Source organism: Thalassophryne amazonica, chromosome 1 (genome assembly GCF_902500255.1).
Source record: "Thalassophryne amazonica chromosome 1, fThaAma1.1, whole genome shotgun sequence".
Classification (NCBI taxonomy): domain Eukaryota; kingdom Metazoa; phylum Chordata; class Actinopteri; order Batrachoidiformes; family Batrachoididae; genus Thalassophryne; species Thalassophryne amazonica.
The window spans coordinates 109,436,411-109,580,589 of NC_047103.1; the positions used below are offsets into that span (position 1 = coordinate 109,436,411).

At 40.9% G+C, this 144,179-nt stretch overlaps 1 protein-coding gene across 1 annotated transcript; it reads right to left on the reverse strand.

Moving 5' to 3' along the window:
• Positions 1-765: 765 nt before the first annotated feature.
• atp1b1b (ATPase Na+/K+ transporting subunit beta 1b) lies at positions 766-119,676 on the reverse strand. Its single transcript, XM_034173339.1, has 6 exons — positions 119,499-119,676; positions 108,441-108,569; positions 64,644-64,799; positions 61,830-62,014; positions 19,258-19,341; positions 766-2,138 (listed from the first exon to the last, which is right to left on the reverse strand). The coding sequence occupies exons 1-6, from the start codon at positions 119,587-119,589 to the stop codon at positions 1,878-1,880; spliced, it is 906 nt and encodes a 301-aa protein (XP_034029230.1). The 5' UTR covers positions 119,590-119,676; the 3' UTR covers positions 766-1,877.
• Positions 119,677-144,179: the final 24,503 nt, after the last annotated feature.

Below are 144,179 nucleotides of genomic sequence, written 5' to 3' on the forward strand. Positions count from 1 at the left end.
CAACCCAACTCCGGATAAAGCAGAAGAAAATGGATGATGGATAATTATACACACACACACACACACACACACACACACACACACACACACACACACACACACACACACACACACACACACACACACACACACACACACACTTTGCAGTGGGATACCAATTAAACAACTGCAGATTATAAAGAAGACAATGCTCATATGGCTGAAGGTATTTAAATGGTAAATGGACTGCATTAATAAAGCGCTTTTCCATCTGCATCAGACGCTCAAAGCACTTTACAATTATGCCTCACATTCACCCTGATGTCAGGGTGCTGCCATACAAGGCGCTCACAACACACCAGGAGCAATAGGGTATTAAAGGCCTTGCCCAAGGGCCCTTAGTGATTTTCCAGTCAGGCGGGGATTGTTTAAGCACTGTTATATTTTTTAAAAAAAATCCCCAGCATTGTGTGCTGATCAAACAATTGCTGTTCGCTCCACCTTGCAAATGAAGTGAAAGGAAGTGGACACATTTTTAGTGAATCATGTCTTATCGGATTTGTTCAGTTTTTGAAGTGACCAACCGCGCACATAGCAGATATATCAACGACTTTTGAGGAAATCAATGTGGAAACGCTGCACTCTACAGCATCACACGAGGCTGTTTGTCACACGCTGCACTCAAGACTCACTGTAATTTAGACTGGAAAGAGGGCAGACAAGCACACATTGAAATGACAGCACAAGTGTGAACAATTCACAGCATGGAAAACAACCACAAAAAAATTAAGGTCAAACAGAATTTTATTTGTTTCTACCCATCATTAAGTGATAATTGAACTGATGTTAAGCTGACTGATGTTTGAGTTCACCTTGAACGTTCTATATCACAAATTACAACATGAGCTTCTATAAAGTCCTCCTCTGAAAACACTTAAGGACAGACATTAAAACGTAGCGCTAAATGGTCATCAGAAACCCAACAAGTAAGTATTGCACTGCTTCTGATAAGACTTTAAACCAGAACTTGGTGTTACATTTATACATTACATATTCCGCAAAGACAAATGTAAAACTGCATGAAGATAAAAAAAAAAAAAAAAAAAAAACTCATTCCATGATATTTAAATGCATTCACAGAATTATTAACAATGCTGTATCCAGGAAAAAGTCTTTAAATCCAAATTAGCACCATTACCCTAAAGCTGGAGTGTCTAACAACAAATACACAACTCTAAACTCAAGGCAAAAATAGTAAGTAAAGCTCAGGAAGCCAAGTAATAAAACCCAGTCATAAACCAAGTGTTTAAACAAGGACCAAGAATAAAATAAAAATAAGTCAAATTAATATCTTTTGGAAAAAATTATATATCTCTGGAGTGCAGCCTTTTCCTAATTAGATAAAAAATTTAGAAAATTTATTTCAGCAACTATAAATGTATGATTAACATGCTTATAACTGCTAAAGCTTATTCACAAGCCCATTGGGTACAATGTTGTTTGTGTAGGGCATAACTGTGCAACTACTTCACTTTCTAGAAACACTAAAGAAACAAAGGTGCCAATACATCTTACTAGAAAATTGATGTGTTCATTTTATTGCTGCCAATGACGTCCACAGCTCGTAGACAGGTGTCATTTACTATAGAATATGTTTTTAATTTGGACATTTCTGCTCGTGTGAATGATCTAATGATTGACAAAAGTGTAGACGCTACACACAAAAGAGTAATTACATATCTACTGGGATTGTTTTTTTTCTTCATTACATATTCACTCAAAACTAGTTGATTGACTTGACAGCTACAGCCTCACACCAACCCACTTCACTATGTATACTGTGCCAAGAATACAACAGGGAGGGGAAGACAAGAGAAGAGCTATGGTCCTGAGGATAGTCATACATTGTTAACCTGTATCTTAATGTCGAAGCGCCCTTGGTAGCGGTCCTTGTCACTGTAATAAATGTTCTCACCAAAGACTTTGCACTCTATACGCACTTCAGTGTTCCAGGTAAGGTTGGTGAACTGAACTGCCACTAGTGGTTGCAAGTATTGAGAGTGGAGCAGCTTGCCATAGTAAGGATAATACTGCAAGGGGAATCCACCACCAATGCCGTAGTATTTAATTTCTCCAATTTTCCCAGCATCATCTTCTTTCTGATGGAAGACAGGCAAATTTGTTGACCAATGAAACATGTTTGAAAAAGCACAAAATTCATATTCAGATGATTACCAAAAGGAAAAAATAAATAAATAAATAAAAATGTGGGAAACAAATTTTTGACAAAATGATGAGCATTATATTTACATTTTTTTGCTGTCTTCACAGATTCAGTTTGTGTCTCACACAAACACTATAGTGTAGGATCATGTGTAATTTCCTGATTTTTTTTTTTTTTGGTAAAAGGAAAAACTCACTTGATTTTGAAAGAAGATAAGCGTAACAAAAAAATTAGGGTGACATTTTATCTTCACATCCTTAAGGGTCAGAAATCTAAGATGGTGCCCAAAATTGCCTCCATTAAGGAATAATGCAATATTTTTGCTAATACACAACACAAAATTACAAACTAAGTATCGAAATATAGGTTTCTAACAAGGAAACCAATGGAATTATCAAAGTACGTAATTAACAGGATGTAAGAGGGTTGAGTTCTTCTAAAACCTTTTGAGGACTAAGGTTCTAAAAACATTCTGGACTAATACACCATTCCAACTCATTATAGAAGCTGCATAATTTATTACCACCCTTGAAAAAATGACAGTGTTAGTAGTTTAATCTGTTTCTTTGCTGCTCAGCTGACAAATACAACCCCAATTTCAATGAAGTTGGGACATTGCGTAAAATGTAAATAAAAACAGAATACAATGATTTGCAAATTCTCTTCAACCTATATTCAATTGAATACACCACAAAGACAATATATTTAATGATCAAACTGATAAACTTTGTTTTTGTGCAAATATTTGCTCATTTTGAAATGGATGCCTGCAACACGTTTCAAAAAAGCTGGGACAGTGATATGTTTACCACTTTGTTAAATCACCTTTCCTTCTAACAACATTCAATAAGCATTTGGGAACTGAGGACACTAATTGTTGAAGCTTTGTAGACGGAATCTTTCCCATTCTTGCTTGATGTATGACTTCAGTTGTTCAACAGTTCAACAGTCTCCATTGTCGTATTTTGTGCTTCACAATGCGCCACACAATTTCAATGGGCGACATGTCTGGACTGCAGACAGGCCAGTCTAGTACCCACAGTCTTTTACTACGAAGCCACGCTATTGTAACACATGCAGAATATGGCTTGGCATTGTTGCTGAAATAAGCAGGGATGTCCCTGAAGAAGACCTTGCTTGGATGGCAGCATGTGTTGCTCCAAAACATGGATGTACCTTTCACTATTGATGGTGCCACCACAGATGTGTAAGTTGTCCATGCCATGGGCACTAACACACCCCCACACCATCACAGATGCTGGCTTTTGAACTTTGCACTGGTAACAATCTGGATGGCCTTTTTCCTCTTTTGTCCAAAGGACATGGCGTCCATGATTTCCAAAAACAATATGAAATGTGGACTCATCAGACCACAGCACACTTTTCCACTTTGCGTCTGTCCATTTCAAATGAGCTCTTTTTTTCCCCACTTCTGGATGTTATTGGTGTATGGCTTTTGCTTTGCATGGTAGAGTTTTAACTTTTTACTTGTAGATGTAGCGATGAACTGTGATAACTGACAATGGTTTTCTGAAGTGTTCCTGAGCCCACGTAGTAAGATCTTTTACACAATGATGTTGATTTTCAATGCAGTGCCGCCTGAGACATCGAAGGTCACAGACCTTCAATGTTGGTTTTCAGCCTTGCTGCTTACGTGTAGAAAGTTCTTCAGATTCTCTGAATCTTCTGATTATATTTGGACTGTAGATATGGAATCCCTAAATTCCTTGCAACTGAACGTTGAGAAAAACTGTTCTTAAACTGCTGGACTATTTTTACATGCAGTTGTTCACAAAGTGGTGATCCTCGCCCCATCTTTGCTTGTGATCAGCTGAGCCTTTTGGGGATCCTCCTTTTACGAGGTCTGTTAGAAAAGTATCGTACCTTTTTTTTTTTCAAAAACCTGATGGATTTGAATCACTTGTGCTTGCATGAGCCAACCTTGAACCTTCCTGTGCATGTGTGAATTTTTTCACGCCTGTCAACTGAGTCATTTGCTGGTAAGCAGCCTTTGTGTGAGGTCGTGTGTAGTGCTCTCGGCGGATTTTCATTGCAAGGAAAATGGCGGAACGACTGGAGCAGCACTGCATCAAATTTTGCCAGAAACTGGGCGACAGCCAGGTGGAAACCATTCGGAAGATTCAGACAGCTTTCGGTGGCTTTTCAGTCGTGTGACTATCTGAGAAATTGTGGAAGAGGTGGGCATGTCACAGCTTGTCCTGTGAGACTTCAACACGAAGGTGCTTTTGCTCTGCCGTTAGCAGCTTCGGCATGAATTTCACCACCACTCTTTTCATGGCTAAATCTTCTGTCACAATGGAATGTGCCGAAAAAGTGCTGATGTCCACCTCTTCCGCAATTTCTCGGATAGTCACATGAGGGTCCCGCATCACCACAGTGTTCACTTTGGAATGATCTGGTCATTTCTGCATGTTGATGGCCGACCGGAGCGTGGCTCGCTCTCCACTGTTGTGCGGCCGTCTTTAAACCGGTTGTACCGCTCCTTAATCTGTGTGATGCCCATAGGATCGTCACTGAAAGCCGTCTGAATCTTCCGAATGGTTTCCACCTGGCTGTCGCCCAGTTTCTGGCAAAATTTGTCGTTCCGTCTTTTTCCTTGCAATGAAAATCCACAGAGAGCACATCCTCACACAAATGCTGCTTGTCAGCAAATGACGCAATCAACAGGCATAAAAAAATTCACGCATGCGCACGAAGGTTCAAGGTTTGCTCATGCAAGCACACATGATTCAAATCCATCAGGTTTTTGCAAAAAAAAAAAAAAAAAAAAAGGTCCAATACTTTTCTAACAGACCTCGTATACCCAATCATGACACTCACCTGTTCACCTGTGGAATGTTCCAAACAGATGTTCTTTGAGCATTCATCAACTTTCCCAGTCTTTTGTTGCCCTTTCCTAGCTGTTTTGAAACACGTTGCAGGCATCCATTTTAAAATGAACAAATATTTGCACAAAAACAAAAAAACGTTTATCAGTTTGAACATTTAATATGTTGTCTTTTTGGTGTATTCAATTGAATATAGGTTGAAGAGGATTTGGAAACCATTGCGTTCTGTTTTTATTTACATTTTTCACAACGTCTTATATTCAGAAATTTGCAGTAAATTTTTCAGTTGAAAGGCTTCGTGTTTCCAAAAGCTCTGCATTTCAAAAACAGCAGACGTGTGAGTGATCAGAAAGAGGGGGAGAAGGGGAGAGAGAGAACAGAGGAGGGGCACAGTGAAAGAGGTGAAAAACTGATTCAAAGAGTTTTTCATTTAAAGAGCAGGTCTGACAAATCAGTCTAGATTCAGCTCTTGTTCAAACAAGGCCATTAGGTGTTATATTGTTTAAAAAGAAATGTCATACAATCCCACTCAAAAATGTTGAAAACAAAGCAGTCAGGATGACAGAAAAACTGCCTGCTTCACTGGATTAAAAAACTGTGTCATTTTTGAAGAAGAGAGTGAATGCTATGTCCATTAAATACAGGGTGGTGCAAAAAGATGTAACCCTTTAATTATCGCTATCATTTCTAAGAAAATTAACCCAGGTTTCTATTTTTCAGGTAAATCATAGGTAAAGCTCCAAAGTTTTACTTCCCAAGCTTCAATGGATCAAGCAACAAGATATTCCATGCAGGAGAGGACCAAGATTCTAGAGATCTATTTTGCAACGAAATCGCTTGTCCAAACTCAACAATTTCGGAGGGAGTTTCCTGGGAGAAATGCTCCAACAAAACTCACAATAAAGTGCCCCCAGGACAAATTCTTGGAGACTGGAAGTGTGCAGGATAATATTAAAGGTTGCAGTGGCTGGCCACGGTCAGTGAGGACAGAAAATCACATTGTGACTGTGAGACAACACTTGCAGCAGTCTCCAAGGAAATCCACGTGACATTAGTCCCAGGAAACAAATCTTTCACGGAGTTCCGTTATGCGCATAATGCACCAGGATCTTCACCTGTTTCCATATAAGATACAGATTTTACAATTTTAGACTAAATCAAATAAGGCTGAGAGACTTGCCTTTGGGCAAACCATCAGTCAGTGAATCGAAGATCATCCTGATTTCTTGGACCACCTTAATGGTAAAGTGAGCAAACAGAATATGCACTTTTGGGCTCAGACTCAGCCTCGTGAACATCAATATCATCCACTTAGTGTTGAGAAAGTGACTGTTTGGTGTGCATTGGGTCGTAATGGCATTATTGGGCCATACTGGTTTGAGGATGCTGATGGACATACAGTAACTGTGAACACAGAGCGATACACTGAACTAATGAGAAGAAAATTCATCCCATCACTGAGGCAGAAGCAGGGAGTGGACATGAACACTGTAATTTATCAGCAGGATGGAGCAACACCACATTGCGCCAACGCTTTAATCAAATACCTCCATCGTTACTTCCCTGGAGACAGACTAATCTTCCATCGTACGGACCACCCTTGGCCTGCACATTCTCCAGACCTGTCCCCCTTGGATTATTTTCTATGGGGATACCTAAAAGACATGGTCTATGCTAACAATCCCCAAACTATTGATGCACTCAAGAATATCATTCGAACTGAGATCAGGAAAATTCCCCCAAATTCCCCATTTTCCATTAGACAGAGTCATTACAAACTTCAATGTGCGAGAAGCCACAATGATTCAGCACCAAGGAGCTTGGATCGAGCACATTATTAACTATTGAGCTGTATTTGCAAAAGGAAAAAACTTACACAACACAAAACTTACATATCAGTAAGACAGGTCTGTGAAAAAAAATTGTAAAGTTTTCTTTTCAATAAAAAATGCTAGTTTATCAAAAAGGGATACTTTTTTTGGACCACCCTGTATTGTGTTTTTAGTATTTTCAACGTTATTTACAGAAACATGCAAAAAAGAACTTTGATCTTACAAATATTATAACAAATATTTTTTCTTTATAATTCTTGCTTTCAATGCATCTAAAACCATCCTAAATGAGTTAAAATAAGGTTTGCCAATAATGTTTTAGTGGTATAAAACCCTATAAGCTTCGAGGGGCCCCGAAGCTATGAGCCACAATCACATAATTTACCTGGCACTAAAATGGTCCTCGCTAGAACCCTGCCCTACACTACTGCTTGAGGTCACAGTAAAGCATTTAATTTAATTTGGAAAACTGTAATCCTCGGGTTCTGAATAATAAGACTAACCTGAAACAGAAAAAATTAGTCCACTCAAATTCAAATTCTCACAATCTTTTTCGGCTGCTCCCATCAGGGGTCGCCACAGCAGATCAATTGATTCCATCTCACTATGTCTTCTGCATCTTCCTCTGTCACACCAACCACCTGCATGTCCTCTCTCAGCACATACAGCGAGGAAAATAAGTATTTGAACACCCTGCGATTTTGCAAGTTCTCCCACTTAGAAATCATGGAGGGGTCTGAAATTTTCATCTTAGGTGCATGTCTACTCTGAGATACATAATCCAAAAAACAAACAAACAAACAAAAAATCCAGAAATCACAATGTATGATTTTTTTTTAGTAATTTATTTGCATGTTACTGTTGCAAATAAGTATTTCAACACAAAATTCAACAAAATTCTGGCCCTCAAAGACCTGTTAGTCCGCCTCTAAAAAGTCCAACTCCACTCCACTTATTGTTCCAAATTAGAAGCACCTATTTGAGGTCTTTAGCTGCATAAAGACACCTGTCCACCACACACAATCAGTAAGACTCCAACTACTAACATGGCTATCAATCAATCAATCAATTTTATTTATATAGCGCCAAATCACAACAAACAGTTGCCCCAAGGCGCTTTATATTGTAAGGCAAGGCCATACAATAATTACGTAAAAACCCCAATGGTCAAAATGACCCCCTGTGAGCAAGCACTTGGCGACAGTGGGAAGGAAAAACTCCCTTTTAACAGGACGAAACCTCCAGAAGAACCAGGCTCAGGGAGGGGCAGTCCTCTGCTGGGACTGGTTGGGGCTGAGGGAGAGAACCAGGAAAAAGACATGCTGTGGAGGGGAGCAGAGATCAATCACTAATGATTAAATGCAGAGTGGTGCATACAGAGCAAAAAGAGAAAGAAACACTCAGTGCATCATAGCAGCATAACTAAGGGATGGTTCAGGGTCACCTGATCCAGCCCTAACTATAAGCTTTAGCAAAAAGGAAAGTTTTAAGCCTAATCTTAAAAGTAGAGAGGGTGTCTGTCTCCCTGATCTGAATTGGGAGCTGGTTGCATAGGAGAGGAGCCTGAAGGCTGAAGGCTCTGCCTCCCATTCTACTCTTACAAACCCTAGGAACTACAAGTAAGCCTGCAGTCTGAGAGCGAAGCACTCTATTGGGGTGATATGGTACTATGAGGTCCCTAAGATAAGATGGGACCTGATTATTCAAAACCTTATAAGTAAGAAGAAGAATTTTAAATTCTATTCTAGAATTAACAGGAAGCCAATGAAGAGAGGCCAATATGGGTGAGATATGCTCTCTCCTTCTAGTCCCTGTCAGTAGTCTAGCTGCAGCATTTTGAATTAACTGAAGGCTTTTCAGGGAACTTTTAGGACAACCTGATAATAATGAATTACAATAGTCCAGCCTAGAGGAAATAAATGCATGAATTAGTTTTGCAGCATCACTCTGAGACAAGACCTTTCTAATTTTAGAGATATTGCGTAAATGCAAAAAAGCAGTCCTACATATTTGTTTAATATGCGCTTTGAATGACATATCATGATCAAAAATGACTCCAAGATTTCTCACAGTATTACTAGAGGTCAGGGTAATGCCATCCAGAGTAAGGATCTGGTTAGACACCATGTTTCTAAGATTTGTGGGGCCAAGTACAATAACTTCAGTTTTATCTGAGTTTAAAAGCAGGAAATTAGAGGTCATCCATGTCTTTATGTCTGTAAGACAATCCTGCAGTTTAGCTAATTGATGTGTGTCCTCTGGCTTCATGGATAGATAAAGCTGGGTATCATCTGCGTAACAATGAAAATTTAAGTAATGCCGTCTAATAATACTGCCTAAGGGAAGCATGTATAAAGTGAATAAAATTGGTCCTAGCACAGAACCTTGTGGAACTCCATAATTAACCTTAGTCTGTGAAGAAGATTCCCCATTTACATGAACAAATTGTAATCTATTAGATAAATATTCAAACCACCGCAGCGCAGTGCCTTTAATACCTATGGCATGCTCTAATCTCTGTAATAAAAATTTATGGTCAACAGTATCAAAAGCAGCACTGACGTCTAACAGAACAAGCACAGAGATGAGTCCACTGTCTGAGGCCATAAGATCATTTGTAACCTTCACTAATGCTGTTTCTGTACTATGATGAATTCTAAAACCTGACTGAAACTCTTCAAATAGACCATTCCTCTGCAGATGATCAGTTAGCTGTTTTACAACTACCCTTTCAAGAATTTTTGAGAGAAAAGGAAGGTTGGAGATTGGCCTATAATTAGCTAAGATAGCTGGGTCAAGTGATGGCTTTTTAAGTAATGGTTTAATTACTGCCACCTTAAAAGCCTGTGGTACATAGCCAACTAATAAAGATAGATTGATCATATTTAAGATCGAAGCATTAAATAATGGTAGGGCTTCCTTGAGAAGCCTGGTAGGAATGGGGTCTAATAGACCTGTTGATGGTTTGGATGAAGTAACTAATGAAAATAACTCAGACAGAACAATCTGAGAGAAAGAGTCTAACCAATTACCGGCATCACTGAAAGCAGCCAAAGATAACGATACATCTTTGGGATGGTTATGAGTAATTTTTTCTCTAATAGTTAAAATTTTATTAAGAAAGAAAGTCATGAAGTCATTACTAGCTAAAGTTAAAGGAATACTCGGCTCAATAGAGCTCTGACTGTTTGTCAGCCTGGCTACAGTGCTGAAAAGAAACCTGGTGTTGTTCTTATTTCTTCAATTAGTGATGAGTAGTAAGATGTCCTAGCTTTACGGAGGGCTTTTTTATAGAGCAACAGACTCTTTTTCCAGGCTAAGTGAAGATCTTCTAAATTAGTGAGACGCCATTTCCTCTCCAACTTACGGGTTATCTGCTTTAAGCTGCGAGTTTGTGAGTTATACCACGGAGTCAGGCACTTCTGATTTAAAGCCCTCTTTTTCAGAGGAGCTACAGCATCCAAAGTTGTCTTCAATGAGGATGTAAAACTATTGACGAGATACTCTATCTCACTTACAGAGTTTAGGTAGCTACTCTGCACTGTGTTGGTATATGGCATTAGAGAACATAAAGAAGGAATCATATCCTTAAACCTAGTTACAGCGCTTTCTGAAAGACTTCTAGTGTAATGAAACTTATTCCCCACTGCTGGGTAGTCCATCAGAGTAAATGTAAATGTTATTAAGAAATGATCAGACAGAAGGGAGTTTTCAGGGAATACTGTTAAGTCTTCAATTTCCATACCATAAGTCAGAACAAGATCTAAGATATGATTAAAGTGGTGGGTGGACTCATTTACATTTTGAGCAAAGCCAACTGAGTCTAATAATAGATTAAATGCAGTGTTGAGGCTGTCATTCTCAGCATCTGTGTGGATGTTAAAATCGCCCACTATAATTATCTTATCTGAGCTAAGCACTAAGTCAGACAAAAGGTCTGAAAATTCACAGAGAAACTCACAGTAACGACCAGGTGGACGATAGATAATAACAAATAAAACTGTTTTTTGGGACTTCCAATTTGGATGGACAAGACTAAGAGTCAAGCTTTCAAATGAATTAAAGCTCTGTCTGGGTTTTTGATTAATTAATAAGCTGGAATGGAAGATTGCTGCTAATCCTCCGCCTCGGCCCGTGCTACGAGCATTCTGGCAGTTAGTGTGACTCGGGGGTGTTGAATCATTTAAACTAACATATTCATCCTGCTGTAACCAGGTTTCTGTAAGGCAGAATAAATCAATATGTTGATCAATTATTATATCATTTACTAAGAGGGACTTAGAAGAGAGAGACCTAATGTTTAATACACCACATTTAACTGTTTTAGTCAGTGGTGCAGTTGAAGGTGCTATATTATTTTTTCTTTTTGAATTTTTATGCTTAAATAGATTTTTGCTGGTTATTGGTGGTCTGGGAGCAGGCACCGTCTCTATGGGGATGGGGTAATGAGGGGATGGGGTAATGAGGGTATGGCAGGGGGAGAGAAGCTGCAGAGATGTGTGTAAGACTACAACTCTGCTTCCTGGTCCCAACCCTGGATAGTCACGGTTTGGAGGATTTAAGAAAATTGGCCAGATTTCTAGAAATGAGAGCTGCTCCATCCAAAGTGGGATGGATGCCGTCTCTCCTAACAAGACCAGGTTTTCCCCAGAAGCTTTGCCAATTATCTATGAAGCTCACCTCATTTTTTGGACACCACTCAGACAGCCAGCAATTCAAGGAGAACATGCGGCTAAACATGTCACTCCCGGTCCGATTGGGGAGGGGCCCAGAGAAAACTACAGAGTCCGACATTGTTTTTGCAAAGTTACACACCGATTCAATGTTAATTTTAGTGACCTCCGATTGGCGTAACCGAGTGTCATTACTGCCGACGTGAATTACAATCTTACCAAATTTACGCTTAGCCTTAGCCAGCAGTTTCAAATTTCCTTCAATGTCGCCTGCTCTGGCCCCCGGAAGACAATTGACTATGGTTGCTGGTGTCGCTAACTTCACATTTCTCAAAACAGAGTCGCCAATAACCAGAGTTTGATCCTCGGCGGGTGTGTCGTCGAGTGGGGAAAAATGGTTAGAAATGTGAACGGGTTGGCGGTGTACACGGGGCTTCTGTTTAGGGCTACGCTTCCTCCTCACAGTCACCCAGTCGGCCTGCTTTCCCAGCTGCTCGGGATCTGCCAGAGGGAAACTAACGGCGGCTAAGCTACCTTGGTCAGCACCGACTACAGGGGCCTGGCTAGCTGTAGAATTTTCCACGGTGCGGAGCCGAGTCTCCAATTCGCCCAGCCTGGCCTCCAAAGCTACGAATAAGCTACACTTATTACAAGTACCATTACTGCTAAAGGAGGCCGAGGAATAACTAAACATTTCACACCCAGAGCAGAAAAGTGCAGGAGAGACAGGAGAAGCCGCCATGCTAAACCGGCTAAGAGCTAGTAGCTGCGCTAAGCTAGCGGATTCCTAAAAACATACAAAGTGAATAATGTGTAAATAATTTAGAGGTGATTCAGCAGAGGGAGTGCTTTAGTTAAGGCACGTGAAGATTACACTGTGAAACAAATCGTTATCTAGGTAACTAGATCAATCTAACTGCGCAGATTAAACAGCTAACAGATACAGAAAAACACCGCTGTGCCCCGGAACAGGAAGTGATACAATACCGCAGTGAGAGCCAACCACCAGTAGAGGCAAGCAAAAGCCGAGATCAAAGATCTAAGATCAAAGAGCTGTCCAGAGACACCAGATACAAAATTGTAGACCTCCACAAGGCTGGAAAGGGCTACAGGGCAATTGCCAAGCAGCTTGGTGAAAAAAGATCAACTGTTGGAGCAATTATTAGAAAATGGAAGAAGCTAAACATGACTGTCAATCTCCCTCAGACTGGGGTCCCATGCAAGATCCCACCTCGTGGCGTATCAATGATCCTAAGAAAGGTGAGGAATCAGCCCAGACCTGCACGGGAGGAGCTAGTCAATGACCTGAAGAGAGCTGGCACCACTGTTTCCAAGGTTACTGTGGGTAATACACTAAGACGTCATGGGTTAAAATCATGCATGGCACGGAAGGTTCCCTGCTTAAATCAGCACACATCCAGGCCCGTCTTAAGTTTGCCCATGACCATTTGGATGATCCAGAGGAGTCATGGGAGAAAGTTATGTGGTCAAAGACCAAAATAGAACTTTTTGGTCTTAATTCCACTCACCGTGTTTGGAGGAAGAAGAATGCTAAGTACCAAAAACACCGTCCCTACTGTGAAGCATGGGGGTGGATGCATCATGCTTTGGGGGTGTTTTTCTGCACTTGGGACAGGATGACTGCACTGTATTAAGGAGAGGATGGCTGGGGCCATGTATTGCGAGATTTTAGGGAACAAACTCCTTCCCTCAGTTAGAGCATTGAAGATGGGTTGTGGATGGGTCTTCCAACATGACAATGACCCGAAGCACACAGCCAGGATAACCAAGGAGTGGCTCCGTAAGAAGCATATCAAGGTTCTGGAGTGGCTTAGCTAGTCTCCAAACCTAAACCCAACAGAAAATCTTTGGAGGGAGCTCAAACTCCGTGTTTCTCAGCGACAGCCCAGTAACCTGGCTGATCTTGAGAAGATCTGTGTGGAGGAATGGGCCAAAATCAATGCTGCAGTGTGTGCAAACCTGGTGAAAAACTACAGGAAACGTTTGACCTCTGTAATTGCAAACAAAGGCTACTGTACCAAATATTAACATCGATTTGCACAGGTGTTGAAATACTTATTTGCAGCAGTAACATACAAATAAATGATAAAAAAAAAAAAAAAAAAAAAAAATCATACATTGTGATTTCCGGATTTTTTTATTTTTTTTTATTTTTTTTAGATTATGTCTCTCAATGTCCTAAGATGAAAATTTCAAACCCCTCCATGATTTCTAAGTGGGAGAACTTGCAAAATCGCAGGGTGTTCAAATACTTATTTTCCTCACTGTACATAAGGGCCCCGTCACATTTAGCATGAATAAGGCCAAATGGGCAAAAAAGCCAAAATTCAGAACGCAGTCGGGAGGGACAATATTCAGCCAGCTGTGTACAAATTCCATCCAAATACCCAGAATGTGTTTCGAAGCCGCCTCAAATGAATCGTGCACATTTGGAGTGCAGCAGCTCCCGACGTCAGGTCTACTGCGGCCACAACACAGCACGAAACCCCACAACGGCAGCAGAATGCTGCAGGAATATGCAGAATGCACCAGTGTGTGTGCGGTCTGATCGCCACCCGGCATTTGGGTGGAAGGCAAGCAAGGGGAGGGATGTGGCAGAATGAGCACTGTTGTCCACTCTTTTGAAGACCAGATGTGTCCCACTGCTGGGTTTCGCATGACATCCAACCCATGGACATGTAAACCAGGGTCCCCTGACTATCGCATCACTGTAGTGCATGTGATGAGTGGGATCACAATGTTACGGACATCTAATCGCTGATGTGCACACCAACAGTCATTATTACTGGTAATAGCCACTAGTCTGCGGTGCAGTGCAGCCATGATCAGGGGACTTTGTATGACACACATCAGTCCATATATTAGATTAAAATACAGAAACCAGAGGTTAAGCAGGTCCTGACATTATAGCATCAGCAACCAAACCGTGCAACCCCCCACCAATGCACACGCACTTTTACTCCCTCTCTCTCCCTTAAGATGGGTAGACACTGTACAATATTTTCAATCGGTGTACTCGGCTCCAGCTCAAACTGTACGACAAAACCACAGGGTGTAAAAGTTCAGAGCGCATGATTTATGTTCTCACACTATACGGCCCGATGCTCTGATGTGATCTGAAGGCTCACATTGTACGTTCAAAAACCACACGTCAGACTAGTGTTTCTGGAAGCAAAACGTAAACAGAAGCTTTTTTTTTTTCAAACTTTAATTTACATTTCTTATTTTAAAAAAAAAACTTGATGGGAGACGTCAAATTTAAAAACAACAGAAAAACAAAAAACAATACAAGACTTTAAGAGAGTTGAAGAATAAGGGGGAAAGAAACAGACACTGCTCTCTCAAAGAGCATCAGTGTTTGTACATGCACAGTGCGAGAGGCTGGGGTAAATCAGCTTGTAGACGAGCTGCTTCATCAATGTGATACCCTCACGAGGGCCGACCAAAATATTAAACAGGTTTGATTTTCATCCGACCATATGATTGCCGATCAGGAGGTGGTAGTGAGAGTTTAAACGCAGCTCGTTACTCCATGTATACTACATGATGCAAGACGCACGATTAAGCTGAAACTAAGCGGGATCCAAAAAATTCTCGCACGGGTGAAAAATCGGCTCAAAAAGGGCCAAAACTCGCACAGTGTAAACCCAGCTTTACCCACCAGGGAATCAGCTGTCTGGCGGACAGCAGGATGCGCTGTCAAGACAGACTCACGCACAGGTAGCAAAGTGGTCGGCTGTTTATGAGCACACACACGAGCAGTTCAGCCACCATTTGATCCAGCCTCACGGCGTGCAGCAGTTCAATCAGTTGAGGGAGCCTCACACAGGTCCCACGGTGCAGTCAGATGATCGGAGCTCATGAATGCACAGCGGTTTGAGCAGATGACAGAGCCCCATGCAGGACCTGTGGTGTGGTCAGGTGATGGGGCTCACACATGCACAGTGGTTGGAGCAGATGAGAGAACCCCACTCCTTTACTCTCCCCAGAATTTTATGTCCATGAGCTGATCACATTGTGGTCCAGGTGTCTGCCCTTGGCAATCGGTCGATGCTTCGGACTGTGTGGAGCTTGCCATTGCGCATTACATGCTGTGACACAGCAGGGCGTCGCCCCAACAGGGAATTATATTTCGTGGTGGACTAGTCATTTGAAAGCTGATGTTGGCAGCTCACGGCCCTGGCAGGATGAGAGGGTGGTCACCACAGGGTGCAGCTCCTGCTGGTGTCCGCCCTGCGCCTGCACCTGTAGCTGTTCCGAAACTGAGCTTTTATTCCTATTTATGTTGTGAAAGGCTGGTGAACCAGTTGCCCTGTTTGCATAGGTTTTCTCCAGACGCTCCGGTTTCCTCCCACATTTTAAAGACATGCAGGTTAGGTGAATTGGAAACTTTCTAATTGTCCAGGTCTCCTTTGCAAAAGAGATCTTGATCTCAATGGGACTCACCTGATTAAATAAAGGTTAAATTAAATTCCTCCTACAGAGGTACAAGGTGTTCATGACATGATAGATGTATTACAGCTATTAAATCCTGTTCAGCTGCATTGTGGTTGGTGCACCTACACGTTGTGTTACAGCCATGATGATCATATGTTTCATATACATTATCTAACCCATGGGAGGGAATGACAATGTATCTGTAAGGTTTATTATGGGTATAACAGCCTGTCAGATGTGCTGCACCGTGGCTCTGAGATGCAGTGACCTGCAGTGACACAGTGCTTTCGGTTTAGTTGCACAATGTTCACATCTGGTTCACAAGATGAATGCGACTGATATTTCGTTTGTGCTCCCTGAATGGGATCCTGTGGAGGTGCAAATATGGCTCATCCATGCCGGCAGGATTTGCTGTGCCTAACCATGGCAATGTACCCTTGTACACAATCAGACTGTTTTGACGCCATCAGAACACAGTCAGACTGCACTTCGACTGCCGTACAAGCTTTCACCAATTTGAACACACCTTGACAGTGGTGTATACAGTAATGTTCAGAATAATAGTAGTGCTATGTGACTAAAAAGGTTAATCCAGGTTTTGAGTATATTTCTTATTGTTACATGGGAAACAAGGTACCAGTAGATTCAGTAGATTCTCACAAATCCAACAAGACCAAGCATTCATGATATGCACACTCTTAAGGCTATGAAATTGGGCTATTAGTAAAAAAAAACAAAAAAAAAAAACAAGTAGAAAAGGGGGTGTTCACACTAACAGTGTGGCATTCAGTCAGTGAATTTGTCAATTTTGTGGAACAAACAGGTGTGAATCAGGTGTCCCCTATTTAAGGATGAAGCCAGCACCTGTTGAACATGCTTTTCTCTTTGAAAGCCTGAAGAAAATGGGACATTCAAGACATTGTACAGAAGAACAGCGTAGTTTGATTAAAAAGTTGATTGGAGAGGGGAAAACTTATAACGCAGGTGCAAAAAGTATAGGCTGTTCATCTACAATGATCTCCAATGCTTTAAAATGGACAAAATAACCAGAGACGCATGGAAGAAAATGGAAAACCATCAAAATGGACAGAAGAATAACCAGAATGGCAAAGGCTCACCCATTGATCAGCTCCAGGATGATCAAAGACAGTCTGGAGTTACCTGTAAGTGCCGTGACAGTTAGAAGACGCCTGTGTGAAGCTAATTTATTTGCAAGAATCCCCCGCAAAATCCCTCTGTTAAATAAAAGACGTGCAGAAGAGGTTATAATTTGCCAAAGAACACATCAACTGGCCTAAAGAGAAATGGAGGAATATTTTGTGGACTGATGAGAGTAAAATTGTTCTTTTTGGGTCCAAGGGCCGCAGACAGTTTGTGAGATGACCCCCAAACTCTGAATTCAAGCCACAGTTCACAGTGAAGACGGTGAAGCACGGTGGTGCAAGCATCATGATTTGGGCATGTTTCTCCTACTATGGTGTTGGGCCTATATATCGCATACCAGGTACCATGGATCAGTTTGGATGTGTCAAAATACTTTTGAAGAGGTCATGTTGCCTTATGCTGAAGAGGACATGCCCTTGAAATGGGTGTTTCAACAAGACAATGACCCCAAGCACACTAGTAAACGAGCAAAATCTTGGTTCCAAACCAACAAAATTAATGCCTCGCAGATATGAAGAAATCATGAAAAACTGTGGTTATACAACTAAATACTAGTTTAGTGATTCACAGGATTGCTAAAAAAGCAGTTTGAACATAATAGTTTTGAGTTTGTAGCGTCAACAGCAGATGCTACTATTATTGTGAACACCCCCTTTTCTACTTTTTTTTTTTTTTTTACTAATAGCCCAATTTAATAGCCTTAAGAGTGTGCATATCATGAATGCTTGGTCTTGTTGGATTTGTGAGAATCTACTGAATCTATTGGTACCTTGTTTCCCATGTAACAATAAGAAATATACTCAAAACCTGGATTAATCTTTTTAGTCACATAGCACTAGTATTATTACTTATTATGTTATTATTACTATTATTCTGAACACTACTGTATGTGCTCTATATTCGGGCTGCCCGTGCAAATGTGCCAAACTGTGTGGGATTCACTCCAGAATACTATACGAGGATTTTGAGTGCGCCTCGAATTGGCCTGAATGTAGGTCAGATGTCCAATCGTGTGGCACTCTGCCTCATGTGTGACGAGGAGGTGCATTCAGGCATAATCAAGGCATTCGGCCAGGATTAAATCAGCATTAAATCAAACCTCAGATCTTCACCTGTTTTCTAAGCCTAGCTTCTACTACTCTTTCCCATAACTTCAAATGGAGCAATTACATGAATAAACTATTTACACAGCAAGCAGCCACCCATCGCGCGCTGTGCCAACCCAACTCAATATATTTCCGCATCACGTGATTTGATCATTGATGGAATAAATATGTTTCCTATTACCAAAAAAAAAAAATCTTCATATGTGCAATACATGTGCAGTCAATAGCTCCAATTACATTAGGGAAACCAGCTCTCACTTCAAAATGCTGTTTAATGTGATGTGACGAGATTTGGATGCATCCCACACAGTTGGCATGGCTCTGTGCAAGATTGACTGGCACACTCCTGACCAACTGCCTAGCTCCCGCTGGAATGCACCTGTTGCCAGGAAGCCCAGTGTGGTCAGCATCTGTGTGGACACAGACAACCACCTGGAAAATGTGATTTAAAAACTATTACATGATGCAGGCAGCATGGTGGGCAAGTTCCAACACAGACTAACTCAGTTCAAGACAATCCATGCGAAGTCTACATGTAATGTGCAGTTTCACCTGGAAGGGCATCTGGCATAAAACAAATCAATCAACATGTAGATCCATCTGATCTGCTGTGGTGACCATGCTTGCATGTTCATGTTAGGAATACACCTCTTACGTATTTGTGGTTTGTAATGACAGTAAGCCTCATCTATATGACCTGTACAAGTCTGCTCAAAACTGTTTTTTGACTGATTTATTGTGATAAACTCAAAAAATAATTCCCATTGCTGTTGCTGTGTTTGCAATATTCACCAAAACGTGCAAAGATGCAGAACCCTCACAAAACTGCATTGGGCACTGATTGAGATCCATTTATTATCACTTTTTATTTATTGAGTACTTAATGCACCCTTTTCAAAAAATGTATGCAAACATGCCAGGTTCTCAGACACCTAAATGTACAACTACTTAAACATTTTAAATTTCATGTACCTTGTTGGTGCAGTACAGAGGGACGACATTGGGCTGCACCTTGTATTGAGCGTCCTCAGGAATGCTCTCATTCGAGGAAGGAGGCTTCAAAAAGACAGAATGAATTCCATAAGATGACAAAATCTGCAGAAGGAGCCATAAATATGTGCACATCATGTTTGTCAAAAGCGCATAATGAATATCAAGAAAAATATTACAGAAAAAAAAGAAATTTAATAGTTTTACAGTATATTAAAACTTCAAAAAGCATACCATTGAAAATTACTGTGAAAAGTCTCTACATAATATAAATAAAAAAAAGATGTCAAAATGGTTAAATGCAGAAGTATGTAACTATATCATCACTTTTACAGCTAATTTGAGACAAGTCAAGGAATTACAGTGTGTACAGAAAGCATTCACAGCACTGCACCTTTTACACATTTTTTATGTTACACCCTTATTCACCACCTGGTGATCACCACCTTCGTGTGATAATCAGTGGCACGAAGGAGGTCAAAGAAGGCAGAAGACAGTCTTCATGGATGTTTTGAGGTGCCTGTTTGGGGTGTGCACTTTGATGAACAGGGGGAGGACATCGAAAGCATTACAGACTGCATAACTGATGATATCAACTTATGTACAGACAATATAATCTCAACCAAGACTGTGTGCCATTGCCCCAATAATAAACCATGGGCGACAAAGGACATCAAGGCAACACTGAACAGGAGGAAGGCTGCATTCAGGAGTGGAGACAGAGAGGAGCTGAAGAGAGTCCAGCTTGAACTGAGGAAGAAGAGTTACAGGAGGAAGCTGGAGTGCAAGCTCCAGCAGACCAATAAGAGGGAGGTGTGGAAGGGGATGAGAACCATCACTGGTCATGATAAGGAAGCAGACCAGATGAGCTAATCCTGTTCTTCAACAGGTTTGACAGCACGGTCTCTGCCCACCCTCCCTCCACTGTATACTCATTACACACCCCAGTTATTACCACCCCCCTCCTCCCACCAACATGCCTTCACTCCCCTCCTTCATCCCCCCAAACACCTCCCATTACCATTATTGCAGAGGTGGTGAGAAGAGAATTTAGTTGCCTGTGTTCAGGACAGGTTGCAGGTCCTGATGGCCTCAGCCCCAGAGTACTGAAGGGATGTGTCTTCCAGCTGTGTGGAATTTTCCAACACATCTTCAGCTTGAGCCTGAGCCAGATGGTTGTTCCTGAGCGGTGGAAAACCTCATGTGTGGTCGCTGTGCCCAAGAAGAAGGACCTCAACACACTTAATGACTACAGACCTGTGGTTCTAACATCACACATTATGAAGTCACTTGAAAGGCTCATCCTGAGGCAACCCCTTGAAGTTTGCATACCATCCCAACATGGGAGTGGAGGATGCCATCATCTTCATGCTGAACAGGGCTTACTCTCACCTGGAGGAGGCAGGCAGCACTGCGAGAGTCATGTTCCTTGACTTCTCCAGTGCATTCAACACCATCCAGCCTGACTTGCTTAGCAATAAGCTATGGGACATGAAGATGGAGGCTCCATTGGTGGCCTGGATTACCAACTACCTCACAGGCCGCCCACAGTATGTGAGGCTTTGAGACATTACATCTGACACCATCAGGAGCAACACGGGGGCACCACAGGGGACAGTCCTGTCGCCCTTTCTGTTCACAAGCTACACCTCAGATTTCAGGTTCTGGTCACAGTCTTGCCACCTGCAGAAGTTTTCGGATGCCACTGTGGGCTGCATCAGCAGTGACCAGGAGACTGTGTACAGGAATGTGGTGGACAGGTTTGTAGAGTGGTGCGGACTCAACCACCTGCAGCTCAATGTATCTAAGACAAAGGAGCTGGTGGTGGACTTCAGAAGATTAAAGGCCTGTCCAAACCCAGTTGCCATTAATGCAACTGAGGTGAACATTGTGGACTACTACAAGTACCTGGGTCTCCACATCGACAACAAACTGGACTGGACTGTAAACACAGATGCTGTGTATAAGAAAAGATCAGAGCTGAAAGCACCTTCATACTGAGGCCACCGAGGTGCTCCACATAATGCCACAGGAGGTCCTTCCTACCTGTGGCATCAGTCTGTATAACCAGGCATGCACATAACTGGTACGCATGGTGCTTGTGCATGCTAAAAATAAATGTGAAGCAGAAAACACAAGGAAAGTGTTTCATAACAGGAAAGCATTGACAGATTGTAGGAAAAGTGTTTCCCTCTGCTGTGCATCAATGATGCTTAGTACACACAAGCACGATGAGTACCAGTTATGTGCACCCCTGTGTATAACTTCTCCTTCTGCATGAATATTAAATATCTTGTCTTTGTGGTGTATTCAATTGAATATAGGTTGAAGAGGATTTGCAAATCATTGTATTCTGTTTTTATTTACATTTCACACAATGTCCCAACTTCATTGAAATTGGGGTTGTATAACAGAGTTTTTCCAAATACTCAGAGCTACTGTCTGAGTAACTGAAAAACTGTCACACTGTCAGCATCTTGTGCAAGTGCCTTTAATCATTTCGCATAAACATGTTGTACTCACTGTTCTCACTGTAAAGAAAAAAGCAAAGTTTACTGTTTTGGCACTCTGGCAAAACAATTTCCTTCAGGATAAATAAGGTTCTTCTTATTCCAAAATGGATGAAATTCATTTTTTTCCTCAGAATTCTCCACACTGGACTTCCAGGTTAAGCCATGTCACACAAATAATTGAATGCACCATTTCAGACAGTATTAAAAATAACTTTCCAACTCAAAAATGTCAACACCAAGATTCTGAGATGTGAGGAATGAGTTGGGACAAATCACAGAAGCCACACAAAGGACCTACAACCCGGAAAGTGCACATATCTGAACAAACAATTTTGCGAGAAGACCCAGGACACGCTGGAGGGACTACATCTCTTGGCTGGCTTGGGAACGCCTCGGGGTTCCCCCGGAGGAGCTGGGGGAGGTGTGTGTGGATGGGGAGGTCTGGGCGGCTTTGCTTGAGCTGCTGCCTCCGTGACCCGACTCCGGATAAAGCGGAAGAAAATGGATGGATGGATGGATAAAAGCATGGAACCAATTGAGGAGGCTAATGACCAACAGCTAGCTAGCAGAGAAGTGGATGAATCTTGAGACAAACCGCTTCAGGAAATTTTGACTATCTAAAATTATCTGCAACTTTAGAAATGATACACACTGAAAAAATATAAACTTGACAATTCTGTTTTGGCTCCCATTTTTTCATGGGGTGAATTTAAAGAAAGATCTACAAAGTTTTCTATATACACAAAAGACCTATTTCTCTCAAGTGTTATTCACAAATCTGTGTTCGTGAGCATTTCTCCTTTGCCGAGATGCTGATTACTGCACAGGTGTGCCTTAGGCTGTCCACAATAAAAGGCCACTGTAAAATGTGCTTTCAGATGGCACTTTCAGTTACTCAGTCTCCTGATTTGTAGGAAGAAAAAAATGCTACTCAAACAGAACTTGATCTCCTCTGAACAAAGTAGGCTGAGTGTTTTCTTCTTTCACAGGGAATTGTGTATGAACATGAAGGGTGGCTACCCTTTAGCTCACCAGTGAAAAGCCAGGAAAGCCCAAACTGCACAGATACGTACAAGATGAGACAGGTGCTCTTACTGCACATCAAACCCAGAGAAGATAAGAGATTTCACTCCAAACTGTATACGTCAGAATGCTCCAGAGATTAAACAATTCAACAAATTATTAAAAAAATTGGCTACACCCAAAATTTCTACAGATGATTGGGATATGGTCAATGCCACCCTGCAGCTTTCTGATTCTGTCAATACAGTCAATGAGCAGTAGCACATCACTGGGACCAGATGGGTACCTGGTTGACTTCTGTAAGAAATTCTCCCACCAACTAGACCCACTGCTACTAGAAATGTTTAATTATTCATGCCACCAGAAATACCTTATGCAACCTTCCATTTCCCTGATCTTTAAACAATGTAAAGATCCTGTGTACTTTGCATCATATTATCCAAACTTACTACCTGTTGATGTTAAAATTCTCGGTAAATTTCTGGCCCACAGATTACAGCTTGTTATGCCTTTCATTATATCATAGGATCAGATGGGATTCATTAAAGGGAGAAATGAATTTGCTACTATCTGAACACTTCTTAATGTCATTCACAACCCAAGTTTCTCTACAGAACCAAAGGTATTCACAGCTTTGGACGCTGAGAAAGAGTTTGACAAGCATAGACTGCCCATGCCCGTAGTAGGGGGGCACTTTTGCTGCGATTTTTGTTCCGATGCCTGTCCCACAAAAATGTGTCAGTGAAGCCTCACTACTCGGCCTTTTCTGTGCACGCAATGACATCATGCCACATTGATTTGCATTGTTATTGTGGTGAAAACCATGAGAAACTGCCCCAGAAAGAGTGTTCCAAGCATTACTCAGACAAAAGGTAAGATTTGTACCAGTTATATGGTGTTGGACTAACTCAGTCATACATTTTAAGTGTTTGTACTTTTCTGTTGACACTTCAAGCTCTTATGAGACCTTTGCTTGAGTTAGGATAAAGTCCTATGTTTTATCTATGGTTACGCTGAATGGAACTGGAGCTTCTGTAATTGCTCCTGATGCTGTAAATTAAAATTGTAAGGTGAAAGATGTTGAGGATCCCACATATAAATTCATGGGACTAGGTTCTCATGTGAGTAAAATGTTGATTAGTTTGTGCTATATATAGTTGTGCTGGTAAGACTTCAAGTAGAAGGGAATGAGGTCTTTAGCATGTACATATTCCATGTTCTCACATTGCATTTTATGTGTAGGAATGTTTGCTTTTCTAGTTTTCTAGACTCATCTCTGTGCTTGTTCTGTTAGACCTCAGTGCTGCTTTTGATACTGTTGACCATAAAATTTTACTACAGAGATTACAGCATGCCATAGGTATTAAAGGCACTGCGCTGCAGTGGTTTGAATCATATTTATCTAATAGATTACAATTTGTTCATGTAAATGGGGAATCTTCTTCACAGACTAAGGTTAATTATGGAGTTCCACAAGGTTCTGTGCTAGGACCAATTTTATTCACTTTATACATGTTTCCCTTAGGCAGTATTATTAGACAGCATTGCTTAAATTTTCCTAGGGTTTGTAAGAGTAGAATGGGAGGCAGAGCCTTCAGCTTTCAGGCTCCTCTCCTCTGGAACCAGCTTCCAATTCAGATCAGGGAGACAGACACCCTCTCTACTTTTAAGATTAGGCTTAAAACTTTCCTTTTTGCTAAAGCTTATAGTTAGGGCTGGATCAGGTGACCCTGAACCATCCCTTAGTTATGCTGCTATAGACTTAGACTGCTGGGGGGTTCCCATGACGCACTGAGTGTTTCTTTCTCTTTTTGCTCTGTATGCACCACTCTGCATTTAATCATTAGTGATTGATCTCTGCTCCCCTCCACAGCATGTCTTTTTCCTGGTTCTCCCCCTCAGCCCCAACCAGTGCCAACAGAAGACTGCCCCTCCCTGAGCCTGGTTCTGCTGGAGGTTTCTTCCTGTTAAAAGGGAGTTTTTCCTTCCCACTGTCGCCAAGTGCTTACTCACAGGGGGTCGTTTTGACCGTTGGGGTTTTTCCGTAATTATTGTATGGCCTTGCCTTACAATATAAAGCGCCTTGGGGCAGCTGTTTGTTGTGATTTGGCGCTATATAAATAAAATTGATTTGATTTAGTTTGTGCTATACTGTTACCTGGTCTAGAGTTGCCACCCATCCCTTAAAATACAGAATTGTCCTGTGACAATTAATTGTTGCATCCTGTATTGATTCAATACGGGACATAAATTGTTCTGTGTTTTCATAAATGTCCCACACTCACTCATCACAACTGAATGATGTTGTCCTTTCGGCTGCTCCCGTTCGTTCAGGGTCGACACAGCAGATATAGCCAGATGTACACTGGTATTTGGCACAACTTTTACACCGGATGCCCTTCGTGATGCAACTCCAGTTTTACCTGGAGAAACACACACAGTCCCTGGCATTCTGTTTAGGTCTCCCATCCAAGCACTAACCAGACTCCACACTGCTTAGCTTCTGAGATCTGATGGGATCAGGCTCACACAGAGCAGACTGGCTGCTCCATCAAAACTGAATAGTGACCAAAATAAAACACAGGAAATATCAAGGGCTGCCAATGTCATCTCTGTCCCTCATGTAGGGTCCTGTAGTGAGGAAACTCCACCACATCCAAAGAAGCAAAAACATTTGCAAATGTACAGATGTGAGTGGGAAGAGTCGAACCCCTGGGTTGACAGCATTAGTGGCAATGGGTACAAGGCAAACCAGTATTTTTTAAAATTTCCTCTTAAAGTAAAAATGTCCTCACTTTAAAATTTAAGTTATTGGTCTGTTTTCCTTAATTTTTATGTTTATTATTGCACACTTCAGTGACTGCACAGTTTATCATTAACAGTTTTGTGTTAAAGCACTTTTCAAATTTAAATATACCACTCCTTGGCTGGGCCTTGAGGACCCGGCATCCTTTATTTTCATTTTTCAAAGGTGGCAACCCCTAACCTGGTCAAACATTGGGTGTAAATAGATGTGTTTTCCACCATCCACATATTCATGTGCACATTGGTCAGATTCTCAGGTGGGACTACATGAGGTTTTATTTATTGTAATCGACTTTCCTTAGTAATGGAGTGTTCATTGTCCTCTATGACAGGCAATTTTAATGCTGGTCTCTGTCATATGAAATAAGATTTACAAATTTTAGTGCTTCAAGATTTCAAGGTGTGTGAATGCACTCTGCTTACAAAATTCATGTGCATGTTAAAATGCTTTTCGAAGTAGCACCTTGATTAAGGGGTTTGTATACTTGTGTAACTTGATTATAATATACAAATAATGAATGAATGGCATGTTCCATCTATCACCGAATGAAATATTCATTCCATTAACAGAATGAAAAAATAACAGCAAAAACAGATGCTTGTCATTTGATATTTTATTAATTTATAAGCAACAGAAAAGGGACTTACATTTTAGTGTGTGTCACTGGTCCTTTGATGTAACAAGAACTTTAAATTTGAGTCCAAAATTGTTCTCAGTCAATTTGGAAAAACAGATAGTTCAAAAATAAGTCTGACGATGTAGTCCGTGATGCCATGCACTGATGTTGTATACTTCAAAAAAAAACAAAAAAAAAAACAACAACAACAAAAAAAGTCTTCATATGCTGCTTCAGTCCAGTGAAAAAGCACATCAGAAGTTAGTCCAGCTTTTATTCCTAACAGCTCTTCATGCCTCCAGACAGCTTACAGCATAGCACTCGGAGGTCCAATCTTTTCTCTTCTACCTGTAAAGCCCACGGAGAGTCAAATGACCCTGGCTAGCTGACTTGGCTAGCCACATTCTTGTGTTTGCATAAAGCCCATGGAGAGTCAAATGACCCTGGCTAGCTGACTTGGCTAGCCACATTCTTGTGTTTGCATATTTGCTGTCTGTGTGTTCTGAGACTTCCTTGTTTACATAACAGAAGTAGCTCTCCACAGGGGATCTTGGAGTCACTTGCCTGCTTAGCTGAAAGGGCTGCGTATGAAGCAGGAGTTGTGTGCAAAACATGTAAAATTACAGCTGTCTAGTACACCTATTGCTACAACTATTTGTGCACCACAGCGGCTGAAAGATCTGTTGTTCTGGATGTCCCAGCTGGACAACATATACTGTGTTTGGATAGACATGGACTAACAACTGCCCACTGTGACGCATGTGTGTCTGCTTGCTGTCATCATGTGGACATAATGACATAATAACAGTGTGGAGACTGTTAGTCATTGTGAGTGACTGTAACCTGTACCTATTGTATATATTTTGGTTTTCTGGTGTGTTTTTTGGTACATTTTGGTACATTTCAATAAAATCCCGAAAACAAAATTTCATCTCTCCCCCAGGGTAAAGTTATTTATCCACCTAAGCACAAATCAGCAGCCCTTTCAGCTAAGCAGGCACACAGACAGCAAATATGCAAACAAGAATGTGGCTAGCCAAGTCAGCCCATCCCCTGAGGTGTTCTGAGACTTCCTTGTTTACATAACAGAAGTAGCTCTCCACAGGGGATCTTGGAGTCATTTGACTATCCGTGGACTTTAGAGGTAGATTGGTCATTTGACCAGACCTTGGCCTTCTGGGTGATAGTGGATTTGGTGTGTGTGTGTGTGTGTGCTAGAAGAATTAGCACCATCAATTAGCTCCTTTACATCCGTACATCAGCAACACAAACTCTGCCATGTTTTTAGCTAAACGCCGCCCCCAGTAATGGGCAGGGTTCACATCGTGCAAAGCTTCCAGAATGCATCCCTGCACATCAAGAAGCCAAAGTTTTCTTTGGCTATAAAGGCCCCGGCCCAAAGGCCAACTTTCACCAAAAAAGAACCCCCGTCTTTTCAAATCCTAGATACAGGCCTGGGCTCCCTTTTATGTGACAGTTTGATTTCAGTGCAGGCTTCCTCTCTTGGGTCCAGTTACTCTGCTCTTCTTCTTGGGTATCAGTACCAATACGCAGCACTCTGAATCTATCCCTCTTTCTGTGGGACTCACCGACGTTGCCCACTTTCTCCACACTTATTCATACTAGGTATAGAACCACTCATGATTGCTTTAAAGGCTGAGAATAGAAAATAAAAGGAATTCTGGAGTTCGGATACTGGTCATAGGGTCTCGCTATATGCAGATGCTCTCCTTTTATATGTCAGTGATCCTCTATCCAGCATTCCGTATATCCTTTCACTCTTACAGTATTTAGTATGCTTTCAAGGTACAAATTAAACCTTACAAAAAGTGAATGTTTTGCCATTCATGAATAGGCTGACTGTCAATTCACAACTGTCAATCTCAGAGATTGGTTCAAAGTCTTATATAACTGGAGCCATCTGTACATTGTGGGAATGTAATTTCCCTATGTTAACAACAATAAAGCTGACTTATAGAGGTACAGCCATTTACCTCTTTCAATAGCAGGATGCGTGCAGGCTGTTAAAATGAATATACTTCCTAGATATCATTACAATTTTCAGTGTTTACCAATCTTCTTACTAAGGTCATTTTTCACCTCTGGAGATCATATAATATCCTCAATTATCTTGGCTGGTACGCATGTGAGAATCAGATCATTTTTTGCAAAGGAACAGATACCATGGAGGGCTTGGCCTATCTGATTTTATCTAATGCTATTATCCAGCTGAGGCTCATAAGATTATGCTCTGGTTCACATCAGCTCAGATCAATTGGTGCCAGATTGTGGCCAAGTGAATCACTCCAGGCCAAGGCCTGCAGCAGCCTTCCTCTGTCCCACTCCAGTCACATTGCACATTCATTCATACAACCCCTGGCAAAAAATATGGAATCACCAGCCTCGGAGGATGTTCATTCAGTTGTTTAATTTTGTAGAAAAAAAAAGCAGATCACAGACATGACACAAAACTAAAGTCATTTCAAATAGCAACTTTCTGGCTTTAAGAAACACTATAAGAAATCAGGAAAAAAAAATTGTGGCAGTCAGTAACGGTTATTTTTTTTAGACCAAGCAGAGGGAAACAAATATGGAATCACTCAATTCTGAGGAAAAAATTGTGGAATCATGAAAAACAAAAGAACGCTCCAACACATCACTAGTATTTTGTTGCACCACCTCTGGCCTTTATAACAGCTTGCAGTCTCTGAGCCATGGCCTTATTGAGTGACAAACAGTACTCCTCATCAATCTGGCTCCAACTTTCTCTGATTGCTGTTGCCAGATCAGCTTTGCAGGTTGGAGCCTTGTCATGGACCATTTTCTTCAACTTCCAAAGATTTTCAATTGGATTAAGATCTGGACTATTTGCAGGCCATGACATTGACCCTATGTGTCTTTTTGCAAGGAATGTTTTCACAGTTTTTGCTCTATGGCAAGATGCATTATCTTGAAAAATGATTTCATCATCCCCAAACATCCTTTCAACTGATGGGATAAGAAAAGTGTCCAAAATATCCACGTAAACTTGTGCATTTATTGATGATGTAATGACAGCCATCTCCCCAGTGCCTTTACCTGACATGCAGCCCCATATCAATGACTGTGGAAATTTACATGTTCTCTTCAGGCAGTCATCTTTATAAATCTCATTGGAAAGGCACCAAACAAAAGTTCCAGCATCATCACCTTGCCCAATGCAGATTCGAGATTCATCACTGAATATGACTTTCATCCAGTCATCCACAGTCCACGATTGCTTTTCCTTAGCCCATTGTAACCTTGTTTTTTTCTGTTTAGGTGTTAATGATGGCTTTCGTTTAGCTTTTCTGTATGTAAATCCCATTTCCTTTAGGCGGTTTCTTACAGTTCTGTCACAGACATTAACTCCAGTTTCCTCCCATTCGTTCCTCATTTGTTTTGTTGTGCATTTTTGATTTTTGAGACATATTGCTTTAAGTTTTCTGTCTTGACGCTTTGATGTCTTCCTTGGTCTTACCAGTATGTTTGCCTTTAACAACCTTCCCATGTTTGTATTTGGTCCAGAGTTTAGACACAGCTGACTGAACAACCAACATCTTTTGCAACACTGCGTGATGATTTACCCTCTTAAGAGTTTGATAATCCTCTCCTTTGTTTCAATTGACATTTCTCGTGTTGGAGCCATGATTCATGTCAGAACACTTGGTGCAACAGCTCTCCAAGGTGTGATCACTCCTTTTTAGATGCAGACTAACGAGAAGATCTGATTTGATGCAGGTGTTAGTTTTGGGGATGAAAATTTACAGGGTGATTCCATAATTTATTCCTCAGAATTGAGTGAGTCCATATTTTTTTCCCCTCTGCTTGGTCTAAAAAAGTAACCATTACTGACTGCCACAATTTTTTTTCTTGATTTCTTATAGTGTTTCTTAAAGCCAGAAAGTTGCCATTTGAAATGACTTTAGTTTTGTGTCATGTCTGTGATCTGCTTTTTTTCTACAAAATTAAACAACTGAATGAACATCCTCCGAGGCCGGTGATTCCATAATTTTTGTCAGGGGTTGTATAATCACTACGCTGAAAATTTGGGCACAAAAGTAAGGCACCACCTCAGCTGGCTCACTCTTCCTTTAACCACTCCTATTTGTAAGAGCCATTTAGCTGTCTAAAACAGACCCTGGATTTAAGTCCTTTGAGAGAAATGGCCTTCACTATTTGAAGGCTATACGGATGAGTTTTTGACAATTCTACGCCTGCTTTGATCTGAATAGCTCTGACTTTTTTAGGCTCTTTATTTTTTCAAACTACATTCTAGCTTTAGTTGTTAAAGCTGACCCTTTATTGAAGGGACATTTCTTTCTTTTATAACCTTTCTTCATCATCTGAACCAGCCATTAATAAAATAAGGAACAGCTGGGACCATGCGCTGCAGATTGTTCTCAGATGATTTTTGGAAGCCTTGCATGCTGTCAATTCCTTCTCTGGCAGTGCCAGACTCAGCTCAATACAATTCAAGTACAACATAGAGTTCATTATAGTAAGGCCAAACTTGCTAAGCTTTATCCCAGCAAACTAGATCAGGGACGTTCACAAGACCCACTGTTTTCCCTCCCTAATGAATCCTTTGTTTTTTTTTCTTTGTATTTTTATTTTTCCTTTGTTCTGTTTTTAGTGTATTTATCTCTACCATTTCCTAGCTGAATTACCTGTTCTACATGCAGGTAAGAGAGAAGAATTTTAACCATGTCCCTGTATATTTCATGTCACGTTAGTTAAAGTATAGTAAGTTGCATTGCATGGGGGTGTATGTTGTCATTAATTTTCATAGAGCAATTTGTGACATTCATGGGACTCAAGTGAACAATGATCAATGGTGATAGCATGTACATAACATTGCAATACTCTGGCATGCTGTACACAAGTTACATTTTAATTTTAAAAAATGCCTGCTTTAACTCCCACACGGTGCACACTGGCCTGTTGAGAGTGACGTGCACCCTAGCCAGCCACTATTAAGTAAAGGGAGTGTACGTGTTCCTACACTTTCAACCTAAGGGCCCCAGTGACCTCCCCCTTGGTGCCCCCGGCAGTCACCATAGCAAGTTTGGTATCGATTGCTTTTTACTGTGGCTATGCAAAGCGAACACACACATGCAGTCAGCTTTATACATTAGATAATCGCTCAACAAAATATATTGATTAAACAAAACAAAGTTGATGGAGTCTACATGTACTTTATATACCTATTTAAATCAATGTTTTTATTAATGCACTGCGGTGGTTTGAATCATATTTATCTAATAGATTACAATTTGTTCATGTAAATGGGGAATCTTCACAGACTAAGGTTAATTATGGAGTTCCACAAGGTTCTGTGCTAGGACCAATTTTATTCACTTTATACATGCTTCCCTTAGGCAGTATTATTAGACGGCATTACTTAAATTTTCATTGTTACGCAGATGATACCCAGCTTTATCTATCCATGAAGCCAGAGGACACACACCAATTAGCTAAACTGCAGGATTGTCTTACAGACATAAAGACACGGATGACCTCTAATTTCCTGCTTTTAAACTCAGATAAAACTGAAGTTATTGTACCTGGCCCCACAAATCTTAGAAACATGGTGTCTAACCAGATCCTTACTCTGGATGGCATTACCCTGACCTCTAGTAATACTGTGAGAAATCTTGGAGTAATTTTTGATCAGGATATGTCATTCAATGCGCATATTAAACAAATATGTAGGACTGCTTTTTTGCATTTGCGCAATATCTCTAAATTAGAAAGGTCTTGTCTCAGAGTGATGCTGAAAAACTAATTAATGCATTTATTTCCTCTAGGCTGGACTATTGTAATTCATTATTATCAGGTTGTCCTAAAAGTTCCCTGAAAAGCCTTCAGTTAATTCAAAATGCTGCAGCTAGAGTACTGACAGGGACTTGAAGGAGAGAGCATATCTCACCCATATTGGCCTCTCTTCATTGGCTTCCTGTTCATTCTAGAATAGAATTTAAAATTCTTCTTCTTACTTATAAGGTTTTGAATAATCAGGTCCCATCTTATCTTAAGTACCTCATAGTACCATATCACCCCAATAGAGCGCTTCGCTCTCAGACTGCAGGCTTACTTGTAGTTCCTAGGGTTTGTAAGAGTAGAATGGGAGGCAGAGCCTTCAGATTTCAGGCTCCTCTCCTCTGGAACCAGCTCCCAATTCAGATCAGGGAGACAGACACCCTCTCTACTTTTAAGATTAGGCTTAAAACTTTCCTTTTTGCTAAAGCTTATAGTTAGGACTGGATCAGGTGACCCTGAACCATCCCTTAGTTATGCTGCTATAGACAGACTGCTGGGGGGTTTCCCATGATGCAATGAGTGTTTTTCTCTTTTTGCTCTGTATGCACCACTCTGCATTTAATCATTAGTGATTGATCTCTGCTCTCTTCCACAGCATGTCTTTTTCCTGGTTCTCTCCCTCAGCCCCAACCAGTCCCAGCAGAAGACTGCCCCTCCCTGAGCCTGGTTCTGCTGGAGGTTTCTTCCTGTTAAAAGGGAGTTCTTCCTTCCCACTGTCGCCAAGTGCTTGCTCACAGGGGGTCGTTTTGACCGTTGGGGTTTTTCCGTAATTATTGTATGGCCTTGCCTTACAATATAAAGCGCCTTGGGGCAGCTGTTTGTTGTGATTTGGCGCTATATAAATAAAATTGATTTGATTTGATTAAAACATTTGTGCCCTTAATCTACAGTTGCACCAGAAAATTTTTACCTCCAACTATATATGTATTCATAATCATACATGTATATTCATTATCAAACAAGATAAAGTGAAACTGGTAGAAGAACAATTCTTCACTTATTGACTATCACGACACCAAATGGCTTTCACCTGCAACTTCAGGCACATGCAAAATGGTCTTTGACATAACAGGAGCACAATGGTCTAAGAAAATAGTGTGCGCTTGAAACCACATGGCGTTAGTGACTTGCTCATTTCAGAGGGTTGTGCACCTGTGGATGTTCAACAAATGTCATTTACAGCGACACCTGTGTGGATATCAGTACAGTCAGGAGATTAGCGAGGTACTTGAAAGGCAAAAACTCTTGCCGTCCCTTCAGCGAGACTGTGAGCACATACTCAGAGAATTTTTGAAACAGGACAACAGTCAACTCTGACTGATATGTGGACACTTTGCAAAAGCTGTGCACACACTTGAAGCAGGTCCATCCTGGAAAAGATGCAATTCTTAAAGTAGACCTGCACTGAAATAAATGTGGTCAGATTTCAGAAAGAAATAGCTGATATGTATTTATTAAGACCCTTGTGAATGCAGTAAAGTAAATCTGTAAGCCCAAATTTGTAATTCAGCGGAGAAATCTTCGTTTAAAAATGACAAATTTGCAGCTAAAATTTAGCCCTCCGCAAAAACAGTTTGTACATCCGGATCATTTCCGTGACTTCGGGGAGAAGACGACGCGCTCCCGCCTTCAGTCCGATCCCGCATTGAAATTGATTTTATCTGTTAGTAATGTTACTGTTATACACATCCTGGTTTCAACATCCAAAAGTAAGCTGCAATGAATGCGAGATACAGCTCTGCATGCTCAGATCAGCGGCGACATCGACAGCGGGCGGCATTCTTCCTCGACGCCTCGCTCTCACTGCCTCCGATGCACTTATCGAGTGCATGCGATCGTTAAATGCCGCCGCAGGCCACTCACACCCCCGTGTCTGCTGTGCAGCCGCAGACACGGCTCTGTCTACTGAATGGAGGTGCAGCCAACTTGGCACAAGTCCAGAGACTACGCTCGCCCATTTGATGCGGAGCGCCCGGTGACACCTGTTGCTTGCAAGGACAGACTTCTTGCGGCAAAATCTGCAGCGCACGTGACCACTGAGAGAGGTTTATATCTATTTAATGACTTGAATTCTTTGCGGGTCTCGCCTCCGTACCCCACGACGGTAACACCGGAGGCAACAGACAGATTTTCAATGCGACACCACTCAAACAGGCGTATGAAAAAGTCCCCAAAAATAATTTTCAAGCACAAATAAAAGAAACGTGTACTCACCAAGCGTACCGCAAGACAATATGAAGTTTTAAAAAAGTAGATCCTTCCGTATAAAACAATAAAAAGGTGCAGATGCAAACTGATGTAAATCCACAAATTACAGTTGGCGCGCGCAATGCATGCTGGGATAGGGTCTTTTCCCTGACGTCTCGGCAGCATCCCGGATGTGATGACAGTTTTGCGGAGGGCTAAATTTTAGCTGTAAATTTCTCATTTTTAAATGAAGCTTTCTCCATTGAATGACAGATCTGGGCTTGCAGATTTACTTTACTACATTCAGAAGGATCTTATGTGTAAATATAAGTCATTTTTTGGTCCAAAGATCTGACTGCATTTATTTCATTGCAGGTCTACTTTAAGGATGACAATGTTGGTATACAGACAAGTTCACAAACACAAAATGCACTCCAGTGGCCCAAATCATGAGATCTTAAGACACCCGCCATACAGGTTCATCTCAAAAATCAGAAAATCTGTCAAAGAGATCAGGCATTTCAGAAAGTGAAATCTTTATATATTGTGGAGTCATTACACAAACAAATGTTTTAGTTTTACTGTTAATTTTGGTAAGTACACATGACAGCTCCAATAAAGAGCAAATGCTTATCTCAAAAATAATATTCGGTTTTTTATCTGTTTGTGAAGGGGCACTGTAAGTTCATGTACATCATAATGTAGCAAACAAGCAAGATTATAGCCATCAACTAATTTCCATCTGTTGTCCCTGGTAGATATTCCACAGTATGTTTGATTGTCGGAGGAAACCCACGCAGATACAAGGAGAACATGTAAACTCCACACAGAACGTGATCCAACAACCTTCCTGCTGTGAGACATCAATGGTAACCACAAGGCCAGCACGCCCACCCCCCCCCCCAAAAAAACAAAAATATATTATACAAATAATGAATGTTTATGAGTTCAATGGTACGAATATTTAATTTGGCGAAAATGAAATATTCGTCGAAATATTCAACAAAGAATGTAAAAACATTCATTATTTGTATAATGTAACGGCTAAAATAGATCACTGTCATTTGATATTTTATTAATTTATAAACAGAAAAGGGACTTACATTTTGGTGTTCCACTGTGACGTGTAGTCTAGTGATGCTGTGCACTGACTTCGGACTTCCATAAAACAAAAGACTGTATAGTTCCTCAGTCCAACCAAAAATCACATCAGCGTTTCATGCTAGCAGCTTTTCATGAATCTAGACGGCTTACGGTGGAGTGGATTTTGTGTGAGTGTGTAGCAGCGTCAGTTAACTCAAGTCATCGTGTCGCTGTTCCACGTGCGCACACGCAATCGGTCGAGCTGTGTGCATCCTCAGTGCAGCGAAAAAAAAATGTCAGGTCAGAAATTAGTCCAGCTTTTCTTTCTCTTCCTGTTAACAGACAGCACAATGGATTTGTTTTGTGTGTGTCTTACAAGAATTAGCAGTGTCAGTTAGCTCAAATTATGTCTCAGGAGAGTCGTGTCCCGCACGCACGCACGGTTGGCTGTATACATCCTCAGTGCAGTGGGGTGGGAAAAAAAAAAAAAAAAAAAAAAATCACGTCAAATGAGTCCAGCTTTTGTTCTCTCTTCCTGCTAACAACCTCCAGGCAACACAGTGGATTGGTTTTGTGTGTGCATGCGCACGTGTACTCGTGCGCGAGCATGTGTGTGCGTGACGTGCGCGTGCACGAGCATGCACATACGTGCGCGAGCATGCACATACGTGCGCGTGCATGAGTATGTGCATGTGCGTGCGTGAGTGAGTGCAATGGTACCAAACGTATGGAACCAAATTTGCACTCTAAATGGAACCAAGCCACACTCTGAATGCAATGCAACACAAATGGGATGAATTAATCCATGTCATGTGACATACAAAGCACCAATCAAATGACAAGAATCCACTCAGCCGTTATATAAAAATGTTTAACTTCTGAAAAGTATGTTCATTTGTGTACTCAATACTTGGTTAAAGGCGATCAGCCTGTGGCACTGCTGAGGTGTTCTGGAAGCCCAGATTGCTTTGACAGCACCCTTCACCTTCAGGACCAACAGCCTGGCTGGATATAAAAAAAAAATATCTGAGAGCAGGGCACATTATAATGGTGCTACACTGTTGTTCCATTGTCTGGGGCGAACCCTGCAATGATAGTCTTCTGGACAACTTTCAAGTCAGCAGTGTTCCCAATGATTGTTGTTGTGTACTGAACCAGACAGATTCATGATATTTATACTACATAAATTACTTGAAATAAAAATTTTAATATATGCATTTTCTATTTTTAGAGCCATAAGCTGTAATTATCAAAAAATAAAAATGCTTGCAGCATTTTACTTTATATGCATCTTTAATATGTAAAATTTTCACTTTTTGAAATACCTAACAAAATATCAAACATTTTTACAATATTCAATTTTTTTAAGACACACCTGTACAGTCCATATCTTGCTCACTCCCACTGGTTAGCACTGATGCCTCATAGCAAGAAGATTCGCTTCCCAGCCCTTCTGTGTGGAGTTTGCATGTTCTCCCCGTGTCTGAGTGGGTTTCCTCTAAGCGGCCTGGTTTCCTCCCACACAAAGCATTCTTATTTAAGGTCTGCTCCTGTTTTTGCCCCTGACCAAGGCAACACCTCTACAACCCCTGGCAAAAATTATGGAATCACCAGCCTCGGAGGATGTTCATTCAGTTTTTTAATTTTGTAGAAAAAAAGCAGATCACAGACATGACACAAAACTAAAGTCATTTCAAATGGCAACTTTCTGGCTTTAAGAAACACTATAAGAAATCAAGAAAAAGATTGTGGCAGTCAGTAACTGTTACTTTTTTAGACCAAGCAGAGGAAAAAAATATGGAATGACTCAATTCTGAGGAAAAAATTATGGAATCACCCTGTAAATTTTCATCCCCAAAACTAACACCTGCATCATATCAGATCTGCTCGTTAGTCTGCATCTAAAAAGGAGTGAACACACCTTGGAGAGCTGTTGCACCAAGTGGACTGACATGAATCATGGCTCCAACACGAGAGATGTCAATTGAAACAAAGGAGAGGATTATCAAACTCTTAAAAGAGAGTAAATCATCACGCAATGTTGCAAAAGATGTTGGTTGTTCACAGTCAGCTGTGTCTAAACTCTGGACCAAATACAAACAACATGGGAAGGTTGTTAAAGGCAAACATACTGGTAGACCAAGGAAGACATCAAAGCGTCAAGACAGAAAACTTAAAGCAATATGTCTCAAAAATCGAAAAATGTACAACAAAACAAATGAGGAACGAATGGGAGGAAACTGGAGTCAATGTCTGTGACCGAACTGTAAGAAACTGCCTAAAGGAAATGGGATTTACATACAGAAAAGCTAAACGAAAGACATCATTAACAGCTAAACAGAAAAAAACAAGGTTACAATGGGCTAAGGAAAAGCAATTGTGGACTGTGGATGACTGGATGAAAGTCATATTCAGTGATGAATCTCGAATCTGCATTGGGCAAGGTGATGATGCTGGAACTTTTGTTTGGTGCCTTTCCAATGAGATTTATAAAGATGACTGCCTGAAGAGAACATGTAAATTTCCACAGTCATTGATGATATGGGGCTGCATGTCAGGTAAAGGCACTGGGGAGATGGCTGTCATTACATCATCAATAAATGCACAAGTTTATGTTGATATTTTGGACAATTGAAAGGATGTTTGGGGATGATGAAATCATTTTTCAAGATGATAATGCATCTTGCCATAGAGCAAAAACTGCAAAAACATTCCTTGCAAAAAGACACATAGGGTCAATGTCAATGAGCAGATCTGATTTGATGCAGGTGTTAATTTGGGGGATGAAAATTTACAGGGTGATTCCATAATTTTTTCCTCAGAATTGAGTGATTCCATATTTTTTTCCTCTGCTTGGTCTAAAAAAGTAACCGTTACTGACTGCCACAATTTTTTTTTCCTGATTTCTTATAGTGTTTCTTAAAGCCAGAAAGTTGCCATTTGAAATGACTTTAGTTTTGTGTCATGTCTGTGATCTGCTTTTTTTCTACAAAATTAAACAACTGAATGAACATCCTCTGAGGCCGGTGATTCCATAATTTTTACCAGGGGTTGTACATCTGGAGTTGGTCCCCATGCACCGGACTGTGGCTGCCCACTGCCTGTAATGATTGGATTGTTTCTAACTAATTAGGATGGGTTAAATGCAGAGTAGAAATTTCGTAGAGTATATATCACGTACAATGACAATAAAAAGGTTCTTCTTTGTTTATTTATTTTTCTTTTTTTCAAAGCTGATAGAACACCTTAAGGGACTCAGATACACAAATAATGCAGAGGTGGAAGAAGCTGTGTATTGCTGGTGCTGAACAAAGATACCAGATTTCTTGACAGATGGGATGCAATAACTGCTGGCATTAGTGTAAATGTGCTGAAAAGGGAAAATGACTACATGGAAAAGCAATGCAACTGCCTGAGAGAACATTCCAAACTTCAGACAGATATGCAATTCATGCAAGTATCTTGCATGTTACTGAAATAATCATGTAGGAGGCAAAACTTTTCAGCTACCCTTTTACAATAGAAACTGCTTAGCGGCCAACAAACAGTTTTCACTTGGCTGCTTCAGGTGTGAATGTGAAACCATGTAGGTGTCAAAAGGGCACATCTGAAGAGTGTGCTGCTCTCATTACTATTACCTTGTAACCTTGATCCTTATGTATTCAGTAACTCTACTAAACATCATGCAAACTGGATATTTTCACTCACCAAACAGAAGCAAAAGCCCTAATGTTTTGTATGGTATTTTCTACAACAGATTTTTGCTTGCATAGGACAAAATGTCCCATCTCATCGCAATGCGTTTCCATTAAAAACCCCTCGCATGTACCAGACCCTGCAGTGTGGACATGTTGCAAAAATAAAATTTAAAAAATGTTAAATTACACTGTTTGGCCTCCATGTGTAGAAAAGAGGCTGCGCAACAGTGTACACATGCTCAGTGACATGCTTGTAAATATTTACATGTTCTGCCAGCAGTGGAAAGGCAAACCAAGCCAGACTGCCTCTTTAGATAAGAGCCCTGAGTCACTGCAAACCTTCCACGTGGCCTGGTCGAAATGACTAAGACGGCAAAGGCTGTGATTGGTTAGTTTTCTGCTTCCACCCCTTCCTCTCCCATCATATTTTTAAAAAAGTTTTTGCAATGCACACATTAATTACATTTGGATCATGGATCAAACAGAGAAACGTCTGGCAGAAAAGTTCGCAAATATGACCAAATTTACAAAACAGTCAACTAAAAGATGCTGAAATGACCTACAATTCATTGAGGGAAATTACACATTCTGTATTGTTGGTTTGGACGTTAATTGTATAAAGAAGTGTATCTCATTGATGGACAAATCGACCCAGAGTTGTGGGGAGGAGATGTAGCTGCTTCCCCCGTGGGCGGTGCTGGTGTGGTGCTTCTGCAGCTGCATGTGATGGAGCGAGTGCGGCTGCTGTCATGCTGTGGTGCTAGAATTTGTCGGCCTCCTCCACCAGTCCATGATCATGGTGTCAGCCAGCGCTGCGCGCACCTGAGGATGGAGTTGCCGCATAAAACATCCGGCCGGTATCCTCTCCGGAGCTGCAGCATTCTGTCCATGAACTCTGAAGGGCTTGCTGTCCTCCATCTTGTGCACAGAGAAGAGCCTGCTGGCCCTTTCGGTGTTTGACAGTCCATAGGTTTTGAGGTGATGATGGCTACATATTTGTTTAAAATGAAGAACCAATTTGTTATACAGAAACCCTTGTTTAACTCATCTACTAGTAAGTTTATGGTGTCTAGTGGAAAAACTCTGATAATTATCACAGATACGACCCATTCTGACTAACTGGGAGGTGTAAACACCGTATGTAGGTTTACTCGGTATGTTACCACTCATAAGGAAATGTTACAATATGAAAGTTAAAATCAACCAGTTTGTCGAACACTGCTGTTCTAAACTGTCTATGATCAACTCTAAGTATGAGAGTTTGTTTTCTGTAGTCTTTTTAAGCTCTGATTCTGATGGATAAATATTTTTAATTTCAATCTCAAAATTAGGGTTATTTAAAGTAAGTAGGTCATCAATGTAACGGAAGGTATTACAAAAAGTTTTTGCTGACTGGCTATTGGTTTTAAGTTTATCTTTCATAAATTTATATTCATAATAAAAAAGGAAAAGGTTAGCTAAAAGTGGAGCACAATCTGTTCCCATAGGTATCCCTATAGTTTGAAAATTTTGCTGCCAACCGCTATATAGATATTGTGTATAAGGAATTCTATATGCTCAATCATATTTTCTTGAGTTATATTATAATAACGTATCGATGTTGTGTTACACCAGTAGTGCCATCATTTCTAATAATGATATATTAAGAGCCTCTAATTCTAAAAGCTTCCCTGACTAGTTCACTGATACTATATACAAGTTGGTCATGTCGGATGTTTGTATATAGGGTGGAAAAATCAAAACTATCAAAATGTGTAGCTACTTTTATTTTGTTTAAATTTTTTTAAGTTTATTTAAAACCTCTGTGGCATTAGATAATCCAAATACAATTAATTCCAGTGTTACGAGCTATACCTTCACAGTATTGTTTGAAATGTTTTGTAACTAATATAAGGCTCGAGGTTAGTAGTTGGGATAATGGTTTAGTAGTACATGCACTAGAGGCCGCTATAAATCTACCTATCGGATTTTTGTGCATTTTTGGAAGCCAGCAAAAGGATGGTAATTGTTTCATATCGGTAATTTTAATGTTATATTTAGTCATAAATTCTTGGTGTTTGTTACATTATCTTCTATGTGACTGTTATAAGACATATGTTCGTGGGCTAGTCCCTTCACTAGTGTCAAGTTCCGTTAAAATTACATCTAGGTAATATTTTTTTCAAACTATTAGGATATTGTTGCTGGCTTTATCTGCTGGTACCTAAAGCAAAACATCTTTGAAAGAATTTAGGTATTCTAGGCAAACCTTGTGTGACTATACATGTTTTTTGTATGGATTTTTCCTTTTTTCCTAAGTTTATCTATCTTAATTTGAACTGTTTCTAATACTCTACCTTCCCATTCGGCCAATGTTCCAGTATATACTTTTTCTATAGCCCAATGTTTTTTGTAATTCATAATGGCTTTAACCATTATGAGGTTAGTGTCCCAGTTAATATTATTTTGTTCTCTAAATGAAGGTCTTTTACTAAGCAATTTTCTAAGCTTTCTGTTCTCAATTATTCCAAAATTACCGGTTATTACATGTCCTGTAGGCTTGTATTTGAAATTAGATGAGTGGCAGTTGCAGCTAAGGTTTGTAGTTCCTAATTCAAAGTCTAATTGTTTTATGCTTTGTTTGAAATTAAAAACTTTACCAGCTATAGTTTTAGTATAAGAATAGCTAATAATGGGGGGGGGGGGTTTGCTATGTAGAATCTGTGATAGTTTGATCATTTGTTGTGAAAAGGAATTTTCAGGAAAGATTTATCTTTAGTTATTGTAGTTTTTCCGCTTTTTGTAAACCTAACCTAAAGCTAGCTAAATCTTTTATGACAACAGGAATATAAATACTGTAGGTAATTTCTGTTCTAAAAGTATAGTATTTGCTAAAGCTATTAGGATGCCAAGTTTTCGTTGTAAAACCGAAAAAATTAATGTGATAAATTCATGTACTAACCCAGGTCTATTGTGATTGTTAACTAGTTCTTTTAATCTAAGTTCTAAATCTGTCTTTGTAGTTGCATGTTGTCTATTGCGGTTACCTGATCGTTTTTTTGAACTTAAGCTTTTTTTGTTAAAGTATTTCATATAACAACACTTTCAATATCTTTTTTTAGAAACATCACCTAGCTTTTTTTTTGACATTGTCATTAAGCCCGTACAGATTAATTGTGGCTAGTTCCTTGTACCAATATTTCTCCCTTTGTAATTGTTTAGAGACTAAGAAGGCATTCACTCTTCCAAAAATACTTCCTCCATAGGCATTACATCTACAGTGAGGAAAATAAGTATTTGAACACCCTGCGATTTTGCATGTTCTCCCACTTAGAAATCATGGAGGGATCTGAAATTTTCATCTTAGGTGCATGTTCACTGTGAGAGACAATCTAAAAAAAAAAAAAAAAAAACGGAAATCACAATGTATGAATTTTTTAATAATTTATTTGTATGTTACTGCTGCAAATAAGTATTTAAACCTCTGCGAAAATCAATGTTAATATTTGGTACAGTAGCCTTTGTTTGCAATTACAGAGGTCAAATGTTTCCTGTACTTTTTCACCAGGTTTGCACACACTGCAGCAGGGATTTTGGTCCACCCCTCCATACAGATCTTCTCCAAATCTTTCAGGTTTGGAGTTTCAGCTCCCTCCAAAGATTTTCTATTGAGTTCAGGTCTGGAGACTGGCCAGGCCACTCCAAGACCTTGAAATGCTTCTTACGGAGCCCCTCCTTAGTTGCCCTGGCTGTGTGTTTGGGGTCATTGTCATGCTGGAAGACCCAGCCATGACCCATCTTCAATGCTCTTACTGAGGGAAGGAGGCTGTTTGTCAAAATCTCGCAATACATGACCCCATCCATCCTCCCTTCAATACGGAGTGCAGTTGTCCTGTCCCCTTTGCAGAAGAGCACCCCCAGAGTATGATGTTTCCACCCCCATCCTTCACAGTTGGGATGGTTTTCTTGGGGTTGTTCTCATCCTCTAAACATGGTAAGTGGAGTTGATTCCAAATAGCTCTATTCTGGTCTCATCTGACCACATGACCTTCTCCCATGCCTCCTCTGGATTGACTGCGGTATTGTATCACTTCCTGTTCCGGAGCACAGCGGTGTTTTTCTGTATCTGTTAAAACTGCGCAGTTAGATTGATCTAGTTACCTAGATAACGATTTGTTTCACACTGTAATCTTCACGTGCCTTAACTAAAGCACTCCCTCTGCTGAATCACCTCTAAATTATTTACTTTGTGTGTTTTTAGGAATCCGCTAGCTTAGCGCAGCTATTAGCTCTTAGCCGGTTTAGCATGGCGGCTTCTCCTGTCTCTCCCGCACTTTTCTGCTCTGGGTGTGAAATGTTTAGTTATTCCTTGGCCTCCTTTAGCAATAATGGTACTTGTAATAAGTGTAGCTTATTCGTAGCTTTGGAAGCCAGGCTGGGCGAATTGGAGACTCGGCTCCGCACCGTGGAAAATTCTACAGCTAGCCAGGCCCCTGTAGTCGGTGTGGACCAAGGTAGCTTAGCTGCCGTTAGTTTCCCTCTGGCAGATCCCGAGCAGCTGGGAAAGCAGGCCGACTGGGTGACTGTGTACACCGCCAACCCGTTCACATTTCTAACCGTTTTTCCCCACTCGGCGACACACCCGCCGAGGATCAAACTCTGGTTATTGGCGACTGTTTTGAGAAATGTGAAGTTAGCGACACCAGCAACCATAGTCAATTGTCTTCTGGGGACCAGAGCAGGCGACACTGAAGGAAATTTGAAACTGCTGGCTAAGGCTATGCGTAAATTTTGGTAAGATTGTAATTCACGTCAGCAGTAATGACACCCGGTTACGCCAATCAGAGGTCACTAAAATTAACATTGAATCGGTGTGTAACTTTGCAAAAACAATGTCGGACTCTGTAGTTTTCTCTGGGCCCCTCCCCAATCGGACCGGGAGTGACATGTTTAGCCGCATGTTCTCCTTGAATTGCTGGCTGTCTGAGTGGTGTCCAAAAAATGAGGTGGGCTTCATAGATAATTGGCAAAGCTTCTGGGGAAAACCTGGTCTTGTTAGGAGAGACGGCATCCATCCCACTTTGGATGGAGCAGCTCTCATTTCTAGAAATCTGGCCAATTTTCTTAAATCCTCCAAACCGTGACTATCCAGGGTTGGGACCAGGAAGCAGAGTTGTAGTCTTACACACATCTCTGCAGCTTCTCTCCCCCTGCCATCCTCTCATTACCCCATCCCCGTAGAGACGGTGCCTGCTCCCAGACCACCAATAACCAGCAAAAATCTATTTAAGCATAAAAATTCAAAAAGAAAAAATAATATAGCACCTTCAACTGCACCACAGACTAAAACAGTTAAATGTGGTCTATTAAACATTAGGTCTCTCTCTTCTAAGTCCCTGTTAGTAAATGATATAATAATTGATCAACATATTGATTTATTCTGCCTTACAGAAACCTGGTTACAGCAGGATAAATATGTTAGTTTAAATGAGTCAACACCCCCGAGTCACACTAACTGCCAGAACGCTCGTAGCACGGGCCGAGGCGGAGGATTAGCAGCAATCTTCCATTCCAGCTTATTAATTAATCAAAAACCCAGACAGAGCTTTAATTCATTTGAAAGCTTGACTCTTAGTCTTGTCCATCCAAATTGGAAGTCCCAAAAACCAGTTTTATTTGTTGTTATCTATCGTCCTCCTGGTCGTTACTGTGAGTTTCTCTGTGAATTTTGTCTGACTTAGTGCTTAGCTCAGATAAGATAATAATAGTGGCCGATTTTAACATCCACACAGATGCTGAGAATGACAGCCTCAACACTGCATTTAATCTATTATTAGACTCAATTGGCTTTGCTCAAAATGTAAATGAGTCCACCCACCACTTTAATCATATCTTAGATCTTGTTCTAACTTATGGTATGGAAATAGAAGACTTAACAGTATTCCCTGAAAACTCCCTTCTGTCTGATCATTTCTTAATAACATTTACATTTACTCTGATGGACTACCCAGCAGTGGGGAATAAGTTTCATTACACTAGAAGTCTTTCAGAAAGCGCTGTAACTAGGTTTAAGGATATGATTCCTTCTTTATGTTCTCTAATGCCATATACCAACACAGTGCAGAGTAGCTACCTAAACTCTGTAAGTGAGAGAGTATCTCGTCAATAGTTTTACATCCTCATTGAAGACAACTTTGGATGCTGTAGCTCCTCTGAAAAAGAGAGCCTTAAATCAGAAGTGCCTGACTCCGTGGTATAACTCACAAACTCGCAGCTTAAAGCAGATAACCTGTAAGTTGGAGAGGAAATGGCGTCTCACTAATTTAGAAGATCTTCACTTAGCCTGGAAAAAGAGTCTGTTGCTCTATAAAAAAAGCCCTCCGTAAAGCTAGGACATCTTACTACTCATCACTAACTGAAGAAAATAAGAACAACCCCAGGTTTCTTTTCAGCACTGTAGCCAGGCTGACAAAGAGTCAGAGCTCTATTGAACTGAATATTCCTTTAACTTTAACTAGTAATGACTTCATGACTTTCTTTGCTAATAAAATTTTAACTATTAGAGAAAAAATTACTCATAACCATCCAAAAGACGTATCGTTATCTTTGGCTGCTTTCAGTGATGCCGGTATTTGGTTAGACTCTCTCAGATTGTTCTGTCTGAGTTATTTTCATTAGTTACTTCATCCAAACCATCAACATGTCTATTAGACCCCATTCCTACCAGGCTGCTCAAGGAAGCCCTACCATTATTTAATGCTTCGATCTTAAATATGATCAATCTATCTTTATTAGTTGGCTATGTACCACAGGCTTTTAAGGTGGCAGTAATTAAACCATTACTTAAAAAGCCATCACTTGACCCAGCTATCTTAGCTAATTATAGGCCAATCTCCAACCTTCCTTTTCTCTCAAAAATTCTTGAAAGGGTAGTTGTAAAACAGCTAACTGATCATCTGCAGAGGAATGGTCTATTTGAAGAGTTTCAGTCAGGTTTTAGAATTCATCATAGTACAGAAACAGCATTAGTGAAGGTTACAAATGATCTTCTTATGGCCTCAGACAGTGGACTCATCTCTGTGCTTGTTCTGTTAGACCTCAGTGCTGCTTTTGATACTGTTGACCATAAAATTTTATTACAGAGATTAGAGCATGCCACAGATATTAAAGGCACTGCGCTGCGGTGGATTGAATCATATTTATCTAATAGATTACAATTTGTTCATGTAAATGGGGAATCTTCTTCACAGACTAAGGTTAATTATGGAGTTCCACAAGGTTCTGTGCTAGGACCAATTTTATTCACTTTATACATGCTTCCCTTAGGCAGTATTATTAGACGGCATTGCTTAAATTTTCATTGTTACGCAGATGATACCCAGCTTTATCTATCCATGAAGCCAGAGGACACACACCAATTAGCTAAACTGCAGGATTGTCTTACAGACATAAGGACATGGATGACCTCTAATTTCCTGCTTTTAAACTCAGATAAAACTGAAGTTATTGTACTTGGCCCCACAAATCTTAGAAACATGGTGTCTAACCAGATCCTTACTCTGGATGGCATTACCCTGACCTCTAGTAATACTGTGAGAAATCTTGGAGTCATTTTTGATCAGGATATGTCATTGAAAGCGCATATTAAACAAATATGTAGGACTGCTTTTTTATAAGGTTTTGAATAATCAGGTCCCATCTTATCTTAGGGACCTCATAGTACCATATCACCCCAATAGAGCACTTCGCTCTCAGACTGCAGGCTTACTTGTAGTTCCTAGGGTTTGTAAGAGTAGAATGGGAGGCAGAGCCTTCAGCTTTCAGGCTCCTCTCTTGTGGAACCAGCTCCCAATTCGGATCAGGGAGACGGACACCCTCTCTACTTTTAAGATTAGGCTTAAAACTTTCCTTTTTGCTAAAGCTTATAGTTAGGGCTGGATCAGGTGACCCTGAATCATCCCTTAGTTATGCTGCTATAGACTTAGACTGCTGGGGGGTTCCCATGATGCACTGAGTGTTTCTTTCTCTTTTAGCTCTCTATGCACCACTCTGCATTTAATCATTAGTGATTGATCTCTGCTCCCCTTCACAGCATGTCTTTTTCCTGGTTCTCTCCCTCAGCCCCAACCAGTCCCAGCAGAAGACTGCCCCTCCCTGAGCCTGGTTCTGCTGGAGGTTTCTTCCTGTTAAAAGGGAGTTTTTCCTTCCCACTGTCGCCAAGTGTTTGGTCACAGGGGGTCGTTTTGACCATTGGGGTTTTTACATAATTATTGTATGGCCTTGCCTTACAATATAAAGCGCCTTGGGGCAACTGTTTGTTGTGATTTGGCGCTATATAAATAAAATTGATTGATTGATTGATCATCCAGATGGTCACTGGTGAACTTCAAACCGGCCTGGACATGTGTTGGCTTGAGCAGGGGGACCTTGCTGCCCTTCAGGATTTTAAACCATGACAGTATCATGTGTTACTAACAGTGATGCCGGTAACGCGTTACTTAGTAACGCGTTACTCTAATCTGACCACTTTTTTTAGTAACGAGTAATCTAACGCGTTAATCTTTCCAAATCAGTAATCAGATTAAAGTTACTTCTTCATGTAACTGTGCGTTACTATTATTTTTCATTGTGGGTCGATAGCAGCATTAAACTTGGTCCGTGGGCAGGAGGTCGGGGTTCGACTGAACTGCCCACTTTCAGTGAGCTGTGAGCTTTTCATCCGCGTTTTTTTTGCAGCTGCTCGACTCGTCTCAAAGCACGGTGATCAGCACACCTGCACTGAGCTTTACAGAGACATTTTTATACTTTTTTTCCTCCTTTATTTAGAGCTGAGCCGCTCCATATCTGCACGTTAAAACAGCTGATCCTCCGCGACGCGTCAACAACTAACACTATTTTCCACTCAAATGCACCTAAACTCTTTCTGAGGACCACATGATGTGAAAACACAAAACTTTCTTACCTGTAAATCTGGTCACGTTTTCTGCATAAATAAATGTTATCCATTCTTTGTGCTCAAACGCCAAAGTAGGGGCGGATCCAGATGGAATGGGGGCGTGGGGGAGGGATGTGCCCCCCTCACAACACCCCTAGATTAAAGGTCCAGTTTTGAAGCCTTTTTTTTACTACAACTACTAATACTACTTAAAATAATATTTCCACAAGTAAAATATTTAGAGAGAATTTAAATGTTAGAAAAATGCTAGAATGAATTTAATAGTTACATTTATAAACAATGTAGGTTCGAAATTGCAAGTTTTACTGTTACAGTGCTGTCAACAGTTAAATATGAGGTCAAGAAAGAGGTCTTTATTTTACTTTTTATAAAACAAGTATTTATTTTCATTGAAGTCAAGAAAGGGTGACTATAAAGTAAGTTTTGGCAAAACAGGTATCATTGTCATGTTGACAATGATACCAATAACATTTACATTTACCCTGATGGACTACCATGCAGTGGGGAATAAGTTTCATTACACTAGAGGTCTTTCAGAAAGCGCTGTAACTAGGTTTAAGGATATGATTCCTTCGTTATGTTCTCTAATGTCATATACCAACACAGAGCAGAGTAGCTACCTAAACTCTGTAAGGGAGTTAGAGTATCTCGTCAATAGTTTTACATCCTCTTTGAAGACAACTTTGGATGCTGTAGCTCCTCTGAAAAAGAGAGCTTTAAATCAGAAGTGCCTGACTCCGTGGTATAACTCACAAACTCGCAGCTTAAAGCAGATAACCCGTAAGTTGGAGAGGAAATGGCGTCTCACTAACTTAGAAGATCTTCACTTAGCCTGGAAAAAGAGTTTGTTGCTCTATAAAAAAGCCCTCCGTAAAGCTAGGACATCTTTCTACTCATCACTAATTGAAGAAAATAAGAATAACCTCAGGTTTCTTTTCAGCACTGTAGCTAGGCTGACAAAGAATCAGAGCTCTATTGAGCTCAGTATTCCATTAACTTTAACTAGTAATGACTTCATGACTTTCTTTGCTAACAAAATTTTGACTATTAGAGAAAAAATTACTCATAACCATCCCAAAGATGTATCGTTATCTTTGGCTGCTTTCAGTGATGCCGGTATTTGGTTAGACTCTTTCTCTCCGGTTGTTCTGTCTGAGTTATTTTCATTGGTTGCTTCGTCCAAACCATCGGCATGTTTATTGGACCCCATTCCTGCCAGGCTGCTCAAGGAAGTCCTACCATTATTTAATGCTTCAATCTTAAATATGATCAATCTATCTTTGTTAGTTGGTTATGTACCACAGGCCTTTAAGGTGGCAGTAATTAAACCATTACTTAAAAAGCCATCACTTGATCCAGCTATCTTAGCTAATTATAGGCCAATTTCCAACCTTCCTTTTCTCTCGAAGATTCTTGAGAGGGTAGTTGTAAAACAGTTAACTGATCACCTGCAGAGGAATGGTCTATTTGAAGAGTTTCAGTCAGGTTTTAGAATTCATCATAGTACAGAAACAGCATTAGTGAAGGTTACAAATGATCATCTTATGGCTTCGGACAGTGGACTTATCTCTGTGCTTGTTCTGTTGGACCTCAGTGCTGCTTTTGATACTGTTGACCATAAAATTTTATTACAGAGATTAGAGCAAGTCATAGGTATTAAAGGCACTGCACTGCGGTGGTTTGAATCATATTTGTCTAATAGATTACAGTTTGTTCATGTAAATGGGGAATCTTCTTCACAGACTAAAGTTAATTATGGAGTTCCACAAGGTTCTGTGCTAGGACCAATTTTATTCACTTTATACATGCTTCCCTTAGGCAGTATTATTAGACGGTATTGCTTAAATTTTCATTGTTACACAGATGATACCCAGCTTTATCTATCCATGAAGCCTGAGGATACACACCAATTAGCTAAACTGCAGGATTGTCTTACAGACATAAAGACATGGATGACCTCTAATTTCCTGTTTTTAAACTCAGATAAAACTGAAGTTATTGTACTTGGCCCCACAAATCTTAGAAGCATGGTGTCTAACCAGATCGTTACTCTGGATGGCATTTCCCTGATCTCTAGTAATACTGTGAGAAATCTTGGAGTCATTTTTGATCAGGATGTGTCATTCAAAGCGCATATTAAACAAATATGTAGGACTGCCTTTTTGCATTTACGCAATATCTCTAAAATCAGAAAGGTCTTGTCTCAGAGTGATGCTGAAAAACTAATTCATGCATTTATTTCCTCTAGGCTGGACTATTGTAATTCATTATTATCAGGTTGTCCTAAAAGTTCCCTAAAAAGCCTTCAGTTGGTTCAGAATGCTGCAGCTAGAGTACTGACGGGGACTAGCAGGAGAGAGCATATCTCACCCGTGTTGGCCTCTCTTCATTGGCTTCCTGTTAATTCTAGAATAGAATTTAAAATTCTTCTTCTTACTTATAAGGTTTTGAATAATCAGGTCCCATCTTATCTTAGGGACCTCGTAGTACCATATTACCCCATTAGAGCGCTTCGCTCTCAGACTGCGGGCTTACTTGTAGTTCCTAGGGTTTGTAAGAGTAGAATGGGAGGCAGAGCCTTCAGCTTTCAGGCTCCTCTCCTGTGGAACCAGCTCCCAATTCAGATCAGGGAGACAGATACCCTCTCTACTTTTAAGATTAGGCTTAAAACTTTCCTTTTCGCTAAGGCTTATAGTTAGGGCTGGATCGGGTGACCCTGGACCATCCCTTGGTTATGCTGCTTTAGACGTAGATGCATTTAATCATTAGTGATCGATCTCTGCCCCCCTTCACGGCATGTCTTTTTCCTGGTTTTTTCCCTCAGCCCCAACCAGTCTCAGCAGAAGACTGCCCCTCCCTGAGCCTGGTTCTGCTGGAGGTTTCTTCCTGTTAAAAGGGAGTTTTTCCTTCCCACTGTTGCCAAGTGCTTGCTCATAGGGGGTCGTTTTGACCGTTGGGGTTTTTCATAATTATTGTATGGCCTTGCCTTACAATATGGAGCGCCTTGGGGCAACTGTTTGTTGTGATTTGGCGCTATATAAGAAAAAAGTTGATTGATTGATTGATTGACGTGGGTTGTCGGCAGCTGGGAAAAGTAACTAAAAAAGTAACTAGTAATCTAACTTAGTTACTTTTACAATTGAGTAATCAGTAATCAGTAATTGTATTACTTTTTCAAAGTAACTGTGGCAACACTGGTTACTAATGTAATCTTTGTGACTGTGGTCCCAGCTCTCTTTAGGTCATTGACTAGGTCCTCCTGTGTAGTTCTGAGCTTTCTCAGAATCATTCTTACATGGAATCCCAGACCAAGGGAGACTGACAGTCATCTTGTTTTTCTTCCACTTTGTAATAAATAATCATAACAGTTGTTGTCTTCTACCAAGCTGCTTGCCAGTTATCCTGTAGTCCATCCCAGCCTTGTGCAGGTCTACAGTTTTGTCCCTGGTGTCCTTAGACAGCTCTTTGGTCTTGGCTATGGTGGACAGGTTGGAGTGTGATTGGGTGTGTGAACAGGTGTCGTTTTATACAGGTAACAAGTTCAAACAGGTGCAATTAATACAGGTAAAGAGTGTAGAATAAGAGGGCTTCTTAAAGAAAAATTAACAGGTCTGCGAGAGCCGGAATTCTTGCTGGTTGGTAGGGGATCAAATACTTATTTTATGCAACAAAATGCAAATTAATTATTTAAAAATCATACAATGTGATTTTTGGGATTTTTTTTTTTTTTAGATTCTGTCTCTCAATTGAAATGTACCTACGATAAAAATTACAGACCTCTCCATAGGTCTGCTCTCCACTGGTAGGTGGGAAAACCTGCAAAACTGACAGGGGGTCAAATACTTATTTTCCCCACTGTATATAAGGGACAGGGTAAAATTCTATTATCTTATTATGTAGGACTATTATTTTACTATTATTTGTAGGTAGAAAACACTAAGTAAATCAGTTGTAAGAATAGCTAAGAATAAGTTACACAATATACAAACAGTACATGGAACATATATGAAAGATTACCAGACACGAATAAACATGTCATATCAAAACCTAACCTAAACCAGTCTGCCGGGGTAGTGAAACCACCAACCACAGAACTGGAAGTTAAGTAGCTACATGAAAATTCAGTAAGGCATGTCTTCTAGAATATATTCCATTTCTAAGGTAGAACTCTACTAGTGTATACTAAGGTATATCTAAAAATCTAAAAAAGGAAGAGTAGAATAGAGTAAAGTAGAGCCACTTAGGTGCCTGGTCTTGAGAACCAGGGATGCATGACTTTGAGCATCAAGTGTGGAAAGTTTCAGCAGCAGTCGAGCTCAGAGACACCAACACCGACGACAGCTCAGAGACACCGACGAACAAACAGCTCAGAGACTGCAGACTAATGGCTACGGTGCGGGTGCACGGCTCGGCAGGTGCTGCATGCACAATGCTGAAGCCTTTTAAATGTTTGCTGAAAAGCTGGTCCACAGTTCTCTACTTGACCACATTATTTTGTACAGTGACGAAATATCAATAAGGAATAATAATAATAATAATAATAATAATAATAATAAAGGAACAATGACAATGGGGGAGGTGATGGTCTAGTGGTTAAGGTGTTGGGCTTGAGTCCAGAAGATCATGGGTTCAAATCCCCGCCTGACTGGAAAATCACTCAGGGCCCTTGGGCAAGGTCTGTAATCCCCTATTGCTCCCGATGTGTAGTGACATCGGGGTGAATGTGAGGCATAACTGCATCTGATGCAGATGGAAAAGCGCTATATAAATGCAGTCCATTTACCATTTACAATGATAGCTGCGTTGTCATCTCCCAGAGCCAACATCTTATATATACCAAGCTCCTTCACAACGGGTATGCTAAAGTGTTTCCAATTAAGCACGAGGAGAAGCGCATAAATACACCAAAATTGACAATATTTCAACTGGTTTTTGTATTGCTACTTGCCGGCGACATAGAACGGAACCCTGGACCACAGTTACTGAGTCCGAATATATCAGAATTGGTACAGGACTGTACCTTGAATACTGCCCAGAACGTCAACAGCACCGCTAGCCTAGCCCACTCACCGCTGCTGTGTTGGTCTTCTTTGGCGGCGTGCAGCTTTCCCAGTGGTTCCGTGGAGGTTGCTGTGTCTCTGCCCGGTTCCTGTGGAGCCTTGGACGCGAGTGGCTTCGGCCTGAAGACGGATCATCTCCCAGTCTTGTCCGCTGGCCCTTGGAACTGTCGTGGGCGCAATGGGATCTCTGTGGGCACTCCGGACATCAACTGCCCCGGTGTTAGCAGTAGCACGGCTCCGGCTAAGCTACCATCTGCTACCGGCGACACCTCCGTGGACATTTTTAACATCAAATGCTCTGGTGTTAATAGTAGCACGGCACTGGCTAAGCTACAATCCGCTACCAGTATTACATCTGGTGAGACGACTACAGTGCGCACCAGCCTAGAGACTCCATCAACTGAGGGGCGAGTGGTCACAGGTGATTCCTGCAGCAGCGAGTATGCGACTCCACAAAATGTGACCCAACGCAAGCAATCCAATACATCGAATCAAAAAGTACAGGTACTTTCAAACTGTTAATCATGCTAAGGTGATTTGGGATCGCAAAAGTAAGTGGAAAGGAATTCTTGGAGGAAACTTAAACATACGGAGCCTTGTTCCTAAGCGGGAGCAAATTGAACACTTATTGACAGACTCAAATTTGGATTTTCTGGCTCAGTGAAACGTGGCTAAATCCCAATATCCCTACGCAAATGACTGACATTCCGGGTTACGTTTCTTTTTATAAAGACAGACAAACAGGAAAGGGAGGAGATGTTTTGACATGTTAGGGAAACACTTTATTGTACTGAAATTAACGTAGATTCTTACAATATGGAATGCTTAGTTTTAAAGATTGTTTTATCACCAAGAATGAGTTTCAATATTGTGATTTTTATATAATCCATCTTTTAACGTGTCCTTTTTTTCTAACTTCGATGAAATATTTAAACAATTAAAACGTGATAGTAAAATAATTGTGCTTGGGGATTTTAACATTAATTGGCTGGACAAGCAAGGTAAGCAAAAATTAAAGGCAGTAACTTCAAAATATAAATTAAAGAAATTAACAGTAGGTCCAATAAACCAGAACGTGTAATGAAAACTTATGTTATCACAGGATTATGACCATAATTTGACGCTAAACTAAGAAAGTTAACAGAAAAGCATCTGCATTATCTTGCACAAATGCCAGTTGTCAAAAACCAAAAGGAATTAGAAAAAGTGATATGCCTCATCGTGATAATGACATGAATAGTATTAACTGGGACTCAGTCCTCCAAAATGCAATATCCAAAGAATGGTTGTGATATGTTTACAAATACATTATCACAATTGATTCAGAAGTACACAAAACCCCTTAACATGAGGAAAAGATGCCAGTCATTACCGTGGTCTGTTGTGTCTGTTGATGAAACAAAGATCTTGCTCGTAAAAAGGAAATTTCAACAGAATGATATACTGACAATGCTATTTTTAAAAGCCTTAGAAATAAAGTGGTTAGTGAGATGAGAAAAGCTAAAACTGAATATTTTGTGTGCCTGATGGAAATGTCCAGGGGTAACAGTGCTTGCCTCTGGAAGCAAATACATACATTGACAAAAAATGACTTCAAACAAAAAAAAAAACAGATCTTTAATACAACTAAATACTGATGGCAATTTGATTACTGACCAAATGAAGATTGCTACCTCATTCAATACCTATTTTGTGACCTCAGTGGAACAATTAGCAGAAACTTTTAAACCTACAGAGCTCCCTGAGATATTCGTGGGCCCACCAGAAACTGCATTTTCAATATCACAAATTAACGAGGATTGTGTTAAAAAAAAATAGTAAGCAATCTCAAACCCTCGAAAGCAAAAGACATAATTGGATTAGACTGATTTTGTCAGAAAGCACAAAGAATCTCTAGCTGGCCCTCTAACACATTTGATTAACATATCTATTTCTAGGGCAAATGTTCCACAAAAATTAAAACAAGGTCTCATCAGTCCAATTTTTAAAGCTGGAGACCCAAACAAAATTTGTAACTATAGACCAATTTCAAACCTTCCAATTCTGTCAAAGGTGCTTGAAAAAACAGTAGCAAACCAACTTATTGATTATCTGGAATGTGGTAATATTTTACATCCAAAGCAATTTGGATTTAGGCCTAGATACTCAACAGAAAGTGCTACTTGCTACCTAACAGACATGATTAAAAAAATTTGGCTCAGGGAAATGTGGTTGGAGCAGTGTTTTTAGACCTCCGTAAGGCCTTCGACACTGTAAACCACCATGTTCTCCTGCACAAAAGCAGCTAAATTTTTCTCAACAGTCTCTCAGCTGGTTTACATCTTATTTGGAGTCAAGGACACAGTGAGTAAAAATCAATGGCTTTATATCGCCATCTCAGGAGTATAAAATGGGGATACCACAAGGCTCCATCCTTGGCCCCATCTTATTTTGTCTCTATATTAATGACCTCCGACCATTTGCACTGAGACTGAATGCCAGCTGTATGCTGATGACACAGTAATCTATGTCTCAGTAAAAACTCCAGAAAAGGCTGCAGAGCTTCTTAACAGACAAATGACCTGGGTCTCAGTGGCTGGAGGATAATTTCTTGTCTCTAAACTGTTCTAAAACAGTGTCTATGTGTTTTTCATTAAGGCAAAAGTCCAAAGAGAACTTTAGGATACAAATAAATCAAAAGGAAATTCAAAGAGTAGATGAATTTAAATATCTGGGGGTTGTCTTGGATTCCCATCTTAAATTTGATAATCATATAAAGAAAATACTAAGACAATTAGGACTAACTTGAATTGTTTTCATCTCATAAGCTCTTGTTTGTCAATTAGTGCAGCCAATTTATTTTTTCATGCAATGATCTTGTCCCATTTCTCATATTGCATCACTGTTTAGGGCCAGGCGAACCAATCCTCTCCAAAAGGTTTGAACTCTCTTTACAAACAAGCCTTAAAAGTGCTTGACCAAAAGCCAATTAGGTGGCATTACTGTAAAATCCTAGAAAAGCATAAACTCTTAAGCTTTGAAATTTTTTTTGAAGTGTTCATTTTTTAATTTAGTTTTTAAATGTGTCAAAAGGAATGATTTAAAAATGTCAAACTCGTGGTATCATTACAAGAGGAGCTGTGAGTGGAGACTGTAGTCCAGCACGATGTAAAATGACTTTTGGACAGAGTGCGTTTGCAGTAAAAGGTCCACAGATCTGGAACACCATACAACCCCTGGCAAAAATTCTGGAATCACCGGCCTCGGAGGATGTTCATTCAGTTGTTTAATTTTGTAGAAAAAAAGCAGATCACAGACATGACACAAAACTAAAGTCATTTCAAATGGCAACTTTCTGGCTTTAAGAAACACTATAAGAAATCAAGAAAAAAAAAAAAATTGTGTCAGTCAGTAATGGTTACTTTTTTAGACCAAGCAGAGGGAAAAAAATATGGACTCACTCAATTCTGAGGAATAAATTATGGAATCACCATGTAAATTTTCATCCCCAAAACTAACACCTGCATCAAATCAGATCTGCTCGTTAGTCTGCATCTAAAAAGGAGTGATCACACCTTGGAGAACTGTTGCACCAAGTAGACTAACATGAATCATGGCTCCAACACGAGAGATGTCAATTGAAACAAAGGAGAGGATTATCAAACTCTTAAAAGAGGGTAAATCATCAGGCAAGGTTGCAAAAGATGTTGGCTGTTCACAGTCAGCTGTGTCTAAACTCTGGACCAAATACAAACAACATGGGAAGGTTGTTAAAGGCAAACATACTGGTAGACCAAGGAAGACAAAGCGTCAAGAGAGAAAACTTAAAGCAATATGTCTCAAAAATCGAAAATGCACAACAAAACAAATGAACGAATGGGAGGAAACTGGAGTCAACGTCTGTGACCGAACTGTAACAAACCGCCTAAAGGAAATGGGATTTACATACAGAAAAGCTAAATGAAAGCCATCATTAACACCTAAACAGAAAAAAAAAAAAACAAGGTTACAATGGGCTAAGGAAAAGCAATCGTGGACTGTGCATGACTGGATGAAAGTCATATTCAGTGATGATTCTCGAATCTGCATTGGGCAAGGTGATGATGCTGGAACTTTTGTTTGGTGCCGTTCCAATGAGATTTATAAAGATGACTGCCTGAAGAGAACATGTAAATTTCCACAGTCATTGATGATATGGGGCTGCATGTCAGGTAAAGGCACTGGGGAGATGGCTGTCATTACATCATCAATAAATGCACAAGTTTATATTGATATTTTGGGCACTTTTCTTATCCCATCAGTTGAAAGGATGTTTGGGGATGATGAAGTCATTTTTCAAGATGATAATGCATCTTGCCATAGAGCAAAAACTGTGAAAACATTCCTTGCAAAAAGACACATAGGGTCAATGTCATGGCCTGCAAATAGTCCGGATCTTAATCCAATTGAAAATCTTTGGTGGAAGTTGAAGAAAATGGTCCATGACAAGGCTCCAACCTGCAAAGCTGATCTGGCAACAGCAATCAGAGAAAGTTGGAGCCAGATTGATGAAGAGTACTGTTTGTCACTCATTAAGTCCATGGCTCAGAGACTGCAAGCTGTTATAAAAGCCAGAGGTGGTGCAACAAAATACTAGTGATGTGTTGGAGCGTTCTTTTGTTTTTCATGATTCCACAATTTTTTCCTCAGAATTGAGTGATTCCATATTTGTTTCCCTCTGCTTGGTCTAAAGAAAAGTAACTGTTACTGACTGCCACAATTTTTTTTCCTGATTTCTTATAGTGTTTCTTAAAGCCAGAAAGTTGCCATTTGAAATGACTTTAGTTTTGTGTCATGTCTGTGATCTGCTTTTTTTCTGAATGAACATCCTCCGAGGCCGGTGATTCCATAATTTTTGCCAGGGTTTGTACCTGCCGAATTGAAATCTCTTACAGACCTGAATGACTAAGCACAAAATAAGACAATGGCTTAACTTAAATCAAATCTGCAGACATTAGCCATATTTTATTGTGTTTTATTGTACTGTTTTGTTGCTACTATTGTGTTGTTTTATGATTGTGTAAGTGTCCTTTTTGTGTTCTAGGGAACAGGTATGCGAATTAGCTATATGACCTATGAACATGGCATCGGTTATTGTAACAATGCTTTTTGTTCTGTCCCTATCAAATAAACATAAAGAAGCAGACATTCACGTGTGAACAGCTTTGATCCACAGAGGTGACATAAAACCAGAAAACCCAGTGTGATTGCAAATGGCTGCATTTTTTCTGAATGTTTCAGTTGCTGAATTATGTACGAGACAGTCCTTTTGTGCATGTGTACATGCGCTACAATACGTCCAAACACTGAATGCAGTCATCCAGAGTGAATCAGCTGGAGAAAAGGTGAAGTGTGTGTGTGGCTGATTCTTTCTCTCCCTCAAGTTTTTGCAAGTTTAAAGGAAGCAGTGTGTCATGCTGTACATATGGAAACATGAGTGGTGTTTGCTTTACCATTTTACCAAAAAACAAACAGGCAGGAGTGCGGCAAGGGCTACAGACAGTGATTAGAGTTTTGGTATTTGAGAGATTTGAGAAATATTTGGAGTGTTTGCAGTGTGTATTATTTTGGTGGAGTATTTAGCGTGAAAATGAGGCATCTTATGAATGTTGAGAAAGCACTTCAGTCTTTTTTTTTTTTTTTAAATTGGAGCAAGACAGAGCACACAGCACATTGTTAGAGTCTGAACCAGACAATGAGGATTCTGATGATGAAGGAGATGATCCCTCTTTTGTTCTGGACGAGTAGCCAGAGCAGGTGGATCCATCGACATGCGCACAGATCTCCACAGTTGGTCGGATCGCGTGCTTCTCTTTGCAGTTTCTCCAGGACTCAGGCGCTACAGAGCTCTGTCCCAGCGCCGAGTGCTGGAACGCAGAGCAGGATGCAGACACACACTGCTCCAGAAGTGGCTACAGGGGTGTTTTGTTTAAAGCGTTGAGATCAATGTTTACCTTGGTTTTGTTTTGTTCCCCTTTCGTTCCTTTTGTGCTCTTGATACGCAGGCTATTTGTTCTTGGGTAAAGTGAAAGCTCCTTCGTCCACCTTTTCTCAACGATTGTTGACTTTTTTACTTTGTTCAGGAATAATCGTATGCCGTGTGGCAAGGCAATTAAATTCAAGCTTGCGCCAATTCCACGGATTCTTCATTCATTATCAAAATTTTTCACACAGTCTCTCACCAGCTGACTTAGAACTGGTGCGGACCAGGAGAATCCGACTGTTTAATTAAAACGAAGCACAACCAAAGTGTACCCTGTCTGACGTCACTCCGTGACAGACATATCGCAAAATTTTTCTTTTAAAACTTGATAGCTCTAAAAGTATGCGATGTCCACATGCTACGTTTAGCTTAAGAACAGCGTCTTGCAGCAGCCACACAGCGTCACCATAGCAACCAACCAGTCCCACTTTACGACAACTCCCGCAACAGCTACGCTTTGACTCAGACATTTTAATCCGTAGGTCCACAGACAGTGATCTGTATCCATTATACAGATCACTGTCCGTGGATTTATAAAACGTTCATGTCGTTTGCGATAAAATTGTAAAAGGAAATAAAATTATTGCTGATTATTTTAATGATTATTTTGTTAATGTTGGTAAAAATTTATCAAACTCAATTGTAAATATGGCAAAGTGTTCTATGGACAACTGTAAATTAATTAATAAAATTCAGGATTCAATGTTTATTAGAGAAACGGATGAAAAAGAAATTTTTAACATAGTTCATAAAATGAAGGGGGGGAAAAAAATCCACTGACATTGATAACTTTGATATGGTTTTGATTAAGAACATTATTGACTGTATTATCAAAACCTTAACATATATTTGTAACCTGTCACTTATGACTGGGAAATTTCCCTCCAGAATGAAAATTGCTAAGGTGATACCATTGTTTTTTTTTTTATTCACAGAAAGCATTTGATACTATTGTATGGTATTAGAGGACTGGCCTTTAACTGGATAGCTAGTTATTTACGTAATAGATAGTGTGTTCACCTTGGTGGGATAAAATCAGAATTTTTGAGGATTACATGTGGAGTGCCCCAGGGGTCAGTTCTCGGGCCATTATTGTTTTTGCTGTATATTAATGATATAGGTTTGGTTTCTAAGTCTTTGAGTTGTATTTTGTTTGCTGATGATACAACTGTGATTGGTAGTGGAGATAATTTGAGACAGCTCTTGGACTTGGAGAGGGAACTGCAAAAATTTAAATACTGGTTTGACTCTAATAAATTATCACTTCATTTCGGTAAAACTAGTGCATTATATTTGGAAAAAAGCCTAGAAATGTAAGCAGTAAATTATTGTTGAATGGTATTGAAATTGAAATTGTATCTCAAACTAAATTCCCTGGAGTTTTTGTTGATGACAAGCTTAGTTGGAAAACTCATAAAACAGAGTCCAAAATATCAAAAGTTATTGCTATTTTGTACAAAGTACAATACTTTCTCCCCCAACATCTGTTGGTTTCATTGTAGCACTCATTACTTGTCCCTTATATGACTTACTGCATTGAAGTTTGGGGAAATACATATAAAATAAATACTAATCCAATATTTCTGTTACAAAAAAAGCTATAAGAGTAATAAGTAAAAAAAAAAACCATATCGTGAACCAACAAATTCACTGTTTGTTCGTCTTCAGTTTTTGAAATTTTATGACTTGGTTGATTATTTTACAATACAGATAATGTATAAAGTTAAAAACGGACTCTTGCCTCATCATGTCCAGGAGCGGTTTAAAATGAGAGAGTCCAGTTATAATTTGCGTGGATCTTTGGTGTTTGATAGAAGAGAGATTTAAACTACTGCTAAAAGTCATTGCATTTCCATAAAGGGTGTTAGAGTGTGGTATGACTGTTTGGATTGTATTAAAGTATCCAGTACATTGGCTTGTTTTAAAAGACTGTATAAAAAATAATATATTAACTTGTTATAGTTTGCGTAATTAAGTAAATTGAGTGTGTGGCTATTTTTTTGTTTTTCTGTCTGTTGTATTACTTTGTATGTTTCACTGCGTTACATTGCTGACTGGAAACTGTTTTTTCTGTTTATTTTTTGTTTGTACACAGAAACTGATGTATGGGGTGGGCGTTAAGCTTTTGCCTCTGTCCACACCCTTTCAGCCGCACTAAACTGTTAAATTGAGTTTTGTTCTATATGTTTTAATTTTTGTTTTCTCTTGACTTGTTTTGTAAATGAGAGATTTTGTCTGTGCGTGCGTGCTGAATAAAAATCATTCATTCATTAATTTTACAAACTGACGATCACAGTACAACACTAACACCCCCCCCACATGATGAAATCAGTGGAGTTTTCACAGCCCTGATAGTGAGTTCAGTAGAGTGGTTGTTACTTTTGAGAGGTGGGGATGCACGTCTGCATGAGTGGTTGCTATCCAGAACCCAGGGTGGATCTGTTGTGTGGTGGATGGAGCGACACGCAGGATCAGTGTATGCACCCAGACCTAACTTTACATAAACCGTTCACCTACTACAACATCTGACATTGAAGAGAAAAATAAATAAATCTTTCTTTTAAGTATCTTATTAAAATAAATTTATATGAAAATACAGCAGACAATCTAACATATTGTTGATTAAACAGAATTTGTGCAGTCAGGGAAAACAGAGTGAATTTTTTTTTTCCAAAATGTATGTGATCATAAGTCTGGAATGGTACATTTCTTTTATATTACAATTTGACATTAGTGGTCAATTAACTGCATTCGATTAAAACAAAAGTGTACAAATAAAATAAAAAATTACCTTTGGTCGGAAATTGACAATCCTGTTCAGCTTAACAATTATGCAAGGCTGTCCACGTGAGAAACCAAAGTCACGATCCTCAGTACCGGAGCAAGGTCCCAGGAGGTATCTCTGGAAGCGGCAGGCTTTCCTGGTGCCCATCTCACTATCCAATTCACCCCTGTATTTGTAATTTGCAGGCTCATCTGGAGAAAATGTGCATATGAAAATGGTAAGGAATACGTTTTAGTGGTTGCAATAATGTCAAACAAACCTGAAGTGGCTACAAACGCTTGTGCAGAAACAGATAATCACACAGAGCCTTTATTTGTTTGTCCCCTGACCTTTTCTAGCACTTAGATATTCTGGACACCATAGGGCAAAAGTGAAGTGTATTGAAATGTAAAACTCACCTAAACAGTCATCATATAAACCGGATATTTGCACTCAAAAGCTAAAGTCCCAATGCTTTTGTATGATTTTCCATGTAATAAACATCGTATATAACAGATTTTCACTCACATCAGACAAGATCGAAATGCATGTTCATTAAAAACGTCTCTCACATACCGGACAGAGTAGTCTGGATGTGCTTCGCCAAATTAAGGAAAGTGGGTATTTCCTTGATTAAAAGATTGTTATTTTTTTTTTAAACCGTACTCAGACAGGGGACCTAAACATGGGACGCAGGGCGTGAAGACTGGTGATTAACAAAATTCTGTTTGCTGCCTGCACTGTAATATGATGTTAAGTTTCACACATATCCCTGTGTGATGAATAGGGTTGCGTATCGAGAACCGGTTCTTTTCGGGTATCGTTAAGAAATTATTCAATACTCCCATATCAATAGCCTTTTTGCTTAACGATTCCCTTATCAGTCCTTCAGAGCAGCCATTGTTTGTTGGGAAAATGATCATTTCTCTAAGCTGATTACAGACCCTGCAGTGGCTCTGCAATAAACCGCGTCTGCAGCGCAACTTCATTTTGATGCGTGAACCAGTGCTTCGATCCGCTGACTCGGTTCTTTGATTCACTGCTCTTCAGAAGCGCCAAGTCCCCTTCTTAACCACTCTCAAAGCCATTAAAATATGTCAATTGTGAGTCACTTTTGTGTGGATTACAGTCAGTAACTGGGACTCTTGTCTTGTTGGAGTCAAGAAATGAGAATCATCCTCCATTCCGTTGGCACAGCTCCAAGCACTGCACGGATCTCTGCTGAGACAGAGTCCAATCGGAATTAATAACTTCAAAATGAATTGCTGCTTTATATAAAAGGACACCTCTTTCCAAATGCTGTAATATAAACAAGAAACTACAATCGACTAAAGCATTTTTTCCTCCTCAAATGACAGAACTGACATTAATGGAGTTATTCTATCAATATCATCATTTTATTTATACACCAAACCATAACTCAGCATTGGTTTATTTATCCAAGACCTCCGCCTGATGGCAGCGTTGTGATTAAGTAGAGAGTTGAGCTTCATGGCTCCTCTCAGCTTGCTTCTGTGCTGGAAACCATGTAGTAAACAGGAGCTTCCAGCAGGGGGCAAGATGTTCAAAGACAGAAGTGCTGGCTCATGGTTTGGGTCCATTGTCGCTTTTGATGCTACCAGAAGCGATCGTGGTGTTATAACTCAAAATCAGCTTGTTAGTAGTTGCAAGTGTACCAGAGACAATACTGGAATGTATCAGTATCGTATAATTTTGCCGAGTTTAATCATGCCGGGTTTCATCATGATATTAAATTATTTTCACGATTACACATTTCTCAATACAGTTCAGGTTATATGATTGGTTGATTCTGCCATCTATTCATAACTAGGACCACATTTGTTTTTTTTTATCTTTCTCTTTTTGTGACAACCAATCACATCTCTTAGGACTGCGTTGTACCTAGCAATGGGGTTAACTCCGCCTCGTCATATGGAGTTTCTATCCACTCCTTGCTCAGAGTTGCTCTCAAACACTTCTTGGATCACTCTTAGGCCAAGAGTCCTTGCCACGAACTTTAGGCAAAGTTGGGAGCTCTTAGAGGACTCTGAGATACTTCGTGGATATGGGCCCGGGTCTGTATATTACTAGTCAGCATCAATTTAAAGAGAATAAATAAAATGCTTAATTAAATAGAAAATACATCTTGTATTTTAAATAGTGACATGTCAAAAACAGCTGCCCTGCATCACTGGTGCACAATTTCTGGGGTGCAGTGTTGTGACATACAAAGATGTGATGTACTCCCCAACATAACCTGATCCATTGGTACAAATCTATATACTGCAGGATGACCACAATGCATTCCAGCTTATTGCACTCTATACTATTCTAAATTGTGAATTTGTGCATATTGTTCCATGCTAAATCTCTAGGTAATATCTTGAAGAATGGAACACCTAGCAAACCATATCCTCCTGACTACCTTCCTGGTAGTCAGGAGGATACATCAGACTGATCACTGAAAAAGCTGCCATCATCTGACATATGTTACCAAACAAAACAAGAGCTATGTATGTGTTGTGATGGTTCAAAGGGAAATCCATTTGTACACCAGTCATGCCCCTCGTCGGAATGGGAAAAGGGCACGCATGCAATAGTCACATAACCTCATTCTCTCATCCTGCTGTGGACAGAAATTAATAGAGTGCTTTCAGCAGACCCAATCAATGTGCTACAAAGTTCAGAAATTAATATTCTTAGTGTATTCTAAAGAACACATTACAGATCTGCACAACAACCTGGCCAGTTGTTTTTATTTTACTTTAATTCAGAGTAAATGATATCTCAGTGAAACTTTCAAAGAGAATGAAGCTAGCAAGCAGAACATTACATACGTACCTCCACAGTCCTCAAACTTCATCTCATCCACCTGCTTGTTATCATCATACTTAGTCAGAAATTGCTTCAAGGCCTTGATGTAAGGCAGGTAAGTCTCCACATCATTGATGCTGATGGACACTTCAGCTTTGTTTAAGTGTGGCGTGTGAGTAAGGCCTGTAGGTACACAAGTTTCAGTTATAAATCCAAAGCAAAATCAACATTTATTTCTATAGCCATTTATATGGTGTCGACAGCCACATGGTGTCCAAGGTGTTTTACAGTAAAATCAAAGATCAAGAATTCACAAAGTAAAATGGCACATAAAAACATGTCACAGCACCACTAGGTATCAAAGGCCAGTTCAAATTTTTTTTCGGGAATCTCACAGGTCACGAGATTTCCACAGGATGGGAATCAACTTTGTTATTCATCACATGATTGGAATGGTACAGGATAAAAAGTTAACGGGAGTGGGAATCAAGGTTTTCGGCAGCGAGCCATCCTCCCGTCATTTGGGTGGTCAATTTTTGAAAAAGATGGCCGAAGAAAAAGATAGCGGGCGTCTTTGCTTAAAGCCGTCTAAAATTAAGGCTGGGTCTGATAGCTGGAGCCGTCTGTGTGTTTGTGAGTCGAATGGTTGTAAGGAGGGAGAGGGGTATGAGCCGCTTCAGTCAGTGCATGGAGAGAGCACGCATTGAATACAGAGTGAAGCAACACATTAAGAAAAGAAAAACTGCGGCGCTGCCTTTATTTCTCCCTGGATTATTCTGAAGATACGTCCTGTTCACACTGTGTGTGCAAGTCAGTGACAGTTATACTTACGGAATTTATGAGATGTAATAAATGGTCAAAATTCCTTTTAAAAAATGAGAACATATGAGTGAATGTTATAAAAAAAATTGAATGAATTAAAATAAATAAATAAATCACACGTTTAAAAAAAAAAAACCTGATGTGGAGAAACTCTGCAGTGATGTTAAGAAGCAGAAATCATATAAAGCAGGTGAGAACTCTGTTAAGTTAATATATGCAGACATTCAGGGCAGAGCACTCATGGCCAGCAAGTTTGAAGGATCTACGATTAAGTATGTGGGCGTGACAGCCATTCAAAGTGAAATGGTGTGCTCCAAAACGCTCGCCAAAGTTTGACAAACCCTAGCAGCCACGCCTTTTGATCAACAGAAATTCTTTTGCTAACTTTTGATCAGCATGGTGTCCTGAGGATGTGTACCAAATTTAAAGATGATTGGATGAAATCCCTAGGACGAGTTCGTTCAAATGTAAGCAGTGGAAATGGCCAAAAATGGCAGAAATTACGTCAAAATCGAAACTTAAAATCAAAATGGCCGACTTCCTGTCGACATTTCACCATGAGGGTAACAGATATTTTTGTGCGTCCCAGCATGGTAAATGTGTGCCGAATTTTGTGCGGCTACGAAAAAAAAAAAAAAAAGTTTTTTTTTTTGTATTTCTAGGGGGCACTATTTCGCTGCAACCATGTGCGAGACCCCAAAAATATCGAATTTTGGATCCGGCCGAACGACTTTGCAACGTTTGGTGAGTTTTTGAGCATGGGAAAAGGCCGAAATTTGGATTTCAAAAGTGAGAATAATAATAAGAAATAAAAATAGTAATGAACAGCGCAATTACAATAGTGTCCTCGTAGGTCTTTTTTCTACTCGGGCCCTAATAATACATAATAATAATAAAATAATAAACAGCGCAATTACAATAGGGCCCTCGTGAGTTTTTGAGCATGGGAAAAGGTCGAAATTTGGATTTCAGTGAGAATAATAATAAATAGGGCCCTCATAAGACTTTTTCCTACTTGGCCCTAATAATAGTAATAATAAACAGCGCAATTATAATAGGGCCCTCATAGGACTTTTTCCTACTCGGGCCCTAAATATGTACAGCTGAACTGAATATAGAACAAAATGTGTCATCTTTATTCTTTCATTTTACAGGTGAAATATGTTTTTGGCTCAAGAAGAATTTTATTTGTTGCAGACCCCTGACCCAGACCAACTCCAAATATTTATTTTTTAGTGGTCTGTCATATTTTGGAAGTGTGGACATATAGTAGAGAAGCTTGAATCTTCGACTGGACTGGGTTGCTTGACGCGAGGACGTTTCGCTTCAAATCGCAGAAGCTTCCTCAGCTAAAATTCTTGCTCTGGTGGTCTGACTTCTGTCTTGACTCTTGTAGAGAAGAATAATCAAGAAGTCACAAAAGCTGGACTTTTAAACCTAACCAGACCCCTCCTACCGAGAGGCAGACTGCTATAGGCTAGTGACTAAACAATAGCTCTAATTAGCACCTATTGTACTCTAGTTAGCACCCTCCTAATGACAGGGCAGCTGTCCCTCTCCTGATGGCTCCCTTGACGACTCTGCTGATGACGTGAATGACTCATTACCATGAACAAAAGACTGAAACTGCTTTGACCTGGGTACCCCATTGTAAACAGGGGATAAAGCGTGTCTCAGACCCCCTCCCTGGTTAAGGCTGGGTTTCAAACGTTTCACAAAGAATGCCTCCTTGACCCCTCTTTCTTCTCTCTGGCTAATATTTTAAATTCCTTGTCCTCAAACGTGTGGTTAGTGTCTAAGGTGGAGATGAACTGCAGACTGAGGTCCACTGGCACCCTCTCTGCGGTGCTGGTATAGCCTTATGTGTAAAGATTGCTTAGTCTCACCTATGTAGTGTTCGTTACAGTTTTCCTAACATCTGATAGAATACACTACATTGCTCTGTTTGTAACTAGGGATCCTGTCCTTAGGGTGAACTATTCTGAGCATTTAAAAAGTAAGGAGCGGCAAATCAGGAAGTTTCACAACCTTTTAGTGCAGAAATTTGGTAAGATTCTAATTCACGTCGGCAGTAATGACACCCGGTTACGCCAATCGGAGGTCACTAAAATTAACATTGAATCGGTGTGTAACTTTGCAAAAACAATGTCGGACTCTGTAGTTTTCTCTGGGCCCCTCCCCAATCGGACCGGGAGTGACATGATTAGCCGCATGTTTTCCCTGAATTGCTGGCTGTCTGAGTGGTGTCCAAAAAATGAGGTGGGCTTCATAGATAATTGGCAAAGCTTCTGGGGAAAACCTGGTCTTGTTAGGAGAGACGGCATCCATCCCACTTTGGATGGAGCAGCTCTCATTTCTAGAAATCTGGCCAATTTTCTTAAATCCTCCAAACCGTGACTATCCAGGGTTGGGACCAGGAAGCAGAGTTGTAGTCTTACACACCTCTCTGCAGCTTCTCTCCCCCTGCCATCCCCTCATTACCCCATCCCCGTAGAGACGGTGCCTGCTCCCAGACCACCAATAATCACCAAAAATCTATTTAAGCATAAAAATTCAAAAAGAAAAAAATAATATAGCACCTTCAACTGCACCACAGACTAAAACAGTTAAATGTGGTCTATTAAACATTAGATCTCTCTCTTCTAAGTCCATGTTAGTAAATGATATAATAATTGATCAACATATTGATTTATTCTGCCTTACAGAAACCTGGTTACAGCAGGATGAATATGTTAGTTTAAATGAGTCAACACCCCCGAGTCACACTAACTGCCAGAACGCTCGTAGCACGGGCCGAGGCGGAGGATTAGCAGCAATCTTCCATTCCAGCTTATTAATTAATCAAAAACCCAGACAGAGCTTTAATTCATTTGAAAGCTTGTCTCTTAGTCTTGTCCATCCAAATTGGAAGTCCCAAAAAAGAGTTTTATTTGTTATCTATCGTCCTCCTGGTCATTACTGTGAGTTTCTCTGTGAATTTTCGGACATTTTGTCTGACAGTGCTTAGCTCAGATAAGATAATTATAGTGGGCGATTTTAACATCCACACAGATGCTGAGAATGACAGCCTCAACACTGCATTTAATCTATTGTTAGACTCGATTGGCTTTGCTCAAAATGTAAATGAGTCCACCCACCACTTTAATCATACCTTAGATATTGTTCTGACTTATGGTATGGAAATTGAAGACTTAACAGTATTCCTTGAAAACCCCCTTCTCTCTGATCATTTCTTAACATTTACATTTACTCTGATGGACTACCCAGCAGTGGGGAATAAGTTTCATTACACTAGAAGTCTTTCAGAAAGCGCTGTAACTAGGTTTAAGGATATAATTCCTTCTTTATGTTCTCCAATGCCATATACCAACACAGGGCAGAGTAGCTACCTAAACTCTGAGTGAGATAGATTATCTCATCAATAGTTTTATATCCTCATTGAGGACAACTTTGGATGCCGTGGCTCCTCTGAAAAAGAGAGCCTTAAATCAGTAGTGCCTGACTCCGTGGTATAACTCACAAACTCGCAGCTTAAAGCAGATAACCCGTAAGTTGGAGAGGAAATGGTGTCTCACTAATTTCGAAGATCTTCACTTAGCCTGGAAAAAGAGTCTGTTGCTCTATAAAAAAAAGTCCTCCGTAAAGCTAGGACATCTTACTACTCATCACTAATTGAAGAAAATAAGAACCGTAGGTTTCTTTTCAACACTGTAGCCAGGCTGACAAAGAGTCAGGGCTCTATTGAGCCGAGTATTCCTTTAACGTTAACTAGTAATGACTTCATGACTTTCTTTGCTAATAAAATTTCAACTATTAGAGAAAAAAATACTCATAACCATCCCAAAGACATATCGTTCTCTTTGGCTGCTTTCAGTGATGCCGGTATTTGGTTAGATTCTTTCTCTCCGATTGTTCTGTCCGAGTTATTTTCGTTAGTTACTTCCTCCAAACCATCAACATGTCTATTAGACCCCATTCCTACCAGGCTGCTCAAGGAAGCCCTACCATTAATTAATGCTTCGATCTTAAATATGATCAATCTGTCTTTATTAGTTGGCTATGTACCACAGGCTTTTAAGGTGGCAGTAATTAAACCATTACTTAAAAAGCCATCACTTGACCCAGCTATCTTAGCTAATTATAGGACAATCTCCAACCTTCCTTTTCTCTCAAAAATTCTTGAAAGAGTAGTTGTAAAACAGCTAACTGATCATCTGCAGAGGAATGGTCTATTTGAAGAGTTTCAGTCAGGGTTTAGAATTCATCATAGTACAGAAACAGCATTAGTGAAGGTTACAAATGATCTTCTTATGGCCTCAGACAGTGGACTCATCTCTGTGCTTGTTCTGTTAGACCTCAGTGCTGCTTTTGATACTGTTGACCATAAAATTTTATTACAGAGATTAGAGCATGCCATAGGTATTAAAGGCACTGCGCTGCGGTGGTTTGAATCATATTTATCTAATAGATTACAATTTGTTCATGTAAATGGGGAATCTTCTTCACAGACTAAGGTTAATTATGGAGTTCCACAAGGTTCTGTGCTAGGACCAATTTTATTCACTTTATACATGCTTCCCTTAGGCAGTATTATTAGACAGCATTGCTTAAATTTTCATTGTTACGCAGATGATACCCAGCTTTATCTATCCATGAAGCCAGAGGACACACACCAATTAGCTAAACTGCAGGATTGTCTTACAGACATAAAGACATGGATGACCTCTAATTTCCTGCTTTTAAACTCAGATAAAACCGAAGTTATTGTACTTACCCGACAAATCTTAGAAACATGGTGTCTAACCAGATCCTTACTCTGGATGGCATTACCCTGACCTCTAGTAATACTGTGAGAAATCTTGGACTCATTTTTGATCAGGATATGTCTTTCAATGCGCATATTAAATATGTAGGACTGCTTTTTTGCATTTGCGCAATATCTCTAAAATTAGAAAGGTCTTGTCTCAGAGTGAAGCTGAAAAACTAATTCATGCATTGATTTCTTCTAGGCTGAACTACTGTAATTCATTATTATCAGGTTGTCCTAAAAGTTCCCTGAAAAGCCTTCGGTTAATTCAAAATGCTGCAGCTAGAGTACTGACAGGGACTAGAAGGGGAGAGCATATCTCACCCATATTGGCCTCTCTTCATTGGCTTCCTGTTAATTCTAGAATAGAATTTAAAATTCTTCTTCTTACTTATAAGGTTTTGAATAATCAGGTCCCATCTTATCTTAGGGACCTCATAGTACCATATCACCCCAATAGAGCGCTTCGCTCTCAGACTGCAGGCTTACTTGTAGTTCCTAGGGTTTGTAAGAGTAGAATGGGAGGCAGAGCCTTCAGCTTTCAGGCTCCTCTCCTCTGGAACCAGCTCCCAATTCAGATCAGGGAGACAGACACCCTCTCTACTTAAGATTAGGCTTAAAACTTTCCTTTTTGCTAAAGCTTATAGTTAGGGCTGGATCAGGTGACCCTGAACCATCCCTTAGTTATGCTGCTATAGACAGACTGCTGGGGGGTTCCCATGATGCACTGAGTGTTTCCTTCTCTTTTTGCTCTGTATACACCACTCTGCATTTAATCATTAGTGATTGATCTCTGCTCCCCTCCACAGCATGTCTTTTTCCTGGTTCTCTCCCTCAGCCCCAACCAGTCCCAGCAGAAGACTGCCCCTCCCTGAGTCTGGTTCTGCTGGAGGTTTCTTCCCGTCGCCAAGTGCTTGCTCACAGGGGGTCGTTTTGACCGTTGGGGTTTTTCCGTAATTATTGTATGGCTTTGCCTTACAATATAAAGCACCTTGGGGCAACTGTTTGTTGTGATTTGGCACTATATAAATAAAATTAGCAGCAAATTAGCAGCAGAAAAGGCGTACTTTCAGTGGGAGTATTTTTAAAGATACACCCAGACAAATTAGTGACAACAGGGAAAATTGGGTAAAGAATCTCTCCAACAGGGTTCTTACACAGACAGAAAAGGATGTGCTCGCTAAAGGACTAAAATTCTCAGTGACCCCTAAACATATACCGACAGTAGATTACATCACTGCAGTAGAGTCAGCCATTAAACATAACAGTTTGTCAGAGTCAGAAGCTGGGCACCTCCGACTAAGAGTCACAGCAGTGCTGAACAGTGCTAAGCCTCCTCCATCCAACATCACAGGAGAAGAACGGAAAGCTTGATCAGCACTGTAAAAGGACCAAAGCATCCTTATCCTGCCAGCGGATAAAGGCAGATGCACGGTGGTCCTGAACACATCGGACTACGAGGCCAAGATCAACAACTTGCTCAGTGACTCCAATACATACGAACGTCTGAAGAGAGACCCCACGAGCGGCTATAAGAAGAAAATCATTAGCTACCTCCAAAACCTGGAGAAAGAGGGACTCATTGAAAAGGCAGACATACTACAGACTGTACCCTGGGGATGCCACTCTGTGTATCTATGGACTGCCCAAAATCCACAAACAGGACGTGACGTGTCACTCAGGCCTATTGTATGTAGCACAGATTCCATCACGTACAATTTGGCCAAGCACCTCAAGTGGATTTTGGCTCCTCTAGTGGGTAACTCAGAACACCATGTGGAGAACACAAGATTTTGTGAACAAGATCAAGGACCTGCAGCTGTAGGCAGATGAAACAATCGTGTCATTTGATGTGACTTCGTTGTTCACCTGCATCCCCACCGCTGAGGCCGTCTCAGCTGTGAGGCAGAGACTGCTGGAGAATGTGTCTCTACTTGAAAGGACCAAACTCACACCAGACCACATCTGCCAACTCTTGGAGATCTGTCTTAACACCACGTATTTCCTGTTTATGGGGAATTACTACAGGCAGATTCATGGTTGTGCGATGGGGTCTCCGGTATCCCCCATTGTGGCCAATCTGTACATGGAGCGAGTGGAAAAGACAGCCTTGACGTCTTTCACGGGTATCTCTCCCAGTCACTGGTTCAGATATGTTGATGACACATGGGTTAAAATCAAGCAACAGGAAGTTGAGGACTTTACAGAACATAACTCGGTGGACGCCAATATCAAGTTCACACGTGAGCATGCCAAAAACAACCATTTAGCCTTCTTGGACTGATGTTATGATTGGAGAGAACAGGCAGCTCCAGATAGGGGTTTACAGAAAACCAACTCACACTGACCAATATCTGCTTTTTGGCTCAAACCACCCCCTTGAACACAAGCTCAGGGTGATCAGGACGCTTCAACACAGAGCCCTACAGGTGCCCACAACTGCAGAGGGAAGGGCTAAAGAACAACAACTTGCCCAGAAAGCCCTCACAGTATGTGGGTATCCACGATGGTCCCTGGACAAAGTGCAGAAGTCCCAGAGAACAAAGACCAGATAGACAGGAGACAAGAAGAAGAGGAGTGTCTCTCCCTTATTTAGCAGGAGTAGGGGAAAAACTACAGAGGATCTTCAGACAGCACAAAATCCCAGTTTCCTTTAAACCGGTTAACACCTTGAGACAGAAATTAGTTCACCCTAAGGACAGGATCGCTAGTTACAAACAGCAATGTAGTGTATTCTATCAGATGTCAGGAAAACTGTAACGAACACTACATAGGTGAGACTAAGCAACCTTTACACAAAAGGCTATACCAGCACCGCAGAGAGGGCGCCAGTGGACCTCAGTCTGCAGTTAATCTCCACCTTAAAGACACTAACCACACGTTTGAGGACAAGGAAGTTAAAATATTAGCCAGAGAGAAGAAATCCCCTGTTTACAATGGGGTACTGAAGTCAAAGCAGTTTCAGTCTTTTGTTCATGGTAATGAGTCATTCACGTCATCAGCAGAGTCATCAAGGGAGCCATCAGGAGAGGGACAGCTGCCCTGTCATTAGGAGGGTGCTAACTAGAGCACAATAGGTGCTAATTAGAGCTATTGTTTAGTCACTAGCCTATAGCAGTCTGCCTCTCGGTAGGAGGGGTCTGGTTAGGTTTAAAAGTCCAGCTTTTGTGACTTCTTGATTATTCTTCTCTACAAGAGTCAAGACAGAAGTCAGACCACCAGAGCAAGAATTTTAGCTGAGGAAGCTTCTGCGATTTGAAGCGAAACGTCCTCGCGTCAAGCAACCCAGTCCAGTCGAAGATTCAAGCTTCTCTACTATAGAAACCACCTGGACAACTGAGAGCCTACACAGAAAAAGTGTAGAGATCCACTCCATCTTTAAAACTGTACATGTACTCGGGGGTACTCAAGGCACTATTTTTTCAAAAGTTTTCATGTCCTCAATGCACTTTTGTTCATTGAAGACAGTTCTCGTGCTTGGCACAGTTTGTTGTTGTTTTAGCAATTTAAAACAAAAGTAATGCTACTGTTTTAAGGGAAACAATTGCTCAGTAAATAAGTAAATGCAACGTTATGTTATGTGTGCGTTTATTCAGCTAAGGTTGGCATGGTGTGACCTGTGTTTTCTTTATTATTTATTTTTATAGCTGTAACTGACCTCCAAAAGAGCTGGAAAAAGGGACTTGGCAGCTGGTCCTCTGTTGAAAAACTATAAGACCATAGGCCATGCATTATTTATGTTTTTGTATCTTTTGGTGAAGCTTTTTTTTTTTTTTTGATTTAGGCAATAAGTGCCTCCCTATATTACCACAGATGAACTGTTCCTGTTGCCATATCTTTTGAAATAAAACTGCAGAACACAAAGTAATCTAAAAAAGAATGGGGAGAAGATCAAATAAAATTCAGTGTATTGCCTAAAAACTAAAATCAGGAAAAAAAAAAATGGGAGTGGGAGTCATTTTACCAGGAGTGGGATGGGACAGGGGTGAAAATCTACTCCCGTGTCACACTCTAGTTTAAATACATAAGTCTGGAGCTTTCATTTAAAAAGCGCTGGGTCAGAACTCGTGCGCAATCAAGGGGCAACTTGATCCACAGTCTGGGGCAGCTACCACAAAAGCACGATCATCCCAGTTTGTATTTTGACCTGAGAACATCTACGTAAACCTGACCAGATGCCTGTCATGTCCTACTGTAAGTGCGGAGAGTAAAAATTTCAGACAAGTAGGATGATGCAAGGCCATTAATACCTTTACAAACAAACATTAAAATCAACTGTAAAACGAACTGGAAGCCAGTGGAGTGAGTAAAGTACAGGCACAATAAGCTCACGTATGGAAGTGTTCATCAAAGGACAAGCAGCAGCATTTTGCAGAAGTTGGAGGCATGCAAGAGAAGACTGGTTATCACCAGCATAAAGTGCATTACAGTGATCAAGTCTGGAGCTGATGAAAACATGAATGGCTGTCTCAATATCACATTTCCTGAAGAAAAAAAAAAGGCTTTACTTTAGCCAGAAGATGCAGTTGGAAAAAGCTTGCATTGACAAAGTTTCTGTTGACAGAACCTCCAACAGCTGTCAAATATCACTCCCAAATTCTTGACAGCTGGTTTTAAATAGGGATGGGTATCGAAAACCAGTTCCTGTTTAGATAAGAAATAATTTGATCCACCGACATCAATAGCCTTTTTGCTTATATGAGCGAAGCGTTGCAAATCTCACTCATAGTACAGGGTGTCCCGTACTATGCAATATATATACAGGTGTCCTGTATATTGCAATATAAAGCACCTTGGGGCAACTGTTGTGATTTGGCGCTATATAAATAAAATTGATTTGACTGATTTGTCCTAAACAGGAAGTGCTAATTTTCAAATCCACAGTAAAACAGGAAATGTTCAAATGTCAAACACTTCCTGGATTGACAGACGAGACCCCATGGAATTTCACGGGAACTCAGTGGCAAGCTCACACTCAAAACAGGAAGTGCCAATTTATCAGTCAGTGAAGCAGGAAATGTTCAAATGTCAAACATTTCCTGGCATGGGTGGAGCTAGAGAGGAGACCAGGGTTTCATTGGACTCTCCTGAAATCTGATTGGACACAGATGATTGACATGTCACAGTACCAGACATCTGGTTGAAAGAGCTGCATTTTGAAATCAGTGAGTCAAATTGACTGCTAGGTTCCTCCTCTCTAGTAGTTTGTGTACCACAAAAAGTTCTAATCCACCTTAGAAGAAGAATGTTTGCTTCAGATTTGAACTGAACATGTGGTTTGAATTTCTTCTAATCACCCCAACTTATATTGGTGAGTAAACAGCTGTATTTTATGCCAGAAATGAGGTCCAGGTTGTTAAAAGCAGCATTTCTCCTTTAATTCGGGTGACTTGTTGTTGGCTTAGTGCAGCAGATAAACAATCCTTCAAGCATCAAATTCAGCACAAATACAGCTGGAGCAACTTTAACTTTTGACCCCTGTACAAACTGAAACTGACCTTTGTCACCATTCTTGATGCTTTTACCTCATAATTCCATAACATTCAGTCACAGATTGTCTAAACTATACCTTTTTTGGAATCTTTATGATCATGCAAATACTATGTAGTTTTCTATATGATTGGAGCATCTTTTACCCCCAATCTCAATTGTCTGTTGTACCCCTCCCCCTTGGCCCTACCCCTACCCCTTTAAAACAAGGGGTAAGGCGAAAGGGTATGCCTCTAGCCCTATGAATTGAGACACCCTTCCGCCTTAGGAGAAAAAAAACAAAAAACTGCCCGTATCAAACTGCCATCTTCAATGGCAACCGAAATGCAACTTGTTGCAGTAGTCTGCTCTTTTTATTTTCTCGCCTTTCTGCGTAAATGCAAAGAAATAGAAGTCGCAGATTTCTTTGATGCATCGCAATCATGTCATGTTAATTTAATTTGTAATAAGTAGTAATTAATTAGTAATTGATTAATGTTAATACTAATAATCAATAGTAATATTGTCTGATTAATCATTGATTGATTAGTAATTAAAATAATTTCTAATCATTTATATAGCGCCAAATCACAACTAATCGCCTCAAGGCGAACATTTAACATTTACATTAAACATTTAAAAGCAGAATAAAAAGATAATACAATAAAAAAATTTAAACATAAGTAAAAGAAGCAAAATAATAAAAAAGAGACACGCAATCATAATATACTAATGATAACAGGAAGAGTTTATTTAAAATAAACAAACAAGAAATATATCAGTCTGTGCAATGAATGTATACATTATACAAGTTTCACTTTTTGAATGGAATTACTGAAATAAATCAACTTTCTCATGATATTCTAATTATATGAGCAGCACCTGTATGTATGTTATGGGCTGCATACCCTTCTGTTAACCTTATATTTCTTTTTCAAATTCTCCAATTTTTTTTCCACCCAGCCCTATTTCCTTTAGAAATTTCCTTGACAAATAATAGCAGTTTATTAGGACGTCAGGTTATGTGTTACACATACACGGGTGATTCTTTAACTACGGGCACTATTGGCCTTGTAAATGTAATTTCCACCACACCATTGCCTTACAATATAAAGCGCCTTGGGGCAACTGTTTGTGATTTGGCGCTATATACATGTACTCTGATGTCACTGTTTATCTCCATAGAAACTACCCAAACAATCTTTCATACAAACTGTTTAAAGGGACATTACAGTGTTGTGGTGGAAATTACGGCAATAGTGTGGGACAACTACATTTTGTTTAAAAAAAAAAAATCACAACAGTTGTATAACATTGAATACCCCAATTATGTTTTTATTTTACTGATTTTTTTTATTCAGAGATAGTTTAAAACATTAGAAAAAACGTTTCTTTACCATTCATTTTTATCATTGAAGATCAACAGTCTGGGTGTGAGACAAGCACAAAACGGCAATATTTGATGCTGAAAAAAGGTGAAAAAGTCATCATAGACTACTAGAACAAATTTAACACTTTCATTGTAAACGATAACTATAAAAGTGTGAAATTTCCTCTTTTTTTGTTTTTCATACAATATGATCAAAGGACATAAGTGCCCGTACTCTAAGAATCACCCATATACAAAATTTCTTAAAAATTGGAGGTGGGGTTTAACTCATTGGTTGATCTGCGATGGACTGACCCAGTGAGTGATTATAGCAAAGGTTTAAGTGACATATTGATTTTTAAGAAAATTAAGTTTCCAATGAACAAAGCGACGGTGAAAATGAGGGGCTCCAGCCGTATATGTTCGAGCCGTACGCGACAGAAGACGAAGATGAAGTGGAGCTGTCAGGGGATGACAACAACAAAGGTTATGTCAAGGAGGATATAAGCCGCTTACAAAAAACAATGTTTGTTCACCCACCACCTTTTCTTATAAATGATCATTTATTCCTGGCAGTTCCACCTGCATTTTGATCACTTTGGACCTGGACTGCGGTGTGTTTGTATGTGTATGAAAAAAAAATTTCAGCAGCACAGCGTGCTTAAATTCATGTGTTTTTTTGAACAATCACTGAAATTAAACTCTGTACATTCTGTATATATTTAATCATTTATAAGTCAGTTTCTTGTGATTGCTAATTCTTCACATTTTATTCAAAGCAAATGATTGCTAATATTTATCTGAAAAGCTGTCGACCCACATGCGATAGGGGAAAAAAGATTTCTAAATTAAAGAAAATTTTACTTCTATATCTGTTGTCAAATTTCATCAGGCATATAATATTGTAGAAAAAAAATATGCTAAATGGAGACATTCCTGTGTAAAATACACATACAGAACATCTGTAATCACATTTGAATGAACATAAGTCTGAGCAAAAAACAGACTGTTCAGTTTACATGCATATGTATATATGGAAAACAGAAAAATCTCAATGTTTTTTTTCCAGGTGCTCATGTGAACAGTCAGCCGATGCCACTCGTGAGCGAGTCACTCTCATATCAGGGTCAGCTTTGCATGCAAGTTGTCTATGTTACCTCAACACCTTAACTTTCAAACTTTTTTTTATGTATAAGCTATTTTTTTTTATTAATTTTAACTTCTGTTTTAGGACTTTGGTGGCAACCCTTCATTTTAATTAAGATGCAGGGTGACAAAAGCAGACAAAGCAAGAGAGACCACGGTTCAGAATATACTTTCCTTAGTGGAAAAGAGGATTCACAGTGAGAAAGTTAGCCAACATTTGGTATGTGGGAAAAAAGTTATTTGTATATAGCATGATAAAATGAATAAAAATACAATTTCACATAAGTTTAACATTGTTTCATTCAAATGAGAAGTGTTTTACAATTTGTTAAAAAAACATTTTACTCAGTCTATGTGAGTGACAGCAAAAGGGGTTCTTCAGATCTGCAAAACACCAAACCGACCAGAAATCCTCACCAATGATCCTCCTCTACTGAGCAGCCAACATGAACGGACGAAGCTGAGACTGATGCTGCCAAGCGGACCAGGTACCACCGATGAGCCCAACCCCTCACTCCAGAGGAGGAAACTGGAAGCCAGTGTAGTCGGATGATGGTGATGGAAAAGTTCTCCTTATTTTGGATACAACACAAGCTGGTAGGGGCAACCTTCTGTGCCTTCCCAAGTGTCCCCAGCACAACCAAACAAGTTACCAATATGCGATATGACAATACTTTCTGCAACAAAAAAATAGCATGGATTTATGTTCAAAATAAGTTGATTGTTTTTGTATTTGAATATTTTTAAATTTTTTCTATAAACCATGTAAATGAAACTTTCTATTTCATGTGCTTACTCGTATTGTGGAGCGTCATGTAGGCATAGTGTGCCACTCTGAGGACATCTGCATCCAAACACAATCAAGAAACTAGCCAGCTGTGTGACACATTGAGGACTGCAGAAATTTCCCTGCAACAGTGAGACTCGATCACGAGTGGCATTGGCTGACTGTGTTCACATGAACACCTGAAGAAAAAAAAAAAACCAAAACAAAAAGACATTTGTGTTTTCCATATATACAGTAGTGTTCAGAATAGTAGTATTGCTATATGACTAAAAAGATTAATCCAGGTTTTGAGTATATTTCTTAGTTACATGGGAAACAAGGTACCAGTAGATTCTCACAAATCCAACAAGACCAAGCATTCATGATATGCACACTCTTAAGGCTATGAAACTGGGCTATTAAAAAAAAAGTAGAAAAGGAGGTGTTCACAATAATAGTAGTGTGGCATTCAGTCAGTGAGTTCATCAATTTTGTGGAACAAACAGGTGTGAATCAGGTGTCCCCTATTTAAGGATGAAGCCAGCACCTTTAAAAAGTTGATTGGAGAGGGGAAAACCTATACGCAGGTGCAAACAATTATAGACTGTTCATCTACAATGATCTCCAATGCTTTAAAATGGACAAAAAACCCAGAGATGCATGGAAGAAAATGAAAACCACCATCAAAATGGATAGACAAATAACCAGAATGGCAAAGGCTCACCCATTGATCAGCTCCAGGATGATCAGACAGTCTGGAGTTACCTGTAAGTGCTGTGACAGTTAGAAGACGCCTGTGTGAAGCTAATTTATTTGCAAGAATCCCCCGCAAAGTCCTTCTGTTAAATAAAAGACGTGCAGAAGAGGTTACAATTTGCCAAAGAACACATCAACTGGCCTAAAGAGAAATGGAGGATTATTTTGTGGACTGATAAGTAAAATTGTTCTTTTTGGGTCCAAGGGCCACAGACAGTTTGAGAGACGACCCCCAAACTCTGAATTCAAGCCACAGTTCACAGTGAAGCATGGTGGTGCAAGCATCATGATATTTACATAATTATTGTATGGCCTTGCCTTACAATATAAAGCGCCTTGGGGCAACTGTTTGTTGTGATTTGGCGCTATATAAAAAAAATTGATTGATTGATTGATTGATATGGGCATGTGTCTCGTACTATGGTGTTGGGCCTATATATCGCATACCAGGTATCATGGATCAGTCTGGATATGTCAAAATACTTAGAGGTCATGCTGCCTTATGCTGAAGAGGACATGCCCTTGAAATGGGTGTTTCAACAAGACAATGACCCCAAGCACACTAGTAAACGAGCAAAATCATGAATCCAAACCAACAAAATTAATGCCTCGCAGATGTGAAGAAATCATGAAAAACTGGTTATACGAGGTCTGTTAGAAAACTATCCAACCTTTTTATTTTTTGCAAAAACCATATGGATTTGAATCACGTGTGATTGCATTAGCCAAGCTTGAACCTTCGTGCGCATGCATGAGTTTTTTCACGCCTGTCGGTTGCGTCATTCGCCTGTGAGCAGGCTTTGTGTGAGCAGTGGTCCACCCCTCTCGTCGGATTTTTATTGCGAATAAAATGTCTGAACGATTTGGAGCTTTGCTGCATCAAATTTTTCCAGAAATTTGAGAGACCTCCAGGTGGACACCATTCGGAAAATTCAGATGGCTTTCAGGGACGATTTTAAGGGGATTACACAGATTAAGGAGTGCTCCAGCCGGTTTAAAGACCGCCCACAGCGGCTGAAACCCAGCTGAAACAACCAGATCATTTCCAAAGTGAAGGCTTTGTTGAGCCGGGACGTCGTCTGACTTCCACAGAAATGGCAGAAGACGTGGACATCAGCACTTTTTTGGCACATTGAGACAAACGTGGAGAAATTCGCGCGTCGGGACGGAGCCACATGGCGTAAAGCAACGCCGTGATGAAGCCTCACAGGACATGTTCTGGCATGTCCAGCTCATCCACAATTTCTCGGATAGTCACACGACTGAAAAGCCACCGAAAGCCATCTGAAAGCCATCCTGTGAGACCAACACGGAGGTGCTTTTGTCCCGCGCCATGAGCGGCTCCATGGCGCATCCCTCTGCTTCTCTTTCCATGACAAAAACTCCTGTAATAGCGGAATGTGCCGAAAAAGTGCTGATGTCGACGTCTGCCATTTCTGTGGAAGTCAGACGACGTCCCGGATCAACAAAGCCTTCACTTTGGAAGTGATCTGGTTGTTTCAGCGGGGTTTCAGCCTGTCGATCAGTGCTCGGAGTGCGCCGCGCTCTCAGCCGCTGTGGGCGGTCTTTAAACCGGCTGGAGCACTCCTTAATCTGTGGAATCCCCATAAAATCGTCCCTGAAAGCCATCTGAATTTTCCGAATGGTGTCCACCTGGAGGTCTCTCAGTTTCTGGAAAAATTTGATGCAGCAAAGCTCCAAATCATTCAGACATTTTATTCGCAATAAAAATGCAATGAGAGGGGTGGACCACTGCTCACAGGTGAATGATGCAACCGACAGGCGTGGAAAAAACTCACGCATGCGCATGAAGGTTCAAGCTTGGCTGATGCAATCACATGATTCAAATCCATATGGTTTTTGCAAAAAATAAAAAGGTCGGATAGTTTTCTAACAGACCTCGTACAACTAAATACTAGTTTAGTGATTCACAGGATTGCTAAAAAAGCAGTTTGAACATAATAGTTTTGAGTTTGTTGCATCAACAGCAGATGCTACTATTATTGTGAACACCCCCTTTTCTACTTTTTTTTTTTACTAATAGCCCAATTTCATAGCCTTAAGAGTGTGCATATAATGAATGCTTGGTCTTGTTGGTACCTTGTTTCCCATGTAACAATAAGAATATACTCAAAACCTGGATTGATCTTTAGTCACATTGCACTACTATTATTCTGAACACTACTGTACATATGCATGCAAGGGTGATTCTTTAACTACGGGCACTATTGGCCTTGTAAATGTAATTTCCACCACACCATTGCCTTACAATATAAAGCGCCTTGGGGCAACTGATTTGGGGCTATATACATGTGCTCTGATGTCACCGTTTATCTCCATAGAAACTACCCAAACAATCTTTCATACAAACTGTTTAGGGACATTACAGTGTTGTGGTGGAAATTACGGCAATGGTGTGGGACAACTACATTTTGTTTAAAAAAAAAAATAACAAGTTGTATGACATTGAATACCCCAATTATGTTTTGATTATTTTACTGATTTTATTCAGAGATATTTTAAAACATTAGAAAAAACGTTTCTTTACTATTCATTTTTATCACTGAAGATCAAAAGTCTGGGTGTGGGACAAGCACAAAACGGCAATATTTGCATATAATGATGCTGAAAAAAGGTGAAAAAGTCATCACAGACTAGAACAAATTTCTTAATACATTTTCATTGTAAAGATAACTATAAAAGTGTGAAATTTCCCCTTTTTTCTGTTTTTCATACAATATGATCAAAGGACATAAGTGCCCGTAGTCTAAGAATCACCCGTAAACTGAACAGCCTGTTTTTTTGTTCAGAGTTCTGTTCATTCAAAGTAGATTAGATGTGATACAATTTATGATTACAGATGTTCTGTATGTGTATTTTAGACAGGAAAGTCTCCATTTAGCATAAACTTTTCTACAATATTATGCCTGAAAATTTGACAGATATAGAAGCAAAATTCTTATTTCGAAATCTTCCCCCCAATCTCATGTGAGTTTTCAGCTTTTCACATTAAGATTAGCAATCATTTGCTTTGAATAAAATGTGAAGAATTAGCAATCACAAGAAACTGATTACATACACACACACACACACACACACACACACACACACACAAGGGTAGGCTGAAAAGTTCTAAGGCTCACTATAATGCAGTTATAAAGCATTACTCCTTCATGGGGAGCCTTAGAACTTTTCAGCCTACTCTCGTTTATACATACAGAATGTACAGAAACTTTATTTTCGGTGATTTTAGAACAAACTCCTTAATTTAAGCACGCTGTGCTGCTGAAATGATTTTTCCATACACATACAAACACACTGCAGTCCAGGTCCAAAGTGATCAAAATGCAGGTGGAACTGTATTACCCGGGAATAAATGATCATTTATAAGAAAAGGTAGTGGGTGAACAAACCATTCTGTGTTTTGTAAGTGGCTCACATCCTCCTCAACATCACCTTCATTGTTGTCATCCCTTGAACACCTCCGCTTCATCCTCGTCTTCTGTGGCGTACGGCTCGAACATATACAGTTGGAGGCCCTCATTTTCAACATCGCTTTGTTCATCAGAAACTTCATCTTCTTCAAAAACAATCGATATATCACTTAAATCTTCACTATAATTGCTCACTATGCCTTCGCTGTCCATGTCTGACGTGTTAAACAGAGCCTCGCTTCGACACCTTTACTTGCATATCCGTCGCAGCGATAAAGTAGGTCAGGCTTGGAAGCAGTAAATACAAATTCTCATATGGCTAACGAAACGTCTAAATCCTTGTTCAGTGTAATTTTATGGTAAAAAAAAAAGCTTTTTTTTATTCTTCAAGACGTCATGGCAGGGACACTTTAATGTCTATGGATTATTTGTGCCAAATTTGATGCTTGTATCACCATTTGCAGGATTCCACTAAATATTCTCTTATCTGCTGCACTTTACATGAGATGTAAAAAGCTGCTCCTCAGTGTTTTTCAGCTGCCCTCAAAATTATTGGAACACTAGGTATTTCACACATTTTAATTTGTTTATTCCATTTCAAATACATTTTTTTTCTAAAATTATCTTTGACTCAAACTGAAAGCAAATCTATACAACTTGATATAAATTAATTAAAAGTATAAAATCCAGCTTCCTGATGAAGTGGTGTTGGAGGATTTTCTTAAAAGTAGACCTGAAACTTCAGCTACAATTTGACAGAAAGTATATTTGAGATGAAAGCCTAGATTTGTTTTGGTGATAGAAACTTATTCCTTCATAATTGATGTAAATAAAGTCCAAGACATATTCAGTGACTTGGAAATGCTTGTGTTTCCATCCCCTGACTTGTCTGAAAAAACTAGCAATAAAACTGATTATTATTTACAAGTTTGAGATTTGCTTTCAGTTTGTGGAAGATAATTTTAATTCTTATTTTTTGTAATTCTTGTATTTAAAATGACAAATTAAAATGTGTGAAATTCCAAGTGTTCCAGTAGTTTTGGAGGGGACAGTACCCTGACCTTATGATGACCTTATTATTACTGTTTTAAGAATGTTTAATTTTAAGTGTTGCTGCACTTTGTATCAAATCATAGTCATCGTATATCATATAGATATGATAATTCAGTAAGGTTTATCTTGTATTATAGATTTCAAATCTAAGGTGGAAGAGAGAGAGAGACCACTTAAGTGCCTGGTCTTGACAACCAGGGATGGTAGGTTGAAAAGTTTTCTCCGATGGGAACTCTCCCTACCCACCTAAGCAGCTCAACAATATGGACAGCATGTATACAAGTGCCATTTACATGACAATATTGAATATTGAAAATTTTAATATTAATTTACATCTACATTCAAAAAAATGCTTAAAGTGGCAGGTGGTTAAGAGGGTTGTAAGGGGGGGAACTGAAAAGCAAAAAACAAAAAATGCTTAAAAAGGTGGAGTGTATGGGGGGCAGAGCGCCTCCAGAAGCTGAAAGTCAAAATAAGGAAAATGCTTAAAAAGGCGGGGGTCTGGAGGAGCCCCTCCCAGAAGCTAAAAAGGTTTTAGTCATGCTCATGCTCCCAAGAACCATTTTACTGAAAAAAGTCTGAAGGACCTAAAGGATGTGGTTAGATGGTGAGAAGCTTTTCCAAGTATATGAGAGGCAAATAAAGAAAAATGCTTAAAAAGGTGGGGGGTCTGAGGGAGCTCCCCCCCTCCCCCAGAAGCTGAGAGGTTTTTGCTATGCTAATGCTCCCCTGAAGCATTTACTCAAAATAAATTCTGATTCTGACGAGCTTCGCTCGTTCATGTTTGCGACATATGCATATTAGATTCCCTTATCTGTTTTTCAGTTCACATTACGTCAGAGTGGCCATTGTTTTTGAGGGCGTGTATCAGGAAAATGATCATTTCTTTACGTTGATTGCAGATCCACTGGTACTGCAGAGAGTCCGCTTGAAGCAGCACTGCGACCCGCAGCTTCTCCGCTTTACAAAAGACTCACCCTCAAAGCCATTTAAAGATGTCAATCATGACACTTTTGTACTGATTAAAATCAATCAATTTTATTTATATAGCACCAAATCACAACAAACAGATGCCCCAAGGCGCTTTATATTGTAAGGCAAGGCCATACAATAATTACGTAAAAACCCCAATGGTCAAAACAACCCCCTGTGAGCAAGCACTTGGCGACAGTGGGAAGGAAAAACTCCCTTTTAACAGGAAGAAACCTCCAGCAGAACCAGGCTCAGGGAGGGGCAGTCTTCTGCTGGGACTGGTTGGGGCTGAGGGGAGAGAATCAGGAAAAAGACATGCTGTGGAAGAGAGCAGAGATCAATCACCAATGATTAAAAGCAGAGTGGTGCATACAGAGCAAAAAGAGAAAGAAACAGTGCATCATGGGAACCCCCCAGCATGTAATAAGTGAATAAAATTGGTCCTAGCACAGAACCTTGTGGAACTCCATAATTAACTTTAGTCTGTGAAGAAGATTCCCCATTTACATGAACAAATTGTAATCTATTAGATAAATATGATTCAAACCACCGCAGCGCAGTGCCTTTAATACTTATGGCATGCTCTAATCTCTGTAATAAAATTTTATTGTCAACAGTATCAAAAGCAGCACTGAGGTCTAACAGAACAAGCACAGAGATGAGTCCACTGTCTGAGGCCATAAGATCATTTATAACCTTCACTAATGCTGTTTCTGTACTGTGATGAATTCTAAAACCTGACTGAAACTCTTCAAATAGACCATTCCTCTGCAGATGATCAGTTAGCTGTTTTACAACTACCCTTTCAAGAATTTGAGAAAAAGGGAAGGTTGGAGATTGGCCTATAATAGCTGGGTCAAGTGATGGCTTTTTAAGTAATGGTTTAATTACTGCCATCTTAAAAGCCTGTGGTACATAGCCAACTAATAAAGATAGATTGATCATATTTAAGATTGAAGCATTAAATAATGGTAGGGCTTCCTTGAGCAGCCTGGTAGGAATGGGGTCTAATAGACATGTTGATGGTTTGGATGAAGTAACTAATGAAAATAACTCAGAACAATCGAAGAGAAAGAGTCTAACCAAATACCGGCATCACTGAAAGCAGCCAAAGATAATGATACGTCTTTGGGATGGTTATGAGTAATTTTTTCTCTAATAGTTAAAATTTTATTAGCAAAGAAAGTCATGAAGTCATTACTAGTTAAAGTTAAAGGAATACTTGGCTCAATAGAGCTCTGACTGTCAGCCTGGCTACAGTGCTGAAAAGAAACCTGGGGTTGTTCTTATTTTCTTCAATTAGTGATGAGTAGTAAGATGTCCTAGCTTTACGGAGGGCTTTTTTATAGAGCAACAGACTCTTTTTCCAGGCTAAGTGAAGATCTTCTAAATTAGTGAGATGCCATTTCCTCTCTAACTTACGGGTTATCTGCTTTAAGCTGCGAGTTTGAGAGTTATACCACGGAGTCAGGCACTTCTGATTTAAAGTTCTCTTTTTCAGAGGAGCTACAGCATCCAAAGTTGTCTTCAATGAGGATGTAAAACTATTGACGAGATACTCTCACTTACAGAGTTTAGGTAGCTACTCTGCACTGTTGGTATATGGCATTAGAGAACATAAAGAAGGAATCATATCCTTAAACCTAGTTACAGTGCTTTCTGAAAGACTTTTAGTGTAATGAAACTTATTCCCCACTGCTGGGTAGTCCAGAGTAAATGTAAATGTTAAGAAATGATCAGAGAAGGGAGTTTTCAGGGAATACTGTTAAGTCTTCAATTTCCATACCATAAGTCAGAACAAGATCTAAGATATGATTAAAGTGGTGGGTGGACTCATTTACATTTTGAGCAAAGCCAATTGAGTCTAATAATAGATTAAATGCAGTGTTGAGGCTGTCCTTCTCAGCATCTGTGTGGATGTTAAAATCGCCCACTATAATTATCTTATCTGAGATAAGCACTAAGTCAGACAAAAGGTCTGAAAATTCACAGAGAAACTCACAGTAACGACCAGGTGGACGATCGATAATAAATAAAACTGTTTTTTAGGACTTCCAATTTGGATGGACAAGACTAAGAGTCAAGCTTTCAAATGAATTAAAGCTCTGTCTGGGTTTTTGATTAATTAATAAGCTGGAATGGAGGATTGCTGCTAATCCTCCGCCCCGGCCCGTGCTACGAGCATTCTGGCAGTTAGTGTGACTCGGGGGTGTTGACTAACATATTCATCCTGCTGTAACCCCGGTTTCTGTAAGGCAGAATAAATCAATATGTTGATCAATTATTATATCATTTACTAACAGGGACTTAGAAGAGAGACCTAATGTTTAATAGACCACATTTAACTGTTTTAGTCTGTGGTGCAGTTGAAGGTGCTATATTATTTTTTCTTTTTGAATTTTTATGCTTAAATAGATTTTTGCTGGTTATTGGTGGTCTGGGAGCAGGCACCGTCTCTACAGGGATGGGGTAATGAGGGGATGGCAGGGGGAGAGAAGCTGCAGAGAGGTGTGTAAGACTACAACTCTGATTAAAGTCACTAACCGGGATTCTTGTCTTGTTGCAGGCAAGAAACAAGAATCATCCTCTGTTCCACACTGGAGTTTAAGTTGCTGTTTATTAACTTTTTGTGGGGCAGTGCACACGATGGTTCTCTGGCTGGAGATGAGTGAGCTGGACCTGCTTCACCGAAGTTAAAGGAAATAATACCATCTGCTTTGTGGGACTAACTGCACAAACACTGGAAGGATAGATTCCGGTCGGAAATAGTAACTTCAAAGCAAACTGCTGTTTAAAATCAAATGACACCTCTTTCCAAACATAACAGACTGCAAACTACAACAGACCAGTAACTTTCTGGATGAATATGAAGAGAAATGGTATTCAGGTAACTTTAAAAGATGACTATGTTAAAAGGTGTATTGGAGGCTAAGCAAGTGTCTTACAGGGTGATGTCAGTGCATATGCCCCACTGGTAGGTTGCGAGATTAAGGAGAAAGAAGATTTCTAGATTGAGTTAGATGAGGTGTGGGCGCAAGCATGAAAGAGTGGATTTCAATGGGTATGATGGTGAAAGGTACAGAGGCAGTGAGGAAGCAATGGGTAGATATTGTATCAAGGATGGGAATGTGGAAGGGCAGATAATATAGTTGGCAAAAAGTGTAAATGGCTGTGGTGAATATCCGCATTAAGAAAAGGAGAGGCACAGAGGTGGAATAGGGCTGTACAATATGACCTAAAATTCATATCACGGTATAAATTAAATCCCTTCATAGTAACTATATATCATATACACATCGCAACAAACTTAAGTGTGAAAATCATGTGTTTCTGAATGGGTCCCTTAGCAAAGGTAAACTGATCAAAATAAATAAAAACAGAATGTAATTTCGAAAGCATTTATTGTGCAGATCTCAAAACTACATGTACAATTTGCCAGAAGGTAAATCTAAGATGCAAGCGTAGATTTGATGTTTTGGTGAAAGAATTAAAATTTATCTACTGTTGGGTTAGAGGCTGAAGTTTCATTTCTTGAACACTAGAAGGCACTCCCACTCTGAAAACATGAAGCGCCTTCAGGATGGTCACTGGTGCTTTTCTTCATTTACAAAACACGAAACCACCAAAAAAAATAAAATAAGCATACTTAAAGTCAGTCTGTGTAAACTGTCTCATCCTGGATGATATTGTCTTTTTGCTCCAGTTAAAAAGAATCTTTGCATTATTACATGTGCTGCTTCTCAAATGTTTGATTCAGGATGTGACAGAGCGTCCGCCTTCCCCCAGTGTGTCTGCTGAAATAAATAAATAATGGCTTTGCAAATATCAGTGACAGAACAGGCGTCTCACAAACCTATATGAGCAGTAGTGAATAGGGCTGCAACTATCAATTATTTTAGTAATAGCGTATTCTGGCGATTAATCGGACAAAAAGTACTTTTGCGTTTTTTTAACAGTCCAGGGCTCTCCCTAAACAATCGCACAATGTCGCTGCACCATCACGCAGCTTGTCAAATTTAGTGTATCCCTGTTTTCCTGGGTAATTTTTTTTTATAGTTTTGGATCTTTCCTGGTGTCAGGACCTCAGCTAAAGTCAGGCCAAAGTCTTGACATTTTCCTGAAATGGCGATGGGATGTGGGTGTTTTTTTCCCCCCAACTTGTAAAATTTAACAACGTTTTTTTTTTTTTTTTTGTAAGGTTTCTGGACTGGGTCCCTGTGTGATTTTTTTTTTTTTTAATCCCTCTTTCTCTGCGATTCAGTAGATGCATTTCAGATGGAAGCTGAACAGAAAATTACAAAGCGAAACACAGTGTGAACAAAACACAGAAGAAAGCATGGACTTCTTTCAGAGACTGTCAGTGTCCGAGGACCGGGTAGAGACAGCAGACGGTCACCACATGAACAGTCACTCTCCACGTAGAGCAGGCAGCAGATTTAACAGTTTTTTTTTTTTTTTTTTAAAGACAGACAAACACACTGCTTCGCTTTAAATGCACAGCAAGCTATTTCAGATGATCAGCATGGACCATCTTTCTCCTAAAAGGCTTTAATTTACTCTGTCACGTTGGAAAGGGGCAGCTTTTGTGCTAAATCAATTAGCGCATGCTCTCGTCTTTTTTTTCTGGAGATATTACAGTGCCACATACAGGGCTGGCATATGTACTACAACATTCAACAAAGCTTTGAGGCACAGAATTTGCCTCTAACATTTTTATAATCGAATTATTTGAGTTACTCGACTAATCGTTTCAGCCCTAGTAGTGAGTCACCTCGGCTCAGAACAGCCTTCTCCGCCGCAGCAAACTGGTTCACAGCCGCTTCACAGAGGAGTTTTCCTGGATCGAAAGACTCCGCGGGTGTCATCGTGATTTGTTGGTGCAATCTAAGTCTCTACCGTTGCCCATAATTATACTGTGTACCGATTAAACCGGCTAAACCGTGCATCACTAAAGTGGAATACATTTGTAGGAGATGCAACCTAAAATAAATTGGAGATCATAAGGTAGCCTAGTTTGTAGAATGACTTTACAACGTAAAGAAGAGGAAGGTAGGGACAGCTCAACAAAGACTCAGATGGTAGAAGCTAAAGGAAGAAATGTGTGAAATTCAGAGGCGGTCAGAAAAGCAGTGAATAGATTGAAGCAATTTGTGATGAGGGGGACAGCTAGGAAGGTGCTGGGTGCAACATCTGGAGAGTGGAAGAAAGACTAGGAGACTTGGTGGTGGAAGGAAGATGTTCAAGAACGCACAAGGAGAAAGAGGTTAGCAATAAAGTATTGGGATTGTCAAACAGACCAGGGCTGGCATTGAGGCAATATGGCTATGCCTGAAACTAATTTGTTGAGGGGTTTGGGGGCCGCGATTTTAGGCCTTTTCAAACCTGTTTGGAAAGCTATCAGGAACATCCAATGTTAAAGATTTTAAACAGTCATTACCATCTTTGAGATCAAGTGGTTTGTGTTTTATAATGCAGTTTTCTAAAGCAAAAATAAAATAACCACAAACAAATTGAGCATAGGTTCACCTAACATCTGCAGGTTTTGACTACATACTACCATCACTGAACACTGTTGCTGCTGGGCTCATATTTTCAGGGCAATTTTAGTTTATTCAACAGACCAGTCCAAGCGAACATCTGTGTGGAAAGAAAAGCAAGGCAGAAAATGGAAAAGAGTTGGGTTTGCATCCACTCAGTTTCAAATATGTGAAAAATTATTTCAATAAATGAATGGTTATTAACTTACAGCATGAGCTAAGCATTTTGTTTTCAAAATGCCAAAATTCGTAAGCAATTTGAATTTTGAAATTTATCAAACACTCGTCATGGATGCTTAATCCTTTCACTAAGACTTCTTGAAACTACATAGATAAACAAAATACTACTTACGGTGAGGCATGGGCCGGTATGATATTTGGATGGTATGATAACCGTGGGCAAAAATACCACAGTCTTACGGTATTATGTATAGCTTTAAAATGTGCTTTAACAACATTATGGCTATTTGCATATGAAGCACGCGTGATTCAGGTGCACTAATTGACACGATGTCTACCGCTACGACCACTATACCACTGATAAATTTAGAAAAAAAAAAAAAAAAAAACACACACACAACAACAAAATGATAGTCACTCTTTTAGAGATGTAGCATCTGCCCCGGTGGAAACATGACTTACTTGCTTCGGGAGAAACGTGGCTGGAATAACGTCCGGAACTCCGGATGCTCAATACTTGGCCCAGCATCACCAACAAAGTGCTTGGAAGAGATGTATTTGTCCTTCTTGACATGTTTGTGGGACAAATTTCGTCAACCACAAGCACGACTCGAGTCCACCGCTTGTACTTCTCAGTGGTTTCAAAGATGGGATAAAGTTTACTCCTTCCTCGTAATCCTTTGTGGGTATCTTGAATCGCTCCGAGTCTGACACAGGCCAAAGCTACCGTGCTTTGTTGCCACCGTTTTTGGCTTGAAGGGCTATTCCGTGGAAAATAAAACGAAAAAGCCGACTATGCAGAGCTAGCTAACGTTAGCTGCCTGTTTGTAAACGGAGACAAAGGTGCGCACTACGGGGAAGCGTTTCAGCGGCTGCCTCTGCTCTGCCTGTCAAGAATTCTCATAACGTAGGACAGTATAACGGAAAATTTGTGGTTTTGATACAGCGAAACCGGTTATCGGCCCATGTCTACTTACAGCAATCGGCTGCACTGGTCAAAATCATATCCACTAAATCTTTCTTTAATTTGATCGCTTTGTCTAACAGCCACCTGCAAAATGCTAAGAAAAGATTTTTGCTCTGATACAGATGGAGCCACATTAAAACACATTCAATGATTGGTTATCACATTGAGCTAGACTAATGAAAAATTGTGTTATTTGACAAAGAACAGGGTATATTTCGCAGCTCTTATTAAACAAAGAACCGGTATATTTCCTGGCACTAAACGTCATTCGCGGACCATCCCCTCAAACTCTGTCATAAACCAGTCACCATTTGTTTTATTATACATCTGTGTAATTAATAAAATTATCTTCACAGACCTTTCATTCGCGCGTGCACGTGGGGAAAAAAAAAACAAACAAAAAAAAACACTGGCAGCTGCTGCACTTCCTCGCTTTCTCTCCCTCAAACTCTGTCATAATTGTATTACATAAAAGACAAAAGGGACAAGTCCTGCTCACAGGCTGACTGCCAGAGACAGGACACGTCCACGTCAAGTATAAACTCCAAACAGACATATCCATGTCACTACATGTTGGTAAATGATATAATAATAATAATAATTGATCAACGTATTGATTTATTCTGCCTTACAGAAACCTGGTTACAGCAGGATGAATATGTTAGTTTAAATGAGTCAACACCCCCGAGTCACACTAACTGTCAGAATGCTCGTAGCACGGGCCGGGGCGGAGGATTAGCAGCAATCTTCCATTCCAGCTTATTAATTAATCAAAAACCTAGACAGAGCTTTAATTCATTTGAAAGCTTGTCTTAGTCTTGTCCATCCAAATTGGAAGTCCCAAAAACCAGTTTTGTTATTATCTATCGTCCACCTGGTCGTTACTGTGAGTTTCTCTGTGAATTTTCAGACCTTTTGTCTGACTTAGTGCTTAGCTCAGATAAGATAATTATAGTGGGCGATTTTAATATCCACACAGATGCTGAGAAAGACAGCCTCAACACTGCATTTAATCTATTATTAGACTATCGGCTTTGCTCAAAAAGTAAATGAGTCCACCCACCACTTTAATCATATCTTAGATCTTGTTCTGACTTATGGTATGGAAATAGAAGACTTAACAGTATTCCCTGAAAACTCCCTTCTGTCTGATCATTTTTTTTAATAACATTTACATTTACCCTGATGGACTACCCTGCAGTGGGGAATAAGTTTCATTACACTAGAAGTCTTTCAGAAAGCGCTGTAACTAGGTTTAAGGATATGATTCCTTCTTTATGTTCTCTAATGTCATATACCAACACAGAGCAGAGTAGCTACCTAAACTCTGTAAGGGAGTTAGAGTATCTCGTCAATAGTTTTACATCCTCTTTGAAGACAACTTTGGGTGCTGTAGCTCCTCTGAAAAAGAGAGCTTTAAATCAGAAGTGTCTGACTCCGTGGTATAACTCAAACTCGTAGCTTAAAGCAGATAACCCGTAAGTTGGAGAGGAAATGGCGTCTCACTAATTTAGAAGATCTTCACTTAGCCTGGAAAAAGAGTCTGTTGCTCTATAAAAAAGCCCTCCGTAAAGCTAGGACATCTTTCTACTCATCACTAATTGAAGAAAATAAGAATAACCTCAGGTTTCTTTTCAGCACTGTAGCTAGGCTGACAAAGAGTCAGAGCTCTATTGAGCTGAGTATTCCATTAACTTTAACTAGTAATGACTTCATGACTTTCTTTGCTAACAAAATTTTGACTATTAGAGAAAAAATTACTCATAACCATCCCAAGATGTATCGTTATCTTTGGCTGCTTTCAGTGATGCCGGTATTTGGTTAGACTCTCTCTCCGGTTGTTCTGTCTGAGTTATTTTCATTGGTTGCTTCATCCAAACCATCGGCATGTTTATTGGACCCCATTCCTGCCAGGCTGCTCAAGGAAGTCCTACCATTATTTAATGCTTCAATCTTAAATATGATCAATCTATCTTTGTTAGTTGGTTATGTACCACAGGCTTTTAAGGTGGCAGTAATTAAACCATTACTTAAAAAGCCATCACTTGACCCAGCTATCTTAGCTAATTATAGGCCAATTTCCAACCTTCCTTTTCTCTCAAAGATTCTTGAGAGGGTAGTTGTAAAACAGCTAACTGATCACCTGCAGAGGAATGGTCTATTTGAAGAGTTTCAGTCAGGTTTTAGAATTCATCATAGTACAGAAACAGCATTAATGAAGGTTACAAATGATCTTCTTATGGCTTCGGACAGTGGACTTATCTCTGTGCTTGTTCTGTTGGACCTCAGTGCTGCTTTTGATACTGTTGACCATAAAATTTTATTACAGAGATTAGAGCATGTCATAGGTATTAAAGGCACTGCGCTGCGGTGGTTTGAATCATATTTGTCTAATAGATTACAGTTTGTTCATGTAAATGGGGAATCTTCTTCACAGACTAAAGTTAATTATGGAGTTCCACAAGGTTCTGTGCTAGGACCAATTTTATTCACTTTATACATGCTTCCCTTAGGCAGTATTATTAGACGGTATTGCTTAAATTTTCATTGTTACGCAGATGATACCCAGCTTTATCTATCCATGAAGCCAGAGGATACACACCAATTAGCTAAACTGCAGGATTGTCTTACAGACAAAGACATGGATGACCTCTAATTTCCTGCTTTTAAACTCAGATAAAACTGAAGTTATTGTACTTGGCCCCACAAATCTTAGAAGCATGGTGTCTAACCAGATCGTTACTCTGGATGGCATTTCCCTGATCTCTAGTAATACTGTGAGAAATCTTGGAGTCATTTTTGATCAGGATGTGTCATTCAAAGCGCATATTAAACAAATATGTAGGACTGCCTTTTTGCATTTACACAATATCTCTAAAATCAGAAAGGTCTTGTCTCAGAGTGATGCTGAAAAACTAATTCATGCATTTATTTCCTCTAGGCTGGACTATTGTAATTCATTATTATCAGGTTGTCCTAAAAGTTCCCTAAAAAGCCTTCAGTTGGTTCAGAATGCTGCAGCTAGAGTACTGACGGGGACTAGCAGGAGAGAGCATATCTCACCCGTGTTGGCCTCTCTTCATTGGCTTCCTGTTAATTCTAGAATAGAATTTAAAATTCTTCTTCTTACTTATAAGGTTTTGAATAATCAGGTCCCATCTTATCTTAGGGACCTCGTAGTACCATATTACCCCATTAGAGCGCTTCGCTCTCAGACTGCGGGCTTACTTGTAGTTCCTAGGGTTTGTAAGAGTAGAATGGGAGGCAGAGCCTTCAGCTTTCAGGCTCCTCTCCTGTGGAACCAGCTCCCAATTCAGATCAGGGAGACAGATACCCTCTCTACTTTTAAGATTAGGCTTAAAACTTTCCTTTTCGCTAAGGCTTATAGTTAGGGCTGGATCGGGTGACCCTGGACCATCCCTTGGTTATGCTGCTTTAGACGTAGATTGTGGGGGGGTTCCCATGATGCACTGTTTCTTTCTCTTTTTGCTCCGTATGCATCACTCTGCATTTAATCATTAGTGATCGATCTCTGCCCCCCTTCACGGCATGTCTTTTTCCTGTTTTTTTCCCTCAGCCCCAACCAGTCTCAGCAGAAGACTGCCCCTCCCTGAGCCTGGTTCTGCTGGAGGTTTCTTTCTGTTAAAAGGGAGTTTTTCCTTCCCACTGTTGCCAAGTGCTTGGTCATAAGGGGTCGTTTTGACCGTTGGGGTTTTTCATGATTATTGTATGGCCTTGCCTTACAATATGGAGCGCCTTGGGGCAACTGTTTGTTGTGATTTGGCGCTATATAAGAAAAAAGTTGATTGATTGACTACATATCCACAACGTTCTTCCATAGGGATTACATGGCAACCTGTCGCCTCCACTGCATTATATCCAGATCCAAAAGCTGGAAATCTGGCTCAGGCCGGAAAAATACCAGGGCTGCGAAATGATAGACAGGAGTACAAGGAGATGCGGTGCAAAGTGACAAAGGCTATACATGAAGTTAAACACTATGGAGGGAGAAAAGGGACTGAGCTGGAAAGGACATGCAGCAAGTTAGGGTGGCAAAGGACTGCATATGTTAATGTGCTGACAAGTGAGGAGAGTGTTGAGAAGGTGAAGGGAAACTTATAACAGGGTACCAAGAGAAGAGCTGAAGTATGAGGATGTCTGGAGTGCCATATGTGAGGGTGGCGCTGGAGATGTGCCATAGGATGACAATTTCATTATAAACATACTAGTGTTGTCCATGAAGACACCTGTAAATGGATTGCACTTATGTAGCGCTTTTCCATCTGCATCAGACACTCAAAGCGCTTTTACATACTAATGCCTTACGTTCACACCAATGTGAGTGTGCTGCCATATAAGGTGTCAACTACACACCTGGAGCAACTTGGGGAGTAAGGACCTTGCCCAAGGGCCCTTAGTGATTTTCCAGTCAGGCTGGGATTTGACCTGCGGATCCTCTGGTCTCAAGCCCAACGCTTAACCACTAGACCATCTGCAGATGTTAGTACAGTCAGGAGGTGGGCAAGGAGTTTGAAACATGAAAATTCATCATGACCAGTGAGCCTCATGTACAACGCACAAAAACCTGCCATACACCCGTCTCCACATCCATGTGCAGATGTATCAAACGTGAGCGCGGAACTGTCTGGTGCGTCATGCACCAGACAAGGCCAAAAGACGCAGGGAACCATTAATAGTGTGAAAACAAGAACTCAGAGTAATGTGCACATCAGTGACACACTGATGAACATTTAACACACCAATGTGTTTGCAATTATAAAGATGAATATAAAAGCACATGCAAAGTGATGTGTAAAATGGCACTTACACCGGCATCGTTAGAGGACCTTGCAAATGGAGCAATCTGACATGAACTTGTATTTGGAGAACGTGAGGATTTACTTCCAAATTAAAATAATTGGCTCAAACTGATTTCGATTACCAAGGCCAAAGAGTTGCACAAAGAACTGCGGTCGGCCCAGAGCGCGAGTGCAGTACAGCGAGAACCCAGAGGTTGTCTACCCCCACAGGTGCTGACCACACTGGGCTTCCTGGCATCAGGGGAAATCCAGCGTTAGCTGGCTGAATTGGTCTGGAGTATGCCAGTCAGCCTTGCACTGAGCCGCAGTAAGAGATAAGACTATTGATCTCAGTGTTGAAATTCACATTACATCAGATACATTCCAGCATATTTTGCAGCGAGAGCCAGTTTCCCAAATGTAATTGGAGCTATTAACTGCACCCATATTACTACGTATAAAGGTGTCATCACATGATGAATGTTCAAATCCTGGAGGCTGCACAGTGTGCGATGGGTGGGGGGGTGCTTGTGTTTAAATAGTTTGTGTAATTATTCTGAACAAAAACTAGTGCAGACACATTTAAATGTGTTTTTATTATTACGAGGTCTGTCCAAAAAGTAACGGACCTTTTTATTTTTTTCAAAAACTATATGGATTTGAATCACGTGTGATTGCATCAGCCAAGCTTGAACCTTCGTGCGCACGCGTGAGTTTTTTCATGCCTGTCGGTTGCGTCATTCGCCTGTGGGCAAGCTTTGAGTGAGCACTGGTCCACCCCCCTAGTCTGATTTTTATTGTCAGGGAAATGGCAGAGCAACTGCCGCTTTGCTCCATGAATTTTTTTTTCCAGAAACTGTTAGAGACAGCCAGTTGGAAACCATTCGAAAGATTCAGATGAATTTTGGTGAATATTCTGTCGGCGTCACACGGATTAAGGAGTGTAAAAGCCTTTTTAAAGACGGCCCAGGTGGGAAGGTGGGATGAGTTCATCAGTGAACATCCTGCTCAAAGTGATAATCAGTGAAATCACCTGCTGGAGTCATTGGTTGCAAAGAAAACCTGCACACTCTTGGCCCTTTCTGGAATAGTTTGGGCACCACTGTCAAAGGGCATTAAATCTAACACAAAATTATGAGATTTGCATCATATTTGACTAACTTCAATTGACTCATGCTGTGGCTTTTACAATAGCTAAACAGGATAAAGCTTGAACTCTTTATAAGGGCCCAAGAAGGAATAAGTCCTACGAGGACCCTACTGTAATTGCGCTGTTTATGATTATTTATTAGGGCCCGAATAGGACAAGGTCCTGTGAGAACTCTATTGTAATTGCACTGTTTATCATTATTAGGGCCCGAGTAGGAAAAAGTCCTATGGGGACCCTATTGTAATTGCGCCGTTTATTATTATTTATTATTCTCACTTTTGAAATCCAAATTTAGGCCTTTTCTCATGCTCAAAAACTCAAACTTTGCAAAGTCAGCCGGCCGGATCCCAAGTTCGATATTTTGGGGGTATTGCACATGGTAGCAGCGAAATGGCGAAATAGTGCTCCCTACAAATTTTCCAAAATCTCCATTGTTTTTTTTGGTGTTTTTTTTTTCGTAACCTCACGAACTTAGGTACACATATTTATGATGTCAGGACGCACAAAAAGTCTCTTAACGTCATGGTGAAATGTTGACAGGAATGATTTTAAGGTAATTTTTGCCATTTTTGGCCACTTACACTACTTGCATTTGAAGCAACTTGTCCTAGGGATTCCATCCAATCATCTTCAAATTTGGTCCACATCATCATGACCCCATGGTGATCAAAAGTTATCAAAAGAAAGTAATTAGGTCAAAAGGCGTGGCTGCTAGGGTTCGTCAAACTTTGGCGAGCTTTTCAGAGCACGCCATTTCACTTCGAATGGCTGTCACGCCCACATACTTAATCATAGATCCTTCAAACTTGCTGGACATGATGAGGGCTCTGCCCTGAACGTCTGCATATATTAACTTCCCACCTCTGCCATAGCGCCCTCCGGTGGTAACAGGAAGTGTCCTATTTTCACTTTGACAGGTCCTGATGTCACAGTTAACCCAATCAACTTCATTCCACTTATAAAACATGCAGAACAAGTTGGTGAATGTAGGCAATGATCACCGTGAAGTTACGAGTAATGGCTTCCGTGTGGCGGTGTGCTGAATATCGCCCCTTCGCCATGAAATTACATTCTTAATTTTGTCATATCAAAAAAAAAAAAATTGATACACGTCTAGCACAAAAACCTCTCACAATTCATAGGGGCGTCGCCCATGGGTGGGGAAAAATTCCTCAATAGCGCCCCCTTGAAACTTTTAAAAACCCCTCCCCATAGGGGATTTTTTGGAGTAGGGAAATGAAAACTGGTACACGTGTGACGCATTTACGTACAAAAAAGGTCTCTTGCACCAAGGGTCTACTCCAAACAGGAAGTCAGCCGTGTTGAATTTTCATGTCATTTTGGCGTGATTGCCACACGTATTTGAACAAACTCTTCCTAGGGATTTTGTCCAATGCACTTCAAATTTCTTTCAGAGCATCCAGAGATGACAGTGATCAAAAGCCTCTCTATGTCGAAGGGTGTGGCCGCTATGGTGCCGCCATTTTGACCCTTCGCCATGGAAAATCAAGTCATGATATCTCCATGCTTTGCCTGATTGACTTGAAACTTCACATGTGTAAGTCAGTCCCTTAACACACCTTGCCCCTCTGTTTGTACACTGAGTGCTCCCTAGTGGATGATCAATCAACATGTCATAACTACTTCATGCATTGTGTGATTTGCTTGAAATTTGAACTGTGTGATGAGTGGTTGCCCCTGTACGCACAAGCCCACATCTGGTCACAATGGGACGCGCTGGCCTCGGTAGGCAGTGGCGCGGAAGGAGGGCCCGTATGACTGCTTGTAGTCCTAGTATTGTAATTGCGCTGTTTATTATTAATAATAATATTATTATTAGGGCCGGCGTAGGAAAAAGTCCTACAAGGACCCAGACACAGCTTTAATTCATTTGAAAGCTTGACTCTTAGTCTTGTCCATCCAAATTGGAAGTCCCAAAAACCAGTTTTATTTGTTATTATCTATCGTCCACCTGGTCGTTACTGTGAGTTTTTGTGATTTTTCAGACCTTTTGTCTGATTTAGTGCTTAGCTCTGATAAGGTAATTATAGTGGGTGATTTTAACATCCACATAGATGCTGAGAATGACAGCCTCAACACTGCAGTTAATCTATTATTAGACTGAGTTGGCTTCGCTCAAAATGTAAATGAGCCCACCCACCACCTTAGCCACACTTTAGATCTTGTTCTGACATATGGCACAGAAATTGAAGACTTAACAGTATTCCCTGAAAACCCCTTTTGTCTGATCATTTCTGAAAAACATTTACTTTAATGGACTACCCAGCAGTGGGGAATAAGATTCATTACAGTAGAAGTCTTTCTGAAAGCGCTGTAACTAGGTTTAAGGATAGGATTCCTTCTTTGTTATGTTCTTCAATGCCATATACCAACATAGTGCAGAGTAGCTACCTAAACTCTGAGTGAGATAGATTATCTTGTTAATAGTTTTACATCCTCATTTAGCACAACTTTGGATGCTGTAGCTACTCTGAAAAAGAGAGCCTTAAATAAGAAGTGCCTGACTCGTGGGATAACCCACAAACTCGCAGCTTAAAGCAGATAACCAGTAAGCTGGAGAGGAAATGGCGTCTCACTAATTTAGAAGATTTTCATTTAGCCTGGAAAAAGAGAGTCTGTTGCTCTATAAAAAAAGCCGTCCGTAAAGCTAGGACATCTTACTATTCATCACTAATTGAAGAAAATAAGAACCCCAGGTTTCTTTTCAGCACTGTAGCCAGGCTGACAAAGAGTCAGAGCTCTATTGAGCCGAGTATTCCTTTAACTTTAACTAGTAATGACTTCATGACTCTTTGCAAATAAAATTTTAACTATTAGAGAAAAAATTATTCAAAACCATCCCAAAGACATATCTTTATGTTGGACTGCTTTCAGTAATGCTGGTATTTGGTTAGACTCTCTCTTCGATTGTTCTGTCTGAGTTACTTTCATTAGTCACTTCCTCCAAACCATCTGCTCAAGGAAGCCCTACTGTTAATTAATGCTTCGATCTTAAATATGATCAATCTATCTTTATTACAACCCTTGGCAATAATTATGGAATCACTGGCCTCGGAGGATTAGTTATTTAATTTTGTAGAAAAAAAGCAGATCACAGACATGACACAAAACTAAAGTCACTTCAAATGGCAACTTTCTGGCTTTAAGAAACACTATAAGAAATCAGGAAAAAAATTGTGGCAGTCAGTAATGGTTACTTTTTTAGACCAAGCAGAGGGGGGGGGGATATGGAATCACTCAATTCTGAGGAATAAATTATGGAATCACCCTGTAAATTTTCATCCCCAAAATTAACACCTGCATCAAATCAGATCTGTTCGTTAGTCTGCATCTAAAAAGGAGTGATCACACCTTGGAGAGATGTTGCACCAAGTGGACTGACATGAATCATGGCTCCAACATGAGAGATGTCAATTGAAGCAAAGAAAAGGATTATCAAACTCTTAAAAGATGGTAAATCATCACGCAATGTTGCAAAAGATGTTGGTTGTTCACAGTCAGCTGTGTCTAAACTCTGGACCAAATACAAACAACATGGGAAGGTTGTTAAAGGCAAACATACTGGTAAGACCAAGGAAGACAAAGCGTCAAGACAGAAAACTTAAAGCAATATGTCTCAAAAATCGAAAATGCACAACAAATGAGGAACGAATGGGAGGAAACTGGAGTCAACGTCTGTGAACGAACTGTAAGAAACCGCCTAAAGGAAATGGGATTTACATACAGAAAAGCTAAATGAAAGCCATCATTAACACCTAAACAGAAAAAAAACAAGGTTACAATGGGCTAAGGAAAAGCAATTGTGGACTGTGGATGACTGGATGAAAGTCATTCAGTGATGAATCTCAAATCTGCATTGGGCAAGGTGATGATGCTGGAACTTTTGTTTGGTGCCGTTCCAATGAGATTTATAAAGATGACTGCCTGAAGAGAACATGTAAATTTCCACAGTCATTGATGATATGGGGCTGCATGTCAGGTAAAGGCACTGGGGAGATGGCTGTCATTACATCATCAATAAATGCACAAGTTTACGTTGATATTTTGGACACTTTTCTTATCCCATCAATTGAAAGGATGTTTGGGGATGATGAAATCATTTTTCAAGATAATGCATCTTGCCATAGAGCAAAAACTGTGAAAACATTCCTTGCAAAAAGACACATAGGGTCAATGTCATGGCCTGCAAGTAGTCCGGATCTTAATTCAATTGAAAATCTTTGGTGGAAGTTGAAGAAAATGGTCCATGACAAGGCTCCAACCTGCAAAGCTGATCTAGCAACAGCAATCAGAGAAAGTTGGAGCCAGATTGATGAAGAGTACTGTTTGTCACTCATTAAGTCCATGCCTCAGAGACTGTAAGCTGTTATAAAAGCCAGAGGTGGTGCAACAAAATACTAGTGATGTGTTGGAGCGTTCTTTTGTTTTTCATGATTCCATAATTTTTTCCTCAGAATTGAGTGATTCCATATTTCTTTTCCCCTCTGCTTGGTCTAAAAAGTAACCGTTACTGACTGCCACAATTTTTTTTCCTGATTTCTTAGTGTTTCTTAAAGCCAGAAAGTTGCCATTTGAAATGACTTTAGTTTTGTGTCATGTCTGTGATCTGCTTTTTTTCTACAAAATTAAACAACTGAATGAACATCCCCCGAGGCCGGTGATTCCATAATTTTTGCCAGGGGTTGTAGTTGGCCATGTACCACAGGCTTTTAAGGTGGCAGTAATTAAACCATTACTTAAAAAGCCATCACTTGACCCAGCTATCTTAGCTAATTATAGACCAATCTCCAACCTTCCTTTTCTCTCAAAAATTCTTGAAAGGGTAGTTGTAAAACAGCTAACTGATCATCTGCAGAGGAATGTCTATTTGAAGAGTTTCAGTCAGGTTTCACAATTCATCATAGTACAGAAACAGCATTAGTGAAGGTTACAAATGATCTTATGGCCTCAGACAGTGAACTCATCTCTGTGCTCGTCCTGTTAGACCTCAGTGCAGCTTTTGATACTGTTGACCATAAAATATTACAGAGATTAGAGCATGCCATAGGTATTAAAGGCAGTGCGCTGCAGTGGTTTGAATCATATTTATGTAATAGATTACAATTTGTTCATGTAAATGGGGAGTCTTCTTCACAGACTAAGGTTAATTATGGAGTTCCACAAGGTTCTGTGCTAGGATCAGTTTTATTCACTTTATACATGCTTCCCTTAGGCAGTATTATTAGAAAGCATTGCTTAAATTTTCATTGTTACGCAGATGATACCCAGCTTTATCTATCCATGAAGCCAGAGGAGACACACCAATTAGTTAAACTGCAGGAATGTCTTTCAGACATAAAGACATGGATGACCTCTAATTTCCTGCTTTTAAATTCAGATAAAACTGAAGTTATTGTACTTGGCCCCACAAATCTTAGAAAGACGGTGTCTAACCAGATCCTTACTCTGGATGGCATTACCCTGACCTCCAGTAATACTGTGAGAAATCTTGGAGTCATTTTTGATCAGGATATGTCCTTCAATGCGCATATTAAGCAAATATGTCGTGAGACAGGTTAGTTTTACCCTACTGATGTGTTGTTTCAGTACGAGAGTAACCGCAGATTCAGACATTTGGTGTATGTGCTTGGCTGAGGAGCCAATGGTGCGAAGCTACCATCTGTGGGATTATGACTGAACGCCTCTAAGTCAGAATCCTGCCTAGACGAAGCGATACCGAAGCACCGTGGATTTTCGGTTGGCCCCTGATAGCTGGGTCTCCGTGACTGGACTGGGGCGCGGCCAGATATGCGGCCACCCCTCTCCTACCACGCAACTCATGTTTGTGGAGAACCTGGTGCTAAATCACTTGCAGACGACCTGATTCTGCTTTGTTGCATTTGCGCAATGTCTCTAAAATTAGAAAGGTCTTGTCTCAGAGTGATGCTGAAAAGCTAATTCATGCATTTTTTTTTCTTCTAGGCTGGACTACTGTAATTCATTATCAGGTTGTCTTAAAAGTTCCCTGAAAAGCCTTCAGTTAATTCAAAATGCTGCAGCTAGACTACTGACAGGGACTAGAAGGAGAAAGCATATTTCACCCATATTGGCTTCTCTTCATTGGCTCCCTGTTAATTCCAGAATAGAATTTAAAATTCTTCTTACTTATAAGGTTTTGAATAATCAGGTCCCACCTTGTCTTAGGGACCTCTTAGTACCATATCACCCCAATAGAGCGCTTTGCTGTCAGACTGCGGGCTTACTTGTAGTTCCTAGGGTTTGTAAGAGTAGAATGGGAGGCAGAGCCTTCAGCTTTCAGGCTCCTCTCCTGTGGAACCAGCTCCCAATTTGGATTAGGGAGACAGACACCCTCTCTACTTTTAAGATTAAAGCATAAAACTTTCCTTTTTGAAAAAGCTTATAGTTAGGGCTGGATCAGGTGACCCTGAACCATCCCTTAGTTATGCTGCTATAGACTTAGACTGCTGGGGGGTTTCCCATGATGCACCCAGTGTTTTTTTTTATTCACCTCTTTTTACTCTGTATGCACCACTCTGCTTTTAATCATTGGTGATTGATCTCTGCTGTCTTCCACAGCATGTCTTTTTCCTGATTCTCTCCCCACAGCCCCAACCAGTCCCAGCAGAAAACTGCCCCTCCCTGAGCCTGGTTCTGCTGGAGGTTTCTTCCTGTTAAAAGGGAGTTTTCCTTCCCACTGTCGCCAAGTGCTTGCTCATAGGGAGTTGTTTTGACCGTTGGGGTTTTTCTGTAATTATTGTATGGCTTTTGCCTTACAATATAAAGCGCCTTGGGGCGACTGTTGTGATTTGGTGCTATATAAATAAATTTTTTTTGATATTGTAATTGCGCTGTTTATTATTATTCTCACTTAAAATCAAAATTTCGGCCCTTTCCCATGCTCAAAAACTCAAACTTTGCAAAGTCCTACGGCTGGATCGTGCACACGGTCGCAGCGAAATCGTGAAATAGTGCCCCCTAGAAAGTTTCAAAATGCCCTCATGAAATTCAGTACACACATTTACCATGCTACGACGCACAAAAAAAAGTCTTACCATCATGGTGAAATATCAACAGGAAGTCAGCCATTTTGATTTTGAGGTAATTTTTGCCATTTTAGACAATTTCCACTACTTACATTTGAACGAACTCGTGCTAGGGATTTCATCCAATTGTCTTCAAATTCAATTCAAAAGGTGTGGCTGCTAGGGTTTGTCAAACTTTGACGAGCGTTTTCAAGCACGCCATTTCACTTCGAACGGCTGTCACGGCCACATACTTATAGATTCTTCAAACTTGCTGGACTTGAGTGCTCCGCCCTGAACGTCTGCATATATTAACTTCCCACCTCTGGTAACAGGAAATGTCCTATTTTTACTCTGATAGGTCCTGATGTCACATAGTTATCCCCATCAACTTCATTCCACTTCTAAAACATGTAGAACAAGTTGGTGAATGTAGGCAATGATCACCGTAAAGTTACAAGTAACGGCATCCGTGTGGCGGTGTGCTGAATATCGCCCCTTCGCCATGAAATTACGTTCTTAATTTTGACAGCTTAATTTTGTCATATCAAAAAAAACTGATACACGTCAACCTCACAATTTCATAGGGGCGTCGCCCATGGGCGGGGCAAGATGCCTCAATAGCGCCCCCTTGAAACTTTCAAAACCCCTCCCATAAGGGATTTTTTTGAGTAGGGAGATGAAAATTGGTACACCTGTGACTTGCATTGACGTACAAATAAAGTCTCTTGCACCATGGGTCTACTCCAAACAGGAAGTCAGCCATGTTGAATTTTCATGTTATTTTGGCGTGATTTCCACACGTATTTGGCGAACTCCTCCTAAGGATTTTGTCCAATGCACTTCAAATTTCTTTCAGAGCATCCAGAGATGATAGTGATCAAGAGTTATCAAAAGCTTCTCTATGTCAAAGGGTGTGGCCGCTATGGCGCCACCATTTTCACCCTTCGCCATGGAACATCAAGTCATGATAACTCCTTCATGCTTTGCCTGACTGACTTGAAACTTCACATGTGTGATGACAGTTGGCCCCTGAACACACCTGGCCCCTCTGTGCTCTGAGCACCCCCTAGTGGGTGTACCATCAACTTGTCATAACTCCTTCATGCATTACCTATTTGACTTGAAACTTCACGTGTAATGAGGGTCAGCCCTTTAACACACTGTGCCCCTCTGTTTGTGCACTAAGTGCTCCCTAGTGGATGAATCATCAACTTCTCATAACTCCTTCGTACATTGACTGATTTGCTTGAAACTTGAACTGTGTGATTATTGTCTGCCCTGTACACACCTGACCCCTCTATTTGTGCTCTGAGCACTCCCTACTGGATGACCCATCAACATGTCATAACTCCTTCAGGCATTGTGTGATTTGCTTGAAATTTGAACCATGTGAAGAGTGGTTGTCCCTGTATGCACTTGCCCACATCTGGTCACAAGGGGACGTGCTGGCCTGGGTAGGCAGTCGCACGTAGCAAGGGCCCGTATACGACTGCTTGCACTCGTAGTTTTATTCTGCTTCACATAGCTCTGTTGATGTTTGATAAGGGCCCATTATATGGAGGCAATGGAACATTAGCCGACACCTTCCGTTTGAAATACATTTCAATTCTATGGTTGAATATTCTTGGGAATTAAAAGTTCATTGCTCTTATAAAAGTACCTACTTGCTTTTTTTCCCCCCCCACAAGATTTCCCAAGGCAATTTCTCATTGAGCAAAATTTGTTATCCCATCAATATTTAAAGCAAGCATTTGGGTGCACTTTGGATTCAATAATATCCCGGGTAAGAAGCAGCTTCATATGATCAATTCAATATGCAAGCTGTATAAAATGAAAGTCAAGCATTTCAGAACATAACATGCTTGATTCCATTTAGCACGTCATCACCCAGAGTTAAAAGAAGTTGAACAGCCATAGCGGCAACACCAGCAGACATCCAGTGCACACTGCATCACTTTTACAAAACTTCCAGCCAATTCTGAATGTACAAAAAGAATAACTGGATCCATTTTCATTTCAAAAGACCTGCACCCTACAGTACTGTGGAAAATGAATACCTTTTATTCATAGACTTGTTTTGTTTTCATTGCCTTTTTCAAATATAAGCCTCCATAAAATTTGCTGTCAGATCATTTTCCACACCACCTTTCTTAGCACAATGAATAGATTAAAGTCTCATTTGTTCTCCCTGTCGTATGTGTAATATCAAACTATGCTTTCTTTCCTTTTTAAACTATATTAACAATGGAACAGATCTCTTCCTCACTATATCTAAATTCTGGATGTGTTAGAGATGCATAGGGTTAGCTGCTGACGACCACTTTAGTAACTTCTGTGGTTCTCTGTTGAACTAAAGCATGGGTTGGATATCGAGAACTGGTTCTTCTCAGGTATTGTTAAGAATTGATTCGATCCATTGACATCGTCTTTCAGCCTAACAATTCCCTTATGTCCTTCAGCGCGGCTGTTTGTCAGGAAAATGATCATTCCTCTACGATGATTACAGACCCTGCAGCGTTTCTGTAATCACAGTTTCTGCAGCACGACTTTGAAGCGTGAACCAATGCTTCGATCCTCTGGCTTGGTGGTTCTTTGATTCGCTGCTCTTCAGAAGCAGCAAGTCAGCTCAGATGTATGGAAAAACATTCATGCCATTAATGTCTGAAAGGAAATGCTTTTGACAAAAACTACAGATTGTTTATTTCTATTTATGTCCAGATATCAAGGATCCACCATGTAGAACTTAAGGATCCAGTGACCAGTTTCCTATTTACTTTACGACTCAATAAAATAGTGACACAGAAAACCTGTAAACTTTTAGTACACAGAAAATTCAAAAGCGGTATCGATAAGGAATCAGATCGATAAGCGGAATAGACAGATAAAATCTTATCAATATCCATCCCAACTAATGCCCGAGGTGCTGTTATTAACACTCATTTTCCCTCTTGTAGGCTTATATTGCATGCTGAAAAATTCATGAACTGACTCGTATTCTGCCAAAGACATCTGCAACATTCAATAGAAATCAAGATTGTGTGTGGTCAGCTCTGAGATGGACTCCATACCAATGCTTACTGATTGTGCTTCGTGGACTTTTTTTTTTGTACTTTGTAACTGATGTTTAGTCCTCAAACCACCAGAGAGACTTTTACCTTCCCACTGTCATGTGCTTGCTCAGGTGGGTTGGTATGATTGGACCTTACCCGTGTTAAGTGCATTGAGACAGCTTTGTTGTGATCTGGCTTTTTGTTAATAAAAAATAATTTTCTCAGACTTTAGCAATCTGCTCACCAAATTTCATTAAAATCCAGTCATTACTTTCAGCAGAATACTTTTTAATCCTGCTAACAGACAAACACCAGTGATAACATTACCTCCTTTGAAGAAACAATTACATTAAAAGCATCTTTGCCGATGATCTCTCTCACACACACACACACACACACACACACACACACACACACACACACACACAGGGAGAGATGGAAGTCTCAACCCCACAAAATTCTGGCCAAAAGAGAAATAACGATACTGTTGAGTGGACATACCTGGGGGTGCAACTCTGTCCTGCCAAGTTGGCTTGTAGTCATTTAGGGTGAGTAGCAAAGCTTGGATGGTGCCAATAAAAATCCCAGCCAGACAGCCAAAGAAAATTACATAGAAGACAAGAACTTTGACTGTGGGAGGACAAAAAAGAAAAATCATTCAAATTCTGCAAAGAGATGTGGAAAGATGTCAAGAGCAGGTGTGTCCAAGATTCCTCATCTCCACCCCCAAGCTGTCAAATAGTGTGCATACAAGGTTACAGTAAAAAAAAAAAAAAAAAAAAAAAAAATAGTACACAGTACAAATGTTTGGGTTTTATTTAAATTGTGTTGGTACCAGATTATTGTTCTCAAACCTGGATCTCAAGTTCCATGTAACCTACCCATTTTCTAATCACTCACTGTTCTGCCACAAGCTTATCGATTCATTCAAATGTGCAACCAACCAAGGAATATGCGCCACCTGCCCAATTCCTATTGTTAAGTAAGCATTATGATTTCCTTCAAGGAGTGTTACCAAATAAAAAAAAAAGTCCCATTTTTAATTACTGCAAAAACATTTTTTCTACCTATTCTAAAAGCTGCCTCCATTTTTATGTAATTTGTAACCAATTCATTACATGTTGCATAACTTTTTGTGGAGCGATAAAAGGGGGAACATGTTATCAGTTAAAGAAAAGGAAGAACTGAAAAGGCAAAGAATAAAAAAAAAAAAAAATTCAAAAACTGGTGACAAAAAAGGGCTCCTGAAGGATGAGAGAAAAGGTATTAAAGCTGAGAAAATAAAAAGGCTAATCCAAGAAGTGCCAAAGAGTGGCTGACACCCTTTATGTGAAAGAAAATGGAACAAAAAATATTGTATATAAAGAGGCTTGAACATTAGTTCTCATTTTAATAGTTATGATCAATAGCAGCATTTACCATCACTATGTGACGGATAGTCAACATATTAGATATTATAAAACGGCTGAGTGGATCCTTTGATTGGTGGGTTGTAAGTCATGTGGCATGGATTATTCGTGCCATTTGCTGTTGTGTTTCATTGACTGTGCAACAGTTTTTTTTTTATCGTGGAATTTTGGTGCTATATTAAATTTGCTATTGTATGCAAATAGGGGAGGTGATGTCTGCTGGTTAAAGGGTTGGGTTTGAGACCAGACGATCTTTGGTTCAAACTAGAAAATCACTAGGGGCTCTTGGGCAAGGTCCTTAATCCTCTAGTTGCTCCCGGTGTCTAGCGGGCGCCTTGAGTGGCAGCACCCTGACATTGGGATGAATGTGAAGCATTATTGTAAAGCGTTTTGAGCGTCTAATGCAGATGGAAAAGTGCCACATAAAATGCAGTCCATTTACGTGCCGATCACCGCACGCACTCACACTACCGGGGGAGCATTTTGTTGAATAGAGTTTGTTTTGCTGACAGACGATTTGAAGGAGTTAACTGATGAGAGAAACACACAAAACAAATCCACTCTTCTGTAAGCCGCCTGGAGGCATGAAGATCTGTTAGTATGAAAAGATGGACAAATTTCTGATGTGAGTTTTTAGCAGACTGAGGAAGTCTTTTTTTGTGGAAGTACACAAAGTCATATTTCATGAGGTGAAAGCTGGAACAGACCATTCAACGAGGTCTTGTTGAATGGTCTGTTCCAGCTGTTTGTGTTTCACTGACAGTGCAAATGTTCTTTTCAGCATGCAACTTTGGTGCTATATGAAATGCGCTACTGCACACCCCGACCACCACGCATGCTCACACTACCGGGGCTGGCATTTAGCAAAACACAGCGGCATTTGTTTTGTTGATGGACGACGATTTGAAAGTGCTAAAAGGGCAACAGTCTCGTTTGTGGGCGGGCACTAAAGGGGTAAGATATGATGTAATTTCTCCACTTTCGGGGTAGTACAAACTACAGCATTTTCAATGGGTTTTTGGGCAAATTACATGCAAACAAAGTGAAAATGCAAAGAAAAAGTGACCATGTGGTGGGAAAGTGGACATGTGTTGTGGTTTGTTTATGATCCAGAGCTCAAATGTGTCAAGGTATTTTTGTCAAAAAAATACATTGATTACAGACCCACAGGGTCTGCAGCGCGGTTTTGCTTCGAACCTTGAACCAATCGAAGCAGTGCTTCAACCGGCTGCTTTGTTGATTCATTGTTTTATTTCACTTTCTTAATTTTCCCCCCTAAAACTCTAAAGAGCATATGTCTGTGTCTGTTTTTTTATGTTAAACTGACCTGTTATGGTCTTCTGAAACAGTTGATAGATGTATTTTATAACTTAAAAATGGGACCGATGCTAGCGCGTTAACATGTCTATGGCGTTTTCAATGTTAAAGTTAGCATTAAGCTGTTCGCATCTCAGCATATATTAATAGCAACAACAATAATAGTAAATAACTCATAACTAATAATGGTACAATACAATTTTAGAGAAAGACAAAACATGATGAAACAAAACAGAATATATAAATCCAACTAAAAACGAACATACTGTAAAACATAGAAATAACTGCTTCCTGTGAACATCTAGTGACTCTTACACCTCCACTGTATCCCTGTTTTATTCAAGTTTAATGATAATTTGTTTCAGTCAAACCATATTTTCAATTTGTTAATTTCTTTGGTGATTTCCTCCAGAATTATCTGCCAAGCTAGAAAACTGCTGCATCCTAGTAAGAGCAGAATACTACTGGAATGAATTTGAATAAGTTGTTTCCCCCCCCCTCACCAAAATGGATGCTGCACTCACTGCAGTTTATTGTCTGGAATAGCCCCAGATTGCATTTCAGAGCTTCTAGAATTCAAACATTTTCATGAGGGTGGTGTTGAGGGGTAATTTTGGGTTTCAGCTTTTTTTGTTTTTCACCACTTTCATCAATGAATATGTCAATCATGAGTCACTTTTGTGCAGATTAAAGTCACTAACTGGGAGTCCTGTCTTCTTGCAAGAAAGAAACAAGAATCGTCCTCCATTCTGTTCACACAGCTCCAAATGCCACGCGGCTCTCTGCCGAGTCAAGTTAGAGCGATACAGTCCAGTCAGAATTAATAAATTCAAAGCGAAACACAGTTTAAATCAAATGACACCTCTTTCCAAGCGTTGAAATACAAACTTCAATCGATCAAAACATTTTTTTTCTTCCCAAAATGAGATGTCCTGCGCTGATGTGCAGCAGTCCGCTGAGCTCAGAGGTATGGAGAGACATTCATGCCAAAATGTCTGAAAGGAAATACTTGACAAAAACTACAGATTTTATTTATGTCCAGAGATCAAGGATCCAGTGACCAATTTAAAATGTTGACATAGAAAACCTGTAAAGCCTACTTTTAGTATACAAAAAATTCACAAGAGGTATCGATAAGGAATCGGATCAATAGATAAAAATCTTATCAATACCCATCCCTAGTACCAACCGCTCCCCATCCAGCCTGATGGAGCTTGAGAGGCATTGCAAAGTGGAATGGGCCAAACTGCACAAAGACGGGTGCACCAAGCTTGTGGCATCATATTCAAGAAGAGTTGAGGCTGTAATTGCTGCCAAAGGTGTATCAATGTACTGAGCAAAGGGTGTGAATACTTATACACGTTTGGGGACAAACCGCATCATCCACCTACTTGAACATGTTGTAGAAGTTGTGATCTAGTAATTAAGTTATAAAACCCTACTGAATCAAATCTTCATACTCATTTCTCATGAAAGTGTGCCTGAGAGTATATGAGCACATTTTGAGCAAAGCCAATCGAGTCTAATAATAGATTAAATGCAGTGTTGAGGCTGTCATTCTCAGCATCTGTGTGGATGTTAAAATCGCCCACTATAATTATCTTATCTGAGCTAAGCACTAAGTCAGACAAAATGTCCGAAAATTCACAGAGAAACTCACAGTAATGACCAGGTGGACGATAGATAACAATAAATAAAACTGGTTTTTGGGACTTCCAATTTGGATGGACAAGACTTAAGAGTCAAGCTTTCAAATGAATTAAAGCTCTGTCTGGGTTTTTGATTAATTAATAAGCTGGAGTGGAAGATTGCTGCTAATGCTCCGCCTCGGCCCGTGCTACGAGCGTTCTGGCAGTTAGTGTGACTCGGGGGTGTTGACTCATTTAAACTAACATTCATCCTGCTGTAACCAGATTTCTGTAAGGCAGAATAAATCAATATGTTGATCAATTATTATATCATTTACTAACAGGGACTTAGAAGAGAGAGATCTAATGTTTAATAGACCACATTTAACTGTTTTAGTCTGTGGTGCAATTGAAGGTGCTATATTGTTTTTTCTTTTTGAATTTTTATGCTTAAATAGATTTTTGCTGGTTATTGGTGGTCTGGGAGCAGGCACCGTCTCTACGGGGATGGGGTAATGAGGGGATGGCAGGGGGAGAGAAGCTCCAGAGAGGTGTGTAAGACTACAACTCTGCTTCCTGGTTCCAACCCTGGATAGTCACGGTTTGGAGCATTTAAGAAAATTGGCCAGATTTCTAGAAATGAGCTGCTCCATCCGAAGTGGGATGGATGCCGCATGCCTATGCCGCATGAATATGATGATTTTAATTGATTTCATTTTATTACCCCCCACCCCAGTTACACAGATGTAACTTCAGCTTGCTAGCCAACAGCGGCATGTAGAGGAATTAGTTAAGTCCCGCAACAACACAGGAGGATTTTTTTTTTCGCCCTTTAGACAGACGTAACTTCACTTACGAACCGTACTGGGACCTTCACAGGGGTTGACAGCCTTTTCTCTTGCTCATTTTCTTCATCAGCTCCTCAAAATATTCCTAAATATTCCCTCTACCTTCTCAAAAGTCAAGTAAAGTGTATGGGACCTTATTTTATACCACAGAAACAAATTAAGCATGCAAGTTGTCATTTGGTGGGAACATATCAGGAACCTTCTTGAGCAAGCATGAATTTCGCATCTGTATGGCACGTCAGATGCGAAACCAAGCTAAAGAGTGAATACATGTACTATCAAATGTCACATTTGAGAAATGGTGGTTTCTCAGAATGTAAGACTGAGAACCACACCCTACTTTTCTGGTCAGGCTCAAAACTTCTCAATCACCCCTTGTAAAACCCCCTTTTTACACAGGGACGGGATCTGTCTAGCAGTCCTTTGTGCGGTCATGAAATCGTGTCCAACGCCGCATGAAGAAACAGCTCGGCTTTTGATCAGAAACCTCCTCCTCACGCTGAGCAGTAAACAGAGCAGACAGCAGTTGAGGTTTTACAGACGTGGTTTCTCTCCAGTATTGGTAAAACACCACAGGTTCGATCGATATTTTCCAATACTTGATTTGCCATGGTATTGGAACCCTATGGTGGTCCATAAAAATGGTCAAAAATTTTTTTTCAAAAAACTTCAAGTCTCACCCTCTAAATTTGTTGTACCTAACATAAAAACACATGTACAATTTCATAAAACTCTAATTTTTACTGGTAGCACACAGCCCTTAAAGATTTTGCTTGCAATAACTTTGTCATATAGTATGGTCATTTCCAGATATTTCCAAATTATTTCTGTCAGTTTAATATTGATATGTCAGGACAGAAATTATGGCAATACATTGGAAAATCAAATCTTTTCATATCCCATAAAATAGTTAACACTAAAACATGAATTGTGAGATGCAGTTCTTCTCGTACATGTATCATGCTCCTACAATACCTACATACTGGGGTAGCGAAGATTTTGTAACAATCAAACATTGCATTTTCATTTTATTGATGAAATACTGTTTCATTATTGATAAATTTAAATAAGTCTATGCTTTATATATTTCCACATATATTTTGATCTAGCTCCAAACAATAATATTCTTTATGCCTTGCAGTACTTAATATTCAAAAATGTATGAATCAGCACAAGAACCAATTATACAGCTGTGTAACATAAGAGAACATCCTTTACATGATAATGATATTTAAGTTGCTTGCATCATGACCAAGACTTGCTGCCGTTTCAGTCAGAATATAGGTGGTACTTCTGTCTGTTGTTTTGGTCCTATCCAATGCTGCTGCAAGTCCTGGTGTTACAACAGCTTTAATTTTACTGGCTTTTTGTGGCACTGGCATAACAAATTCTTCATCTGGACTCTGTGTGTTCTCTTCACTCTGGCTGGAGACAGTGTCAGGTAGTGAGACAGATGGTCCAGGCTCCTCCAGTTTCTCTTTGTATTTTGCTTCTGCAGCTTTCCTTTTTTCTGCTCTTTGTTCTTTGGCAGTTTGTATTTTATCTATGCCTGTCATGCATCCTCTACCTTTCTCTCGCTGAGCAAGTAGGAACTGTCTGTCATCTTCAAACTTTATCATCGTTAGGACATCCTGATGTGCCATGTCAAACAAGTCCTCCAAAGATTCACAAAACACTTTCATCTTTCTTCTGCTTGTCTGTATTGCGATTCCTGGTCTTTTTCAATGTTTTCCATTTTCCGAACACCTTTTCTAACATTGTGGTCAGATGCTGCTTTGCCCTCAGTGGGATTCTAGCTCTCTCCCAAAAAGGAATTGCCATGTCTATAGAGGTCACAGCAGCATCATGGACAGTTTTCTTCAAATCAGTGTGTTTGAAGAAAAATACCTTGAGTATTTGCCCATTTGAGGGCAATTTGTTTCCCTTTATTTCAGTTGGTGGAACCAATAAGGTATACAAATGTTCTGCTTCTAGTAGCTGACATGTTTTACTGAAGTTTCCAGTTAATGGTTAAGCATGTTAAGTCAGCAAGTGTCTCTTTTTACATTTATCTCATGTTAGATTCACCATCACCAAAGATCTGAAAGAAAAGAAGCTGTGAATTGAAGCAAAATTTTCAGCTTGTAGCCTAAAATAACATTTTTGAAAGTATGTTGTTTGTAAGAAATATTTAAACCCAGGTATAGTTTTAAATTGAATATAAAATTATACTTTAGTTACACTCAGGTGGTTAACTTCTGTCCTCTTTATAAGTGATGTGATTAGATACTGGATAATGGATAACCTATTGCACGGGCACTCGGGCAGCAATAATTGATATATTTACACCCTTCAGCTATGATGTGCTACATCTAAATATTAATGTATGACAAAAATATTTGGCAGGCTCTCTTTTTTCCCCAAAGCATCATAAGATGAAGGGGTGAGAGTAATGAATTTCCAACTTTTATTTTTTTGAACAACCCTACTGGAACCCGATACAGATATTGGATCAACTCGGCCGCACCCCTATCAGGCACTTTTGCTCAAGTCATTTTGATGTTAACAACATGCTTATAAGACCAATATGTTCAAAGTTCATGTTAAAGTGGTGATTCGCAGGTAGCTGAATTAATTATTCCAAATTCTATTTGTATGTAATGCAGCTGTGTTAAGGGTTATGGTTTAGGTTAGGAATTGGGATTATGTTTAGGGTTAAAGTTAGGTTTTAAATTAAATTTAAAATTTCGCTGCTGTTAGGTAAAATGACTTCATGCAGAGTGTGAGAAGCTGTAGCATGGGTTCAAATCCCAATCACATTTTTTTGTACTTCAAGTATTAAGTGACTGCAGTCAAGTTAAGATGGATTACAAATATTCTGGAACAACAAAGTGTTTTAACAGTCACTTCACAAGGTAATTCTCCTACATGCAGATAAAGGTGCACATAGCATCATAATCATGCGACCTATACTGACCAATCAGAAGATTGATGTAAAAAAAACAAAACACAATTTGGCATTGGTAATATGGCTACATACAAATAGCCATGGTCTGTCTTATCTTCTGCTGGTCTGAGTCACATTTCACTGAAATTAGGAGTTGGCCATCTCAAGTGGAAAAACTCTAGCTCCAATACAATTTACTTGTCACCAACTCTAATGGTGTTTGGTTGCTTTGCTACAACTGTTTGGGCAGGCAGGTCGATTGCTCTTAGTGCAAGCACCTATATACTGAGTGGCAACATTCAATGTTCCAGGGTTTTATCTGGCAAGCACCATATTGTTTCCAACTCCAGAGTGACGGGGCCCATTGATCTCGCTCTCTCTCACACACACCTAAACCCAGCGGGTTGGTGGAGGCATGATTTTACTCTTCAAAAAAATTTCAACATGACAGGGTGCAGTGTATATTGATGTAGAAGTTGATTTGAAAACAAATATTAACTGTATAGATTTCCTGCAGATACAGAAAGGAGAAAAATATAGTCAAGAGAATTAATAGAAAGCGCATAACAGGTAAATTCATGTTCAATGTTATATACATAGTGTGTAGGTTGCATAAGCATACCTTGATAGAGTGGCGACATGACAAGTCAAAAAAAAAAAAAATCATGTGACTCGTGGTGCCATCTTTGCTCCAATTAATATTAATTTGTCTGCACATAAATCCAGCTATGTTATTTATTTATTCACTGAAAATGCGGGTTGTGCATTTGGATGCACAAATAGACACAAGGGCTTCAAGATGTACAGATTCCCTTCAGATCTGAACAGAAGAAAAAGTTGGGAAAATATAGTCAGCCGTGTGGGATGGAAGCCGACATCATCGTTAAAGGTTTGAGAGATAAATTTATTATTCAATCACATGTACACCTAAACCGTCATCGTATAAACCAGACACTGGCAGTCACCAGACAAAAAAAAAAAAAAAGTTTTTGTATCGTTTTCCATATAATAAACACCGTATATAAGATTTTTCGCTCACATCAGATAAAATGTCCAATCCGATCGCAAAGTATTTCCATCAAAAACCCCAAGCAGTCTGGACGTGCTCAGTAACAGAAGTACAAATTAAAGTTCAGTGCTCTGACACTCGCCGATTTGAGTAAAGTGGGACCGGAGTCATTTCTGTGATTAAAAGTCCATTATTTTTTTCCCCCACACCGTACTCAGACCGCAGCCTGGACGTACACCTGTTAAATCAGACACAAAAGGCTGTGATTTGAGACTTTCCTGCTTTTACTCCTTCGTCTGCCATCATATTATAATAGTTTTTACAGTGCGCATGCCGATTAAAAATGGATCAGAAAAGTCCGCACATTTACAGCACAAAGTCATAAGAGGAAAATGTTCAGTTTGCTTTTGATTTGGAGGTGATGATTGTAGAAAGAAAAGCTTGTTGAGGGTCAAATTAGTCCAGAATAAAGCAAAATCCAGAGACATAGTAGAGAAGCTTGAATCTTCAACTGAGAAGAAATCTTCTTCTCTACAAGAGTCAAGACAGAAGTCAGACTACCAGAGCAAGAAATTTTGGTTGAGGAAGCTTCTGCGATTAGAAGTGAAACGTCCTCACGTCAACCCAGTCTAGTCGAAGATTCAAGTTTCTCTACTATGGAAACCACCTGGACAGCTGAGAGCCTTCACAGAAAAATCCAGAGACGGGGAACTTTAAAACTGTCACTGATGTCATTGCGTGACAGTTACAGAGCTGCAACTGCATAAATCAGGCTTTAGATTGATTAAATAATCATGATTAGCAGTAAATTTGATAGTTTTACTATTTTTATATTTATTTTGATAGCACCTGTACCTGGATGTGTTGCTGTAAGTGGTTAAATACATTTTTTTTTTAAATGTTGAAAACGTTAAAGGTTCATTCAGTAGTTCAGCGCAGTTGGAACTAAAATGGTGCAAAATGGTTCTGACTTGATGCCACACTATCTAGGCACACTAGGTTGCATCTCTCTCAAGTTTTTATACTGTAATTATGGCTGTCAAAATAATTTGTTACAAAGGTGCTATCACAAAGTGGGGCCTCCAGAATATGGGTTGCTGCGGAGCCATGTCACTTCCGGCAAAGTGGCCAATCCGAAGGCGAGAATTTGTACCTCCACGACTGGCTGCCCGATGAAAATAAGCTCGGGCTGCATTGATTATCTATTGAAATCAGCTGGTTTTGTTTTGTCTCTAGATTGCTTCTAACAGCCAGCTGATGGCTCTCACTGCCTGGAATGACGATTTATACACCAAGCTGACCTGAAATGAACCACTGTACATTAAATAGACTATTGACGAGTCTGACCCCTTTGAAAAGGGGCCAAATTACATGCATTTGTATTGAGCTCTAATGTTATCAGCCAAAATGGCCAACAGAGGGCACTAGGGTAAAGTCTGTGGCAACCCATAGAATGAGCACAACCCAGATAACTTGGTAAAATGAGAAGATTTCAAATGAGCCCAACATCAGTCAGGCTGCTCTCATTCCACCTCAGCATTTTTTAATAGACACAGGAGGACAGGAGGTGTGGGAAAAAATAAGGTTAGCGGAAGGAGCTTACTGCCTCACTGAGGTGGTTTAGAGACTGCAGTGTGCTGAAGGGCGTGACATTGAGAGCAGCCACAAGGACACATGCAGCAGGACAGAAACTGGAGAAGAAAGGTCAACTAAGTTAATCAGTGGCATTGTTCATTAGATTGCATTGTTATCTGATCACAGAAACCCGACATGGATCGATGGCCAGCTTAATATTTCTGAGCAGCCACTATCACCTTGACTCACCCTGGGCTCTGATGCATTTTTAACTCTTTGACAACCCAAAACTGTTAAAAATTAACGTTTCCTCAACAACCACCAACCCATTTGAAGCAGTGACGACATAAAAAGATCTCTGTTAAAAAGTGCGACGCCTGAGTACTGTGTACCTCCGACCTTCACAGTGGAGGGCAGGGAGTCCAGTTTTTAAACTTGCATTCCTCACCAGAAGGAAACGGTCCATACTGCAGCCACGTCCGTGAACGCAGCACTGCTGACTCAAACAGGTGCGAGACACACCGCGTCCTTTATTGTCACACAGGTGCACCCCGCAGCGGACATGCACGTTCACGACAAAAGATTAAATATGGCGCTTAAATTTTAAGACGGGTAAATGAGGTTTAACAACCACCACTGATTAACTGAAATATGTGAAGTGGCCCACATGTGAGAAATATTTAATTTGATAGCAACACTACTCACAAACATCAGGTACGTGTCATGGGTAGAAAATGAACATCAAAAAAGAAAAGCTGTCAGCAGTCAGCATAAACTTGTCATCCCGTACAAAAATAAATAAATAAACTTGTTCACCCCGGACACTGACACAGTCAGAGGTACTTACACCAGCTGCTTCCCGTGCGGCCGAGCAGCTCTCTTTTCTCTGAATTCCAGAAAAACTGCTTCCATCCGCCATCTTCTTTATTTGAAGGCATTTTGTCGTACGTCCTGTAAACTGCTCGGCTATTACCTGACCAAGTCTAACCCTGAGACAGATGCATCGATCTACTCCTTCAGAAGGCTCCTCAATTTAAGAGCTGCTCCTCCGCGGCTCCGCCTCCGTAAGTTACCTAGAACAGGGCGGGGCCGCGCCGACCAATCAGAGCAGAGACCCTGTGGGCCGCCGTGACGTGATAAACGAGGAGAACGGCAGCGCGAGCCACATTTAGCTGAGCTTAGCAGATATATCTGCTGCACAAAGTTATTCATAGAGTTCATAGAGGTGGTACAGTACACCCCAAAATTCTGCAAAATACAGTAATCTATCTATCTATCAGTGTAGTATGGTTGTCACAGTACCAGATACCTCAATACCATTTTCAAGAATCACATTTTTTAATAAAGGTTAGAACAATACAAACAACAACATCAGTGACAACACCGTTTTTAAATTGTCTGGCAAAATGTAAAAAAAAAAAAAAAAAAAACTAACATAACTGTGTGTGTGTGTGTGTGTGTGTGTGTGTGTGTATGTGTGTGTCATAGACTGTATATACATTGGACAAAGCCTGCGTGACATCATCCGTTGGTTTTCTATTCCGAGCCCCCATGCTTTGTGTGAATTATGGGCAGGGGCGGTCCTGAAGGCGGGCCGACCGGGCAGCCGCCAGGGGCGGCATCACAGGAGGGGTGGCACGACCGTGCGGAAAAAAATAACGGTTAAAAAAAAAAAAAAAAAACGGGGTGGGGGGGTTGTCCTGACGGGGGAGTTCGTGATTACGTTACGTTACGGCACAGCAGCACCCCCACCTTCCCGTCCCATGGCGGCTTTCCTCTCACTCATTCCCGCAGCTTCACAGTGCTATAAACAGTAGCGAAGCAAAGACTGTAGCGAAACGAGACGAGTCATTGGATAAATACTGGGCTTTGTCCCGCCCATCGGACGCTCAGCGTGTCTGGGGTCTATGGGGCAGTGGGCTGGCCTCGGCCGGCCCGGACACTCAGCTTCTGCATGATGATTGGATGATCTGTCTGAGGCTGAATCCCTTTTTGATTGACAGCGAAATGAGCGAATCAGCGATCTTTTGGTGTAAATATCCGTGGGAGCGTTTTCATTCTTTGCTGAGTTGAACCGGAGACTTTTCTAATCCTCTTAGCGGCATTTTCTTTGTTAAAAACGACTAGTGACAAATCGAGCTTCTATTTCTGGTGTGTTTTTTTTTGTAGCTGCTTGTGTTTGGAGACTGACTTCTATCACTCTTTCTGACTTCTATCGCAGTTTCTGTCCCTACCGAGTAGCGGGTGCTGCTGAGCTCCTTCGTCACAAAGCACTCACAGGCGGACAAACTTCACACTATCCTTGCGCCAGTCCCAGCTAGCGAGCTAGCTAGGTAGCAAGCTGCACATAATGGCAGTCAATTTGAATGTTGTGGACCGGATTTTGGTGAAGCCATTTGATAGTCTTCCTTACGAAAAAGCCATGGCTGCCCTTACCAAAAAGTAGTACATGCAAGTATGTTTCAAGTATACTTCCAGTTTACTTTTTATATACTTATCAGTACTATTTTTTGTTAAGGGTGCTGTCATGGCTTCAGCTCTCAATGGTTTGCAGGCCAAAGTTAAAGCAATAGCCCCCAGTGCAATGTTTGTGCATTAATGTTATGCACACAGACTGAATCTGGTTCTGTCTCAGGGGGCTGAATGCTTATCTGAGTGCAGAATATTTTTTGCATCACTCTCTGGGTTTGCCACATTTTTCTCAAAATCCACAAATAGGATGTCTTTTCTTGAGTCTGCAGGCTGCTCAAGGTTGCCCAGAAATGCTCCTACTCGATGGAATTTCACATCACGGATAGTGAGCACTGTGGCAAACAATTATGATGCCCTCCTGCAAACTTTTGAGATGATCATTGCAGATAAGTCCATGGATGATGACACATTAGACTGTGCCAATTTCTTTGTGTATGTTATTGCAGTAGTCATTAAAACTGGAAATTTGTTCTTGAAAATAGCTGTTGTGAGTTAATTTGTGGGATTGTGGGTGTTCTGGATGAAGTTAGTGTTTTCATGGGTGGCGGGGCGGAGGTGGTAGACACGTTAGTGTGCGTGGGGGGGCACACGCAGGGGGTTTCGCCCGGGGAGTAAATCACTCTAGGACCGCCACTGATTATGGGTGAGACTTCTGGTATGAACCGGAACCGGTATTTGTTTACGTTAACTGTTCACGCGAATCCACTTTCTACAAGGCTTCGAGACTTAAACAGCAGCTGTCACAGCTCAAACGGGACAATATTACAATCCTGTTTACAAATATAGAGAGGTGGGAGGATGACATGAAGAAGTGGCCTAAGATAACATACAGTAGCATTTTTTAGTCCCTTTCTTAGCTCTCACTTCAGACGGGGAGGCAGTGAACAATCTGAAAAGCTCTGAGGCGTATCAGGACCTGCACAGTAATAAGGTCGGTCCTGTTCTGCTAAAAGAGGTCTTGGGACACAACTTATTTACCTTAAGGCAGATGTAGAGTCCAGCAGAAGCCTTAAAGTCCCACATCACCGAGCCTGTGTTTGAGTTTCAGCATCAGGTGAAATAAACAGCAGTGTTCATGCATCGCAGGTCAAGGCAGATCACCAGGTGGGTAACATTTGGTATGAACTAATGTGTCAGAATATATGTGAGTAGGGCTTCTGCCCATCCCTTAAAATACAAAGTAAGTCCCTTCGGCTGCTCCCTTGTTTGCACTCGGGGTTGCCACAGCAAATCAAATTTTCCTTTATTTGGCAATTAATTGTTGTGTCCCATATTGAATCAAATTGTTCCATATTTTCATAAATATCCCACACACACTCACACCCTCATCAAAACTGCATAATGAACAATATAAAACACAGGAAATATTAAGGGCTGCCGATGTTTTTTTTTTTTTTTTTTTTTTTGCCAGCTTGCACTCGACCGAGACGGACGCACGTTTCTCTTCTCCCTCCCTCCTTATCTTTCCTGCTTTTGTGGCGTGTTGTCTGTGAGGCTGCAGCGTTGCTCTTCTGGAAACGACAAAAATGGATCTGTTAAAGTGGTCTCTGAACGCAATTGACACTATTTTTTCTACAAGATCTTCGGGAGCGGAGGACCCGACCTGTCCTGCTGGGACGCATGTGATGGGTTACGTGATGGACTCGTGGAGGAGATGGCAGGTCATGTGCCTTTACATGCTTTCTGTGGAGGACGTTGAAGATGTGTACATATTCGGCTTGGTGGTGACCGGCTTTTTGATGTGTGGAGCGGGCACTCTGCTGGTTTACCGGAAAATCAAGAAAGTGGAAGCAGCTTTGATTGGTCGTTCCAAGCTGCCCTATATGATTGATTCGATTGGGAAGGCAGTGGCTGCGCAGTCGGCGGGGGTTAACCGCGCATTGGATGACATCTCTGGAAGATTGCAGCCCTGGAAACCCGCTTTGACCGTCTGTGAAGACCACATTCTACATTTCAGATGCATTGGGAGCCACTCTGTTCTCAGAACTGTGGAATCTTTCAGGCGTCTGTTAATCTGGCTATTCATTTGGCTTCCCCAAATACAGCTGCACTTCAAGGTCGCTGTGATAAGATACCTCCTCAGAAGAACAACACTCTTATGCCTCGCTCCCTGGTCTTCCCCCCTCCCCTCAGCTTCTCCAGCCCTGACGTGAACTGTGGACTGTCCAGGACTTTCTCAGCCTGCGCAGGGCTGTTCCCTCCCCCCCCCCAGACTGTCGAACAAGGCCGTCGACGGCGCCAAAACTGGCTGCCTTCCGGAGTGTTCTGATAAACTGGTCCTTTCAAATCTCGGTTGTCGTCCTGTGTCCTTGTTTTGTCTCTGTGATTATTGTTTTTTGTGCTGATGGGATTTTTTTTTCCCTCATTGCCGCTGTGTAATGCAGCGGCTATGAGGGGTTTTTTTTTTCTTCTCCTTTTCCCTCGTGTTTTGCTTCATATATATGTTTTATGTACCGGGCCGGCCTATGTGTTGTGTGTTATGTGTGTTGTTTGTTATGGGTCGGTGTTGGTTTGCTCAGCCCTGCTGTTGACTAAGGCAGGGATGTACATCTGGAGCTGGTCCCCGGGCGCCTAATGGCGACCTCTGCTCCTACTGGCAAATAGGATGGGTTAAATGCAGTAGCCACATTTCATTGTGCAGTAAAGTTCTTCTGTTCTGTGCATATGACAATAAAATTTCCTTGATCCTTGATCCTTGATGTCATCTCTGTATCTTGCCTTGGGTCCTGTAGTGAGGAAACTCCACCACATCCAAAGAAGCAAAAACGTTAGCAAATGTACAGACGTGAGTGGGAAGAGTCGAACCCCTGGCTTGACAGCGTTAGTGGCAATGGGTACAAGGCAAACTGTAGGCAAACAATTATTTTTTATTTCCTCTTAAAAGTAAAAATGTCCTCACTTTAAAGATTAAAGTTACTGGTCTGTTTTCCTTAATATTTATGTTTATTATTGCACACTTCAGTAACTGCACAGTTTATCATTAACAGTTTCATGTTAATAAAGCACTTAAAGCTTTAAGTATGACAATGTTTTTTTCAAAATTAAATATACCACTCCTTGGGTGGTGGTAGTGGCCCTGAGGAGCTGTGGTGGGCGTCCTTCATTCTCATTTATGAAAGGTGGACACCCTACATGTGACCCCTGAATAAAAGAAACTGTAAGCCATATTTTACTTTCCTCCAGGTCCATTTGACAGTCCGTCTGCAGCTGGTTATCTGGACACTTGGAGTTGGACATTCCATTTGACAAAGTCTTTACAGACACATGAAACACCTCCAGAAATTTAGTTTTCACATCTACTTCCAACATTAGTGGATGAATTTGTTGCAAAGAAGGTTCTGCTCTGCCCCAAATATCTGAATCTCTTAAAAATACAGTTACCATTTATCAGGTGTAATGTGTGTTACAGACAACAAAAGAGCACTGTATGAAGGAAAATAAAGAAGGATGGAAATAAGACACTTTCAGTTGTTTTATTTTTATTGTTACAAGGAATACAGTGTTTTCATTACATTTCCAATATTGTCAGGGGGTGTGTTTGATCTGCTTTTATTTCTTGGTTTTGATCCGTTTTTGTCTGTTGGTTGCCTTCCCATTTGTTTATTTTCTTGATGGATTTTTTTTCCTGCTTGGGTCTTTCTGCTTTTCTTGGTGGTGGGCATGTCTGTCTCTCTCTCTCCCTGGTCATGCCCCCCTTTCTGGTGCTTTCCACGCTCACCTGTTCTCAATTTTCAGCTCATCGCTGGGGTGTATATATACTGCTCATTCTGCTTTGTGTCTTCGCCAGATTGATGCACCCTGTGTCTTCTTTGCAGCTCTTGGTTTGTGTTCTGAAGCTGTGTTATTTGCATAATCTTGACTGTATGACTCACTTCTTGACTCCAGGTTTTTTGCTTTTTGAAAAGTGTCTCTGTTCAGTCAGTTACACAGGTTGTGTTGACAACATGCTCTTTAAAAGCTTTTGGCAGTGTTGCTTTGATTGTTTCACGAGGAAACTGCACAATGAGATCCTTCATGTGTTCACACATAATCTCTGCCCACATCCCCACTGTGCTGCTGATCTGAGCTTGTGAAATTTTAAATCTGTGTGCCAAATCAGCCATGACAAAGTTTTGTCTTAGTTTCATCAAAGTCATTAGAACAGGGGACTTAAGAGAGTGATGCAGACTCCTGCCTGTGTGCAGGGATTCCACTCACAGAGTTTCAAACACTTCACCATCAATGCCAGTTGTGGACCAAATTCTGATGCAGGGGTCATTAACCTTGTTCCTGGAGGGCATCTACCCTGCATGTTTTCTAACTCTCCCTGATCCACTCCCAGGCAATTAACTATCAGGTGTGCTCAGCCAATCAACAGCTGGAAGACACCACTTTAAAAAAAAAACAGGTGTGACTTGAGTAGGCTGATGTTGGTCTTCCAGCTGTTCATTGGCTGAGCACACCTGATAGAGTTAATTGCTTGGGAGTGGAACAGAAAGGGTTAGAAAACATGCAGGGCAGATGCCCTCCAGGAACAAGGTTAATGACCCCTGCATCAGAATTTGGTCCACAACTGGCATTGATGGTGAAGTGTTTGAAACTCTGTGAGTGGAATCCCTGCATACAGGCAGGAGTCTGCATCACTCTCTTAAGTCTGGTTCACACGGCAAGATTTTCAAATTGTCTGTAGGTTTCCAAAACCTCAGAGACCACACATGTGGAGATAAAAAAAAAAAAAGTCATAGATCTAACAATTTTGGTTGTACAGTGTGTAGTGTTCAGCCACATGGTAAAGACAACACACCACGCACAAAGAGATTTCACACACAAACATTCTGAGGTCAGACGGGAAATGTCACAAAATCTCTAGAGATTAAACGTGACTTCAGAGTAAACAAACATGGTGGACGAGGAAGACGCAACGGACATAAGTTCATGGACTATTGAGAAAAAAAAAATTATACAAAAGAAAAAGAAAAGGCGTTGGTTAAAGGAGTGGAGACAGCGCGACCACCAGACTTTCTGGTGCGCCATCATAGGCGTTTTGATTTTGGATTCCGCTCTGTGCGTCTATCACCTCGCTTTCTGATTGGCTACATGTCCCATTCAGCAGGCTGCCTGCTTGTTTGTGGTTTGGGGACACCACACCCACTGGGATATTGGGCCAAGACAATCCAACATGTTGAATATCCCCAATTTGCAGTCTGAGCGGTCCCGACGACCTTTCGAGCAGATCAGAGAGCTCTTACACCACACTCAGCAGGAATATTTGATAAGATTATCTTTAGCATCATCATGATAATCGGGGGGCATCCTTAAGATTGCTGGAAGGGGAAGATTGGGTCTGATATCGGCCTAATTATCTTTCTGTGTGAACCAGACATAAGATTCAGTCAGCTACAGGGTGTGGCAGTCCTGGTGGTGGTGGATGCATTTCACACGTGATGGTGGTGAACAGGTGTGATCCTCCATCCCTGGATTCGACATGACTTCCTCGCCCTAATCCATCTCATCTTGTTCATCTGAGGGCAGCAACACAGTACATCATCAAGAAGTGAAGCATTAGGGTTTTCATGACAGCACTCTTATGACACCATTAACCTTCCATCAATCCCACCACTTCCCACTGGTAACAGCATCACCTCTGTGGTCCAGAAACCAAGAGAAAACCTGGTACATAAAAATAGCTACACTATTAAACCCAGTTTAAGATTAAAATACTGCATTGTTGAATGTTTTATTTCTGTACTGAAATTATGGCATTTTTAGGTTCATACTGTCCAGCAGTCCAAATGCACTTTACATTTTAACTGTTCAGAAAAGGGTAATATATGTTGTTGCTAATGATTAATACTACAGTGATTTGTCCTCCACAAACATGAAATCATACTTGTTAAGGTGCTGGGCTTGAGACCAGAAGATCCTGGGTTCAAATCCCGCCTGATTAGAAAATCACTAAGGGCCCTTGGGCAAGGTCTTTAATCCCCTATTGCTCCCGGTGTGTAGTGAGCGCCTTGTATGGCAGCACCCTGACATCGGGGTGCAGTGTTGCCACAGTTACTTTGAAAAAGTAATCCGATTACTGATTACTCCTTGAAAAAGTAACTTAGTTACTTTACTGATTACTCAATTGTAAAAGTAACTAAGTTAGATTACTAGTTACTTTTTTAGTTACTTTCCCCAGCTGCCGACAACAACCCATGTCAACATGACAATGATACCTGTTTTGCCAAAACTCACTTTATAGTCACCCTTTTTTGACTTCAATGAAAATAAATACTTGTTTTATAAAAAGTAAAATAAAGACCTCTTTCTTGACCTCATATTTAACTGTTGACAGCACTGTAACAGTAAAACTTGCAATTTCAAACCTACATTGTTTATAAATGTAACTATTAAATTCTAACATTTTTCTAACATTTAAATTCTCACTAAGCATTTTACTTGTCGAAATTATTATTATTTTAAGCAATATTAGTAGTTGTAGTAAAAACGGCTTCAAAACTGGACCTTTAATCTAGGGGTGTTGTGGGGGAGGGGGCACATCCCTCCCCCACGCCCCCATTCCATCTGGATTCGCCCCTGCTTTGGCGTTTAAGCACAAAGAATGGATAACATTTATTTATGCAGAAAACAGGACCAGATTTACAGGTAAGAAAGTTTTATTGCGTTTTATTGCGTTTATTGCGCATCATGTGGTCCTCAGAAAGAGAGTTTAGGTGCATTTGAGTGGAAAATAGTGTTAGTTGTTGACGCATCGCGGAGGATCAGCTGTTTTTAACGAGACGATACGGAGCAGCTCAGAATTCTAAATAAAGGAGGGAAAAAAAAGTATAAAAATGTCTTTGTAAAGCTCAGTGCAGGTGTGCTGATCACCGCCTTTAAGAGGTGAGGACGAGTCGAGCAGCTGCAAAAAAACCGTGGATGAAAAGCTCACAGTTTGCTGAAAGTGTGCAGTTCAGTCGAACCCCGACCTCCTGCCCACAGACCAAGTTTAATGCTGCTATCGACCCACAATGAAAAATAATAGTAACGCACAGTGACTTGGAGAAGTAACTTTAATCTGATTACTGATTTGGAAAGATTAACGCGTTAGATTACTCGTTACTAAAAAAAGTGGTCAGATTAGAGTAACGCGTTACCGGCATCACTGTCGGGGTGAATGTGAGGCATTATTGTAAAGCGCTTTGAGCGTCTGATGCAGATGAAAAAGCGCTATATAAATGCAGTCCATTTACCATTTATTCTTGTGACACTGCTGTCAATCATCTTTATCTTCTCCAGTGGTCTGTCATATCCCAAATACAAACTAAGACGTTCCTCCATGGGATTTTTGTCAACAAAGTGAAAAGACCACACATATAACGTTTTTTAAAGTTTAGTTTTCTCAGCCGCTTCCTTCTGGGTTCTTCGTCCCTTAGTCAGCGGTGGAAACTCTCTCAGTCGGACTCCATGTTAAAAACATTGCTGTTGTAGCCACAGATTTAACTTTGTCTGGTTGTTAGTACAAAAGCAAACAGCGCAACATTTTCCCAAGCTGCACAAGGACATTTTTAAATGCTACGAGAGCTGATCAACGTTTAGAAAAGAAAACAACAAACTTTTGAAAAAGCTGGTCTGGGTAACAAAAACCGCTGGAAAACAGTTGCTCACTGCTACTTCTGGTGTCTTACAGGAAGTCGCACCCATAATCACTTCTACAGCAGCACCTTCAGGAATAAGGTGGATAGAGACCCAGAACAGCTACAATGACCCCCTTTTCTAGACATTGCCATGTTGAGAGCCCCGCCCACACTGATTTACGATTAACTCATTAATGCATACAGGAGTGGAGCATGGGTGGTCCCGTGTGCGACGAATAAAAGCTTGAACACACTCCTCTTTTGACTCAGTCGCAGTCTGTCTTTCAGGTCTTAGCAACATGCTTAGCAGTGCCGGCTGGGGTGTAAACAATCAGTAGCAGACAATGAAGTTGATGCAAGTTTTTTTCATTTTCACCACTGTTTTTTTTATGCCTCACCAATGCGAGGCTGTGGGTTGTGCCTATCAGGCTTGTTCATCAAAGCAGGCTGGACACAATTGCAGGACACAAACACACAGGTCTGTAGGATTAAATTGTTTATGGAAGATATTTGCTGGAGTTGATACACGGTAATACAATCAAAAATGAGCAACAGTACAAAAAACATCAGGCTGGAGTCGTGGTCAAGGAAAACAAGCAGGTGGTTGAAAAACACTATGAGGCAAGCAAGACAAGGCAAAAATACAAAACAGAGCTAGAAGGAAGGCACAAGACACATCAATCTGGCGAGGGACTAGAGCAAACTGTGAACTTTAAATACACCCAGGTGATGAGCTGCAAATTAGGGACAGGTGTGCGTAGAAACCTCCAGAACCAGGGTGTGGCTAGACAGAAGGAAACGCTCAGCACCAAGAGAAAGACAAGAGACAGAGAAAACCCAAGCAGAAAAAGACCAGCAAGTGAAGAAACAAATGACAAAAGCAAACAATAAAATAAAACAGAGCAAATACAAAGCAAAATCCCAAATTCTGACAGTACCAACAAAGCAAGAAAGAAAATTAAAAATAGTCATGACACATTAAGAGTATTATGCATCACATTGATCAGTATCATGTGTTACTTTGGGGGGAAATAACACAGTGCACTTCATTCAAAGTACTTATTTACACTGGTCTAATGGAAAATTGTGGTTTCCAGTTTAAATCTGCTGGAATCACTTTACAAAATCATAAATATACATTGTGAGAAACTAAAAAAATTAGCTGTAACAAATTACATCTTTTTTTTTTTTAAAGTTGATCCAAAGTATCATTTTTTTCAGTGCGAGAGGGACCTTGATAGTGTGTCCAGCCAGTCTTGAAGTGTTTCGTGGATTTGAAAAAGGAGTGTGACTGGGTCCCTTAAGGGGTCCTGTGGGAGCTGCTGCAGGAGTACTGGAACTGCTGCAACAGTATGTGTAACACCAAGATTGGAGCTGTGTGGGCATTCTCAGGATTATATCATTATTATCTCAGCATTATATATATGAGAGGGGGTGGTGGTGGTTTATGAATGACAGTGAATGCATCAGGAAAACAGGAATACTAAAGGAAGGCTGCAACAAGGTTTGCTTTGGAGGCAGACTTTACGGGCTGCAAAGTTTTGTGCAGTGTAAGGACTATGTAGTTTCACACTCTCTTCATAAAACAGTTTGTGGTGCTCAAGAAAGTCTCTTCTCGTGAAATTTGATCCGTGAAAATGATGTGGGCCCATTTTAACACAAATTTGCAGGAGGGATTTCCTTTTCCAGTAGGACATCACACCTTGTCCAAATGATAACAAAAATCTTTTCTTGTCCCTTACTCATGTAGCTACATTTCAGGAGCTGTGGTGTGAGACAGTCCCGGTGAAATATTAAACTTGTGGCTTGATCTAAGATCTGAGTCTGCTTATATATGTAACAATAGGCCATTGTTACATTGTTTGGCGCATGCGCACTGAGTACTCTGCATGTCGCTCATGTAGAACACTGTGGGGTGCAGAGCCTTTAAATGTGGGCATGCATCCTCTGTGTAAATACATGGACATGACTGAATCTATGGATAACACTGTGACAAATCTACATAACTTGCCAAAAAGAAGGATGAACAAAGTCCCTTCAACGTCTCTCAGATGTGACAATCTGAACACACACACACACACACACACACACACACACACACACACACACACACACACACACACACACACACACACACACACACACACACACACACACACACACACACACATACACACACACACACAAACACCTCTTCAACCGCTTAGTCCAATTAAGGGTCATGGGGGGCTGGAGCCTGTCCCAGCAGTCATAGAGCGCGAGGTGGGGTACACCCTGGACAGGACGCCAGTCTGCCACAGGGCCACAAACAGACAAACAAACATATTCACACCCACACGCACGCACATCTACGGACAATTTAAAGATTCCAATCCACCTAACCCACATGTCTTTGGATGTGGGAGGAAACCGGAGCACCCAGAGAAAACCCACGCAAACACGGGGAGAACACGCAAACTCCACACAGAAAGGCCACAGGCGGGAATTGAACCCATGACCTTCTTGCTGTGAGGCAACAGTGCTAACCACTAAGCCACCGTGCTGCCCACAATCTGAACAATAAGACAATATTTAATGGATAACATTTCTGCTGTCAGCTGAAATCCTGTATACACATTTTTGTCATCATTCAATATTACAACAAAAAAGAGCTTGTGTGAAACTACATAATGTCTTGACTGAAATGTGCTTCGCACAAATGATGGCTGTGTTTGGGAGGAAAGCAGGAAAAAACAGCAGGCTTTTCAGTGTTATGAGGCAGATCACAGAACGTTATAAAAAAGCAATGTTCCATTCATTCTCTTAAAACATTCAAGTGTACTGCTCCAGTTGTCATGAAAAAACACACACCAACTCAACATTTTTCAGGTGTTTAGAAACAGTCAATGGCACACTGTACGCAGGCAAACTTGACCTCACCTCTCACATTTTGTCTCTGTGCTCAGAGGTCTCGGGGTCACTCGGCTTGAAGTTTCCCCAGCAGCTCTCAGACACCTTGTGAATTTATCATAAACCAAAGTGTCCATATCAGAGGGCAGTCAGTCTTGGAAATGGAGGGCATTAAAGTCCTGTTCGAGCCTAATATTCTTGTCTAAACCCAACTCGAACTTGACAGCCATTTAATAATGTTTCTGTCAAAAACTGTTATTTCCATCCGAAACAAATCCCTGCAAACAGGATTAAGCTGTTAGATCCTGTGTTTTCATTCCTTTTAATTAACAAAAACAGACATTTCCCTCATGTGAAGCAGACCTGCACACATAGAGTAAATAAAGTCTTTTAATCTGACCTATTATTGGCTCCTTTCATCTGGATCCATCATCACAGACACACGGGTGTCTAAATAAGATGTCCTTGTTTTGGAAATACTTTAAGTCCTTATTGGCAGAAACGAAGCCCTGTCTGTGAAGTAGGTTGTAAGCGTTCTATACGCACCACACCTGTTTGTGAACCTACGAGTCTGGAAAGAAGTCATAAGCAAGGTCACCCACCTCTCAGAGGTCGAAATGGTGACACTTTTCAGGCTGATCGGTGACCAAACAGTGAAAAAAGAACAACAGCCTGTTCGTTTAGATCTCCCTATGAAATAACCCCATGAACAGCTAAAATGGGTAACTGCTGTTGTTCTCACAGTAAACATGACACACAACCACAGTCTAATGATTTTAGGTATATGGAGGTTAAATATCCCGGGTCATCTAAACATTTAAGCATGTGGCAAAACAGTTCAATTTCTCAGGGAAATTACAGCCAGAAGCAACAACAGAATTAGTAGATAATATAAAGAGGAAAGCTAAGGACTCTGCAAAAAAGCAAAAAAGTGTGGGTTAGAAAATGCACTAAAGTGGAAAAGTGAAGCCTACAGGCGGCGTGAGGCTGAGAATAAAGTCAAAAACAAACTGAAGCAGGGACAAGACGATCTTAAGAGCGTCTTTTATAATAAAATTAAATTGATAACGAGACACCGGGAGGGGGCCTCTCCACAGAATGCAGGCACAGCCCTTTACCCAGCCGCAGATAATGCTAAAGATACAGTAAGTGCGCCTCCTCCACCTCCCTACACTCACCAGACCACAGATGATGACCAAAGATTCAGTATCACCTGAACACTTAAAAATGTGGCGAAAGACAGTTAACTTCTTGGGAAAATTACAGTTAAACTCCACAACAAAGTCATTTGATACCATAAAAGAGAACACCAGTGATTTTAATTCGATAAACAGGGGGGAATAATGACAGGGTTTTCTATATATTATCAATATTATTATCAAATATTAATGTCTGTGTCTTTACTTTGATTGTTAATGCCTTTACTTTGATGGACTGCCTTTGATCTTGTTTTTGATTCTGTTCTCTATTTTCCATATATACATATATGCATGTGTGAGAGTTCATGCACCATTATTCTTCTAAATAATCACTCACTGTCAAAGCAGTCATATACAAAAACTGCTCCCACGAGAATGTAACATTTGATCTTTGGCATTAGTGAATGTGCAGACTGTTTTGCTAGAGCTATGTTTTTGTTGAGCACAGATGTATATATCGGCCTTGAGCAGAAAATAACAGCCTGTACACTAGTTCAAGGCTGGCGCTGTAATGTCTCAATTTGAAGAACAATTACTATCTGTCTGAGAAGACCATAAGGCGCCTTCCAGGTGCAAAGTTATACAAATATGAATTGACTGAAGAAATGCAGCTGTGCCTTGTATACAGGCCCGGCGCCAGAAAAAAAAATATTAAGGGGGCAATGAGTTTATCACAGGGGGCGGGGTCGCTCCCCCCCCCAAAAAAAGTGCGCACCGGAGGAGACGTGCCTCTGAGCGTGCGTAATGAATTGGGTGCGCTCCTGGAAAGCTCATGTATTTAGGCTACACCATTGTAAGAGACTGACTTAGTAAGAGTAAAGAGTCATGACAGTATTTTTTTAATTATTATTTGAACGTATAGACCCTCGGTCAAGTGATCTCCTGCATACCACACAGAGCCGGTGTTCTGTCGAGATGAGGTGCGCCAACTTCCGACTCGCTGAGCTGTGACGTACCTTCGTGTTGTCCAATAGGAACGACGCGTCGGGCCAAAACACGGAAGACTCGTGGCAGAAACCACTGATCTGTACAAAATGGATTGGACCAATCCGATTGGTGCAGAAACCACTGATCTGTACAAAATGGATCGGACCAATCCGATTGGTGCAGAAACCACTGATCTGTACAAAACATTAACGTGTGACAGGACTGCTCATTTAGAGGGCAGTTTTCTGAAGAAAAATCATTGGAAATGTTTTTTGTTGTTTGTTACCTCAAAATTTCTGATTACTGTTAAAAAAAGTTTAGAACACTTGTAATTAAAATAGCTAAATAAATCAATAAATGGTTCTTTAGAAACCTTTCATCTGTAAATTAAAACCACCTGTTATTTCATATTAGATAATTTCTTGTTTAACATAAGGAACCTCAGACATTTATTTTTAGACAAATAAAATAACATGGAAACTTGTATATTTTTTAAGTCTGGTAGATTATTTATATCTCATTTAAACCAGAAAAACACACTAAATAAATACAAATGTTTATTATAAATACAAAAGGAAATAATTTAACAATGACTGCAGTGTGATTGTAAAGTAGGAATTCTGTGACATAAACTTCATGATCAATTTTTTTTATAGTCATTTAAACTTGTAATTTCGTCAAAATATGTAATTGCCTTTAATGTTATCAGGACAGAGTCATTTCTAAAATATGAATTTGAGCACAATAAGTGGAGAGCTTCTACTTGTGCAAATGTCTTTTGACTTTGATTCGTGGACATTTTTAATGATCCGTTCATTTATTGTTAAAATATAAAATGAAACAGCTTTTTTAAAAAATAATAAAATAGTTGCTGTTCAAAGAGCCTTTTATTTAGAAGCAGGTGTTCTGCTGGATTCTCGGGACCAGATGAAGGTCTCTTCTGCAGTTTTTAACTCTGGTGGTTTTGCTGAAAAGCAGAGATGTTTTCTTTCGACTAGACTTCGCGGTGTTCAGTTCATCAATGGAAGTTTGGTTGTCTGCACAGCAAATGTTCCTGATTGGGACAAACAAAAATATTTCTTTAAATATAAAGAAACACTAAACAGTTTATACATAAAAAAAAGGGGGAAAAACGGCAAAAAAAAAAAAAAAAAAACGATGGAAAAAACGCCCAAAAAAATAAGTTATTTAAAGCTGAGCTTTTGTGGTGTCTGAAAAAAAGCTGTAGCTTTATTTGGTAAAAATAAAAAGGACTGAACCATTTACAAATTAAAAGGGTTCACTCAGATCAACTGTGCTAAAAGGCTAAGCTAACGTTAGCCGATCATTAAACCTTCACAGTTCAGTAAACGTCACGTTTGATTTTTACATTATTCTCACCTCAGTAAAGCTGCAAAACTAAACTCCGTTGGGCAAACTGGGACTTCGCATATATCCAAAAAGTGGGAGATTTCGGACTGAGTGGGTTTGCTCCATCACCCCGGCGGCCTGGATCGCTCTGCCCAGTGATGATGCCTGAAGGCCGTCTTCTCCATGTGGGTCGGCCCGCTGTCGCGGTTCGATCGATATCCCACCAAGACGTCAGTCCTCCCTCGGTCGGTGTCACTCCGAAAAGTAGCTGAAAAAAGCTTCTCCCAGCAGGGTGATGGGAGAATCGTTCTACTGCTGTTTTTTTAAAGGTTTTTTTGTGGTTCAGGCGACGCAAATTCACGATGGTGATCGCTGAACTTTATTCAGGTTGTGGAAACAGCCAGAGTGTGACGTAGCAATCTCCCCTTGCCGCTTCCGAAGCGACGCGTCTGACGTCACGACGCGTTGGAAACACACCGCCCTCTGCCGCACTGACAAGCGCATCCCTCAACCTATCAAATCCCTTGAACACAGACACACGCCATATCCGTTTGTTTTAAAATTAATTACTTTAGTTAATTAATTTGGTTTATTTGTTAAATACGTGATATTATTGAATAACTAATATTTTGCTATATTTTCCAGTATTTCTTTTTCTTTCTTTTTTATTTTTTTGATAACTCTAACATCCGAGGGGGCGAGGATGATGATGTGAGGGGGCGTAGCCCCCAAACGCCCCCTCGTGGCGCCAGCTATGCTTGTATATTGTTTTGTAATATGTCTGTGTGCAAATAAATTCAGGAGCAGAGTGGGTGGGCCCTTCAGAGCAGACGAGGTTGAGGTTTGACGAAGGGTCGTTCGTTCTCTCCTGATCAGGAAATTAAATTCAATCTCCAGCGTGATCATTCTTTGTGTTAACTGAGTTGCTTTTTTTTTACAGAGTTCAACTCTGACAGGTTAAAGTCCATGGGGAACAGGAACATCTTGACCAAGTCGAGAGGTTTGTGGTCCCCCAAAAATTCTGGGTTGGAGGCCCTGCAGACTGTGTTTCTGCTAAATTCTCTGGTTGATATTGATAGAATATAGTCGACTTGCGTGTCATGGGTTGGAGGCCCTGGGAAACAGGAAGTAATTAATTCTTCTTCAAGTCAGTTGTTAGAATAATAACTCAAAACTACAAACACTATTGTCTTCTTACTGCCCATGTCAAATGATCATAGAACTGGGATAAAGATGTTCAAGTATGGCTAACTTTTATGCACCACATTAGTGGGAAACCAGGTTTATTTTGCTCATTTTAATATACCACAAGCAACCATGATTTTGGGAATGATCATGTTCTTATCCTTAAACAAACATTTCACTATTGTGAGCTGAGAGTGCTTGTTGAGTTGTAAAATATTTTGTCAAAGTTGCTGAGAGCTTTTGAGTCTTGTTTAGTTTTTGAATCTTTGTTGAACTTGTGGTGTCAACAGTGAAACTTTGTGTCCAAAAGCTTGTCTCGGACCATGAGCAGAGGACGGATCTCGAAGGTGTTAGAGGAGAAGGGTACACGTGCACACGCACAAATGCAGGTGCGCTTCAATTTTTTTTTGTATTGAATGAATGAATAATGAAGCACTTATTAATTAACATCTAACTATCATATTTATTAAGGCCTTCAATGACAGTGTTTATTGTGCGATTTTCGACATAGTTTTTGTTTATCTGGATTCAAGTTTATTTCTGCGAACTACCCAGACAGCAAATAGATCCGGGCCGGATGTAGTCCAACATCTTGTTGGGAAAGTGTAGTGACACGGACCCACAACAGGGGGCGTAAATGAACGGACAATGGAAGGAGTCAAATTATAACACTTTACTGTTGTGAATGTCACAACCAAACACAGCAGATTCAGAATGTGCAACAGTCAATTAAGAAAGGTGTCGTGTGGGCAGGCTCGACGATAGGAGACGCCCGTCTGGAAACGAACCGGAACCACATGATTTCCACCGCCACCTGAACCCGAGGAATACTGGAGCCGCCAAGTCCCGGAGTCCCCAGGTGGCCACCTTCCCGGCGTGTCGGATCTGGTACTGCTGGCAGAAAGCAAAAGACAGTCAAAGGGTGGGTGTGTGAACACCCAGTAACAGTGGTGGGAATGCCACCTCCACCTCTCACTAAACACGTTGCAGCGGTCTCAGATGAAAAGGAGCGCCGTCTTGCACAGCCTCCGCAAAAACAACCGGTTCTCCTACAAACACTCACAATAACAGATTTATAAATCACAAAAGGCTGAGAGTATTACCTCCAGATGAAGATGATATCTCGGCAGTTTGGTGGAGGTGTCTTCCTGCTTTTATACCAGATGTGATGATTAGTGACAGCTGTCACGGATGATGGGTGACAGCTGTCACCACGGCTTGTTCCTGAGGCGGCAGCGCCCTCTCGTGCCTGAAGCCCGCACTTCAGGCAGGGCGCCTTCTGGTGGTGGGCCAGCAGTACCTCCTCTTCAGCGGCCCACACAACAGGACCCCCCCCTCAACGGGCGCCTCCTGGCGCCCGACCAGGCTTGTCCGGGTGGCGACGATAGAAATCGGCCAGGAGGGCCGGGTCCAGGATGAAGCTCCTCTTCACCCAGGAGCGTTCTTCAGGTCCATACCCCTCCCAGTCCACCAAATACTGGAAACCCTGGCCCATTCGACGGACGTCCAAGAGCCGGCGAACTGTCCAAGCCGGCTCCCCGTCGATAATACGGGCAGGAGGCGGCGCTGGACCGGGTGCACAGAGGGGCGAGGTGTGATGCGGTTTTATCCTGGAGACATGAAAGACCGGATGGATCCGCAGTGAGGCCGGGAGTTGGAGCCTCACTGCGGTAGGACTGAGGACCTTGAGGATGGGGAAGGGTCCAATGAATCGGTCTTTCAACTTGGGGGACTCGACCTGGAGTGGAATGTCCTTGGTGGAAAGCCACACCTCCTGCCCGGGCTGGTATGTGGGGGCCGGGGACCGTCGACGGTCTGCATGGGCTTTAGCCCTCATCCGGGCCCTCAACAAGGCCGAACGGGCGGTGCGCCACACCCGACGGCATCTCCGCAGGTGGGACCAAGGGCACACCGACCTCTCCCTCCACCAAAGGAAACAAAGGGGGTTGGTACCCCAGACACACCTCGAACGGGGAGAGGCCGGTGGCACAGGACACCTGGCTGTTATGAGCGTACTCGATCCAGGCCAGATGTTCACTCCAAGCCGTTGGGTGTGCGGAGGTCGTGCACCTGAGGGCCTGCTCCAACTCCTGGTTGGCCCGTTCGACCTGTCCGTTAGTCTGCGTGTGATACCCAGACGAGAGGCTTACAGTGGCCCCCAGTTCCCGGCAGAAACTTCTCCACACCTGCGAGGAGAACTGGGGACCGCGATCCGAAACGATGTCTGATGGTATCCCATGCAGCTGGACAACATGGTGGACGAGGAGATCCGCCGTCTCCTGGGCCGACGGGAGCTTCGGGAGGGCCACGAAGTGGGCCGCCTTGGAGAAATGGTCCACTATCGTGAGTATGGTGGTGTGTCCCCGGGACGGCGGGAGGCCCGTGACAAAATCCAGACCGATGTGGGACCAGGGGCGGTGAGGCACAGGAAGTGGCTGTAGAAGTCCCTGTGCCTTCTGGTGGTCAGCCTTGCCCCTGGCGCAGGTGGTGCAGGCCTGGATGTAAGCCCGGACATCAGTCTCCAGGGACGCCCACCAGAAGCGCTGCCGGACTACTGCCACGGTCCTACGCACCCCTGGGTGGCAGGAGAGCTTGGACCCGTGACAGAAGTCCAGAACAGCAGCTCTGGCTTCTGGTGGGATGTATAGTCTGTTCTTCGGCCCTGTTCCGGGATCCGGGCTCCGTGCCAGGGCCTCCCGGACGGTCTTCTCCACGTCCCAGGTCAGAGCAGCCACGATAGTGGACTCCGGGAGAATGGGTTCCGGTGGATCCGACAGCTCGGTCTTGACTTCCTGTTCATGCACCCGGGACAGGGCATCCGATCTTTGGTTTTTGGTCCCGGGGCGGTAGGTGATCCGGAAGTCAAAACGGCTGAAAAACAGTGACCAGCGGGCTTGCCTGGGGTTCAGTCGCTTGGCGGTCCTGATATACTCCAGGTTCCGGTGGTCAGTGAAAACCGTGAAAGGCACTGACGCTCCCTCCAGCAGGTGTCTCCACTCCTCAAGAGCCTCTTTCACCGCAAGGAGCTCTCGATTGCCCACGTCATAGTTCCACTCTGCTGGGGTCAACCTGCGGGAAAAATAGGCACACGGGTGAAGAACCTTATCGGTTTCTCCGCTCTGGGATAGCACGGCTCCTATCCCTGAGTCAGAGGCGTCCACTTCAACCACAAACTGGCGACCAGGATCGGGCTGCACCAAGACCGGTGCAGTCAAGAACCGACGTTTCAACTCCCTAAACATGGCTTCGCACCGATCCGACCAGGTGAAGGGAACTTTTGGTGAGGTCAGGGCCGTCAGGGGGCTAACTACCTGACTATACCCCTTAATGAACCTCCTGTAGAAATTTGCGAAGCCGAGGAACTGTTGCAGCTTCCTACGGCTTGTAGGTTGGGGCCAGTCTCTCACCGCTGCGACCTTGGCCGGATCTGGGGCGACGGAGTTGGAGGAGATGATAAACCCCAGGAAGGACATAGAAGTGCGGTGAAACTCACACTTCTCGCCCTTCACAAACAACCGGTTCTCCAACAACCGCTGCAGGACCTGACGTACATGCCGTACATGGGTCTCAGGGTCCAGAGAAAAGATGAGTATATCATCCAGATATACGAAGACGAATCGGTGCAGGAAGTCCCGCAAGACGTCATTAACCAAAGCTTGGAACGTCGCGGGGGCGTTAGTGAGGCCGAACGGCATGACCAGGTACTCAAAATGACCTAACGGGGTGTTAAATGCCGTCTTCCATTCGTCTCCCTTCCGGATCCGAACTAGGTGGTATGCGTTCCTAAGATCCAACTTTGTGAAGATTTTGGCTCCATGCAGGGGGGTGAACACTGAATCCAACAAAGGCAACGGGTATCGGTTGCGAACCGTGATCTCGTTCAGCCCCCCGATAATCAATGCATGGACGAAGACCGCCATCTTTTTTTCCCACAAAAAAGAAACCTGCTCCCATCGGAGAGGTGGAGTTACGGATCAGCCCGGCAGCTAAGGAGTCCTTTAGGACTGATGACAGTCCGTTTACAAAGGCGGCGTGGAGCGCAGCGTTATTCCAGCCGGACCTCGCAGCCGCGATGCGGAAGTCGACTGCATAAGCGGCTGCGCTCCGGCGTCCCTGTCTCATCGACAGCAGCACGGTTGAAGCGGTCTCTCCCCTGTTAGGGTGATCAAACACAGTTCTGAACTCCCTCACAAACCCAGTGTATGTGTGAAGGAGCCGTGAATTTTGCTCCCAAAGCACCGTAGCCCAAGCGCATGCCTCTCCCCGAAGCAGAGTGATCACATAAGCTATTTTGCTTGCGTCTGACGCGTACATGACGGGACGTTGTGCGAAGACGAGCGAACACTGCATAAGAAAGTCCGCGCACGTCTCCACACAACCTCTGTATGGCTCAGGAGGGCTTATGTATGCTTCAGGGGATGGTGGGAGGGGTTGTTGTTGAACCACCACTGGAACATTAATATCTAGCACAGGATCGACAGGAGGAGGAGCTGCAGCAGCGCCCTGAGCGCTTGCCGCCACTTGCGCGGAGAGAGCCTCCACCCTGCGGTTCAGGAGGATGTTTTGCTCGGCTATTTGATCCATTCGAGCTGTAAAGGCGGTGAGAATATGCTGTAGCTCACCAATCACGCCTCCTGCAGATGCCTGCGCTCCCTGCTCTCCCATTGGTTGTTCAACAGCCTGGTGACGCCCCTCGGAGTCGATGACGCTGGCCGAGATATCCTGTTGGGAAAGTGTAGTGACACGGACCCACAACAGGGGGCGTAAATGAACGGACAATGGAAGGAGTCAAATTATAACACTTTACTGTTGTGAATGTCACAACCAAACACAGCAGATTCAGAATGTGCAACAGTCAATTAATAAAGGTGTTGTGTGGGCAGGCTCGACGATAGGAGACGCCCGTCTGGAAACGAACCAGAACCACACGATTTCCACTGCCACCTGAACCCGAGGAATACTGGAGCCGCCAAGTCCCGGAGTCCCCAGGTGGCCACCTTCCCGGCGTGTCGGATCTGGTACTGCTGGCAGAAAGCAAAAGACAGTCAAAGGGTGGGTGTGTGAACACCCAGTAACAATGGTGGGAATGCCACCTCCACCTCTCACTAAACACGTTGCAGCGGTCTCAGATGAAAAGGAGCGCCGTCTTGCACAGCCTCCGCAAAAACGACCGGTTCTCCTGCAAACACTCACAATAACAGATTTATAAATCACAAAAGGCTGAGAGTATTACCTCCAGATGAAGATGATATCTCGGCAGTTTGGTGGAGGTGTCTTCCTGCTTTTATACCAGATGTGATGATTAGTGACAGCTGTCACGGATGATGGGTGACAGCTGTCACCACGGCTTGTTCCTGAGGTGGCAGCGCCCTCTCGTGCCTGAAGCCCGCACTTCAGGCAGGGCGCCTTCTGGTGGTGGGCCAGCAGTACCTCCTCTTCAGCGACCCGCACAACACATCTGGTACCAATCCTGAAAACAGATCCGGTCCAGACAGTTTTTGCACCCTGGCCCAGATCCGGCACGGCTCCGCTTTACAGTTCTGGAACAGATCCGGACCAGATCTGAACTGGATCCGCAAAACACCAACCGTTTACAGACCATATCTGGCACGGATCTGGGACAGATGTGGTCCGCATCACAGCACCGTGGCAGGAACATGGGGCATAACGATAAGCAATTTTATCTGCACTCGGTAGAAACTATCCATTAGTGGTTGTAAACTCTGTATTCTGTAGTCGTGATCGTCACTGAGGATTTTTTAGATGCTTATTGCAAAGCGGTTTGTTTCTTTACGACAATCAAGTTTTATAAGTCCAGGGACACTGATCTGTGTGTTATAGATACAAATCAGTTTCCTCGGATCCACGGAACTTACCCCTGTAAAACTTGTTCCTGCCACGGTGCTGTGATGCGGTCCACATCTGCCCCAGATCCGTGCCAGATATAGTCTGTAAACGATTGGTCTTTTGCGGATCCAGTTCAGATCTGGTCCGGATCTGTTCCAGAACTGTAAAGCGGAGCCGTGCCGGATCTGGGCCAGGGTGCAAAAACTGTCTGGACCGGATCTGTTTTCAGGATTGGTACCAGATGTTGGACTACATCCGGCCCGAATCTATTTGCTGTCTGGGTAACCGCTGTTTTGGGACATTAAAAGGAAAAAATAGCATTGATTAACTGCATCTTTCCAGTTAAAGCTTCTTCTTAATCCCGATTTAAATGTGTTTTTTGTGTGAACGTATTTTTGTTGTGCTGAGCAGGAACTCAGTTATGTAAATGTTATATGTTAAATGTTTGATGTAAGGAACAACCAAGTTCATACTGGCAAATGGTTTGTATGTTTAACGGGTATGCTTGAAAAAACTGGACCATTGCGTCCAGGGATTTTATTGTGGAGAACATATTTTACAAAAGCACATTTATCTGTAAACACCAACACACAACACACGTCACATTAACGTGTTTGTTTACATAATGAATGACTGAACCAATCAATGTTTAGCAGAGGCACATTTTACCCAGAATCCTTTGCGATCTGTCTGTGTTTGTTACAAAACCTCAGAATTAGTGCATTATTCAACATTAAAAGATATATGTTATATTTTAACTTTGTACAAATGACAGAATTGGCATTAATGGAGTTATTCTATCGGTATTAATGTTATTTCTAAATCAAAACCATAAGTCAGTACTGCTTTATTTTCCAAGACCTCGGCCTGACCAGAGCATTGTGATTGGGTAGAGAGCTGGGCTTTGTGGCTGTTCTCATCTTGCTTCTGTGCTGGAAGCCATGTAGTAAACAAGACCTTCCAGCAGGGGACAAGATGTTCAAAGACAGAAGTGTGGGCTCATTGTTTGGGTCTGTTGTCGCTTTTGATGCTACCAGAAGCGATCGTGGTGTTAAAACTCAAATTCAGTTTATTAGTAGTTGCAAATGTACCAGAGAAAATACTGGAATTTATCGGTTATCTGTAACTTCTGATACAGGTTTGGGTGGTTTATTGTTTTATCTTTATCAAAGATAACTTTTCAGTTATCTGATTATCTGTTATCAATGTTAATTTTTTTGGTTATCTGTGCCCACCACTGGTAGGTTCCATCAGGGCATGCAGGGTCCCCCAACCCTGATCTCCTTGTCGAGAAAAAAAAAAATGGCATCAATAGCATTGAGAGACCAGCTGATCAATTCCATAGTTAGTCCAAATCATAATTTGAAGAATTCACAGTCTGGTGAAGCTGGGACTTTGCAGAGATAGAGAACAGAAAGGAGGAGAGGAGAGGGGAGGAATGCAACCATCCTTGCTGGAGTCCCAAGTGAGAATGGCAGTGCTGCCATGTACAGGTGGCAGACTGCATTGCATCCTATCTGGCTCAGAAAGATCCCTAATCTTGTACAACCCCTGGCAAAAATTATGGAATCACCGGCCTCGGGGAATGTTCATTCAGTTGTTTAATTTTGTAGAAAAAAAGCAGATCACAGACATGACACAAAACTAAAGTCATTTCAAATGGCAACTTTCTGGCTTTAAGAAACACTATAAGAAATCAAGAAAAAAATTGTGGCAGTCAGTAACAGTTACTTTTTAGACCAAGCAGAGGGAAAAAATATGGACTCACTCAATTCTGAGGAAAAAATTATGAAATCATGAAAAACAAAAGAATGCTCCAACACATCACTAGTATTTTGTTGCATTGTCATGGACCATTTTCTTCAACTTCCACCAAAGATTTTCAATTGGATTAAGATCCGGACTATTTGCAGGCCATGACATTGACCCTATGTGTCTTTTTGCAAGGAATGTTTTCACAGTTTTTGCTCTATGGCAAGATGCATTATCATCTTGAAAAATGATTTCATCATCCCCAAACATCCTTTCAATTGATGGGATAAGAAAAGTGTCCAAAAT

Coding starts and splice junctions, on each gene's coding strand:
- atp1b1b (XM_034173339.1), bottom strand. CDS start 119,589: ATGCCTTCAAATAAAGAAGATGGCGGATGGAAGCAGTTTTTCTGGAAT. Junction 108,570..119,498: donor CCGCACGGGAAGCAGCTGGT/GTAAGTACCTCT, acceptor GTCCTCCCACAG/TCAAAGTTCTTGTCTTCTAT. Junction 64,800..108,440: donor GGACAGAGTTGCACCCCCAG/GTATGTCCACTC, acceptor GTGTACCTACAG/GCCTTACTCACACGCCACAC.